Source organism: Vigna unguiculata, chromosome 7 (assembly GCF_004118075.2).
Source record: "Vigna unguiculata cultivar IT97K-499-35 chromosome 7, ASM411807v1, whole genome shotgun sequence".
In the NCBI taxonomy this organism is placed as follows: Eukaryota; Viridiplantae; Streptophyta; class Magnoliopsida; order Fabales; family Fabaceae; genus Vigna; species Vigna unguiculata.
This window is the reverse complement of record NC_040285.1, coordinates 33,960,696-34,104,874: the sequence shown is the minus strand read 5'-3', so window position 1 is coordinate 34,104,874 and position 144,179 is coordinate 33,960,696. Positions and strand designations below refer to the sequence as shown.

Here is a 144,179-nt window from a genome sequence, read left to right as displayed (position 1 = left end):
CTGGATCTCAAACCTAAACATTTTCTTTTAATGTTTTCCACGTATCATCATTGCCCTTCCTTTTCTCTCATACATATTATTATTATGCTTTTCTTATTTTATTTTTTAATCCATTTCATTGCAAATAATAATAATAAAATAATAATACACTGTGACGGTGAATTATAAATTCTTTCACTCTTATAAATAAAACTTCTCTAACAACACGTTCCTCTTCTGTCTACGGTTGCTTTTATATACTGCTAAATCCTTAGTCAATCCCTTGGTAATATATAATAATTTCGATTTCATTGACAATATATTTTTTTTCTTCTTTATTTTAAAAATATACTGTACCAGTATCTGTCTGTTTTATATTTTAGGTTATGCATATGGGTGGTGATGTAATGATATTTAGGTATAAGGTACCTATCTATGTAGCTATGAATGGATCTTACCATTTTGGGATACGTTGAAACAGAACTTAGAAACTTACCAACCGTTTGGAACATGTGACAAATGGTAACTTCCATCGAAAATTACTAAAATAAGAGCATCAAATTTCTAGCTTATACTATCTCCACTTTTTCTTCCTTCACCTTTCTTTAACTTCCCATTTTTCATAATTTATTTAAATCCCGTTAACCAAAAAACCTCGTGGCCAATGGTTAACTAAATATTCATGTTTAGCAAATAAAAAATCACTTTTTAAGTTATTCATTCATAACTAAATTTAGATAGAAATGACACAAGTCTTTTCCATTTTACCTTCGATGAAAATTTGAGATTCGATATTTCGTATAATAAATATTATTTAAAATTTTATTACGTAGGTAAAAGTCTTATGTTATTGCACACGAAACCTTTATTCATTATTAACCAACCTTGTACGTAACTTGGGTTACACCAACCATTCAGTATTAATGTTTTCATTAACTCAATTAACGTCAGAGTATCCCCACTCGGTCACTCCAAAGCTTCAGGACCCATTAAGGAGAAGAACCCACCTTTGTTGGGACCTTGCACAAGATTTAGGTTGTACACTTTTTTTTCAACACAAAGTTAGTTATAAATCACAGTAATTAAGTTGGATAAAAGAAGACAATTTATGGAACAGTGGAAAGGTAAAAATAATTGAGAAGAAAAGTAATTAAAATTAGCAATTAAAGAGGTGGAGACATGAGATTGGTTGGCATTTATATTTTAAAGTAAGAAATAAAAGAAGGAAAGTAAAAGGAAAATTGTTTTGTCGAAAAAGGAACTGTGCATTGGCATGCAACATGTGCAAGCCGTGGTGTTGTGCACACTCTAAAGTGTGTAGAGAAGCAGCCTAGATGAATTGATTAGAGAGAGAAAAAGACGGACACTCCTTCAAAATCATTGAGGCTGCTACGGACCATGTAGTACCACGCTTTTTAAGTCTTCCAATGCCAACAAAACCATCCATTTACTTTTCAAACACCCACAATTTAATGGAGATTAATTCATGTTTCACTATTTCAAAATCATTTTACATTCCCACTCCGATCCAATAATAATAAATTATTTATATTTACTGCGTTAAAAAGGACAAATATCATTTTCATAATTTAAGGCTTTTTTCTGTTTGCGAACGTCAATATGGGGGAATGTGGTTTTCTACTTTAACTGATATGTTTTAGGAGATAAATTATTAGCGTTTTATTAGAAAGGAATTATGGGTAGAAGAAGGAGAAGAGATGAAATTTACGAAAAAGATTAGTTGGTGTGGAATGGGGTAAAGAGAGATTCTATATAAAGGGTGCATTTGGTTGAGAAAGAGCAGAACAAAACCCCACGTTGTAGTGAGGTTGAGGGGAAAAACAATGGGGTCTCTAATGGCCTCCGCCACACTCACTCTGCTATTGGCAATACTGTCTCTAACCTTGCCGTCTCAAATCTCAGCTGATAACTACTTGTACTCATCACCTCCTCCACCCAAGAAGTACCCACCCGTCTCTCCTCCTTACCACTATTCTTCACCACCTCCACCACCAAAGAAACCCTATTATTATCACTCTCCTCCTCCTCCTTCACCACCCCCTCCCAAGAAGCCATACTACTATCACTCACCACCACCACCACCCAAAAAACCATACTACTACCATTCTCCACCACCACCTTCTCCTCCTCCACCCAAGCCATACTACTACCACTCTCCCCCACCACCTTCACCACCTCCTCCTCCTAAATACTACTACCACTCACCACCACCTCCACCCAAAAAGAAGCCATACTACTACCACTCCCCACCACCACCTTCTCCTCCTCCACCCAAGCCCTACTACTACCATTCTCCCCCACCACCTTCTCCACCTCCACCTAAGCCATACTACTATCACTCACCACCACCACCTTCACCTCCTCCACCTAAGCCATACTACTATCACTCCCCACCACCCCCACCCAAGAAGAAGCCATACTACTATCACTCTCCACCACCACCTTCACCTCCTCCACCCAAGCCCTACTACTACCACTCTCCCCCGCCACCCTCACCACCTCCACCTAAGCCATACTACTACCATTCTCCACCGCCACCTTCACCACCCCCACCCAAACCATATTACTACCACTCACCACCCCCACCACCAAAGAAGAAGCCATACTACTACCACTCTCCACCGCCACCTCCTCCAAAGAAGCCTTACTACTACCACTCCCCACCTCCTCCTCCCAAGAAGCCCTACAAATACCCATCTCCCCCACCACCGGTGCACCCTTACCCCCATCCTCACCCACATCCCCACCCACACCCCCACCCTCACCCTCCCTACGTATACCACTCTCCTCCCCCACCCCCTAAGAAGCCATACAAGTACTCATCTCCACCACCTCCAGTCCACCCTTACCCTCACCCTCATCCACACCCACACCCTCAACCCCACCCTCATCCACACCCTCACCCTCACCCTCCCTACGTCTACCACTCTCCCCCTCCACCACCTAAGAAGCCTTACAAGTACTCGTCGCCTCCACCTCCTGTCCACCCATACCCCCACCCACACCCTCTACCACACCCGCACCCCCACCCTCTTCCTCACCCGCATCCTCTTCCCCACCCACACCCACTTCCTCACCCCCACCCTCTGCCCCACCCGCACCCTCTTCCTCACCCTCATCCTCCTTACATTCCCCACCCAGTCTATCACTCTCCACCACCACCACCTTACAAGAAGCCCTACATCTACGCATCACCTCCCCCTCCTTACCACTCTTAGACGGTGGTCAACTAGGATAACCCTATGGTAACCTTCTTCCTACCTACGTACATTATATATTATTATATTTTTTTCATCAATACTTCCATTTTCTTACATGTATACTTGTTCCCAAAAAAATGAACACCAACCCCTCGTGACCCATGTCAAGGCTTTAATTTGATACGGAAAATGATTTTTGTGGTTGGGTCTTACAGGGACCACGAACCCACTAATGACATTGACAGACACAGTGTATATAATATGTGCATGTGTTGTTATGTTTTGTAGGATGTGAAGAATATGTGCGACAAATAAAGAAAGCGATGGAAAGAAGGGCGTCTGGCTTGGCGATGCGATGCACGAAAGAGAAAAATGGAAGCAAAGTTTCCGCGTTTTGTCTTTCACAAAAAGATGTTTAAATTATTTTCTATGATAGGGTTTGTTTCTGCTATTTTACCTTTATTTATGAATTTGGTGTATTTTAACAGTTGTAAAGCACTGCGCTCTGCTGCATCATCGGTCATAATAGTACAACCTACCATGCTCTGTAGTTTTCAACCAGCTGCGTTTGCAGGGGTCGTAAAACTATTCATATATAATTAAATAAATTATAATCTCTTCTCCGCAATCTCTTACCCGATTTAACTAAAGTTCCTCATTAAATAAATATAGTGTGGTTCGTTGTCGTTGATGTTGTCTACGTGCATTACCGCAAGTAACTTTTCATTCATATGTCGGGTGCGACAAAAATTTCCGACAGGGAAAGTCACAAACACACTCCCTCCTCCGTAGACTCACTCCATAATCATAATATTTTTTACGAATTCTAACAAAATTAATTTTAAATATTATAATAATTTTTATTTATGTGATCAAAAATTGTTATTTATTATGAAAGTGAGTGATTTGACACGTGGCTACAGCGCTTTACCTAATGTTCGTGAGATGTGAAGCTTGATAGAAACAAACGTAGACTCAGTCTTTGTAGGTTTTTAAAAGAGTGCGTTTGTAAAATGCAAGCATGGCGAATAATAAGAAATGTAAAGGAAGCGTGCGGTTATGTTACCAGAAGAAGTGTGTTTTGATTGTCCTCTTACATACTTTGAACAAACATTTCCTTTGTTACTTGTGTTGGTGCATTGAAAGTGCAATAAAATTGCGTTGATGATAAATCTGAATTAAAGAAAGTTGGAATAATTAATGAATTGTGATTTGCTCTTACTAATGCTAATTTAGTATTAGGAGGAGGCCCTACCAACGAAGGTATGAATTTTTAGCATGCTGAGAGCAGTGTTTGTTCTTTTATGAATCTGATTGCGCATTAAGTTTCCTCTCTATGACCCGCGGGAAAAGTAGATGTGACATACAGCTCAAGATTTTGGAAGTCGTGAATAAATGCTTCTAATTAATACTATTTAATATAGAAAACCACAGGAGACACAAAAAATACTTTCACAAATTTAAATTTATCTAAATTAACTTCACATTCTTAGAATTTAGTGTTAGATTTGAAGTTCTCACTCTATCATCAGCTAATTAATAATGATTTCATTATTGTTGTTGTACTTACTGAATGTCATTAATTAACAGCGCTTTTTTCAGCGACCAATTGAAATTGTAACTACAAAGGTGATGGAATTAAGCCAATTTGAATGAAATAAAAAAATTAAGAATCAAATTGCATAAATTAGAAAATTGAATAAAGTTTATCTATATGAAATTGAAATTGTATAAAATATTCTTAAAATCATCAGATAACATTACTGTTGTGAAAATGTTTTGGTGAAGGGGCGGCTAGCTTTCATGTGTCTTCTTAAACATCGCAATACTGTAGTCGGATTTCCGACTTACAAGTTGTCTACTTGGATTGAAGGAATCTTTATCCCAAATTTGAATATTAGAAGTTGAAACAACTTTATAAACATCAAAATAAAATATTAGATTTGCCACCAACCCTGCAGATTTTTTGTTAATTTTTGCATAACTAATTTTAGACACAAAAACAAAAATAAATTAACCACATACCTTTAGATTTGTTTTAGTATTAGGTAGAATTCTCGTTCTGATTTTATCAAAACAATAGTGAATCCAACGAAGTTACTTTTAAATAAAAATTATGTCTAATATATTCCGGTGGAAATTTTCATATAAAATTAACTTAAATCTAAATCCCAATTTTGTTTACTCTTATTCCAAAAGTAGGTAAACATATAGATATTGAGATGGTGCAGAGATTGAATGGAGTAACTTTCCATCATTCAATGATCTAGAAATTCTATGCTTTATAAAAGGTGCATGAATAATGTAGAATAATGTAGTAGTTATTGCCACGTTTTTCTTTAATGTTTTGCTGTTACTTTCTTCACATCATTATTAGTAATTAATTAGTGATCGATAAATGGAAATAGATTAATAATTATTTCTATTTGTTTGAATGTTTGTTGATTTAAGTGATGGTTAGTTTAATATTGTCCAATATAAGTTTTATATATGAACAAAGTGTTAATTTTTTTTTCTCTAAAATTTAGTTTCGACACATGCCCAATTCAAATTTAAATTGAGTGAGGGTTTGGTGATATGTGTCGGTACATAAATTCAGTCACAGTGAATTTAATTGAGTGAAAGAAACACCACGAAGTCTTTATAACAGAATCTTCACTCATCTCTTTGGAGTGAAGAGAAAAAAATATTTTAAATATTATTATTTATCTAGAAAAGGGGGGAAACACTAGTTCATCACTAAATGTACATAAAATAAGATTTTTTCTTATCATTATTATTTTAATTATATATACAAAACAAGGAAATAATACGATAAACCATTATTAGAAGAGAAATAAAAAAGAAAAGGATAGGAAAAAGATAAGCAAAAAGATGATCTGATAAAGTAGGGTCCAGCGATTCCATCATAATGTCGAAATATGAACCTGCTACAATTTATAAATGGGACCCATCATTAAACTAAAATCTGACCTATGTTTATTTTATGTATGTGTAGTAGACACATTTTAAAGTTGTTTATTTATCTTATTCTGCTGCATCCTTCCATTCCAAGCTTCAATGCTCCAACTCTGTGGCCGACATCATCACGTGTATAATAGCAAGATGAAATTTTTCATTTAGTACATGTTTGGTTTACTACTTACAATTATTTTCAAACTATTTTAAAACAAAACTATTTATTATTTGACTTTGAAGTTAGAAATAGTTAAGAAACAAAAATGCAATCGAAAGATAACGTGCATCTATATCAGTTCTTTAGTATAATGGAGAAAGAAAACAGAGAAGAGGTAAACCATATAATGCTCAATTTCAGCTATTTATAGAAGAGGATAAAGAACCTTTAGAGGTCTCCTTAAATGAAATTTCTTTAAATGTTAAGATTTTCTGTATCTTGTATTCGGCTCTTTTTCATTTTAGGGTTTAATTATAATCTATTATCAGGATAAAAACAAATCGTTTAACCATAATCTAAAATATTAAATCAACAATGAGTAAAACCAACAAAATTGAAGTAAATCACAAAGCACGTACCTGGGAATCAAAACTTTAAATTTCAAAATTTTCCACCGATTTTTTTTTAATCTTCTTGTAATGTCTAGAAAACGTCTATTATTACATTAAATTTCTATTCTACGTATTTGTCATTAGAGTTTTTAATATTTTTTTTCCGGGAATTGTTCAAGTGTGAGTTAAAAGTCTCACATTGGATAGAATATATAAGTTAAACACTATATAAGAATAAAGACTCATAACATCATTGTCTTAAAGTTTTGGAGTAAAAATGGTGGCAAATGTCTTATATGTGTAAGATTCATGTTATATAATCATATAGAACCACAATCTCTCAATGTCTATAACCATATATGACGTAAAATATAAACATAACAGTGGTATCAGAGCCGATGGTTCGGAGTGATTGACCGCATAACCACAACAAAAAAGAGTCACTCATACACTTGAAGGAAAATATATTAGAATAGACAAAATTAAACACTATATAAGAATAAAAACCCATAACATCATTGCCTCAAAGTTTTGAGATAAAAATGGTGTCAAATGCGTTATATATGTAATACTAATGTCATATATATTTAAAATCACAATCTCTCAAATAACCATAACCCATATATGAAAGAATATATAACCCAGCAGTTCCATACACATAAAACAATTTATTTTAGTTCCATGCACATAAAACAATTTATTTTAGTATTACAGAGTGACGATTTTAAAACAGACAAAGAATAATATTCATATTTAAGTTTGAAAAGTTATAATATATATATATATATATATATATATATATTTGTATGTATATATAAAGTAATATAATTTTTTTTATGTCTCTGAAAAAGTACAATATTATTAAAACTCATTTTCTTTAAAAACTCCCCACCTTTTCTTTAAAAGTTTTTAACTATCTTCATTTTTTTTTCTCTCCAAGTCATTGAGGAAAAGACAAATAATATTTCAAATTTTCCTAATCAGAACATTAATCTGAGTCCTAATCAGAACATTAATCTGAGTAAGTTTTTCTTCTTCTTCTTTTTATTTAGTTTCATAGGTTTTACTCTTTGTGTGTTCATGTGACGTTTTGTTAGTTGCATTTATAATTGAAGCTGAAAAAAATAATATTAGTCTAAATTTATAATAATGTGCTTGATTTTTGAATCCAAGTATTGTGAAAAGTATGTTAAAAATTTATACCTCCTCTTTTATTCTTTAGGTGTTTGTCTAGAAGGACAAAATAGCTGATTTAATTCGTTAAGTTTATTTCAATTAAAGGATATGATGAAGATAAAAATGTTGAAAACTTATGTTGGATTTTATATTAGATATGTGTTTATGACACAGTACAGTGTTGATTGATTTTTATGAAGAAAAAAAATTGTTAAAAATTGTAATGGTAGGAATTATATAATAATAAATTTGATTTACACATGTGGATATTTTGATGGATGTGTATACATGGATTATGTAAATATTTGGGTTTTATGGTTGTACTAATTAGATTTTTGAAATTGTTTCTAATCTTCTAATTTGGACTTTTATTTGAATGTTATATTATCAACCACTTAATTGTGGTATCATAGTTTTATGCTGATGTATAGATAAACTTTATTTAAATGTTTGTCAGAAAAACCATATACTTATTTTAATTCTTATTTATTTTTTTAAAAAACATTTAAATATAAACTACAAAAAATTTGCTAATTTTAGTCCACACCTTCAAATACATAATTTTTTATTTATAAACCAAGTTAGAACAATGTTGTTCTAGGCCTGTTTGATGATTCTACTTGACATATTATTATTTAGGAAAATGATATTTTGATTACTAAATTTTGACAACTTTATCTTATAATCTTAGCTGTCATCTTTTAAATGGTTTTTCATTTTTTTCATTTTTTCATTCTCAATACTCAAAAACCACTTAGAAGATGACACATCATGTTATAAGAGAAAGTTGTCAAAATTTAATAGTCAAAATATCATTTTCCTATTATTTAACACCAAAATTTATAAAAAAAATGAATAAAAATGACAATAAATGATAGTTGATAGATCAATTCGGTTTTGACTTAAGGTAGCATAAGACAATTTGATGAAATGTAATGGAAAAAAAGAGAATTAGGAATGGTAATGAACAAAGTTGATAGACTAGAACTAGTTAAAAATGATTGAGGGCTAAAACAAATTATAAGGAATGATAAAAATATTATTGCCACACCTCAATAATTTACGGAAGGATAATAAATAAAAGAAAGATGAAATAATTGATAGCTTTATTAATTGTGTAGACAAAAAAAATGTAGATGAGTTTTTCCACACTCAATAATTAAATTGGGTAACATATAATAATTAAGAATACTAGGTACATTATTATGGGATTTAGAATTCACTGGAGTCCATTGTTGTTGCATGTGATGTTGTGTGGAATTTGTCCTATCCAATGTCTCATAAGTTGTGAGAAAACACATGCAGTAACTTACCAATGTGCATGAAAAGAATAATAGTGATAGGAAAAAAGGACACAAACTATAGTGGGAGATGGGGTCTGTTTAATCCAAAATTCATGTGGCACAAATAACATCAAAACAAAATACAAAACTTTTAATTACAGACAACTTCAACTAACTGTGTTTCAATTGCAAAACCATATATATTTTGAAAGATGTTGGCATATTCTTTATGATCTGGTGTTTTTAATTAAGGTCCACTAATCTTTTATTTTTCTTATGTAAGTCATAAGGTGAATAATAAATATCTAAATTAGTTTGGTGTAATCAGTGTATTGTTCTACAATTCTGTTGAATATTATATATATATATATATATATATATATATATATATATATATATATATGGATATATGTGTATTTTTTTTAATTAGCTTATTTTATTTTTCTGTGTTTATTTCTTGTATGATTTTCTTTTTTGGTGTGAGTATATGTGAAAATATTCTAGAAAAATATATTTAAAAAATAAGTAACTAAAAAATAAACTTTTAGTTCGTATATTTGTAAATATAACTTAAAATTTTCATATTTGTTATATTAAAATTGATAAATAGATTTTTCTAACATGCTTATAAAAACTCATTATTTTTTTAAGGATGATTATTTTAAGAAAAAATATTGTATTTGTGGTTATAATTATTGTTTTTCTTTATCAGGTAAATAAAGATAGATATATTAGGATGTATTTGATTTAGCATTGGAGAATTGATTTCAGTAGAATCAATTTTTTAATGCAGAAGAACGAATTAGTTGTTTTCGTGAATTTTTTACCCTTCAATTGATTTTAGAAACTAAATACGTAATAATTCTGCGTTAGAAAATCAATTCTAATTAATTCTACATTACTTTGACGCATAACCAAACACACACCTAATAGAAAAAAAAAAGTTCAAAAAGTACCTTACACACCTACATTGTAATCCAAGAAAAGGAATTCACAGTAAAACATTCAAATACAAAACCATAAAACTAACAACAACACGATTAAGTCATTTGCCATACAAATTCCAAAAATGAAAAAACATGAAAAATAACAAAGCTACAATCATTGGTAGTTATCATTGTTGTAAATTGCTTCATTTTTCATTTGATAAAATTCATACTAGATATTTTACACTACATCATGCATCACATGGCAAAAGTACAACTTGTTATTTTAACATGGTGGATGGTTATAAGTCACATATTAATTATATTTTATGATACATATTTATATGTCAAATCAAATAGTTCATCCAAATGACAAATTTCTTCCTTCTCTAATATATAGCGGAGAATAAAAAAAAATGGGAGTATCAAATTGTAAGCTATTTAATAATAATAGTAATAAGAAAAGGAAAGTATGTGTAAGAAATTACTTTTATACGTAATGAGTGCAAACAAGTGTTTACCACATACTATGTGGAAACATCGTGTATCTAATTGGAGATCATCATCAATTATATATATATATATATATATATATATATATATATATATATATATATATATATATATATATATATATATATATATATATATATATATATATATATATATATATATATTTATTTTGTATGCATCTCATATTCTTTCTCTAATAAAGTTAATTGTAACATAACATGGGTCTGTCTAGGCCACGCATGTGCTCCCACAATATTCCACGTGCCATACGAAATTTTTAAAAATATTTAGCCTCACAAAAGGAAATGTATTATTTGAGATCGTGACTTAAAAATGTCAACATTACATTATATTAGATATATTTTTTAAAGAAATATGTAATTATTGTAAATATGTAAATCAACTATTGCAAGTCGTTCTGACTTAACTACTTTATTTTTTTTCAATTTCTAACCTTGATATAATGTCCATTAAATATTTGGTAATTTTTAATTGTTCGTAATAATCTTATAATTTACAAAAATATATAAGTTTTATTGAATTATTTAGTTTTATGATGTGTTTTAGTCGTTGATAACGCTTTAATAGTTATTAAAAAATATATATTTTATGAGTATTAAAAAAGAAAATATCAAATATGAACTAAAAAAAAAGTCAAAGTTTCAATTCCTTTCTCATTAAAAAGGAGATTACACAGTATTTGAAGTTTAAACACTTTTAATTTTTTACATTTATTTTAAATTCAAAGATTCAATCTCATATTATTCCGGAAATTTTAACTTAAATGCAGCTTTTAAACTTCAAAAATTGCAAAACTCGTTAGAGAGGCTTTAATTAATTTTAAACCAGGTTTTCTTATTTATTTTAGGGTTAAATATGTTTTTGTTCCTAAAGTTTCAGTGAAATTTGGAATTAGTCCCTCATCCAAACTTTTGACCAATTTAGTTCTTCATCTTTAGAAATGTGTGTATTTAGTCATTTTAATCTCAAATTTTGTTAAGTTTATTTGAAGTTTTAAACGTGTTTGATAATATTTGAGTTAGCATTTAAATGAAAATGGGTCAAACAATGTAAATAATTCAAATACTATTATGAAATGCGCTTGAAATGTTAGATAAACTTCACAGAATCTGGTTAAAAGGACTAAATTGATCAAAAGTTTCGAAGATGGACCAATTCCAAATTTCACTACAACTTAAAAGATAAAAAAACATATTTAAGCCTTTATTTAAACTTTTTAGTTTGAAATAACTTTTTATGTTTTAAAAGTAAAACAGTACCTCCAAATATCTTGAAGTTAAAAACATGGTTCGTTCAAAAATTACACTTTAGGAATGTGTTAGACACATAATTTACACAGTTCAGAGTAAATTCTTGCTGATTTTTTTCTTTAAATAACACAAACATCTCAAAGTTTCTAAATCATATATAATTTTTTTATATATTTAAAAGATTTAATTAAGATTTAAATCTTCATAAATTTAACTATTTGTAATTGAGTTTCTATTACATTACTTTTCGATATATTAGATATTTAATTTTTTCAATAAATTATTGTAGTTTAATTCTTTCGTTAATCGAATAAGATGACTCTTATTTTGCTTTGTTATTATGTTTACTTACTTTATGTGTTAATATATTTATATAGTTAATATAAAATTTTTGAACTCTCAATATACCAAAAAAATATAATGTGACTTTGTCTTGTTCTGTTATTTATTTATTTTGTCTCAATGTATTAAAAGATATGATTTTTCATAATTAATATAAATTTTTTGAATACCCAATACACTACAAATTTATTTAATAAAAATTCAATTAAAAATATTAAAAGTTTAAAACTTAATTAAATTTATTTAAAACATTATACTGACACTTTTAGGTTTCAAAAACATTATAGATTTTTTGAATTTATTGTAAGAATAAAAAGTAGAAATGATGGCGTAGTTTAAGAAAATATAATTCATTTTGTGCGACTTATGATTATGAATGTCAACGGAGCGGGTAGAGTATGGGTAGTAGCTCCCCGTATTCTACCCGTTGGATAAATATTCGTCCCGTACTCGTATTCATATTTGTCGGATACTTGTTATGCGGTATTTTTGTAAATTAAAGTTTAGCGGATACGTGTATCCACGGGTACGGATACTATGATACCCATACCCGCCCCATTAACATGTAGGTATCTATACCCGCGGATAACGAGTATCAATTTTTAATATCCGTTTTCTACTTATTGTGGGTTTTATCCGTCACGGGTACGAATATTTTTGACATCCCTACTTATGACATAATAATGAAACTTGTTTAGAATAGAATAACGATATTTTAACTTTTTTTATCTACTTATAATTTACTACTCCAATTATTATTAAATCCTTATATTACATTATTAAAAAATTAAAATAAATCATCAAATAATAATTAAAATAATAAATTAAAAATAGTAAAAAAGTGAATTAAAATATGATTTTTCTTTATCAAATTTGAGTGAAACTATCTATCCGTAAAAGCAATCAGATTCATTTGGAAACTACAAATAAGAAGAAAAAGAAGACACGCAATTGAAAGAGATTGGAAAAAGAAAAAAAAATGGGTGAAGTGATAGAAATGAAAGTGGACAAAATGGATATGTATCTGGCCAGGATGAGAGCAAGTGTTCATCTCCTACAATTTTCTCTCTTTTTTTCTTTTAATTATATTTGGGCTCGCTATATAAATTAATTTAAACAAGATTTTCGTACATGCTTTCAAGTTTCTCCAACAAATCTATCATAATTTTCTAACTTTTTCTTTCTTTTTACAGATATAATTAAATTATAATCACAGAATAAGATAATTGAGACATAACTCCTTAAATTAAGGAGCATATTCATATGTTAGTTATTCAAATGTTTTGTTGGACTAAATTAAATATAAATTTATTTATTAGGATCATATTTAAATTACTGAAAGTATATTTATTTTGCGTGAAAAAATATATTAAAAATTGTATATTGAACTCACAATTTCTTTTATCCTCTCTTCTAAATTTCACTATTAGCTTAAGGAGTCAAACCTACTATCTTTCTCTCATTTTCTTTTCTTTCCGCCACTAAATCATCTTATCATTTTTGGATGGTGATAGTAGATATTAAGTTCCTCTGCAACTCAACAAACAAAGATTTACTCTAGTTCTCGTTCTATATGTTGATAGATTTTCGTTACCATCTTAGAATTCTATGGAAAAAAAAAAAGTTAAAAATGTTGCACTACGCAAACAAACAAGGAAAAGAAAAAAAGAGAGATCATTTTCCTATTATGAGAATCTAAATATACTTTATTCAGTTTTTTTTCTTTTAGCATAAAACTCAAGAAAGTGCAAGAATGAATGAAGCAACCAATAAAAGTAGATGCATGAGATAGGAAACATGGTATGTGACAAATGAAACATTTTACTGTAGGAACAAACGGGTAAGCAAAAATTTGAACTTTATTCAGACCTCATCCAATTATTGAACTCTCTTAAGCTTCTGTCATATCGTTTTCCATTTAGTATTTATATAATCAGCTCTATCCCCTCGTCAAAAAAATTATAACTTTACCACATCACTTTCTTGTTTATATAGTATTTCGGAACCATATTTTAAAACTTATTTAGTGATATTTATATGTATCGATGGTCCATGAAGCCATGGCCAATTCTTCTACGGATTGAGCTAAATTCGTTAATGTTTGAGCTAAGACCGATAAAAATAATACGTTTTGAAAAGTTTAACATCATTTAGGATTATTTAGGGATGAATGTTAGTAATTTTATAATGAGCTATAAGTCCATAATGTTTCTTTTTTCAGTCAAACACACTTTAAGTTTGTATTTAACTTTTTTTATACTTTTTAGAGTGTTGTGAGATTTGAGTTTAATTCTTACTTTAGATAATGTGAGTGTATTTGGAGTCAAAGGATATTGGAAGGTAGTCTATGTGTTGTACAAATTTTCACATAGTATTATTATGTGGTGATCATAATTTTTCTCTGATCTTGAAATTTTCAAGTTATATTCTTGTGTTCCTTGTTTTTATTTCATTTATCTGTTAATAGGTGTGATTCTTGTGGGTAAAGACAGTAATATTCTTAATTGATTTCGGAGGTTTCCCAACACTCAATAACTTAACAAAATATTTAAAAAAAATTAGTTATTCAAATTTCATTTTATAAATATTATACCATCTTTACAATATATTTTCATTGCATTCCATGTATGTTATTGAATGAAGTTTTGAATCTTGAGAAAATGTTTTTATTTTTCTCTTGTTTCATTGATATTCTTTTTTGTTTTTAAACGTTTATGAGAATATAAGTGTATATTAAACTTTGTTTAATCAAATTCGGTGTAAGTAAATGGATCATGAAATATAAAAATGAATAGATGGAAATTGATCATCTAAGCTTGTTTAACATGTTGAAAGTGTATTAGATTTGAATTTTTTTTAAGAAATCAACTAGTTTATGTTGAATAAGTTTTCTGCATACGATTTTTTTTTATCAAATGATATAATCTTACTCAAGTGAAAAATATTTCACTCAAACAAAACTGATATAACAATGAGTGCAGATTTTTTATTGTATTTTTCATATCGATTTCTATTGAGCATTAAAAATAGACTATATTAATATTTTAAAATCTATAATCATCAATATATTTTAAAAAGAAAAATAGATAAATAATTCTAAGAACCCAACAAAAAGTGCACATTCTATAACAAACTATATTTTTTTATCAAGCTAACTTTTGCTCATAATAAAAGGTTTGGCTCAAGTTAGAATATAAAAACTTAAAAGAGATTTTAAAAACATATTTCTTTACTTAATTCCATATGTTTTTTATATTTTGAATTTGTAGATAAAATTGAATTATATGTTTTTAATTGAATTGTTTAATTTTTATTCTATAAATTAAATTGTATAAAAAATGTAGTTGTAAAAAGTAAATCGATGTGATGTGATTTTATATTGATGGTGCGATGTGGACAATATTCATCAAAGAGGTAAAATATGTTATGTAGTGATGAAATGTATAGAATTTGTGATGGTTATAAAAAAGATTATCCTTTTAAGTTATTTGATATTCATAGGTGATTATGATTAACGGGATAAATAAGGGTCTAACACTCAGAAAAAGCATCAACTGGACAATCATCTAACTTTTATCTAAAATGTTCCAAAAAAATATTAATGTGTTCAAATAGTTGTGAGAAATGTTTATTTTCAATAAAAAAAAAATACGTTGAGTATACATATATCAGAACGGTATGAAAAGTAGTTTATTTTCACAAAGCTTAATTAATGACACCTTGTAATAAAATTTTAACAAAGCACGCAAAAGAAGTTATAACATTAAAAACCAAAGGATAACATAACAGAGAAACATGAGAGAAAAGAACAAATAAGTGCTTAGTTGAATGAAGGAGAATAAAAGTTAGAGAAGAATGAGTTAGTTGTGGAACCAGTATATCCATTTACTTGAAGGATAAATATAAAGCATGAAAATATGGAATAAAAGAACGCAAATTATATGAGAAAATGACATTTATTAAAATTACTAATCTCACCTATCTCAAAAATAAATGCATGGAAAGGCAATTCTGCAAATCCGAAAACACATTAATGTATCTTGAAACCATTCTTAATATTAACTCTCAAAAACCCTCTTATCTACATCAAATCACACAATTCAGAACTTTTAAAGGATAAATTTAAAGTTTTCAAATTTATGGAAGTGCACATGAAATTATGGGGATTGCAAGAAGAATTTATCTTTCATGAAATATCTGTTTAAGAGAGACCCATCAAGAGATGCCTTTTTCTTCCTGCACTCCCATATTTTTTTACTTCACTCTCTTAATTTTTAAAATAACCATTTTAGCTTTCTTAAAGGTGACTTTTGGATTACTGGTTTCAGCTGAAACAAGTTTTTTAAAATTTTTAAAACAATTTCCAGAATAGGATTTCATAAGCAAGTTTTTTAAATATGTGAGATACTTTTTAAAATGAGCTTTTCAGAACAAGTTTTCTAAAACAAACTTTCTGGAATATACGAGATGTATTCTGAAACAAGATTTGTAAAATAAATTTTTATAATAAATATGATACATTACAGAACAATTTTTCTGGACACAAACTTCCCACAGTTTTACTCACTATCTTTTGTTCTTTCCCTCAAATAGTGCAATTGACAATGGAGAAATGAGGTGTAGTTGACGATGCAGCGGTGACAGCTACAATGACATGGTGCTATAAGAAAGATTATTTAAGTCTTTTTACTTTTAGTATAGGCTGCAAGTAACAGTCATGGGAGTGCATGAAGAAAAAGCCTGAAGACTTTAATAATGTTGAAATCTCAAATTCAAAAAAAAGAAGCTTATAATTAAAAAAGAAGGATATTTTCTACATTAAGCTTGGGTCTACGTTATGGTAAAAACAACTAAGATAAATTTTGCTTTTCATTTTTTGAACTTATATACTACGTTAATTTTAGTTACCTTTTAAAGTGTTCAATATTATTTTTCCAGTTTTGAAGTGTTTTTTTTTTTTACTTTATATTATTTTTAACTTTAACAAAGTAATCTTGACATGTTTTTATAGTTTAATATTGTTAATAATAAAAAATATAACGTGGTTATAATAAAGGACTAGATATGGAACTTAACCAAAAATAAAGAATTTTAAAATATTTGAAATTTGGATTTAAAGAAGTATAAAAGATGAATAAAAAGGTAACATCAAGAGTTAAAATTTGTAAGCGTAACCTTCTCAATTTTCTTTGAACTTGTTTTAAATAAAATAAGAGAACATACATATCTTTTCGTACCATTTATCTATTTTGCTTCAGCCCAATAAAATATTGAGTTCAGTTTGCTGCTGTCTTCTTTTTGAGTATTAAAACTACAGTAGTATATCAGTAATATACAAATTTTTATAATATATTTTAAAATCTGTGTATTTTGAAAGGGCAGCCAAAAATCAACACAAACCAAATTCTAAAATATTCCTCCATAATGAACTTTAACTGTTTCATTTGTTTATTACATATCAATCCCAAATTGAATATGCTTTAACTAGCTAAATCGAGGTTGTTACTATTTTCAATTCTAAACTTTTAAAAACAAGTTCTCCTTCGGTTATCATTTCAAAACAGAACACATCATACCATAACCTTGACCACAAATTTCATACATTTCTCAGGGAAAAGTTAGAACACAATTGTTCATAATTAAAATTATCCCGTTTGTTAATATTGAGTTAGGCCGTAATTAGTTTATGGAGCTTCACAATATAAATTCTACTTGAGCATTCCAATCAGTATAACCCTTAGACTACCTTCTCATCTGTGTGAAGAGCTCAGGTGGCTTACTGCCTCCAACTGCACCAAATCCACTATTATTCCCTTGGCTGCTAAATGCTCCAAAACCACCACCTGAACCAGCTCCACCAAATCCTCCAGCAAATCCTCCATTTGAAGAAACAGCACCAAAACCAACACCAGGGGCAGCAGCAGCAGCACCGGCAAATCCACCACCAGAAAATCCACTACCAGTGGATGGAACTCCAGCAAACCCTCTACCTGTTGATGCCATGCCAGCAAACCCTCCACCAATGGCAGTGTTTGAGAAGGCACTAGTAGAACTATTTCCAGCAAATCCACCACCAAAACCACTGGGAGGGGAAAAACCACTTCCAGGTAAACCACTACCAAGCTGTCTTGATTGTCCAAAACCACCGAGTACTGATCCAAGAACCTGTTGCCCTGATCCAATTTGTGCTGGCTTACCAAACCCACTAGGAGGAGCTTGACCAGGAACAGCTGCAACAGCATTGAAGCCACCAGAGAATGCACCAGGATTTGTTGTCTGGGTTTGGGCAGATGACTGAGGGTTTGAGAAAGTAAAAGATGCTGGTTTAAACAACTCTCCACTAGGAACAGAGAATGGAACGGTAGAGCTTGATAAGCTAGTCGCTACAGTATTAAATGAACCCCCAAAAGGATTTGACTTAGGCATTGATGGGTTTGGGCTTGAGCTAATCCCAAACCCGCCAAAGCTTCCCAAATTAAGTTCAGCAGTGTTGTTACTTGTCTCAGGAGCTTCTTCCTCCATCTCATCCTCATGTGAAATTCCAACTTCCAAACCCTCATTTTTTCCACTTGAAGCACTAGCAGAAGAAAGGAAAGAAGTTGAAAACTGCAAGGGAGCATCAGAAGGTCGTGCAGCTTGAGAAACTGGGATAGCATTGAGATCAAAACTTGTTATATTGTTGGAGGAAGATTGATCGATGGAAGGACTGAATTTCGTTGTAGGTTCAAGCTTCAATTCAGATGCATTATTTACGGGTTCATTCGGTCTAGTGACTACTTCTGCAGCAGCGTCTGGATCAGTCTTTGAATTAGACACAGCAACTGGTTGAATATCTGATTTAGGTACGGAAGCTGGTTGAGTCTCTGACTTAAGTGACCCTAAGGAAGACTTGAAGCCAGGGGGGTTAGATAGCGATGTCACTGTGTCTTTAGGTTTCTGATTAGAAAAGTGAAGAAAAGGTGACGAAGATGATGACATGGCATGATTTGAATCCGTATTGGTGTTCAAACTAGTCAAGATGTTCGATGTCGCTGACACTGCTACTGGAGGCACTGCTGCAGATGATACAGATGATGATGGTGGGGAGGATGATGTCTTAGCAGTCGAAGATGACCCAAATTTAAATGAACCACCAAATGTGGGGACTGCAGGAACATTTACCTTGGGCAAGCTTTTATCAACGTGGAAGTCAGTAACTTTTCCCAGGAAGGGTGATGATGCAGAAATAGTAGATGACTGTGTCTCAGATGACGGGAAGACTTTTCTCAAAGTCTCGGGAGTAAACGCACTAGAAGGTTTGTCTACGGTTGTGGAACTCGTAGGAATAGTCATTTTACTATTTGTAATGGGCCTTTCACTGGATATAGTCTGCATTGAAGGTGTTTCTGTGTTTGAATAGGTAGGCATTGATGATTTTTGAGCGATTTTCCAATGCAGGGTAGGCTTACTTTCATTATTTGAAGCAAAATCAAACTTTTGAACAGCTGACTTTTCAGCAGCCAAATCTTTAGTCTCTGTGGAATAACCATGCACCATTGTTGGTGACAAATGGAATGCAGACTGTGGGGGTATGAATAAAGCATTACTTTTTGGCAAAAGACTAGATGTAGACTCTGAAACTTGATTGGGTGCTCGGAGGCTGTCAGCAGGTATAAATGCCTTTGATTTTTCCGACAGCTCTTCAAGTTCAAGATGAGAATTTAGAATGTTTGCTGCAAGTATATTCATAAAAAATATAAGTCAGAAACTTAAACCATAAGTTATCAACCAGAGAAAAAATTGATTGCAGCTCACCTTTCATTTTAGAAGAAGGGAATACAATTGAAGGAATGCTAGCATCTGTCTGACGAGGAGCAGATCCCTCTAACGTGGTAACTTTTTTTTCTTTATTCATTGAATATAATGATTCTTTTCTATTAAGTTTCTGAAGTTCTTGCAGTAGCATCCTCTTAACGGTGGTCTTAGGAGGTTCAAAACAGGTCCAACTCTGCACCAAAATTGGTAGAAGTCACAAGTCACAATCATTAATCGAAGCAATATACCAGAACAACTACATAAGGACCCTAAAGATCCTAATCATACCTAAGATAATTTCTAGGGTCCTTACACATGTTACATTTCCCACCACTATTTTCTCCAAGCAGTATTTTTATTTCACCCCTCAAACACTCCAGTTCATGCAAATGAATAGTGCTCTCCTTCAAATTACTAGACAGATGGACTGTTTCAGATAAAAATGTACGCACGAAAATACAAATTTACTAGCAGAAATATTTAGAACATGCTTATTATAATCAACCTCAAGATTCCATTGGCTTATGATAATCAACAGAAGCAGACAAAAAATAGAAATATATTATCACAATCTTTTTCAAACAACCGACTGAACAGCACAAACAAATCAGTTTGCTTAATTGTAGCATATTGGTATGACTAAAACTGAAGTAATCCATAAGCAACTAACACATCAATACCCGGTCAAGTGAGTCTCTTCTCCTCCTGGCTGTTTCTGGTTCAGAACTCTTCACTGCACTGGTTTGATTTCTCCTAGATTGATCTTTATTAACTGTCAAATCAGAAAACAGAGTCTTCTTACTAGGAGGAGTCTTCATAAAACATTTCGTGTCTGGTGAGCCAAAAGCTGCCTCATATGGAATTCCTATTGTTTCAAGTAGCTCCTTCAAATTCTTTCTTTCCTCAGTTTGAGACCTTAAACTCAACGCTGACATTTGTTTTGAAAGGCAATCAGAGAGATTTTCTGCAGCTACAAGCTGTGAATTGATTGCACTATGTAAACTATGCAATGACTGTACATATCTGCAAAGGGGAGGAAACTAAAGTCCAGTTAGACACAGAGGAGACTTCATCGACAAAAGAGAAACCAACCAGAAATGAAAATCTATTATTAATGCAATGCAACAGCCTTCAATCTCTCCAAATCCACAAAAAGAAGACTGCTAGACAAGCCATATATAAAATTCCCAGAGGAGCTAAATTCAAATCTAACTCTCAGATAAACAAGAGCTAAGGAATGGTCTTTCAACAAGGATTACGTGTGCCATATGGTTTGGGGGTGGATTTTGGATCTTCCTGGTGATGGTGCTCAACTTGTGCTGAGTAGTAAAGTATCAGAAAAATAAGCAAATGTAACAAAGAGGACAAATAGGGAGACATCAAGTAACATTAGTGTGCTGGACAAGGAAAATACAAAAGCGAGGTAAATTAACAGTGCAGGTGTTTCAGATTGAAAAAGGCACAAACTAATGTTGACTTTTATATTGTGGCATCACAGAGAAGCAAATCATTCAATGTTTTATAGTCATACGTCCCCTTGGAAGTGTGTTTACCTAATTGTCCATGTGGACGAGAGTAATTTTTTGAAATGATGCTGATAAAATCGCTTAACTAAAAAAATCGCTTTTCCTTTCTTGTATATACTTGCAAATTATGTCTATTAACAAGCCTATCAGTTCTGCTATCAAGAGTAGTATCTCTTCCAATTAGTAAGTGATCAGTCAGTAGTACAGATTACTTAATGGCAACAAGACAAATGATCTGACCACATCTACACATTCAAATTGCATGAACATCTTAAGAGTTACATTGTAAAATTTATTACAAGTTATTATACCTCGAAGGTCCATATCTATTTTGGGAAGGTCCATGACCCATGCACCGGCCACCATTTTGACTGAATTTATTCAGTTCAAGGGCATTGAAATGCCTCTCCAATTCAATTAACTGATTAGTCAAATCCTGGAATAAGGATTGAGATAAACTTGTTAAAACATATATCACAATATATGCTGTCGTATTAGCTCAATTGGCAAATTATAACCCATAATACCTGATTCAGACTCAATATATGCTGTCGTTTTAGCTCAAGTTCTGAATTCAACTTTTGCCTATTCCATAGATCCCAATATCGGGTATCAGAAGCTTGCTTATATATGCCCTCCAAATATATTTTTCTTGCCATAACTGTAATCCAAACAGATAACCACTAAGGCAGAACGGAGAAAATGTCTTATGTCATTTTGACCACAAAAAGAAATAATACATGTAACAATAAAATTGGGATATCACTGACTCGTGACAGAATATAATTTTTCTAACAAAGAATATTGTTTTACTTTGTTCAAAAGATAAAGCAAGAGACTGAGCCCCTGCAAAATAAAGAATTTAAAATATGTTGACCAAATTTTATTGTATTAATTTACATTTGAGTACAGATCAGACTGAACCCTCAACTATTTTGACAAGGCACAAATCTTTAGATAATTCAGCCTCCTTTGAAGACTGGATGGAAAACTTTTAAAGGTCCAATGGTGAAAGTAATGATTTCCAGAAGCCTGTTAAAAACGACTGTATTTTACATGGACCAAAAGTATAATTTAGCATAGATGGAATCTTTTGGAAAAAGGATATTGTATTTGTTATTTTACCAGATACACCAGTAAAAAAAATTCTAGACAAATCACTCACCATTTTGCAATAAAATATTTTTATTTTTTATTATATATACATAGATACACTAAGATTACTGGACTGATATCACCAAACAGTTAAATTTGTTAACAATTCCATGAAAAAAATTTCATGGATAGACTGATAAAGATTACCTCGTATTGTCTTGTTAAGAAGATAATGAACTTCCTCGTTATGTTCATCCACTTGGGACTGAAAAGTTAAGGGGCCAAATTTTGACTATTAGAATAATTAGGATAACTGATACACAAACAGACACGCATGTGTAGTAATGACATTAAAATAAAATCTGAATTATAATACATACATAAAAGGCATAAACAATAATCAGTTAACAATTATAATCCAATAATAACCTGTGAAAAGTTCAGTACACTCTAGATAAAAAAATACACTATGGAAGTAAAAAAAAAATGAATGGTAAGAGAGATGATGAAACACCTATTTAGGCCTAAAGCTAATGAAACGTAGGACAAAAAGAGAGATAAAAATAGTAAGCAGGAAAATAAAATAAAATTCTGGGAACATTTGAGGTGCTTAAGTATATCTAGAACAAATTGAGACATCACAGCTGCATAGCATAGGCAAATATAAATTCAGCCTGTTTTATAGCTGTAAAAGTCGGTCTTTGCAAATATAACAAACCAACATCTCCAGAAAAGAAAAAAGAAATATGGAAAAAAGTCAAGGAATAACTAAATCAAAGTTTCAAAAAAACAAAAAGAACAAAAAGGACAAGTTTGTAGGTCACCAAATAGGTTACAAAAGATAGATAACCATTAGTAGTTTCCAAAGACTATTTGAAAAAACTATTATCATACATTGACTAGAGATATAGCTTGAAAAACTATTATCATGCATTGACCTCACAAACCAGTTTTGTGTAGACGAGTTTCCTCCACCAGAAACTAATGTAAAAGAAATTAGAAAACATTCAAACGATAGAACTGGACATTAGTGGTCCATTCCCTCTACAAACCAAAACGGGAAACTCCTGAAAAATACCCTGAGCTGAGCAGCACACAAGAATGTTATTCAATTCCTCCACATTTATGAAGACATCAGAGTATTGTCTCCACAATGTATTTTGGCACTATATGATAACTAGAATACATGGTTAAAATTAATTAAGTTGATCACACACATAACACAAATATTGGGGTAAATGTCAATTTTAGGTTTTGATACTGCAGAAAACCATTTATATGATCCTATTTGGTAATGCAGTCCATACAAGAATTCACTTTAGGAGTTTTGGATATCCTAATAAATTTATCAAAGGAAACTTTTGCTTTATTGGGAGAATGAGTTAAGAAATGAAAAAGGATACTATAATAAACTATTAGGAAGGTCAAGAATCCAAATTCTCCTATACAGAATAGAATAAAGAACGTTGTTGGAAAACTGCCTGAATTGTGGTAACCCTTGATCTATTGTTGACTTCACTTGCATTGGCCACGCTCCAGGTTGGTAGTCCGAGACATAAGGGGGAGTGTTGCTAAGTCACCTTAATTTTGGACACTAGCCTGTCTTTAGTCACTCACCAACTAGAGATGTCACTTAAATAGTTCATAAAACTTCGACAATTTTTTATTTTACAAGCTACTTAGTGGGATTGAAAAAGACCCTAAAGGCCAATTTCTAAGAATTGTCATTTTCTAGGAGAAAACAAATTGCCTGACTTTGTTACTTCAATTATTGAGATTCCAATAGAAAAAGTTCTAAGAGATAAACACAAACAAAAGTTGCATCCCACAAGGTAAAATTAGCCACAGGAACTGCAAGACATCATGGAACTCTGTTGAAGACGCCTAAAATTTTAATAGAAACTAAACATGATTAAAATATCATTGGAAACATCACCATTAATAATTTGCATTTTTTAGACAAAGCATCCATGCCTAGCTCCACTTCTTCAATTGAACTTTGTAGTGACCTTGTGCAAGCATCTTTGAACCCACCAGCCACTTCTATTGATCTCAAAAGTAGATCCAATTCTTTAGTCATCTCATTAATCTGGCAGAAAGAAAGGAACAAAGGGGCAGGATAATTAGAACTCCGTGCAGAATTTAGTAGCAGAGAAGAAAAATACATTACAGGACAATCAGGACTTCCTCCTTACAGCATAAATAACTAGATAAAATAAGAAAGTAATATATCCTCATCATTAATGCCTTCTTAGAGGCACAAGATCTACCATTTATATGTTGAAATTATGAAAGATTTCCAGAAATAGTACATTGCCAAACTGTTTGGATAAATCAGAACTGGATATCCCAAGCTTAGATGAAGCTCCATGCTGCTCATTTGAAGGAAGGAACTTTGTAGCAGAAGACTTCATAGCTGCAGTATTACTGTCAGATGACAAACGTGAACTGCTATTCAACGCTGGTTGCATGTTTCCAGGTACTAAAGGAGATAGTTGTCCCCTGTTCTGAACTAACCTACTGGTGGAATTGATGGCTGGAGATTTATTCATATCCTGTACAACAAAGGGCTTTCCACCTATAATCCCAGACACATTTGTGGCACCCACGGTATACTTTTTATCTTGAAAACCCACACCATCAGCGTGGCTAGAAGCTGAAACTGAAGACACATCTGACTCTTTTGGGAATGAAAATTTTTGACCAGGCAATAGATTTGAAGCTTTCTGCGAGTCCTGTGAGCTATTTGCAGTCCACAGCTCCCTGGTCTTCTCAGTAGTTTCTTGTAAACCAGGAGAAGCAGAATGACTGTTCATTGTTAAAGAACCAATGCTAGTTCCAAGGGATGCAGTCTTTTGACCTAAGATCTTTTGTGGTTCACCTGAACGAAATGGATTTTGATTACCAACGCTAGTTTCTTGTAAACCAGGAGAAGCAGAATGACTGTTCATTGTTAAAGAACCAAGGCTAGTTCCAAGGGTTGCAGTCTTTTGACCTAAGATCATTTGTGGTTCACCTGAACGAAATGGATTTTGATTACCAATGCTAGTTTCTTGTAAACCAGGAGAAGCAGAATGACTGGTCACTGTTAAAGAACCAATGCTAGTTCCAAGAGCTGCAGTCTTTTGACCTAAGATCTTTTGTGGTTGACCAGAACGAAATGGATTTTGATTACCTGTATCTTGGTTTGCATCTACATCAGAAATAACTTGTTGTTCATTAGACAATAGACTCTGCGAATTTGCCACTAATTTCACTTCTGAGTCCTTAGTATCAGAACATGTTATTTGTTGAAGATTGACAGAGGGCTTGGCCATCAGGTTCCCATTAACCTCAAAAGTCTGCACAAAAACTCTATCAATAAGTATTCAATAGAATAACTCTTCCATTTTAAATTCTAAAATTAAGAACCAAAAACACCTTATCTTCCTGTTTCTGCAATCCCTCGGAAAAAGTGCAACCTTTATCTCCAGGATGGTTTTCTAGAGAAGTATTTTCATAATTGTGAAGAACAGAATCAATCTCCGGTGAATCTTTATTTCCTGCAAGACTAAAGATAAAATGTATTCAACTTTTGAAGATAGAAAATTTTGAAGCACATGAAGAAAGTTAGTCACAGGATCAAACAGTCAAAAACCACAAAACAGAAATATACTGAACACCAGCTAGAGGAGTAAAACTATACCCCAATACTTGTGAATGGAAATAAAAGAGAATTTCACAAAATTTACCTGGCAACATGGAACATGACAAGTTTTCCTTCTACTGTAAGACATATAAGAACACAAAATGGTAAAAGCTCTGTCCTTTCTTCCACACCCAGTTGAACTCCAACTTTTTGATAGATTGAAACATTATCAACGCATAGCCCCACTAGCAAATTATCATCACCATTTTCTGGTAAAAAAGTGAATATACAAACTTACGTAAGTGCAAAGGAATATACACCATTTTCAAAGAGTGATTAGTCCATTCCAGATATAAGCATTTGTACAAAATCAAATGGTAAACATTTACCCATCTCAATCCTGATAATGAACACTACTCTATGAGTAAATCAAACCCATTATATGCGACGAACTGATGAAATTTAATTAGCATCGAGTAAAATAAAAAATATCAAGATACAATCGCCATAATGCAAATCAATAAAATGAATACATACATACAAACATATATATATATATATACATACATATATATACATATATATATATATATATATATTTGTTAAGCAAAGACATATTTCCTCAGAATATTTTGAAGTACAACATATTTTTAAAAAAAAATTGCAAGAACTCATTTAATATATGGAAAATCAGGAATGTTCGCTCCTTATTTATATTGGATAATAGGTGAAAAGATATAGAAGATTCGAAGTTTTCCCATCCAAACTACTGTGGGAACCAAAGATTAGCTTCAGATGAGCCACAAAACCTGAGATCCAAAATATTAAGGTTGTTTCTTCATGTACCACCATACTTTCTTGTAGCACCCCCATCATTTTAAAATGACCGTGGTTAGACATGTCAAAGTGAGCCAACCCGGCTCACACGGGTTGGCTCACCACGAGCCGGGTTGAAAATGAGTGAACCCAACCCGGCTCACTTTATGGTGAGCCAGAAATTTTGTAACCCGGCTCAACCTACCACGGGTTGGTGGGTTAAGTGGGTTGGCTCACCAACCCACCTAAAAAACTTATTTATTTATTTATTTATTTATTAGTATTCAAATATTTAAATAAATTTATAATTAACCCATGAGATGACAATCATAGTAAAATCAAGAACCAATGTTTTGATCATGCTCACCACCAATATATGAAGAATTATTTCCAAGAAAGTATCCATATAGTCTAAGAAAGCATATCTAATATTACAAATTTTCTGTCATGCTATTCAACAAAATATAAATAAAAAAACTATACATTTTTTTCATGCTAATTTAGAAAAAATATTTTATAAGACGGTTACTTGAGTAATTTACTATAAAGATTATAGTTAAAGATTAAAGTATCAACATATATAACTTGACAATCAAATTAATTAAACATTCAAACTATTCAAATATAATTAAGCAACATTGTAGCATTTAAAAATATGAAATTGTGAACAAATATAATAGGAGTAGTAAATAATTATTAAAAAATTTAAAAAAAAAAAGTTTAAAAAAATTAAAAAAAATTAAAAAAATTGTAAAAAAATGTTGGTGGGTTAAGTGGGCCAACCCACCTTCAACCCGGCTCGAACCCGTTTAACCCGTAGGTTAAGTGAGCCGAACTGAGTTCAACCCACTTTTGAAAAAGTTGAATTTTTCTCAACCCAACCCGGCTCAAACCCGTGGTGAGCCGGGTTGGCTCACGGGTTGAAACCCATTTTGACATCTCTAACGTGATGCCCCTTTTTTGTGTTATTTTCTAAGTTAGGTTTTTGATCCAAAATCCAAAATTGTATTCTGGATCATACAATCATAGTAAATATGGTTGATAACTCTGGATTAAATTATCCAGAAAAAGTGAACCCCTTCCATAAATTTCAAAACAATTCATCTGGAAAACATTTCTGTTTTCAAACTAGGTAAGCTGGAACAGTCTCTTCTTATATACCATCAGAACAGAAGCTTTCGTAAAAAACTTGCTCTTGAGGTAAATACATAACAAGCTCCCCGTCGGTTGGGGAAACCTAAAACCATTGGCAAGAGAGAGTTGGTGCAATCTGGTGGGACTATCAGGCCTAGATCAATGGTTGGCAAAAGCCCCTTCTTCTAGAGGGAACATACCGTGTAGCCAAGAGATGTGTGCTGTTGAATTCCACCTTGCTCGTCCAGCACACCTTCTGGGTTCAAAAATCTTTTCCCAAATTTCAACCCCGTGATGTTGCTGAATGCCACAGCCCCCAAGTACTTATTCACCATTATTCCCTTCACCGAAATTCTCTGCCCAAATACACATTAAAGAAAATCTGGAAGTTGCAACTTAATCTCTAACATAAAACATTTTAAGAGTTCAAAGCAATACCACTGACAAATGCATTTATCTGCCTGACGAACCACCAGTGCACCTTGTGTCTCTAAAACTTCTACCGTAAAAATCTAAACCCCTTTCTTACAACAAGTTGCTTCAGAACTCAAAGTAATATTCAATGAAAAACTCTTTGGCTATACACCTGACTTTTAAAGTTGATCCCACCATAAGACTTGCTGAGGGATTTGAAAGTTGTGATAGGAACTTGGGTGTGGTGAAGTGCTTAAGTTTCACATCATGTTGTATGACACGCTTAGTGAAGTGCTTGATTGTTTGGTTCTACCCCCTTGGAGTATTTATGCATTTGGTTCTCCCCCTAAAACATCTAGCTTTTAAGGGTGTGTTCCCCAAGTGATGTTTGATCCAATGATGTTTTCTCCTTTCCTAACAATTTTTATCAAGAAATCCACAGATAAAAGGTTTTTATTGGAAGTAACCATGGAGTGCATTGTTATCATTTTAATGTTGTACTTTCCCAGTGATTGGCATTCTCAATTCTGTTTTGGTGTTTCCTTTAATGCAGTAACCATTTCCTCCAAACTCCTTCCTTCTTTGTTATATTACAAATGACATCATAATGTTATATTACAACTATTGTTTGCAATCGTGAAGTACCTTGAAGTTCAATTCTTGGAACCCATTTATCTCGTTCAATATCAACAATTGCAACTTCACTCTTGTCATCATCTGCTGACCAACCAAGTAATACAATGTGCTGATCTGTATTCTTCAAGTTGGAATTGATTGCAAGTTGGCTGTTATTAAAAAAAAAAAAAAGCTATAAGTTAGCTCGCATTCCCAGGTTGCTCAGTAGGGAAATTTAACAAAATTCAAGGAATGTAAAGAGTGATATTAATTATCAGTAACAAGTTTTAGAGATGCAACAAACAAAAAGACAACCAAAATATTCTTACCATGAGGCATGCTTAGAGTCTTAAAGAATGACTAGGTTACAATCTAAGAAGACCCAAAGTTTTATAGCTTGCAATGGAATATGAAGAAAATACAGACAAATAACTAATAAGTCATACAGCAAATAACGAATGATTGGTATTGGGTTCAAAAACCGATTTAGATTTGGCTTTGAACTTTAAGCCTAAAGCATGCTGCAGAGACTATCTATCTCAGGATACATGTACCAAACCAAACAAATAGAAACCATATAAGAAACAGAAACAAGAAAAGGCAGAAAACAAACTAAAAATGGATCAGGAAACATCAGTAAAGAAATGCAGAAGATTTACCATTGGTTTATGTACACCAATGAAAGGTAAGGCCCGCTTCCCACTGGTACAATATCATCAATTAACCCTTGGCATATATCATAGAAGGATTGAATAACTAATTCAGAACATTTCTGCACGAGAAAATACAAATTTAGAATCTAATGCTACATGAAAACAAACAGCTGCAACTTTCTTAGGGTACCCCAGAATTCGCTTATGAAGTCCAGATACTCAAAAAATGGAAAAGTATTGGCATCATACCTGTCTTAGATACCAATGCTTCTAAAGATACATATCCAAAAATTGCCCAACTTCTTTATTTAATTTAACCTTTTTGAGATACTTCTCCAACATCTTGGATATTTTTGAAATGCATTCATATAGGTAGTGAAAAAGCTTGCCTTAATGCTTTTTGAGCAGCCATATTATTCCTCATGCTATGAGAGGAATTGGAGTGAATACTCCTTCATTCATTATTCTTTGAAGAGAAACAAAATAGATCCAAAAAATAGCTAGATATTTGTTTTACGTGTATTCTAACCTTCAACATTTATCTAGAAAGAAAATATGAAAGGTATGATTGAGAAAACCGAGAAAAGGTTGTGGGACATTAGGATAGTCTAGCAAACCTTGCTAGGATAGGCTCAAATACCATCTTAGAAAATGGTTTTCAGGTAACTCAATCCTACAAAACCAGCATGTAAGATGAGAATTGTCTCCACTTATATATTGTAGTTATTAGTCCGTCAAATCTCTAGTCAATGTAAGATCTCTATTCCAGTAATTAGTCAAGATCGCATCCATGATAAAAACAAAAAATTTATTGCAAGGATTTTGCACTTACATCATTAATTTCACCATGTCGGCTTCTAATAACTTGGACAAGATAATTTTCCTCCTTGCCATCTTCAGTAACTTGAATGCATCCAATTACAATAGAATCAGGTCGAATGCACTTCACATAATCAACTGGTACAATTGTTCCAGAAAGACTAGATTATACAGTGCACATCATAAAAACAACACTATAAAACAACAAATAAATTCAAGCAACAAGACAATTAAATTTCATAGTGAAAATGATAATGTTAAAATTGAATTAAATTTCAATATCTAACATATTTTTATATTCCAATACCTATTTAAATAATATTCTCTTCAATTTTTTACTCATGATCTTTCTAATTTCCTCCTTATACATTCCTTGTCTCTCAGTCTCTGGTTGTGTTATTCAATGTTTCAAACAATAAATACCCGTTTTAGTACCATGACCACAAAAAGAAATTCCCCTTGTAAGTTCAAATAAATTCTTGATATTAGGTACTTTTAGGAATAGGTATGTTCTAAATCATTGATATGAGAATCCAAATAAAGTTTTACTTCCCTCCTACCTATATAAGGATTAAAAAAAAAAATTTAAATAAGGACAAACACCCAAAACAACAAATTTTAAGGGACCAAAAGTATGGGTCTTTCTTTTCATAGATTTTATAATACATCATTTTGACAAACTACTTGAATAAAAAATGAATTTAACAAGCATAAAAAGAAATTTTAGACAGAAATAAAAATGTAATTAATACACAATATATACATATACACATACATGCATACATATATACACGCACATCAATGAACCAAAGAATCCAAACCTTTTATACTTTTATTTGCTGCAGAATCACCAATCCATGATCCAAAGGAGAGTGAAATTGAAACTCTTTCTTCAAACTCAGCTGATAAAATGCTTAGAACACTCTTACTTGCAACAGCAACAAATGAACCTTTCATACCCCAATCAACTTCACAAAGAAACAAATTACAACAAGTAACTCACAATGCCAAGATAAACTAAAAAATGTTGTGGACCAGACATATGATTGGAATATTACAATGCCCACCAAACACCCTGCTCTATTCAGATATTGCATAAGAAAAGGGCAAGAAGAGAGACTTCTATACATAGACATATCCAAATGCAGATTTTAATTCATTACCTCCCAACCATGAAATATACAAAAACAAAAGAAAAACAAAATGGTAAAACAAAAAATAATAACTAAAACTATGAAATACAGATAAACAAACACATTCACACACTGATATATAACATAGTGAACCTATTGATGATCCAAATTCTACATTGATATATAAAACATTAACACATGGACAATGGGACATAAAAACATTCTTGTGGTAAGTGAAAAACTGAGAAGCATACCAGCATCAACATTGTCCATCACTTGTTTAAGTGGAAAACCAATCTCTCCGTGATATAGTTTCCCAGTATTTGAAAGAACAACGTAAGAATTTTTTTGTGTTGTTATCCAACGCATGTCCTTGACCAAGGCTGAATCATCGAGTGAACAGGAAAAGGATTGCTTTACTTCCTAAACAATTAGAATAAATAATAAAGTTCATTAGGTATAAAATAATTCAAGCATACAATTTGTATTTTAAATAAAGATATAAAGCATACAATTTATATATTTTTATGCTCCTTGTATCTATACCTTTTTTTTTAAGGACAAGAGAAAAGGTGGGAGTGACAAAAATAAGAGTTCTAAGATGCACACAAGAAATGATAAGAAATTGTTGAAGATCTCACATCAACTAGAGATATGAACAAATTATAGTATACAAGTAGATACAACCTTCATCTTACAAAACAGTTCTATAGGTCTTAAGTTACAATCATGCCAATTTTAAGACGGCACTAGAATCTATATCAATGGTTATTGTTCAATTTGTCTTCTGACCGACTATTGGATAACTATTAGATCACATGTATATGGCTAGTTCTATGCTTGAGATATTCAATCATTGGCATCGAAAGATGTGCTGGAATGTCACATTGTTCAATATCATGATCAAATTAAGTATACAAGATGCAAACCTTACCTTACAAGTCATTTTTATAAAGTTGATTTAAACCCAATTTCAAGCTAAGGAAAATGATTGTGTCTGAGGAGAGATGGTGTGGCACCAAGTGAGGAAAAGATGGTAAAAAATAATCTATAAGGTAGTTTGCACACATACAAAAAAGGTCCCAAGACAAGAGGACTCAATGACACTAGTAGACAATACAAATTTTAGGCCTACAGAGAGGAGACCGAGAGCAAAAAAGGCATTAGAAGAAGCTTTCAAGAAGAATGTCCTGGTTATAAAATTTTGAAATTTTGGTCATTGAGTTAAATGGCATCTCTTGATCCATGTAACTGATCTCACATAGTGGGACAAGTATTTGTTGTTAAAAAATAATACAGTAGGTAATAGAAGAACAACCATTAGAAGGAAATGATTGAAAAAAAATGTCTCCTTAAACATTACTGGAGGGAATATTTATGTTTCAGAAAGACTAGTTACTATCAGTATTGTCTATTTTTGGCTGATATTCACCAATTATTTATAACACAATTAGGAAGTTTGATGAATGCACGTGTGATATAGAAGTTTGGAAATATTTGATGTAGATATCAACCAAAAGGTTGTACAAGGTACTGATTTTTATCATCTCTAAATTCAAGTATAAGATTCAAACAAAACACTAAAAGGATCAAGAGACCAGAGCCGTTACACCAGACTATGGGGGCAAAGGATAGAATCGAGGATACCCTCAAGCACTTTTGACCATTAGAATAGAGAGAAAGTGGAAATCTCATCTAAGGTAAAGATTTTAACATTGTAAAAATTGGGAATAAAAGATTTCTGTAACAGAGATAGCCAATTAAGCAGTGAGAAATAGGGAATATAACAGAGAAATACATTCCAACAGGCTTATTTGATGAGTTTGGCAGATGTATTAACCTCTCCATTCTAATCTAAGCCCCAAGTTCTTCACCATAGGAAATGACCATGGTGAATCAATATGAATGCGAACAGTAAACAAGGAAAAATCATTCTGTAGTCACCCATCAGGAAATAAAACTTCAGAAAGAAAAAAATACTATCTAAAAGTTTAAAATGAAAGATTAGGAAAATAGCAGCAACTCAAACCATTACCATGTACGAGATTTGCAAGTTTGCAAAGGTAGTTAATGACATTTCTAAGGGTCTACTGACCAAACATGTGATGGAAAGGTTTAGTTGTTCAAAAGGAACACTGATGGTCTATGTGTCTTGGTTAAGATTGCCTGAGTTATTTCACACATTGTCATTTAGCTTTTTTATTGCATGCATTTTTTACAAGCTAAGAGTTTAATTAGCTTCTGCTCCAATAGTAGTATTAGAAATTATTTTAAACTGGTTTAGCACATTTAGCATTTTAAAATATCGGACAAACTCAGATACTTATTATTATACTTAGTAGCTGTTGATTAGTCCATGAGCAAAGTACTTTATTAAAGAAAATTAAAACCATTGATTATACCATACCAACTATGAAATAATCTCCAAACAAAGTCACAAAATAATGTACCTTATTCAAAAAGCTTTCAACAGAGTAAAACTGAATATCTCCGGATGAAGAAGTCACAGCAGCCAGTGTCAAATTATCTGTGGAAAGAGTCAATGAACGTATCCTCCCAATAGAAACATCCACGAGACTCAGTTGCTCCACGGGAGAGCCATTACCCTTCTCCTTAAACTCGTTAGCCGAATCAATAAGGTCCTTTGTCCTCACAACAAAAAAACCTAAACCCCAAAAATCAAAAGTAAATGGCATTCAATCTGAGCACACACAGAAAAAAGTTCGTGTTTAAGTGAACAGGCAGTTTCAGAATTTCAAATTACCCGAAGAATGAGCCACAAAAGAGAGACGAAAGCGCTCAGAGATGGCAATAGCCTGCGAGGGAAGGGTTTCTGCGTCAAAACTGAAGTCGGAGCTTTTCAACGGAACAGCCTCACCGACTTTCACGAAGAAGTAATCTGTGGTACCGATTATTTCTCCTTCAACCTCTTCGGGTTCAATCTTGGTAGGACTCATGTTCTGCCGCCGATAGATACTTGCAAGAGGAGTAGCAATGTGAAGCAATGAAGGAGACTGATAAAATAAATGCGAGAGAACGAGGGCGTTGATAATCCAATGTTAATCACCCTGGTGGGTATCGCCAAACAGGGTCTGTCTTAATTTTCCTTCATTGTATGATTCATTTTTTGATGAAAAAACTAGGGCTTGTTCAATTCAAGAATTCAAAATTAAAAGCTTATTTTATGAGGAAAAAAGTATTTAAATACAATATTTTGTCCCCTATTTTAATTTTTTTTTTAATTTAAACCTGTTTCACTTCAGAATGTCATAATATTTTTTATAACATTTTAGTTAAATTTCAAATAGGAATAAAAGTGAACTAAAACATCAAAAATGTTTTCACGGCAAGAAATAGATTTATATATTTACATGGGAAGTGGAAACATGATGACATTATACTTCTAATTTAATAAAATATATACAATTTGTATATTAATTAAATTATTAGCCTACATAAATTATAGAATTATGAAATAATAAATAGTATATTAATTATATAATTATGTAAATATGAACCATATATAAGGTACATACATGATTATATACATTTATAATTTATATAAAATTATAAATTTACAATTAAACAACAAAATACGGTTTTGAAAAGTATATTTAAAAGTTTTCAATTTTGAAATATTTACAAATTTAAACTAAGTTTATTGTATAACTTTAAATTATAATAATTTTTATTTAATTGCATTAATTTATAAAAAAATATAACAAAAATTTATATATTAAAATTTATAATTTTATAAAAAAAATTGTGAAATACTATTGTAAGGCTATGTAAAACACAGCAGATGGTAAATAGTCTTTTTAAAATATATACTTATTATTTTATTAATTAAAAAGTTTCAGCATAAATATAAGTAAAATTGAGTTGTATTCTACAAAATTTATTCTTTCTCTAAAAGTGAAACATTTATCTTCCTCTAACATCTCTACAAATTTGATTTATTTACACGCTTGAAGGCCATATTAGCCTATAGGACTTTTGGGAACGATTACCCAATTAGTTTATTAAATGGAGTAAATTTACATTTTGTTCTCTTTAAATACCTTTAGAAATTATGGTTGTATGTGTTTACTAAAAATTCTAAATGAATCTATGTTTGATCAAGATTGTCAGGGTCTTATCAGATAATTAATCTAAGCTTTCATTGCAAATATTACTTCTTTTGATAATAAAAGTACTTGAAGGTAGAAGAGATTATGTGAATTTGTCCATAGCCAAGTAATAAAAACTATATATTCATATATGTTGTTATTCTTGAATAAAATGAATGATAAATGTTTGATTGAGTGGTTGAGTTGAATGATTCAATTGTGTGTATATGCTTTAGTTTTGGTAACGATTGATGGTTGTGAATGGTGAAATTGGTAATTTGGTAAGTGACGTAAATGATATTGTTTGAGATTGAGGAAAAGTTTGAGTAAGCCTTTTAAATGAAATAGACATAAGTCTTATTATGCGGTCAGGTAAAGTTAGAGTATTAAAAGGAAAATCTATTGGGATCCATATGACATGTGCATAATCTCTAAGGTGTGTTACTTTAAAAAGATGGATTTTGGAGAGAATGTGGGGATGGATTTTTATAGATTTTGATGAATTTGAGCGTTTGTGTTTATTTGAAGGGATTTAGGGATTAAAGTGAGTAGTTTTGTAGGTAAAGTTTATGAATTATTTGATTGATATGACGGATTAAAATATAAGATTACTATTTTACCCTTCTTATTATTAATATATATATATATATATATATATATATAAAATATAAGGAACTGATTATGTTATAGAAATCTACCATTCCTTACAATACACAATTATGCACCCATTGCTCGACACTCACACACACGTGAAGGGACATAATGGTAAAAACATATTTTATCTCCCAAATTATTTCATTTCCTGAACTATATGGGAATATTGAAGCATCCTTCATTTTTTCTCCGCACGATCGCTCTCAAATCGTGCTAAGAGATTTATCTCTCAGTGCACAAATTGTGTAAGTCCAATTCAATGTACAAATATTTCCGAAGTAAAAATTTATAGTTGATCTAACCAGATGTCTGAAATGAATGAGTTGTTTGAGATTTGTTGTCTATATTAATATTTAATTTGTTCATCAATTTTGTTCCTTTTTAGATATACTAACTTACCCTAATTCATAGTTGTGTTTCTACCTGACATGATCGTGTAATTACACGAAAATAGAAGATAATGCAAATGAGAACTCTACAAAGTGAGATAACTCAAAAATAGTATAGATAACATAAGCTATATATATATATATATATTTTTTTTTCGTACAAAATTCTTCTTTCAATTTATTAATTCTTAAGTTTTGGAAAAGACTATATAAATTGAATACTATAGTACATGAATTACATTTATGTAATTATTATGCTTAATATCAGAAATACTTTAAGGTGCAAATATCAATCATAGTATTTATAGCTTAAGGAAAATGTTAACCAGTGAATTAAAGCATTGTTTAAGATATAACTAATGAATATTAAATTCTGAAAAAAAATCATACATAACTGTATCATTAAATGAATTATAAACTTGACAATTATTAGTGTATTTTTACTTTATCCAGGAAACAAAATTGTCCACAAATATTATATAACTGTAATTGAAGTTTTTTTTATTACACAACTAAAAAATAAATAAATAATAATATTTTAATATTGTTAAAAATTAAAATATAATTAAACATAAAAAATGAACAGAAAATAAAATATTATTTATTTTTTAATAAAAAGATAAAAAATAATTAACATAATATTATCTATTATTAAAAAATTATTTTTTATTAATTATATTTTATTTTTTTAATAACATTAAAATATAATTATTTTATTACTTTTTTAACTTTTTGTTACATCAAATAAATTATTAATTATAAATACATAACACTAATCAACATTATTTTTGTGTGCTCTAAATAAAATAAAAATTTAATAATAATTATTAATATCATAATTCATTTAATATTACACTTATCTATTTTTTTTTTACAGAATTTAATATTTATTAATTACCAAAACACTCGTTAACAGGACTCGGCTTAATAATCCAGTGTGATTTCCAACAAAACATTTATTATTATTAACTAGACATTTTAAATCTCCTTAAATTGACCTCCTCAAAACAATAAAAATAATAGCTTGATTATAAATATAAGACTTAAATATGTATTTGATCCCTATTTTTATTGATTTTATTTAATCTGGTCCCTATTTTTATTTTATGTTCAATTAGGTCCTCATTTTCGTCAAATTATCGTCAATTTGGTCATTTTCACTAACTGTGTTTAAATAATTAACGTTTTTGAACAGTACATGCCACGTGTCAGCTCCTGTTTTTTTTTTAAATTTTTTTAATTTCAAAAAGGTGTACACGTGTCAAGTCACAACTGTGCCACGTGCCAATACTAGTACCACGTGTCAATTTGTGGTAGTATTATTTTTTTTGTTCAATTTAGTCCATATATTCGTTATTTTTGTTCAATTCAATCCCTATATTCGTTATTTTTGTTTAATTTAGTTTCAAATTTTGTTAAAATAGAACCATTTAATTTTTAAAATTGACATTATTATTACTTATTTTTTAAATTTAAATTTAATTATAAATTATAATATTTAATTATTAATTGAATATAATTCTTAGATTCAATTGTTAAATAAAATATAATTATTTAAATATTATTAAAATAATTATTAAAATTTTAAAAATATAAAATAACATTTGTAAAATTTACATTTAAATTAAAAATATTTAATATTTTTATTGCGTTTTAGATATTAAAATCTAAAATATTTTATATGTAAATGTTAATTTTACAAATATTAGTTTATTTTTTAAAAATATTTTGAATATTTTGAATATTTTTATATATCAATTTTAAAAATATTTTAAATATAAATATTAGAAAAAAAATTAATAATTATATTCTTATAATATTTTAAATAATTATATTCTATTTAGCAATTAAATATAAGAATTTATTCGATTTAAAATTAAATTTAATAATTTATAATTAAATTTAAAAAATAAATTTAAAGGTCAATTTTAGAAAAGATATTAATATAATTTGTATAAAAGATATTAAATTTAGTGTCAATTTGAAAAAATAAAATTGATTTATTTTAATAAAAATTAGGACTAAATTGAACAAAAATAACAAATATAGAGACTAAATTGAACAAAAAAAATAATACTACCACAAACTAACACGTGGCACTAGCATTGACACGTGGCACAATTGTGACTTAACACGTGGACCATTATTTTGAAATTTAAAATTTTTTAAAATAATTAAAAAAATTTTAAAAAGTTAAAAAAAATTTAAAAAAATATTAAAAAAAATAAAATCAAAAAATCAAGAGCTGATACGTGACATGTACTGTTCAAAAATATTAACTATTTAAACACCGTTAGTGAAAAGGAGCATATTGGCCACAATTTGACGAAAATGAAGACCTAATTGAACTTAAAATAAAAATAAGGACCAAATTGAATAAAATCAACAAAAAATAAGAACCAAATGTATATTTAAGCCTAAATATAACAAGTAAGGGAAAGGAAGGTAACACTTTACATAAAACTAGTTTAGATTCGAGGACCCATCGGTTCTTACCAGTAACTAATTTACAGCCCGAAACTTGAATGCACAATCCTTGACGAAAAAAGGAAAAAAGAAACAACCAACTAACGCTCAACAGCATTACCCTCACTATACACTTCATTGATTTTCCGTCAACTATTGTTCTTTGTAGCCACGTGGAACGCATTCCTCTAATTAATTTAGTTTCAGAGAAGTTTGACGTGATTTTGCCTGGAATATATATGTATAGTCAGCTATAACATTAGTATGCCTCTTTACATTTTCTCACTTCGTATAGGTCACAATTTCTGTGATCGTCTTTTTCCCTCGGAGCAACAGGGGAACGTGAAAAACTTCACAGCTATTTGAATAGCCAGTGGAAGCAAAAAAGGTCAGATCCATCCAACCGTCTGAAAGATCTGGAATATTAGTTTGTGTAGAAAATGTCAAGCACCATTCGCTTCTGAATCTTTCTGCAATTTGCACGTATAAACAACAATCATGCCAGCTAAATTAAATGTTCACCAAAAGAATAAAAATAATTATCAGGGCAAATTATAACTTCAGTGAAATTGCACCAAATAGGGAGGGATATTGGGTGCAATGTCACGTCTGTGAAGGGAGTATAAATGTAATTTGCCCTAATTTTTAAGAAAAAACAGTTAATATAATTTACCTCCATTTCTTGCAAAAGATTTTCAAGTTCAACCGTTATCTCATTAAAGGATGGACGGTCTATTGGAATGGCTTCCCAACATCTTTGCATCAACTCTAATAGTTTAGGGTGCCCATGGTTTGGAAGCTCTGGCCGCAGACCCTGAAGGATGTACAGGATTACAGCTGGGTCAGACACAAAATGGATTATCCTAGTTGAAAACTTTTACTGCAAATATGTTCTCATAAACATGCATTCACTCAGGTACAATACTTATTTCTGTTGACTAAATCTTTCGCCAAGCTTTTATTTGTTGTTGGCACTAATGAAGCCACGAACTATAGTTCACTTAGAAAGACAGCAATAGTTATTGGTTCACATTTTGTTTCAGTCGATAGGAAAAAAGGAAAACAAATTTGATTCAGAAAACTCAGTTTAATTTACAAACAAATTTGTAAAGAGGAATACATACAATGTTGTCTAGAAACATTTTGCTAGAACATTCAAGTCTAATTGATAAGTAAAGAACAAACCTGTCTCACACCCAAAGCAGCTTGAAGTGGAGTCATGTTGTCATATGGTACCTGAAATCAGATGAAAAAAAAATTACAAGGAATTTCTTGACACACACATAAACATACAGTTTCAAGTAACGGGAAAGGAATATGAATAGAATACAATATTATGCATCCAATTTAGGCTCATACCTTTGCGGTCACTAATTCCCACAGTACAATGGAAAAACTGAATACATCTGCTTTCTGATCATAGGGCTGATGATTTATAACCTTATGAGAAAATTCATTAACAGTAAGATACTTACAAGTAAAACCAGAACAAAACAAAAGTAAAACAAGTTCATAATGAGAATACATAGAAAGAGATTTTTAGTGTTCATTTCTTTTGCCCGTTCCCCTTTTTTCCAGTTTAGATTTAGGCAGAACAGAGATGTGTGGGCATTTATTATCAGATAGAAATGCATTTAATATGTTCTGACTTTGCGTTGACCACATGGCAAGGTTTCTAGCATCCAGTTCACAGAATTTGATCACCGTATTTTCAGAAAAAATATCGAGCACTTATGATATTTTTAAAACAAAATTCTTCATTCTTTGGACATCTCTTTCACACTAATAAAATAATTCTTATACACAAGAACTTGATACAAGACAGAATATAATTAATAGAATAGAATCATAAATCTAGTATTTTTCTGAGATTTGTACCATATAGACACATCACGGCATAAAGCACATGTTCTCATCAGAGGTACAAATTTGAGGGAAATATGAAGAAAATTTGCTGTAATTCCTAAGAGAATCTGTCATGGTTTATATTGAACAAGAAAATGTAAATTAGCTTTGAAGAGTGAATATAAGAATTCCATAGAACTAATAAAACTTCCAAGTAGTCAATAAAGGAAACATTTAGTTTTAATTATTAACCCTGAACCCTTAGCTTTACAGTGTATGTAACTTTGATACAAAATCACATTAAAAAGCTTTTTTTTTTTTCATTTTTCTGTTCAAATAACGAACCTCGGGTGCCATCCATCTATATGTTCCAGTTTCTGCTGTCATCACTCCCCCCTGATTTAGGAACCGAGCCACTCCAAAATCTGCAACTTTAACAACCTAATTCGAAAAGAAAAAAATAAAAAACTTAATGAACATATCTAACAAATTTACACACACACACACACACACACACACATATATGCAACTCCAAAATAAATTACACGTTATTGTCAGCCACATTAAAAATACTTAAAAGATCCAGCAGCAGCAGTCCTCAAAATGACAAACAAATCACATTCCCTAAATAAATTGATACTTAATAGGGTGCACATTTCCAAAAGTTTAAATATGTGCACAAATTTCATATCAAATTTTCAACGAATGCTATTTGTAATGTCAATTAAACCATTGTACTACAATTATTACAAAAAGTTTTATTGTTTATCATACTTCAACAATTTATTCAGAGAACGTGTGGATTATTTTTCATAAAATCACACAAAAATACTGAAATAAATTTCTTGGATTAAAAATATACAGAAAGATAATAGCAATTATCTGCCTCATTAATGTCACTTGCATACAAGATAGCACTCATTTCAGTAAGGGTAATGCTGTATAGAGTAGAGAATTAGTAGTTTCAAACCTCCAAAAATTCTTACATTGTGTGTATCCATCAGCAAATTAGCCGTCTTCAGATCTCTGTGAATTATGTTGTTTGCGTGCAAATACTCCATACCCTTGCAGACATCAATTGCAAATTTTAGTAATTGAGACAGTTCCAAGACATTATGATTTTTGTGCATGTAATCATACAGACTTCCTCCGGGCATATATTCTGCACAAAAACAAAAAGAAACGATAAAGTAAATTTTGATATATTAAATTGAAAAGAAAGACATCGAACAATAAATAGGAGAAGAGAGCGGCTTTTAATTAATCAATATAAGTATTCCACAGCTTAAATGAATTTAATTAATCAAAGCCAAAATTAGGTCCATGCCTTAAAACATTATTCTAAATACTTGAACACACAAGGGCAATAGAAGAAACATCACAGGTTTAAAAAATGAATACATATAACACCATCAGTACAATGGTGGAGTATAATACTGATAAATTCTGTTAAGCAATCTCTCAAAAGGAAGGAAACAGAAATTGATGTTGAAAACCCAAGTTAATTTAACTAATATTGTTTTGCATCTAACATCACTAGGAGGAACTTAAATCCCAAATCATTTAGCATGTTGAGTTCACTAGAGTAGACGAACGAATATCCATGAAGTGAACTAGTTCAGAATCAACAAACACCGTACACTTGCAGTGACACGGGTACAGAAGAAATAATCCTAAGCTTGACACCCAAACTTTAAGGAACATATTATCCACAACAAATTAATATCCAATGACATGAATCTGTGAAGATCCTTTTTTTACTTGATTTTCAGATCATTTTTCTTGATATCATAAAACATACAGAGGAGGATTGCCTTAGACATGGGATCCACAATCCCATAATTACAACAATGGAGATCAATTTGCATGACATTTAGAAACCTTCTAAGTCCCGTAACATTGATTTGCATCATGAACAAGTCACATTGTAAATGTTGCGATGACCAGTGTTTTGAGCTAATAAATCCCCTGAAAAGTACTAAATGATGAGCATATTAGCACAAGGTCAAGTGATCAGAAGAAAAACCATACTACTCAGAACCAAAAGGCACTTGACATTTAAGACAGAAAACACTTAAACTTGTAAAGATACTATTTGTAAATCCTGAAAGATAGATTATCAACACACACTAGTATAGGACTACTCATATATCATGATCAAACAATTCATGTGTATAAGGAAAGAAGTCTAACATTGACAGTCTTGCGCATATAACTACACTTCAAACTACATAAGCCCTAGACCACAAGCGATAGATGCATAAGCAAGTATATATGAAGTGAAATATAAATGTTTAAACTGCCAAAAAAACTTCATTTCTTTAATAAATAATGAATTGATAATATGACTACATTCTACAAAGCACAACTTCTTTAATTAATAAGAAAAAAAATGTTTAAAACTAAGTAAAAGCTTCGACTAAACTGTGTTCTACCCGTTATTAAAAACTGTACAAAAATAGAAATGATTTCTAATCAAGAATTATAATAGAAAGCAATATGAAAAAAATAAGCATCTATAACTCTTGTACGGTAGCACATCTTTATCAGAGCTGTACACGATATCTTGCAGTTTGTTGTTATGTTTAAAAAACTAATGCATTAAACTCTTAATGTGCATATTCAAAGAATATTGGTTCACAAATTAACGTGTAACAACAGTGCTCACTTTCACTGACCATTTGGCAAATCTTTTGATCTCAAGCTCACGAAAAGGTGACAGAAAGAAAGGATTTTAATTTTATAACAATAAATTACACTTCATTCAATACTTTTTTATGTGTATGGATAAAGGATTTCTACAATTCCAAAAAATTAAAATGCATAATATTTGAATTGCTTGCTACTGAATCCTCTTCATTTTCTAAATATTTTGTTCAAATAGAGAAATTAAATCGTCTTACATTTCAATTTTCTTGTTTGGTTAAAATAATCCAAATTTGCTTTTAAGATACAACTCCATTTTAGAAATGTTGATTTTAAAATATAAAATTTTAAAATTAAACTTTACAAAATAAAATATTTGTCAGATTCAAAAATTTAAATAACAATTAACAACTTAATTTTTTCGATATATATGTGTAAAGAGGAAGTGATTGGTTGTGGAATTTCAATTTCCTCTTCTTTTTTAATGAATTTCAAATTCCATTATATTAATTATTTGAAATATCTTCTCAAAAATTGTAAATTTCAATTTTCTTTTAATTTTTTTATCCAAACAACTCATTTTACTCCAAGGAATTCCTCTCTTAAAAACCTCATCAAACCACACTATAAGCTTTACCAAAAGGATATCAAAGTTCAAAATTAATATAAAAAATAAAACTATACTTCATGCCATTATTTAATGAGTAGTTACACTATTTTCAGGAAAGAAAATCACTTAAAATTTGAGTGACCACACTATTTAAAAAAAAAAGTCACTTAATATTTGAGTAACTACACTATTACTTCAACTTGTAATTTACATATTTAAATCTAAATATTATTAATTTATAGTAACAATTAAAATTAAAAAAAAAAGGTACAAAATACTAATCTACATCTAATCATCAAGCAAACAAGGAAAATAAAAAATGAATATTTCTCTAATTTTCTCTTTGCTTAGTTTTTTGTCCTATACTGTGTAATAGATCAACTACAAAGAATTTTCTAACCAACTGCAGAGGACTTTTACCGACTGATTCAAGTATCTTATGTTTTATTGTTAATGTCAACACAAATACGTATAGAAACCAATATTTTATAAAGAACGCTTAAAATAACTAGACAGATTTTTTTTTTCAAAAAATAATTATTATAAATATAAAATTATCAAAGTCATTACAAGTTACATAGATGTCAATTTACCTACAAAATTTCATACTAATTAATTTCCGATTGTAACCATATTAGATTTTACTATATGGGTTATATCCGATTATATACAGCAGTGTTAATTGAAAGATTTGACAAATATAACATTTTTAATAAATGAAATTTTTTAAAGAAATTCTATAAGTTAAATTTTATTCTGTAAAACTCATCCATAACAGTTCAAATGACTATTATTTTTGAAAAACCTATAATTACAACACATTTTTATTCAACCAATTAAAAATGAATAGCAATGAACAAAAACATTAAATTGGAAATGAGAGCACAACTCCGTATTTTTTTATTACTTGATTTGTGAAAATATCTAACATTATGCACTTATAACTCATCAAAAACAAATTTGATTTTTAAAATAAATTTAATTTTTATGATACTAAATTATATTATGTATGTGAAAGTCATTACATGCATACACACCAACAAATATATATACATATATCAACATCCTCTACATTTCCAATTTATATTAAACCTAGCATCTTTCTGGTAAAAGTGATTTAGCAATACTGAAAAAGGAGAGAGATGATATAAACGAATAATAACTATTCAGAGAATACAGGTTAGAGAAAATTTGAAGTAACAAAAAAGAAAATGTTAATTAAATTTAAAAAATAAAATGGTATCATTATTCACTTCTTAAAATTCGGCCAACTAAACGAATTTTTCATTTGGAGGATCTACACATGAATGGAGAGATTAGCACTTAGCAATTCACATCTATATGTCGTGTCCACTGTTTCATAGAACTTCATACCCTGTGATTTCTTGAATTTCTTAAGACTTATGAATTCTTGTGTCAGTTTACTCAGTCATCTCAAATTCACTAAAACATTCTGCTAAACGATTGTGACAATAAGTCGTAAATAAGGAACCATCCCATAAGTTCTTCCTCACTAATCATTGTTCTATTAGAAAGGGTCAAAGGGGGCATGGATGCGAGAGATTTATTTTTTGAATCTCAAACTTCAGGGGTGAGATTCTAATAGTCTTTACTTCCATACAATATCAACGAATAAGGACAGCAATCATCTCCACGCTAAATATAGAAGAATATATGTGCAGAACCAAATGGATTGGTCAATACCTGTTACTATGCAGAAATTCGGACACTTAGTACATGCACCAATGAAACGAACAACATTTTTATGTTGGACCTGCCTGCATTCAGAAATACACAAGTCAAATTGTCAAAAGATTTTCACCGAAGAGAAAGAACAGAAACTAAATGAGAAAGTGATTGGCAATTGGTCTTTAAATTTATTTCCTAAAGACCACAAGATAAACTAAATATGGAGAAATCCCAACACAGAACATCAAACAAAAAAAAAGCAGTGTAAGGATGCTATACAACTGACATCAATTGTCAGAAGGTTCTAGTAAACAGTTGTAAGGATGCAACAACTAAGCAGTTACCTAAACTGATAGTTTTGTCATTGAAAACGACTTCTTAAAACTTGGTGATTGGTACTTGAGTTGACATTTCAATTTATCCTTTACCAATTCAAATTTATATTCCTCGACAAAAAGATAACATAATTGTTCCAAATAAACTCTATCGCACAACACAGAATAACAAATATTTGATAAACTTTTAGAAAGAGAATTGATACAATTAATTAGAAAAACAAGTTATGACATGCATGAAGTATGGTCTTAAACTCTAAGCAGCAAAATACTGACCTCAGAATTGCGACTTCTTGAGCAAACTCGTCCTCTAAGGGATCATTCAATTGCTCAGATCTCAGAACCTTAACAGCAACATCTTCCCCGAGATAAACTCCTCGATACCTGGGTATGAATCATAAAGCAAATTAGAAACAAGATAAATATTATGATATGGAGAAGAAAAAGAAATAGAAGTTAAAAAAACAACACAACTCACAAATCTCCAGAGGATCCAGACGCTATTTTTTCTCCTAACTTCAGCAACCTCCTGTCTATGTCCCAATCTCCAGATCTTCCCTCTGTTGCTAAGGCTTTCTCAACAGCTGAATGAGAATTGGAAGAACGGGACCATGACCCCTAGAAAAAGGAAGAATATTGATTAAGATCTTATATGCCGTGATTGTATACTATGCAAAAGGAGCTACCAACTTCAATTATTACTATATCACAAAAAACAAAAATGGAATAAAATGCAAATACCTCCTTAACTTCCGCTAATACGTCATTTAACCCCAAAATGCATTCAGAAAACATCCAGCACAAAATGTTTGTAAAACTCCAGTCAACCCAATAAATATGCACTTTATCACTTAAAAATTCAAAGGAACTTCATGTGATCACTTGAGACCACAAAAACTCTAAAGCAGCAGTTCTTCTAGTAAGTGTAACAACAGTCATCTAATAGCTCAGTCAGTGACAGTAATCAATCCAACTCAGGACCTACACCTATATATAGGTTGTAACAGGGCTCAGTAATGTGGCTTGTATTCATTTTTTCTTATATCATTGAAATCAGCCTACAGGAGCAACAGTTTTCTCTCTATAAGGGTACCAAAGCAGACTGTTGTCGCCAGGTCAAACACTAAGGCTGAATACCGCAATCTTGCAGCTGTTATTGCATATATTCTTTGGAATCAAACTCTAATGCATGAAATTTCTGTTCCTTGCCTCGCAATAATTGTGTTCTGTGACAATCAGACTTTAGAACGCATAGCCCATAATCTTATTCTTCATGCTCACACAAAGCATATGGAATTGGACCTCTTCTTTAGTGAAAGACTTATCAGCAAACAAATTCAGGTCCAGCACACCCGTGTACAGACCAGCTTGCTGAACTGTTAACCAAGCCAATTTCTACTTTGCATTTCTTTCATTTAAGGTTCAAACTCAATGTCTTTGAGCTCCATTTGGACTCTAACCTACCTTTAGCTAGTTGGAGGTGAGAACATGTTTTCTGCGTAATTCAGTCTAAAGTTTTTTATTGTATTATGTTAGTTCTGTTAGTAAGCGTAAAAGCTGTCATTTAGGTCGCGACATCTGCAACTGTCATATCAATCCGACTCGGAACCTTCACCTATATATAGATATTAACAGGCTGTGTCTTATATTCGTTCTTTCACAGTCAATGAAATCAGTTTACAACAGAAAAAGTTTTCTCCCAAGTAGTGTTATCAAATTTTGGCTATTACAGCACCATGGCGGAAACTGGTAGTGGTTTTCCAACATGCAGCCGTATTTTGTATGATTGGTGAGTTTGTCCAGCTTTTGATAATTTTTAAAATATCCACCTTATGGGTTTGGAGGCAGGAAGAATTGAAAGATCTTCTGGAAATGGTGATGCAGGCTGATGTTGTATGGGGTCATAGAAATAAGCTGGGTTTTAATCAGATAATAGCCCTTTGACATTATTTCAAGGAGCAGTTTGGAGACTAGGATTCCTCTCCTAGAAGTGCAGATGGTCAGTCACTTTCAACAATTTTTTACCTGAATAAAAGGTTACTGGCCAAGTTAAATTCAAAATTACTAAGTGTTTATGTTAAGCTTGTTAAGTGGTCTTCCCCTATAGGCTATAACCCATATTCATTAACCATTTTCAAGGAAATTGTACAGTAATTACACTTCCTCATTCCAGGAAATACAAGTCAATGAAAAAGAATCATTCATTCATTCTTTAGAGATAAAATTCTAGCCTCTCACACAAAACCAACATATGAATGTATAGATACAAAGTCAAGGAGACACAACGCACCTCACTTCTTGCAACAGCTTTTTCCATAGCATCATACAATTCATCTGTTTCCTGAGCACAAGATTGCAAAGTCAGCGATATTTGGACTCAGCATACATCCCTGTCATAAGAGAAATATAATAACAGTCCCCCTTAAATCCTACAAACTTGACTCCCAATATAAGACCATTTTTTTGTCTTAACTGAAACTGGTAAGATTTTTCTTTTATAAATAATTATGACACAGATGCAACATGTGTGGGTATAAATAATTGTCATCTTACCTAATTTGCTACCAAATCAGAGCTCATATTATTGTATTATGGCTCAACCACCAAGCATAAATTTTGTCGTCAATTAGAATATACAGTGTTTGCAACAACACAAATACAACAGTTCAATTAACATTCATGAAAAATGGCAGGCTTCATAGATACAACTCTGCAGAGATCTTCAGGGGAAACCAAATACAAATTCATCAGAAGTAGTTGTGTACCTCTACTGGCCACCCATCCACCACAAACACATCAAGGGAATAGCCATCAGTTGTGGAGAAAACATGTGCTTCACGAATGTTAAGTCCAATATCAGACAGCAAAGCTGACAGCTAAAAGAAAATAATATCCGTTATAAACAATCATGCTATCCCTCAATTATGTGGTCAAATTTAACAAACTATAACCTCACATTTGATTACATCAACAAAGTGAAGCTACATTTACACTTAATACAAGGGAAAGCCCAAATTTCCACTCTCAAGCTCTTGTGAGTAAAATCCACACCAGTTTTTCTATTTACACTTTGAAGCACTTTTTTATCCAATGTTTACGTGTTATTTAAGAATACATGAATATACAATAATACAAATCACTGTCAGTATGAATCAACAACACACCAAAACTACACATTAAAACATTTATATCCAGCATTCCATATAAGCATTCATATATCTTATGGCTTCATTTTTTGTATGCTTGAAATGACAAGTTAACACACAGACCAAAACTTCTTAATAAATCTCCAATTATGAAATACCTTTTAATTTTGAGGAAATTTCTGTTTCATTAAGTTGATAGAACTATGGAAATAAACCTTTATATTTTGTTCTAAGTGGATTGAAAATTTTCAGCTGACTATAGTTTGGAGTTTCAAACTTCCAATTGATTTAGAAAATATATAAGTTAACATAAACAACACATAAGATAGACTCTACAGACATACCTGGCTTAACAGCTTTGGCTTGTCAACAGTAGAAAATATTATTTCATGAACTCGGATACTTGAATGTTCATGCCTGTATTTTAAATTGCAATATTCAGGTACTACCTTAATTTCAAATATGTTGAGTTACATATATTGATAGACTTGAGATATAAAGGTCCAGTTCCTCCATCAACGTGAAACAAGGTTAAAAGTCTATCAATCATAGTGAATATAGTCCTGAAACTAGTAAATAACATAAATACACAAACAGATACAATGAAATATCCTCCAAAATGAAAAAGTTAACAACATTTTTAAAATAAACATGCTCTAAAGTACTAAACAAATTCTTCTCACATGATGCTTATATTTAAGCCTCATCTACTTTACTTTATATGAATCTCTATATGAATTTTTAGAAGAGAAATAACACCTTTCTTCTCTGATTTGATCTCCTCCCCAAACCCCAAACCCAAACAAATCCTTCCTTAAGAGTTACACATGCATTGAAATGAGGAAATGTTCTAGCCACATAATCTAAAAAATAAGCTTTTTGCCACAAATGCGGTCAACAATATCCAACAGTCCTTTCTACTTCAACTGGTATTTTTTGATTCCAATATATTCTATTGAAGTAAATATTAATAAAAATAAATGTTTTACACAAATTTTGGCAGCAAGTACAAGTCCAAGCAGGAAAAAAATTGAAGCCTTGTATACCAATTTTAACAAAAGTTTCCATACTGCTATTTCAAAAACTAAAAATGGTAAGGACCAGTGTTGTACCTCTGAAAAAAATTGTCAGCGAGAAATATTTCCTCTGTCTCCTTGGACTTCTTTCTAACATCCAAATTTAAGTCCTCGAGCTTTGAGCAGGGCTCAAACTCATTTGCAATATCCCTCACCATACTGATGATAATAATATAAGCAGTACATTATAAAGATACAGAATTGATATTTTAAGTCATACATTACGAAGACAGAATTGATAATATAAATCATATGCAATATCCCTCATCTTCCTGAAAAATGATTGTGCAAATATAATGAATATTTCACCGTTCACTGGATACAATACCTTTTCCCAGATGGTATAGCTACCCCATTTGTTGCATGAGATGACCCTGTCCTATAATGAGTACTTGAAATTTGTTGATCTTCACCCTCTGTTCTAGTTGAAATATTCTGTCCAGCAAATTGAGAGAGAAGTAAATTTGTTAGACATAAAAAACTGAAAGAAACATGAAAGAATCATTGCATGAATAAAAAAAAAATCAGGGAAGACAAAGGCCAATTGTTTTCAGAATTGGAAAATATTTGTTTAAGGATAAAGAAGAAGAACGGAAGTATTGAAGGAAAACCAATAGAGGTCTCGTGACGAAGAATTTGTTAGATGTAGATAGCCTACTAAACAGATATAGAGGAAGATCAAGAAAGGGAGCAACATCAGATGGATCATATAAACAACTAACTACCCATATACGAACATAAGCACTTGAATGCTCAACTAAATATAAGATGTACAAGTTAAGAGAGAGTAAGAAGTAAAACTCTTTCAGGAATTCTTGTAGCAAAGAAGGACACAAAGTAATTTAATATAGTTTATCTTTTGGATAGGTATCTGGCATTCTCTAAAATCTAAAATTTCGAAATCAACAACATATGTGTTGCTTCTTCAGTGCAACTATAAGCAACAAACAGGAAAACTATAAGTATACACATAAACCACCCAAAAGATTACGTTTATTGACTGTATATGCAAATTAAGATGCTGCAAGCATCTTTACTTTTAGGATTCAGGGAAAAACTAAGGAGTTATTCAGTGGTATTGGTGTATTCTCCATTAAAATTGACTTTCAGCTTGGTAAACGCACCTGCCTTTAGTGCTCGGTTAGGTAAAATTGTAATTCTGACCACACTAGAGCACCTGAAGAACAACATCTCAATGTTGTCCCTTCAGATTATGTTATTTATATATTTCTGTACTTTAACTATCCTGTTAGTTCATGCTAAGGTCACGGTGTACATATATCCAGGATATACGCTCCTATTTTTCTGGATTTCATTCGTGGTTACGTTTTCAGAGTATATATTCACTGATGTAAAACAAACACCAACATAGATTTAGGCTTTTACTAGTAAAACCAAGTCATGGCCCCCGCCCGGTGCATATCTATGGCACATAATATTCCCTAATCCTCTTTTTATTTTTTGTCTTTATTAACAGAAGTAGTATGGCTTTCTAGTTAAATCCATACTTGGAAAAGATGAAGAATGGACTGAAATACACGTGCTGACACAGTTACCAATAAAAGAATCAGATAAATATTATCCTTAAAAAATAATTGAAATACACCCGACAAGATAAATGATGTTTACAGTCATCCAACCGCAGATCATCATATATGGTAAGTCTATTGTTTTTATAATAACTACCTTAAAAGTCATTTTGGAAATGAAATTGCAAAAAGCACTAAAGAAGTTGAAATGAATTAAATTTCTCTCACAAGTTAAAACTAACTAGCCCGTATAATAACTTACTGAAACTATTTCATTTAACTTTTTGAAAAGTTTATTTTAAGTTATACCTAAGCTAATTTAATTTACCAGTGTAAAAATCTTTACACCAACCGTGCACGAAAATTAAACTCTAAGTTAAAATCTAAATACTAAATATAAATCATGGAAACTGGTTGAACAATTAAATCGATCAGCGATGATCCAAAGCCGGCTCAAATTCAAAGTTCCAAATATAGAAAGATAAACAGAGTTAGCCACCGGAAAGTAAGTAATTCTTCAAGATTAAGCATAACAGTACCTCGAGGAAGCGTATATGGAAAACAGGACGCTTGTCAGGGTCCCTTGCGAGAGCAAGAAGCTTTTGATGCAACAGAACATCTTCAGCTTTATCGATATTCACATCAAGTCCATAACTGAAACAACACCAACGGATTAATCAACACTTGACTTAGTCAGAAATGGAAAATGACGCAAAATACGCTAATCGAAAACTAGCGAATAGAGAGTGAAATCGAGGAACCTCGGAGGCAAACGATTGAAGTGAGCCTCCAACTGTTCGCGGAACTCGGGATTGGAAACGGCTTGGTCGTGTCCTGTTTCGAGGAGGCGATTGAAGACGTCATTGCGGACGTCGTAGTTTCCGAAACCGCTGAAGGCGCGCGGCGGCGAGGAGCTCTCTCCAACGCCTTCTACCAAATCCATTCGCCGCGGAAGATGGTTCTTCAAGGGCGCATGGCGTGAAGAGAGTGAGAGAGAGGACGGTGGAGTTGACTGTGGTGTGAGGAGAATCTGAGTGGAAAAGGTAGGGAAGGGTTTGGTGTGATTTGAAGAGGAAATGGAGGGCAATTTGGTCAACCGCGAGGGTGTTTGCCGCCGGGAGCAAAAAAAAAATAGGCGAGATTTTAGGAAAAGAAAGAAAGTGAAAAAGGGAAGTAATTGGGTTGGGATTATCGTTCCTCTCACTCCTCGGATTCTTTCAGACGGAAACAAAACCAATCAACCGGGAATTTATTACTATTTTTGTTTTTTGCAAGGAAAACTTGGATAGACTTCAGTTCAAGTTCTCTTGTAAAACTAAAATATTATACTGATTAAATTATATTGTGCCATTTTTCTAACATAATATTATCATGTTGATAAAATAAGATTGTTTTTAATATGATTGTGGTTCTTTCAGTATACTTGTTTTATTGTTTTGGTTCTAAGTAAAAAACAGCTTTTTTGCTTTATATAATAATATAGGATTTTATTATTTTCATTTGCTTTAATAGTGTCTTGCTGTCAAAGATAACGTGACAAACAAGATTATATGTCATCCAAATATGTAAGGTTAGAGATCTTAGTTATACAATTTCTCTCTTGCATATCATCGTTTAATTGGAAACTAGCAATGATAAGAATTACATCTGTAAAAATGTATACTACAAAAATCTAAAAGTTTAATAAATTTGAATATTACCGTCGGCATGTTAAAGAAAATAATACTGTTGAACATTATTTTAGTATTTTAAGGATACTTCTTAAAAATAATTAATAATGCAATTTTATCTTTTATAAAAGGCAAATCATAATTAACAAAAATATAATTTCAATAATTATTATTTTAGTGTACTTTATTTAACAAGGATAATTAATTTAATATAGACCAACATTTATCATCTATTTATTATTCATCGCGTGAATATGCGTGTCAGAACAAACAAGAAAATTAATGTGAAGAAATGGCGAAAAACAAAATGAAGAAAGGGGAAACTTTTTATTCAAAAGTGCAATTTTTTCATCTCAAAATAATTTAGAAAATGTTATAGATTTAATATATATATATATATATATATATATATATATATATATATATAACAAATTAAAGATCAATTTCAAACATTTCAAGTATTTACCTTTAAAACATTCATAGGGAAGTGAAAGAAATGATTTGAATGTAATATAGTTGTTCATTTTTGCAGGATTTGAGAAGGAGGAAAAAGAAGAAAGAGATGGATTCTCTATTTTTAATCATCTCTCCTATGTTGTGATCGGAGGAGATATCAAAAATATTACATTTATGCTATCAGTTTATTTTTCAGTTTAATTACGTTAATATGTAAAAATATGACTTTTAAAATCATGTTTACAAAAATAATTAATATAAACAAATTTCAAAATTGTTATTAAAAAAATTATTATTTATTTTAACTTTTTAATTGAAATATTTTTTATAATATTTTTTAATAAAATGTGTTATTTTATTTATTCATTTTAATATTCATTTTAAAATAAACTTAACTCATTTTATTATAATTTTAAATTACTTTTAAAATCAATGGCAACTTGATAATCTTGTTTTCTTTTCATTGAACTTAATTTTTAATTTATCACATTCATTCAATGATTCACAAACTTTCTAAATTGTTGCTTTTAAATCTACTCATTTTCACATATAAATCCCTTAAAGTAAATAACACAAACTTCATCCTCTATTCCACTCAAATTCATCTTCTCTTTCTCACTCTCCCTCAAATCAATTCACACAAATGAATATACAATAAGAAACTGTCTTCAAGTTTCAAAGAGATGTTTTGTCTGTTTCTTTGTAGAGATCTAGAACAAATATTTTTTATAAATGAACACACCCTAAGAGATAGTCTTCAAGCGTTTTTAAGAGATATTTTGCTTGTTTTTTGGTAGAGAGACCTTAGAAATTCAAAAGTTTTTTTATTTAAAAAAAATTGTAGGAATGAAAGACAAAAATAATATTTTTGTTTTTCTAAAATTTGTTAAATCAATTTATATTTTTTTAAATTAGTGTAGTTAATTATTCTAGGTTTCAACATAAATAAATATAGTGAAACCAAACATCATTAATTATACCCTATACAATGTCCTATTTTAATTATTGAAGTTAATTATTTTAGATTTCAAAATAAATATAATGAAATCAAAATCATTAATTACACTTTAAACATTATTTTTAGGATACTGATTATCATTTTTCTAACTAAAACAATACTAATATAGTTGTAGAGTGTATTTATTAGATTTTTTATATAATATTCAACGAGAAAGATAAATTATAATTATATAAAAATAATAATAAACTTATTGGCAGTTACGATCGCTATTAAATTTTTAAAATTCTTAAACTTACAGACAATTACAAACGCAACTAAAATTTTGAAATTCCTAAATTTAGTCGATATATTTTTTTAAAATTAATTTATAAATATTTTTAACAATTTTAGTAACGGTTATTCCAATAATTATAATAAATCAACGTTATTATAATTTTATAGTACTAATGTGTAAACTAATTAACTGACGAAAGAAAAAATAATAATAGTTATAATTGTCACTAAATAATACATTAAACTTACACTAAAATTTAAAATTTTAGTAATGAAAGCAAACATCACACACTTATAGATTAAAGATATAATATATCAATTAATTGAATTCAAAATTTACTAGTTGTATTTAACTCATGTGAATCAACCTTAAATGTGTCTTTCCTATAGCTAATGGGAAAATGTTTTATAGAAAATTGTCATGCAAACTTTAGTCGTTGTAAAGATTGAGTTTGGCCTGAGACATTATCAAAGTTATTTAGTTAAAAAATTTCGTTTTATAATTTATAATTAATTCTAATACTCTAAGTCACGAGAGACAATATGCTGAAGAGAATAAATATATAAAATTATAAAAAATAAAATAAATTTTTGTTCATATATTTAATAATAAATTTAACAAAAATTATGAATGTGTTTGTCGATGTTCGTTTACGTGTAAAACCGTCATATCCATTGGTGCAAATTGTTGATTTCATTTATTGACTACAGAATGCATACTATAATAATCCCATTATTCGTGAAATCAAAGTAAATATGCTGACATGTAATATTTAACTATAAATACACATTTATAAGCAAATTAAATCATTATTGAAAATACTAACATTGAATTCACGAACCACTAAAAAAGACAAGCCGTGGCAACTAAATTTTTAAAGAGTTATGTAATTTTCGTTGTAGTCATATAATTTTATTTTCTTGATGCTATACAACTTTAACTATTTTATCAACTTCTCTTTTTTTTTTTATACACATTATTTTCGTTGAAAGATATTTACATTTTAAACTTGATAATAAATATGAAACATGTTTATTCCGTTAGTTTCTTAAACACAGGTTGATCCTAGTTTTCCTAAGTCATTATTTCATATGTTCTTTCCGTTTAACAAGGTAACCTTAATTTTAATAACAATAGATTAATAAAAATGAAATTCTTGGAGTTAGTTTTCCTAAACTTTATACAGAACCATAAAATATCTACTTGAAACACATCAACAAAATCAAATATATAATTCATCATCATTAATAAAGTTAAGGTTGGCAGCATCTTGTGTGTGCATAGATGTTCTGTAGTTTATTTTAGGTACTACAAAAATTCAAATACACTGGTAACACTTTATCATGATGTTTCTATACATGGTTATGAATTTAAGTAATTATTTATAACATATTTACCGAAAAAACTCTAATTTTGTCTCTCTCTTTTTCACAGAGACACGTAAAATGAGAAAAAAAATTATTACCTGTGATATTATACTAATTATTTATTGTTGAGAATAATAGTTAATAGGAGAGAAGTTGGACATGTATGAAAGGTATTTTTTTTTCCAAGAATACTTTATTCTATATTTAAAGTGACATCTAAAAAATACTTATTTTAAATATGCATGAAAATCTCTCATTCCCCTGATATACGTTTTTCTTTTTCAAAGTTTAGAAAAAAAAAATCAAAGTCACGAAAGTAAAAAAAGAAAAATCTTAAAATTAGAAAATACTATTCACATATCATTTATCAATATAATTATCATAAAAAAATTTGAAATTAAATCATATCTAAATTGTTGCTTTTGAGTAGGATTGTCAAGCATGTTTGACTTGTCAATTTGCCAAAAAAGTTATGGATTAGGTTGAAGTTTTTAACCTGTCAATCCATTTTAATTTAATTTGTCTAACCTGTCAAATTGGTGGACCAATTTGTTCCTAACTCGTTGACTTATTTTTCTTTATTTTTATTTGTATTTTTTAAAATAAAAAAATACTTATTTTACATTATATTCTTGTATAAATATAAATATGCAATATTATTATAATTTAAATTATTGACACTTACTAATTAAATTATAATTATTAATTATAATAGAATAATTTAACATGTAAATATAATATTTTTTAGTTATCTAATTACAAATATTAATGGATCGCTTAAAAATATTTATCGATTAAATATACTCTAAATATGTATTTATAAATATATGTATAAACAAATTTTATAATTACAAATTAAAAAAATTAATAAATTTAAAAGAAATTAAAAAAAAAAACGGTAGTGGCCTATTAGCTTATCGATCTTATGACGAAACAAATTATAATTTATTACTATTTTTTATGATGGATTAATTTGAGGGGCTTTTCCCTGCACCCCAAATCTTCACCAGTATTCCCAATAATTACCATTTTATCCCTAATAAATATTTACCTGACAGGTGGGTGAAAGTAGTAAATGGTATCTATTGCAAGGCAACAATGCTTTCATTTTGTCTGTTTTTATCTGTGCACACAACTTTGCACCCCAAATATTTTGACGGGTCTGGGCACTGGTTAAGGATAATTAATATACATTGGATCCTACAAAAATACATAGATAAATGTAATATTAAATAAAATCTGACCTAATAATCATTAATGCAACTTTATTTTCTTTAAAAGACAAAAATGTCCATAAATATTGTACATGTGTATTTAATATTTTATTTAATGTTCACAAATAAAATTTAAAAACTAATTAAATAATAAAATAACTATATTTTAATGTTGTTAAAATTTAAATTAACAAAAAACCAACAAAAAAATAGTGGTAAACATCTAAAACTTAAAAAAAACATAAGAAAGTATAAATTAACAGAAAAATCAACAAAAAAATATTGTTAAACATCCAAAAATTGTTACAAAAAAAATAATAATTAAAGTGTCAATTTAAGACATAATTGATTTTTTCTTTTTAATAGAGACCTTAAACATTCCAAAAACTTGTTTTGTAACAGTAAATTATTGTCTACACATTTAAAAGGGTATTTTTGTCTTTATAAAATTTATTATGTGCATTTATACTGTTTTAATTACTGTATTTAATTATTTCAGCTTTCAATGTAAAAATGATGATATCAAAGCACATTTATTATTCCTTAACCAGTGCCCTAAGGGCATTGGTTAGCATTCTCCATATTTTGACATCCATTTCTTGTTTCCGTTTTCTCCACACTTTCTTTCACAATATCAGTGCTTCTTGTGCTTCAAGGTGGCAGTAGTCCTTGTCTCTACCTCTGCTTCAAGCTCGTCCTCTTGTCCTATTGTCACATGTTCAAGCTGCCAGTGGCCCAAGCTCCATGCACCTCAGTGTTTCATTTTTTTTTTTTAAATTGTGTTATTGTCTTCTTTGATTTGAATGTTGGAATGTTGTTCGTTAAGATCCGTTTTATATTTTTTTTTTCTAAAATGTATGTCGAGATCCGTTTTAGAAAAATAAAAACAAATCTCAACATTTATTTAGTATTTTTTTGTTTTATTTTTATATTACGGATGTCGATATCCGTTTCAGAAAAATATGAAATAGATATCAACATCCATTTTATTATTTTTTTTGTTTGTTAATGAAACGGATATCCGTTTCACATTTTACAATGGACAAAAAAGTAAAAATAAGAAAAGTGTTGGAAATACAGAAGTAAGAGTTGAGGGTACAGTGAAAAAAATAAAATAACGTACCCGAGAGGCCGGTTTTGCCACCCTACTTTTGAGTTGAGTCTTATTGAGATTTGTGATTTAGATAAAAATCAATATACTACACCAACCACCATGTGCATTTTTATGGAGTTTAAAAATTGGCAACGAAGGAATTGAACCGAAATTCTCTGAATCTCTTTCTTTATACCAAAGACTTTGGAATTCGATTCTATCACAAACATTACAAAATATATTTATATGTTCTTATGATGACTATTAATTAGCACGAAGACCTATATGTCCAACACCACGCGTGGGTAAAAAGGTCTAAAATGCTTCCCAACAAAATTTAATTAAAAATCACATGATTCACGCATCTTTGTTAATTTATTATTCATTACTTAACATTGCATTATAAATCAGCTCTTTCTTCAACCCCCTCACCTAAGTTTTTGTTTTACCTCTTTTTGTAACTATTTTTCTGATTATCCTGATCAAAGCTTCTCATATAATTTTCAGGACCCTAAAAGTTTGGCACGTGTTAAAACTACTATGGCTTGCTCATCTTTCCTCTTTATATTTGTGCATTAGTCACGTTTATTTGTTTTCGTGTATGATGGTCCGTTAGCAACTGAATCAACATTATTTATTTACATATTTCTTTTTTTTTATAATTTTGAGTATTAAATATGTATGTAACTTCTAAATTTCTACATGAAATTGAAATTTTTTTTTTTTTTGAAATGTTGTACTTATAGATTTTTTAAGTCACAAGTAAATAAATATATTAAACGGTTAAAGTTAATCAAGTATTATACCATAATATATTGTATGTTGTTTTCATATCAAGAGAAATAATATTCATGAAGACATGATTGAAAGTGTCATGTATGCTTCGATCACATGATATATGCAAGGAAAGGAAAGCGTTAAGTTGAAGGAAAAAGACTTAATTTCAATCTCCACAAAGATTAAGGGTTTGTTCGTTTTGGCGAATTTTCTATTTCAGCTGAATTGAGAGGATGGATCATCAGGGAAAGTAGACGTTCGTTTGGGATGATATAAGGGCGAGTAGTTGGAGTGATTTGAAGGATGAGTGATTTTGTTCATCTCGTGTGTATTTGGCGGATTTGAAGGCTTGCTCTACCAAATTACCCTTTTATCCATTGTCACCTTCTTTTTCATGTGCTGTAGTAACAAAAATTACCTTTTTTTTTTCACGTGTTGGATCGATCCCAAAATTGTAGATCCAATCCCTCATGTTTTTGGAACGGATCTCCTCTTCGTTGGATTCGATCTGGGCAAGTGGAGAGTGGATTGGAGGATTGGATCCCTTCCTTTGTGGTGGCTCCATTCATACAACTTCCTTCCTACAACTAAATTAATTTATTCTATTAATTGTTGTTATGCATTTCTTTAAAGTGTAGTATTAAATAAAAATTTAAAAAATTATTATAACTCATACAAATACTAATTTATACTACTTTTTACTTAAAGGGCAAAATGGTAAACTATTTTTTCTATATATTATAATTTTTTGTTTTATCTATCACATCAATCAAATCACTCATAAACTCTCACAAACTTCACTTTCAAAATCACTTACAATCACCTCTAAATCCCTTAAAAAGAACTCATATTTCATTCTCAAATTCACTCAAACCCATCTTCTTCTCCTCCCACAAATCCATCTAGCCAAGTGAACAAAGCCTAAGGTTGTGTTCTTTTGAGAAGAAGGAGTAGAGGGAGAGAAAGAGGTAGAGATTGAAAGGATTAGAGGGTGAAATTGATGTTGTTCTTTTTAAGGAATTAGGAGGTGATTTTAGAGTAGATTAGAGAGTGAAATTGGTGAAAATTTGAGATTGAATTGAGTGATGTGATATATTAAAAAAAACTTTTAATAGATAAAAAAATGAGATTACCAAAATATCCCTAATGTTAAAATTAATATAAAATACTATATAAATAATTTAAAACAATTTAAAATAATTTATTTAATTTGTATTGATTGTTTGAAATAATAATAAATTTATTTTTAAAAAATGAATAATAAATTTTATTTTATTTAGGAATCTGCTATGGGGTTTGTATGTTTTGCTCTTGCTTGGATTGAATAGCCATCTTGGTCAGGAAGTTATTAATTTTCATGTGCAATGTGTAGAAAATATAAAATAATCAAAGGGTAATTATGTAAATATACATGTGATCCCTTCCAATCTCTTTATGTGCAGTGTGATTGTATTTTTAACGTATCCTACTGATCATCGCCTATCATCATCTCTTATCACCTTTAAACGAATGTAAAAATAACCTTTTTATCATCGCTCACACTTTCTTCTAAACAGTAATTCCATTCGTAAAAATAGGATTTTTAGAGAAATAAGTAAAAGGAGCCCTAACTTGGAAATGATGCTTCTTCGTGCACCTCCCTGTTTTTCTTCGTACACTCCTGTAGAAGTTGAACCCCTCAAATTGTTCCTGGTTACAAATATAATAAAAGTTCGTACATTTCTTTATTTTAATATTTTTCAAATTGTATGTTCCCGAAGATATTTTCAAATTTGGAAAATATTTTTCAGAGTATATAGTAAAAAAAAAAATCATAATAAGTGTTTCGGCATGTATTTCCAAATTCAGAATATCTTTTAAATCACTTATTCCAGGGTTGTTTTTTTTTTTAACACCCATTCCGAAATATAATTTTTTTTTTTCCAAAATACAAAAGAAATTCAGGAATTTCTCTCTATCAACACCATCTACCTATAAAGACAAAAAAATGAAGAGGAGTGCAGCGGTTGCAGCGCCGACCTGATGCAGAGACAGAACGGGAACGAAGAGGAAGTGTGGGACGACACATGTAAAGATAATTGGGGTTATCTTTTTACTTTTTACTTTTTATTAGGGGTTAGGGGTGGGAAAAAAATATAATTTTCTTGATCCAATTCACTTTTGTCAAATCCACTCCATTTATAATCCATTATATTAAAAATCTAATCCATTTAAAGTCCATTTAATGGATATGGATTTCAATCTAATTTACATTTTGGTTAAATTATACTTTTAGTCCCCATTTTCGTAGCAAAATTTGAATTTGGTCCCTCAATTCATTTTTATCTCAATCTGGTCCCTATTTTGGGAAATTTGACCCAATCAAGTCCTATCCGTTAATGGTGGAGTAACGGTGTTAAATGGGGTGCCACGTGTCAGCTTCAAGATTTTTTGAATTTTTTTTATTTTTTTTTGAATTTTTTTTTGAATTTTATTTTTATTTTTTATTAATTTTTTTAAAATTTTTTAAAAAATTAAAATTTTGCCACGTGTCAAGCGGACATTGTGTCACGTGGCAGTGACAGTGCCACGTGTCACTATTTGGGAGGTGTCATTTTCTCATTCTCAATTTGGTCCCTGTATTTTATTTTTTGTCTCAATTTAGTCCCAATTTTTGTAAAAATTGTGCAATTTTGTCCCTCTCCAAATTGAAACCAAATTTAATTTCTATATAAATATGCACAAATATTTCTATCAAAATTGATATTTCAAGTAAATATTTTTACCAAGATTAAGTTTATTTTAATTTATATTTTACGTTAAACTTTATTTAAAATTGTTTTAAAGTTGTTAATAGAAAATAATGTTAATAAAAAAATTCATAAATTATATTGATATTTTATTACATTATACTTTAATATTGTTTTTTATTTGAATTTATATTTTAAATAATTGCATATTTTTAAAATGTGTAAAATTCAATAATTTCTATACAAATATTTTAGTTAGTATAAAAATAACAATTATATAATTTAAGAAAAATTAACTAGTTTATGTAACAATAAAAAACAAATAAATTTAAAATTTGAAAACAATTTTAAGTAAAATTTAATGTGAAACAAATTTAAAGAAACTTGGTTTTATTGAAAATATATAATAAAAATATCAATTTGAATAAAAAAATCAAATTTAATAAAAATATTTGTATAACATTTTATAATTTTTGTTTCAATTTGGAGGGGGACGAAATTGCATAAATTTTACAAAAATTGGGACTAAATTGAGACAAAAGATAAACTACAGGGACCAAATTGAGAATGAGAAAATGACACCTCCCAAATAGTGACACGTGGCACTGTCACTGTCACGTGGCACGATGTCTGCTTGACACGTGGCAAAATTTTAATTTTTTAAAAAATTTTAAAAAAATTAATAAAAAATCAAAAAAAATCAAAAAAAAATTCAAAAAAAATTCAAAAAATTCAAAAAATCCAGAAGCTGACACGTGGCACCCCATTTAACACTGTTACTCCACCACTAACGGAAAGGACTTGATTGGGTCAAATTTCCCAAAATAGGGACCATATTGAGATAAAAATTAATTGAGGGACCAAATTCAAATTTTGCTACGAAAATGGGGACTAAAAGTATAATTTAACCTTACATTTTATATATCTTATGGATTGGATATCCATTTTATAAATCAAAATTTTTAAATATGGATAATCCAAAAAATCCAATCCAAATTTTGAATTTAATTTTTTACTTGGGTTAGACTAAAGGTTGAGATGAACTATGCTAAATTCAGACTTGGACGGGCCTTACTCGACGACCTATACGGATTGGACAGGCCTGACAACCATAAGAGGTTGGGCGGGCCTAAAGATATGAACGAGATAGGCGAGCCCGAAAAATCGAACGAGTCGATCAGGCCGAATGACCTAATGAGCCAGGTGGGCCCAAACACCCGAACGGGCTAGCCAGTTCGAAGATCCGAACAGGCCAAGCGGGCTCGAAGACCCGAACAGACCAAGCGGGCTCGATGACCCGAATGGGTCAAACGGGCTCGAAGAATTGAACGGGTCAGGCAGGCCCGAAGACCCGAACGATTCAGGCGAGCCCGATGACCCGAACGAGTCAAGCGGGTTCGAAGAATCAAACGGGGTAAGGCGGGCCCAAAGACCTGAACGGGTCAGGCATACCCGAAGACCCAAAAGGGTCACACGGACCCGAAAACTCGAACGAACCAGGCAGAACCAATGACGAAAACAGGTCAGGCAGCCCAAAGACCCAAATGGGTCAGGCAGACCCAAAAACCCAAATAGGCCTGACAATCCGAACGGGCCCGAAGACACGGATGAGCCGAACGACCTGGATGGGCCAGACGACCTGGCGACCCAGACAGGCTCGACGACCTGGACAAGCTTGACGACCCGGATGGGCATGACGACACGAACGGGCCAGACGACCCGGATGGACCTGACGACTTGGACGACCCTGATGGGCTTGGCGACCCGGACGAGCCTGACGACCTACATGGGCCTTACGACCCGGATGGCATGATGACACGAACGAGCCCTACGTCCCGGGCGGGCCCTACGACTTAGACGGGCTCGATGTCCCGGACGGGCCCTACGACCCGGATGGGCCCGACGACTCAGACGGGCCTGATGACCTTGACGTACCTGACGACCCAGATAGGCCTCACGATTCGAACGTGCCTGACTACCCTATTGGGCCCGACTATTTGGACCGGTTCGTCCGGGTCGTCTGGCCCGTCTGGGTCATTGGGCCCATTCGGGTCGTCCGGCCTGTTCGCATCGTCTAGCATGTTCGTGTTTTCGGGCTCGTTCGAGTTGTCCGGCCCATTCGCGTTGTCAAGCTTGTTCGGGTCATCGGGCCCATCTGGGTCGTTCGGGTCGTCGGGCCCGTCTGGGTCGTCGGTCCGTCCGGGTCGTCGATCCCATCCGAGTCATTCGGGCCTTCATGACACAAGTTTTAAGAAATTCAATTTAAATTTCTTTTATTAAAAATGGATTCTGGATTTTAAACTTGATCCAAATATTTGGATTGGATTTAAATCTTGATCCAAATATTTGGATTTGGATTTAAAAAAAATCCAAACTACTTTTGCTAAAGAAATGGATTTGGGTCAAAAATCTAATCCAATTATTTGGATCTAAAATGGATGTGGATTAGATCATTAAATATCCAATCCATGCCCACCCCTACTTTTTACTCTAGAGTAGAATGGGTATTAAAATAAATTGTGGACGTGCAGAAGAAATAATTGGCCCAAACGTCAGTCCATTAACACAAATACAGAACCAGACAAAACCCGCTATTCACTTATGATGTATTTGATAGAGCAGAAATAAAAGATAATTTTCAGAAATTATGGATTTATCATAGTATTTTTTATTTATTTCTCTATCTCAATCATTGTTTTCTATTAAATCAATTAAATTACATACTTAATAATTTTTTGCTATATTGAAAGACTTAAAAAATATAACCCAAATCATACCAAATTTCAATTATGAACTAATTAAGAATTAAATTAGTTGAGAGATTGAGGTAACAATTAAGGAATTTCCACCAAGTTCTGTGATGGGGGTAAGAAAATGTTGGAGAGGAGAAAGATCACGATCATTACAATCTTGAGCAGAAATATAATTAATATTTTTTAATTTTCTAAGTAACTAGCTATATCCTTTCATATTTAAATGTTCCACAAGTTAGGTTAACTTAATCGGTTTTTAGTTTCATCCATTGTTTATACCTTTGTTTGGATTAAGTTTAAATTAAGTGAAGGAACCGAAAACACAGAAAACAGATTGAAATTGTTCGAATTAAGATAATAATAGTGAAAAAAAGAAGAAGTAACTTGTACTTATCGCGTTAGTACTTCTTATCCTATAAGTATATGTTGATTACAAGTTGTGTTTTTTTAAAGATTTTCTTAGCAAACTAAAATTTTAATATATTTTAAGAAAGTTCAAGTTACAACTTATTAAAATATTTCTTTTTAAAATCCTTGTTTTACATATTTGAAAGGAAACCAATTCTAAATCAAAGAATTTTGGTTTAGAGAAAAAAGACAAAAAAATATTGTTTTCTAAAAGGAGTTAGACAAGAAATACTTAATTGTATTTAAGAAAAATTGAGTTAGTTGTTACTTATAAATAGGGCAAGCTAATTGCGTACGTATTTCTTATCCTTTTAAGTATATGCAAATTACAACTTGTGTGTTTTTTTTTTTTTAAAGAATCTCTTAGCAAACTAATCTTTGAATATAATTTAAAAAAGTTAAAGTTATAACTTATTAAAATACTTGTTTTACATATTTGAAAAGAAAACAATTCTAACTCAATTTTGATTGAGAACATTTCTTCCAAAGAAAAAAGGTTATGTAAGTATAGGCTATAATTACAACTTGTGCTTTTTTTAAAAAAATAAAAAACTAAACTTTGAAAAAATAAAACGAAGAAAGCTCAAGTTATAAGTTACTAAAATATTTCTTTTTAAGGTATTTGCTTTAAGAGTTTGTCACACTTCACTTCTTAAAACCTCTTTTCTTTCCTTTTCATAGTTTCTTTAAGACTAAATTAAAAAAAATAATAAAAAATTTAAATAAACCAAACTAACAAATTAGAAAACTAAATCATTAATTAAACTTTTATATCATTCAAATTACGAAAAGAGATAGACTATTATATAAAATGAGTTCAACTTACAAATTAATAGTATTTCCAATTTAAAATTTTAAGTGAATAAATTTATAAGTGTTATTTTATACCTAACTAATATTTTTACTTTTAGAGAATGCGATATCTCAACTCACACATAAATTTTTAACACGTTTTTCTCACTAATTATTTGTCTTCCTGAAACTTAGTTGTCCCATAATTATGTTGTTGTCTAAAAGTATTGTTGGGATGATCCTACAGGCACCAAAAAGATCACTTCCAAGAAACCCATTATTGGAAGTATAACTATTTCTGGCCATAAGTTTCTGGGTGTAGTGTAATAACACGTGAACAATACATAAACATATTAAGTGATGTTGAATATATTGCTTCAAGCGATGTCCCAATCACAGATAGTGGTTCTGGGCATGCATCAATTTTTCTTTGGTATGTCATCAAAAGAAAAGCTTTTGTGGGACTTCAAAGTGATGTGCATAAATGCATAGACAATGCATGCCGGCCATTTACAACATCGATTACGAAATGCTGGAATTGGTGCAATGTTAAGCAACATCGTTGTCTTTGAAACATTACCAGACAAAGGCTAATAAAAAAAGAAGTAGTGATGCAACATGTTACCATCCAAATGTGGGATTCTTTTTGTTGATGAATTTCTTCAGAAACGATCCATTTGGTTTGAAGATGAACTTCTGAATAATAACCGACAAAAAAAAGCCCCTTTTTAAATTGTTCATATCATAACTCGATTAAAATGTTATTTTTATCAAATGATGTAATTTAATTCAAATAATTATAATTAATGAATGAGTATGGAATTTAACTTGGAGAACAACTAGATTAGAGTGAAAAAAAAAATACAAAAACATACCTTAATGCATATCATAAATGACCATAAGATCAAAAGAAACTATTGAAGATTCCTGGATATGGTTGAAGGAAGAAGAATAATCGTATACAAATATACAATAAGGTTGTATACAGTAAGGTCGTATGCAGTAAGGTCTACAAGACATTATAGGTGGGGAAGACAATAGTGATTTTAAATCTCTTTGGTCCTTAAATGTGCTTCCAAAGGCACAAATACTAAGATGGAGGGTAATATGGATACGGTGGCAATTAAGACCATTTTAGTAAGCAAAGACATACATTTAGGAAATACCTTATGTGAGTTGTATGCAGGAAGTGATGAAAGTGTCATACATATCTTCTTTGATTGTAAAATAACTAAAAAAATGTGGGAGATGTGTGATCGATGCATCATAACAAACCAAGTGCCAATTTCTAACACTTTTATCTTATGCAACTTAATGGAAAACAAAACAGAAGTTAAAAAGGAATGTGGTTGGCCATTATCTAGGAAATCTGGAAGCATAGAAGCAGGATTATTTTTAAGCAAAGGAAAATAGACCCAAAAGAAATCTTTTGTATGATACAAGTGAGTGCATGAACTTGGATGAAACATAAATCACCAAATATAACATTTCACATAGTGATTAATACCAATGGTCAATTCAATGCTTAAAATAATTGTGATTCTATAAAGAAATTACTACTCAATGACAAACACACTGGGTTTGAAAGTAAGGAAGTGAGAACTTATTTTGTAAGAAAGGAGTGTATGAGAAGAGTTGGGAAAGATATGTTCTATTTTTGCAGGGGATGAGATTGCAGTGGAGCACAAATGTTCTTTCTATATGGAATAAACAATAGGACAATACAATTCTTTTACTGAATGAAACTGGGTGACAAAAAGCACACGCAAGCATGGGGGACAATGTTATAGCAGGTTAAACAAGGGTAGACAGTCACTAGAAAAATGACATTATGCCCATTACGTCGTAGAGCATAATTTCATGTGACTCTTAATATGAAGTGGTACTAGATATGTCTATCATTCTAGCACATCTGTGCATTTATAGATTGTTGTAATATTAGACTAACATATTAGTCTCTCCTCAACACTTTGTTAGCATAGGTACCTAAAAAATGTGTAAACCTTATGTGAAGGTATCCTGTAACTCTTTTTGTAGAAGAGTTAGAATATCTCAATTACTCTATTTTATTTAATATATTCATTTTTTTGCTGATAAAAAAATTAAAATTAAAAACAGATGGTTTCACAATTTTTGTTAGGATAATGATATTTTGACCAATTTTTTTTGATCAATTTTTAACCCAGCATTCCAATCACCCTTAGATCATCCTATCATATCACTACAAAAAAGATAATTGAAAGATGATTTAAGTGGTGGGTTAAAAATGGATTAAAAAATCAAGTCAAAATATTATTATTATATTTTTTATTCAAATTTTTAAAACTAATTCATCATTTTCTTGCCATGTATTCAGCTAATCTACCCTCACGATGTGAGTTACGTTTCGGCATGATAACTCTAACGGAAATGTGAGAGAGAACACAAATTAAGAGACAAGCCTACTCTGTGAAACCAAAATTTGTTTGCTGTTTTAATCTCCTAAAGTTATAAAAAGAAATTCAAGATCTCACAAAACTATAAATTTTTAGAAACAAATTTTTAGATGTTACACGTTTTATGCATGTTTATTGTGTAGTATGCATATATTTTTTCTGGCATATAAAGTTTGTTGGAAATTTCACATCAACTAAAAATAAGACAACTTCATAGTATATGAGTGAAGTATGAATCTTATCTTATAAATTAGTTTTGTGAGGTTGAGTTAGACTTAAATTAATCTAATTTAAATTTTAGTGTTATCCAAATATTTATTATTATATTATTTACATTACCATAATTTAAAATATATCATTACAAGAAAAATGTTTTGAAAACAAATTATTAGTCTTTAAAGTTGTAAAATTAACCACTAATTTAATTAAAAATATAATTTTAATAAGTAGCTAAGACGGATATATCTAATAAAAGGTAAATTTAAGTTTTGATTTAGATATCAGTTTAGTTACTCTCAGAAACCAACTCCATATGTTATTATATCAAAACGACTGTGTTATTTAAGAATACAGAGAAGTGAAAACGTATGATTCATTCTGTTTTTTCTCAGCTTCGCTTGGCCTGCACTTCTCTTCTCCTTTTCTTTTCTGCATAATCAACGGCTTCTGTTATTTCAGTTTATCCGTTAGTTTCTCTTTCTACCCTCTTTATGTAAATAATACAGAAACACTTTTTCCTTTTCTTCCTTTCAGTTCAGTTGCTTTATTCTTTCCACTATTATTTGTTCTGCTGTTTTCACCTTTATGTCACATTGACTCTGACTTTTTGGGGAAAGCACGTTGTGCTTTTCTTGGCTTATCACAGCACTTGTAATATACAGCTTTCTAAAGAGTTAATTGTATTTAACTTACGTCTAAGAAAAGGTAAGCCAAGTAGCTTTTAAAATAAATAAAAAATACTCATTTTTCCATAAATATTTAGGAACAAGTTGCTCAAAGATAGATTTTCGACTATAAATGCACGTTACCATTTGTGTCTTTTGCATATGCACTCTCTGGTTGATTCTCAGACACAGTATATGGAGAATTCAATGGAGAAGAACGTGGCAATGTTTTTTATTCCAACAACTCGTGCTACAGAGTTGTTGTCAACTGAGGTTAGTAGAGACAATGTCTCTGGAGGAAAAGAGAAGTTGCAGATAGATATTGAAGACAAGCTTGCCATCACCGAGTTCAATGGCGAGACACAACCCAATTTGGATTCAGTTATTTCTCACTATATTCAAAGTCTAAATCAGACCAACTTACGATTCTTGGGTACCTTTCATGTCATAACTTGTTTTACATTATTCTTAAAATATAAAATGACACTTCAACAAATATTGATCTATAATACGTGCCAACATGAGAACATAATTGTTGATATTTTTATACTTTTCTTGTTTATCTCAATGCACTTTCAGGCTACCCCACTAATCAAAACTTCAACTATGACACATTAGCACCATTGCTTCATTTTCATTTGAACAACGTTGGTGATCCATTTCGAGGGAGCAGCTTCTCCATGAATTCAACATCATTTGAAGTTTGCGTGCTTGATTGGTTTGCAAATCTATGGGAGATAGAGAAGAGCAAGTACTGGGGATATGTCACAACAGGTGGAACCGAAGGGAATCTTCATGGGATTTTAGTAGGGTTAGTTTCGTTAAACCTGGTGGTACAGTTTCTAGACACTTTTGATGCTTCAAAAATATATGTTCTAAGCACAATCATCGACTTATATATGTTTTACGTAGGAGAGAAAAATTTCCAAATGGGATTTTATACGCCTCACAAGATTCCCATTATTCAATCTTCAAAATTGCAAGAATGTATCGAATGCAATGCATGAAGGTTAGCACTTTGGTCTCTGGAGAGATTGATTGTGATGAACTAAAGACATTACTTCTTGCTCACAAGGACAAGCCAGCCATCATCAATCTTAACATCGGTCTCCTCTTACCTTTGACATCTATACATATAACAAATTAATAACATGCACGCACTTGTATAAAATTTGAAAGGTTTCTTGTTGCAGGGACAACTATGAAAGGAGGGGTTGATGACCTTGATCTTGTAATAGAAATACTTAAGGAATGTGGTTTCACTCAAGACCGATTCTATATTCATTGTGATGGAGCTTTATTCGGAATCATGCTGCCTTTTATCAAACAAGTAAGTGCTACACATACATCACTACCTAAGAACATCTCTTGGCTATAGGTTGGATATATGGATATATGGTGATTATTAAGAATTGAGTTTAAATCTAAGGATAATTTTATTTATATATTATAAATTAATATAATGTTTAGTGGATATATAATCTCAACACATCCATCATTAGTTGATTGCTATTATATAATGATTTTCTTTTCTCCACATAGCACTAGTGTAGTAAGGGCTTTCTGCCCCGGTTGTTTTTCACATTTTGCCTCGGGTCTGGAACCGAGGCATATTGGAACGAGGCCAAAATGTACCCCTTTTGGCCTCGGTTATCACCCGAAGCCATATACCCAGTTTTATGCTTCGGTTGTTTCAAAACCGGTGCCATATACCCAGTTTCACGATCGCAAAAAACCACCTTCCAGATGCCCTGCAAGGGTCTCTCCGGCGTGGGCGAGCCTCTCCTTCTCCCTGCAACCTCCATTCACACCTAATCGGAACCCCCCATTCCATTCTAGCATCAAACACTCAAGCCTCTTCCCCAAACACACACATCTAATCATAAGCGGAGAAACCACAGGAGGAAAAGAAAATATCGCCGGCGAGTCAGATCTGGTGTGGGTCTCGCGAGCAGCAGCGACTTCAATCACCGTTGGGAGCGCGACAGCAGGGCTCATGGCATGGCTTCCAGACCTGGTGTGGGTCTCGCGAGAAGAAAGGTCGGAGCAGCGAGGGAGGCAAGGCCACGGTGGGCGCGGCCACATTGCGAGCACCGAGCGCGACCATGGAGAGGGGCCTGAATTGGAAGGCGAGCTTGGAGGGTGTGGTGGCAGTGGGTGCAGTAGAGAGATTGAGAGAGAGAGAGAGAGCGAGGGGAAGGAGTTGCGGAGGCGCGGGCGCGGGGAAGAAGAAGGGTTCGCGAAATTTGAACCCTAAATAAACCCTATGGCTTCGGTTGTTAGGGGAACCGAAGCCATAAATCCCCTTTTGGCACCGGGTCTCCTTAGACCGAGGCCAAACAGCCACTTTTTGGCTTCGGGTCTTACTAGACCGAGGCCTATACCACTATTTGGCACCGGTTTTGGGGGAACCGGGGCCTATACCCCTCTTTGGCTTTGGGTATTTGGAGAACCGAGGCCTAAAACTTGGCTCTAATTGCAAAAATGCCACCGCGTCATTATATGCTTCGATTCCTGGCCAACCGAAGCATATAAGACGAGGTAAAATGGGAATTCTGCACTAGTGTAGATTTTGCCTTTTGTTTAATTAAAATTGTACGTGTGAACCTACGTAATTATGTACAATATTATCATTCATCTTCAGATCATATGAAATGAAAAATTAAAATAAAATAGAGTAGAAAAAATTAAGTAGAGAATTCTTTCAGATAAACCATGTTATTTCTACCATTTTTATTCATTTCTGTTCACACGAACAAAGAGTGTTGAATTTCCAATTTAACCACAGTATCTGATATTTTATAAAATGTCATTCAAGTTACAAAAAGAGATATAGACCACTAAATAAATAAGTCTAATTCACCGATATTATTTTTAATTTAAAATTTTAACTCAATGAATTTACAGAGTCTTATTTTTTTTTATGTAACTAATCATTCTTAATTTCAGACAATGTGATATCTAAACTCACACATAAATTCTTTAACACACTAATATTCTCACTGATTATTTGTGGTTGTCGTATTTGAAATTGTTAATTATGTGGTTGTCTACAGGCACCAAAGATCACTTTCAAGAAGCCCATTGGAAGTATAACTATTTCTGGCCATAAGTTTTTGGGATGTCCAATCCCATGTGGTACTCTAATAACTCGTCAACAATACATAAACGTGTTAACTGATGTTGAATACATTGCTTCAAGAGATGTTACAATCACAGGTAGTCGTTCTGGTCATGCATCAATTTTTCTTTGGTATGCCATCAAAAGAAAAGGTTTTATGGGACTTCAAAGCGAAGTGCATAAATGCATTGCGAATGCATGCCATCTACAACATCGATTACGAAGTGCTGGAATTGGTGCAATGTTAAACAAGTTTAGCAACATCGTTGTCTTCGAAAGACCACCAGACGAAGACTTTGCTCGTAAGTGGAGTTTGGCATGCGAGGGAAACATTGCACATGTTGTAGTGATGCAACATGTTACCACTGAAATGTTGGATTCCTTTGTTGACGAGTTTCTTCAAAAACGGTCCATTTGGTTTGAAGATGGACGATTTCTACCTCTATGCATTGCAAGTGACGTCGGTTCTAGACACTGTGCTTGTTCAATACACAATTCAATGCGGTGATTAAGAATCTATCATTTAAAATAATACATCTCATGCTATATATATAAACACACGTTTCAGATTGCTAAAAGTGGTCAGATTTGTTATCAGTTGACTTTTAGTGATTATTTCTTAAAAACTAGTATGTGAAGTCTAATTTGTTAGTGGACTTTTTGTGTGATTTGAGAATGGATCGGAGATTTGGAATTGAAAATGAATAACTGTTTTATTTTTTATGAGTTTTAATTGATTTATTAGTTTGTTATTTTACTTTTTTCAATGAATGTGCTGTAAAGAAGAAGTAAAATTCTAAAATTTTAACTAATTAAATACTAGTATACCACCAATGATTGATTAGTGGACTGAACAACTAACAAAACCGATTATAGAATAAATGTCAGATTAATATTTATTCAATGATAATCACGAATCAATCAACTATATATTGATTAAGGTGTGAATGTTCATGTAAGGTGAGGTTTACATTCCACTTATATACTTTGAAATTGTCTTATCTTTAATCGATACGAGACTTCTAATATCAGGTACCATTCAAACGATTTTGAACAAACAAAAAACCTTGAAGACCGTACGGACAAAAAAAATGAGCGTCATAAGACAAACTATATTGAAGTTGTGGATATTCAATCGTCCCATACTAAAATAATATCTTTTTCCAATTCATTTTCCAAATAAAGCAATTTATTATTCTTTCCAATTATATCCAAATGTTAAAAATAGAATATATTTTACATAATTTATATAACTGACACAAAAAAAAATTAAATTGTTTGAAAAGAAATACCCGTGTAGAATTACTTAACATCATAACTCGATTAAAATAAGCTATTTTTCATCTTACATATATCAAAGATGCAATTTAATTCAAATAATTAAAATTAAAAAAGATGGTTTCACATTATTTTCTCTTCATTTTTTTTAAAACTAACAAGTATACAATTATACAAAAAAGGAAATTAAGATTTTTTTTCCTACTTTAAGTAAACCTCACATAAATGTTTCAATACACCAATTACTCACGAAATCTCAAAGTAAACAACTATAATATTAATGTCTCTGCCGGTATGAGTACCATCACAACAACATTCACTGTATATTACAAGTATCAAAATGAGTTGGAATCTGCGAGTAAACTCGGCTCACCACGGGTTCGAGCCGGGTTAAATTGAATTTTCTTTACAAATTTCAATATGGGTTAATCTTTTATTCGACTCATCCGGGTTGAATCCGTGGTGAGCCATGTTGGCTCACCAACCCGCAAATAAAAGGTCACACAAGTGTTTTTTGTTAAGTTGGGCTTTGTATTTTGGTCATATTAAGTTGTTTTTTTAGTCAACACATAAATAATTTATATTTTTGTGATTTTGGTTTGTATTTGGTTTGTATTAAAGTTTATTTAGATTTTAATTACAATTATAATTTAGTTTTGACTACAAAAAAAAAATGTATTTTTTTAATTAAGTGAGCCTGTAAACCAACCTGTTTAACCCACCAACCCGTGGTGGGCCGAGCTGGGTTCAAATTTTTTTGGTTCGCTAATAAGTGAGCTAAGTGAGCCGAGTTGGGTTGGCTCACTAAGTGATCAACCTGTTGTGGGTCGAGTCAGATCAGATCGGGTTACCCATTTTGACAGCTTTACTATATATATTAGAGAAAACACAGACGTTGTCTCTCTTGTGTGTTCACATTTTTTAATTTTCATATAAATTTGACTTAATATGAATATGAAATATATAATTAATTTTTAAAATAGTTGTTAGATGTAAAATTAAAAAAATAAAATATGCACAAAAGAAGCTTTAAAGACAAAAAATATATTATTTATAAAATAATTAATATTTAAAATAATAATTTAAAGTAAAACTAAAATAATTAAATGTGAACACAAATATATATATATATATATATATATATATATATATATTCTTTATAAATTTTTTATATATTGTTATAGATTCATCATTTTCTTATCATGTATCCGGCTAATCTACTTCCTCGTGACGTGAGTTATGTTCTTGTATGATAACTCTAACGGAAATGTAAAGAGAAGATAAATTAGGAGAAAAAACCTATGTGAAACCAAAATTTGTTTGTAAGATTTTGTTTGCTATTTTAATCTCCTAAGATTACAAATAAGAAATTCAAGAAGATCTCCCTCAAAACTATAAATTTTAAGAAAAAAAATCTTTTAGATGGTACACGTTTTAAGCATATTTACTTTTGTAGAAGGCGTATATTTTTTCTGCCATATAAAACCGTCATCCTTATGTGAAGTAAATATACTGTCAAGATTATATACGTAATTGTTATAAATGTTTCGTCAAGCATGCGATACTATTATATATACTACCAATTTAATTTAAGTTTTAATGTTAAATTTCTAACCAAATATTTATTATTATATTATTTACATCACTACGATTTAAAATATATCATTACAAGAAAAATGCTTTAAAAACAAAATATTAGTCTTTAAAGTTGTAAAATAGACCAGTGATTTAATTAAAAATATAATTTTAATAAGTAGCTAAGACTGATATAACTAATAAAAGATAAATTTAAATTTTGTTTTAGATATCAGTTTAGTTACTCTAATAGAAACCAACCCCGTATGTTATTAATTAAAAACGACTAATCATGTTATTTAAGAATACAGCTTTCTAAAGGGTTAATTGTATTTAAGAAAATTAGAGTTAGTTGTTACGTATAAGAAAATGTAAGCTAAGTAGCTTAGCACACTAAACTTTGAATATAATTTTAGAAATAACTAAGTACAATATTCCTTTAAAATTTTAAAATACACGTTTTACATATTTGAAAGGAAAACAATTCTCAATCAAAGAATTTTGACACATATATAAATGCACCCACGAGTTAAAGTACACGTTTTACATATTTGAAGGAAAACAATAATTCAATTCTAAATCAAAGAATTTTGAACCACATTCATATATGCATTTAGTATTTTCTTGATTGAGAAAAATAATATATTTTGGAAAGTTATACATGTAAAAAAAGTTTTTAATATCATTGATTAATGATATTTTAGAAGTCAATCTTCGATACTCAAATGATCTGTAATAGGGATTGACTTAACTGACTTTTGATCAAGATTGATTTGTATCAACTTTCAACTTAGTCATGAGTTCCTGAGTTCCTTGATTCGATTTAAACACCTTAATTTTAGATTTTCAAAACCTAAAAAATTAATCATCTAAATTTAATTATTAAGTGAATTGAAATTTAGATTTTTAGAACCCAAAAAAAATTGTAATCCAAATTCAATTAAGTGGGTTGAATTTAAAATCCAAAAATATGAATTTAGATTTGAAATAAATCCATTTATATGGATGTAAAACAATACAAATTTGAATTATTATAAATTGAATCTTGAAATTTGGATATTTTGTCCATCTTTCTTTAAAAATAACTTTTCTAAAATTAAAGTTTCACATCTTAATACATTAAGCACCCCGATTAAATATCTAAAACAAAATATCCAAGTAGAAATTATGTATAAGATATATTAAATTGAAAAATCACTTTTCTCAATTATCTTTATTAATATCAATTACTAAAACACTATTAAACTAATAGATAAAATATTTCTATGAAGTATATAGAAACTCCATTATTTTAAAGTATTACTTATCTCTTTAATTTCCAGATGGTTTGATTAATTTGTGAAAAGGATGAATATTAAAGAGAAATTTGAGTGATAAAAAGGAAGGGAGATGATTGGGAAAAGGGAGCGTAAAGAAGAAACGATAAACACGTGGTGTCCCTCTCCTTTTTCTTTTCATTACGGGTGTCCCTTTCCTTCTACTTTTCATTACTTTACATATTATATTATTTTATTATTATTGCATCTATTATTGCCTGTACACTTATCATTGGAATGGAAAAGCAACTTGCCACACATTTGCAAAAGCAAAAATTATTTTATTATTTTTCCCTTCGAAGACTTCGCAGAGAAAGACAAGTATAGAAATGAGTGTGGACGGGGTTTACACATATCATACACAATTTCACGTACAAACATCATATAAAATATCAACATTAACATATAAATAATATTCATAAGCAATTCTAATAATTTAAGACCAAACAGACTACTAAGAGAAATCAATACCCTAAAATACCTTTTTGTTATCCATTTTCGTCAAATTTTTTCAAGTAAATCCTAATTTTAGTTTTGTGTTCAAACAGGTTTCAATTTTTGTCAATTTTGTTCAATTGGATCCTTTTTTTGCTAACACCATTTAAATCATTAACGGCCATGAACAGTGACTGCCACGTGTCACTTCGTGGTTTTTTTGAATTTTTTTTATTTTCATTTTTATTTTTTGAATTTTTTTTGAATTTTTTTTAAAAGATTTTTAATTTTTTCTAATTTTTTTAAATGTACATGTGTCAACCCAATAGCGTGTCACGTGTCACTTTGTGATTTTTATGATTTTTTTTATTTTTTTTTTAATTTTAAAAAAAAAATTTAAATGTCCACGTGTCAACCGAGTAGTGTCACGTGTCAAAGTCAATGTTCTATATTTGGTCCCTATATTCAATTTGGTCCCTATATTTGTTATTTTTGTTCAATTAGGTCCCAATGTTTGTTAACATTAACCAATTTGGTCCTTATCGAAGATGTGACCAAATTTAATTTTTATATCAAAGTTATAATGATGTGAATTTTATATATTATATAAAAATATTTAATAAAAAATGTGAATTTTAATATAAAAATTAAATTTGGTTTTAATTTGGAGAGGGACCAAATTGGTTAATGTTAACAAAAATTGGAACAAATTAAACAAAATTAACAAATATATGGACCAAATTGAATATAGAACATTGACTTTGACACGTGGCACGCTATTGGGTTGACACATGGACATTTAAAAAAAATTCAAAAAAATTCAAAAAAACCACGAAGTGACATGTGGCATGCTACTGGGTTAACACGTGTACATTTAAAAAAAATTAAAATTAAAATAAAAAAAATAAAAAAATACGAAGTAACACGTGGCAGTCACTGTTCGTGGCCGTTAATGATTTAAATGGTGTTAGCAACAAAGGACCTAATTGAACAAAATTGACGAAAATTAGGACCTATTTGAACACAAAACCAAAATTATGACTTATTTGAAAAAATTTGACGAAAATTGAAACAAAAAGATATTTTAACCTAAATTTAACTATAGATAATCCAGCTATTCTTGGTTTTCAATTTCTTCATCAAAATTTTGATATAATCATTGAATTTAGTAAATATTGTGAACGAAATTTCATTCAATTTTATGAATTATGCAGAATTTGTAATTGTATGTAATTATACTAAAATCAGTTCTGCTTCTAAACAAATCATTTTCCCATTTTATCAAATTAAAAAAAAAAGAAATAAAAAATCCTCTTTGACACAAATAACAACCTATATTTCTCAAATTTAACTCAAATCCAAATTCAATTACGTTTTTATGGCACATAATTCATTTTCCATATATATATATATATATATATATATATATATATTAATTATTCAATTCCATATAAAAAATTCAAAACTTTAAATCTAACATATCAATAAAAAATGAAAATTCATTTTCAATAGTACCACCTACTCCAAAAACATAACACACGCACACGAACACACACGCACGTCGGTGCCTCCACGCACACCCGCACACTCCACGCACACCCCACACACGCCCCCACAAGCCCACCCATGCCCACCCACGTCCACTCACGCCCACCATGCCCACCCATGTCCACTCATGCCCACCTCTATATATATATATATATATATATATATATATATATATATATATATATATATAAGCTTCTGATGAACATCCTCCAACAATAAATAATAAATCCTATTTATGCATGATTAATTCACCAAGAAAATAAGAGGTTGTACACTTGATAGTTACTATTATCCAAATTTTCTCCCTAATTAAATTAAGGAAAATTATCTTTTGACAAAATCTTTTTAATAAATTTGATAAAGTTTTCATAAATAAAATAAAAACAGATTATTTTTTTATTTTTCAACTAAAATAAAATAATAAAATAATATTTTTTATCTAAATTATTAGTTTCATTGTAAAAAAAACTTTGTTAACGTATCATTCTTCTATTTGCAAATCTGTCTGGTAGTACAATAAATGAGCAGAACCAAAGAAAAGAAACATTAAATGTTGTTATGGGTTTGTGTTATATGGGTCAAACAACAAATTAGGCAGTGAAAACAGTTCCTAACAAATAAGATATCATAAGTAGTTTTGGTTGTCATAGGTGTTGATAGAAAAGTTCGGGTTGTGAAAGAACTAATTGGCCAATAAAAGGAGAAACAAGATGAATACCTAACTTTATGCCTTAATATTTTAAACTGTTTCATTTTTTCTTGCCGATGTTAGAATTTTGGTAGATAAGACATCGAATCATGAATGAATATATATGTAGGGAATGATCTAATACAAGTTAAGAATGAAGTTGCCAATTTTTGTGTTAAGTGTAGAACCATAATAAGTTGAAAGGAAAATACATACCTCAAACATGCAAATATTATTAATAATGTTAGTTATTTGAATTTCAAGCAAGTCCACATTCTTTTGCAACTCTATCAATAACACTTTTTCCTCTCCTTTGATTTAGCAGTAGATTCCCTGTCGGCAACAATCCTACAAAACACAGCAAAATCGAACGTGTATATATATATATATATATATATATATCAGTGTTGAGAATAAATCCCACAACCCCCACACTTATTTTTCATGCGCAAATGGTCAACTCAATATTATTTCATCTAAAGTAATCTCAAAACAGATTGAGACAAAGTAATATTCCGTTATTTATCAGAAAATAATATTATTAAATTTATCATAACTTGTTTCAATAGAAGCAAACTGAGATACAAAAGCCTTTCCCTCTCGGTAACAATCTCAGCAGCAGGTTTCATATACAATATATAACATGATAACATACATAAAGAAAATTGTTTAAGGTTTAGCATTTAATTTCAATTATATGTAAGAATGTCAAAATAATTTAAGGCTATAAAATATGTAAGATGATGACATTAATTAACTAAAGATACACAATAAAAAAAAATCATATTTTCTATCAATTTTGTTTTCACATTTATCTATATTGTTATTATTTTGTTCCTAAAAAAGTATCCACCTTTATTTTTTAATTCATTTAAAATCAATTCTTCTCTTTTTTCAGATTTTTGAATAGTCTGATTCAAATTTTTTAGTTGACATATCTATATATTTTTATGTAAAATAAAAAATAATATTATATAAAATATAATTAAATATAAGTATATAAAACGAATGAGTTAAAACAAAAAAATTTCTCTAATTGTTAGAAAAATAAACTCGATAATAGACTTATAGTGTCTTGAAATCTGAATTCTTTTTTTCCTTTTCAGGTTTCAACTTTTTTCACAAACCTGCATAATTTATTTTAAGAATAATCATTAGTAAAAAATAATTAAAAAAATTATTGTCCTTCTCAATTTATAGTAAATATTTTTTCCATAAACTTTAATTACTTTTCTACAAAAAATTGAACTTTGAATTATGCTCTAATTAATCTATTATAAAAAAAAGATTAAACCTTAATTTAATTAATAGTTTTGTTGAAAAATTTCAGTTCCTTATCAAAATATATACAAAAAAACTCTTAAAACCCGTAATTATAAAAATACTAAAAAATATAGTGGGCAAAAGAAATGCATTTCTAATTATAATGCAAATCTAAAAACAAAAAAAACGAAGAAACAACACAAATAGATAGACAAAACATTATAATCTTTGGGGATGCAATAATTGGTACACACGGATAACATGAGAGTCAAGAAATGTAATCTGTCAAAATCTTAAAAAAAGGACTCTAGATAAGAAAAAAACAATGAGAGGCCAGAGAAGTCACAAAGAGATAAAAGAATAAACGTAATCAAGATTGATTATAAGAAAATTAAGATAACTAATCATGTTTATTTTATTTTTCGTAAACAAAAATTATAATTTACTAAAAAAATATTTTAACTCATTAAATCTCATTTTTAATATCAATAAAAATCAACAAACAGTAATAATAATTTAGTTAAACTTTATTCTCAAACATAAACTTATAATTAATTTAATAAAACTACATGTTAGTGATAAAATATTCCCTTTTAGGCCTTATTTCATAAACATAAGTTTAAAATTAATTTAATAAAGATATATTAGTACTAAAAAAATTGAGACCTATTTTCTTAAATATAACATTATAGTTAATTTAATAGAAAAATATTAGTAATAAAACAAAATTTTGAGGATTTCTTTTTTTAGGTCTAAAAAGAGTGTATTACTTGTTTTACCCAGTCCTGTTCAATGTATATATATATATATATATATATATATATATATATATATATATATATATATATATATATATATATATATATATATATATATATATATATATATATATATATATGAAAATGATCTTTTAACAACTTTCTCTCACCATAAAGATAATGGAAAATGATACTTTAACCAATTTTTTTTTATTTTAAAGTATCATTGTCCAAAGATAATATAACTTGAGAATCAAATTAATTAAGTATTCAAATAATTCAAAAATTATTGAACAACATTCTAATATTTTCTAATATTTAAAAATATGAACTCGTGAACCTATATAATTAAGAATAGTAAATAATTATATTAAAAATAAAAATAAAAATGTAAAGAAAATGTTAATGGATTAACCTTCAACATGAGAAATAAGTGAGTCGGGTTCAATTCAACCCATTTTTAAAAAATTTGAATGTTTTTCAACCAAACTTCACTTGAATCCTAATGAGCCAAATTCACTGACAGGTTGGAATCCATTTTAATATCTTTAATACGAGATTATATCTTTTAAATAATTTTCTATTTTTTCTATTTTCTTATTTCTTTATTTCTAAAACCATATTAAAAATATGACACCAAATTATAAAAAAAATTATTAAAATTATATAAACCGATAGTTACTGTTATCCAATTTTTCATTTTAATTAAGTTAATAATATATATTAGTTTCTGATAGTTACTATTACCCAATTTTTCATTCTAATATCCTCCAACATTAAATAATAAATCATACTTACACGTAACGTGATTGATTTGACAAGAGTAGTACACATGTGCGTGTATATATTCAAATAAAAAAAATAGTTAAATTATAAAAAAACATTTAAAAACTAAAATTGGTGAAATTATTTTCAATATATATATATATATATATATATATATATATATAATATGTGTTAATAGCGACTAAAATATAATTAGTGATATTTGATTTTATATTTTTACATTAAAAATTAGAATAATTAATTTTATTAATTAATTATGTTATAAATTTATATGATAAATTTGATAAAGATAAAATATTTTTAAAAATTTTTATTAATATTTCTCTTATATAAAAAATTATTTTGCGATTTTAAAATTTCTCTTAAAATATAAGAAAAAATATTAAAAATTTGAAATGTGAAGATTTAAAATATTTGAAATGCGTGATCTTTATTTATTTATCTTTTAAATATCTTTAAAATTTCTAATAATATGAAAATACATATATATTTTATTGTTTAATTCATATTTTAATTGTTTTTTTTCAAATTTTCAGATGCTACTTTTTTTTTTCTTATAAATCAAGTAACAATGCAAAACATATGAATACACATTCTTATTTCGCTCTGCTAAACTTATCTATGCACATTATTCATACAGTTTTATAATCCGTCTCGCGCATCCCAATGGCTCTCATTCCAGCACTTCATGCCACAGAGCTGTTGCCAAGAGTTGTGAGCACCGGCAAGTCCTCCATAAAAAAACAGAAGTTTCAAACAGATATTCAAGAGAAGCTTCAAACAGATATTGAAGGGAAGCTTGCCATCACTGAATACAGTGCCGAGTCACAACCCAATTTGGCTTCCATTATTTCTCACTACCTCCAGACTCTAAAACACTACAACTTACGCAACTTGGGTAGGCTTTTCGTGTTTTCATTTTCTTTCGTTTATGTGCGCGATTCATTTTCATTCCGATACACAGTTTCATTCATTTCCATAACTATTTTCTGTTCATGGATGCATATGAGACTTTACTAATGGCATCCATCAATTGCAATTGTAGGGTATCCTACTAATCAGGATTTCAACTATGACCCATTACACCCGTTACTTGATTTTCACCTTAACAATGCTGGTGATCCATTTCTGGGCAGCAGTTTCTCCCTAAATTCAACAAGTTTTGAAGTTTGGGTGCTTAATTGGTTTGCAAGTATTTGGGAGATAGAGAAAAGTGAGTACTGGGGATATGTGACAAGTGGAGGAACCGAAGGAAATCTTCACGGGATTTTAGTAGGGTCAGTAATGTCCAACACTAATAATTTCTTCTGATATTTCAAAATCAAACACAAACATTTATCTATGTGTTTTTATGTAGGAGAGAACAACTTCCTGATGGGATATTATACACCTCACAAGATTCACATTATTCAATCTTCAAAATAGCAATAATGTATCGAATGAAGTGTGTGAAGGTTAGAACATTAATCTCTGGTGAGATTGATTGTGCTGATCTGAAGGCTCAAGTTCTTGCACACAAGGAGAAGCCAGCCATCATCAATTTAAACATAGGTCTCTTCTTCTCTCTGACTAAGTTTTTAAGCAGACGCATGCAGAACTTAAAAATGGATTCTATATTGTATTGCAGGGACGACTATGAAAGGAGGTATTGATGACCTTGATCTTGTAATACAAACTCTGGAGGACTGTGGCTTCACTCCTGATCGATATTATATTCACTGTGATGGAGCTCTGTCTGGAATTATGTTGCCTTTTCTCAAACAAGTGAGTTAAAGCTAGATTTAAATTTACGTTTGTTTACTATGAAAATTTAATACCACTTTTAGGCATTCAAATATTTTAAATTAAATAATTTTATCAAAATCAATTATGATCTAATATTATCAAAAATACTAACCTATTTTTTATGATATAGTAATACAGAACTTCGTAACTAAATACTAATAGTAATATTTTACTTAAATAATTAATTACTAATAATATAATTAAATATTAAAAATAAATAAAATTAATATCAACTTAATGGATGTTCACTAAAACAAATGTTAAAAATAAATAAAGTATTCGTTGGGAAGATCTGAAAAAAAAAATAGATGAACAAGGAGAAAAAAAATCAATTAAATCTTCCCTAAATAAATAATATGTAAAATAATAAAATTTATAAATTAAAGAAACCAACCAACAAGGTGTATAAAATAAGAATAAAACATTTTCTCCAAAATAACTTTTTTACAGGTTTGCACAAGATAAACTGATTGTTCTTTTTTTCTTCTTCACTTTTTGTGGTGACTTCTTTCTTTTTCGAGGCATTAATAACTTTGTCTCTCTGTCTCTCACAATTTTTTTTTCATGACAAACCTAATGCAAGGATTGCATATTTAAATTCCATAATAAATTAAGAATACATAAAAATAAATACTTCCATTTTTTAAAGTAAATTAGTGTGGACCCAATAAATTAATGACTCACCTAATAATATTATTATTAACTAAAATAAATAATAAAAATGAATAAGTTGATGTTTGATTTAGTGAATGACAACTAAAATAAATATAAGAAAACAAATTAGTTAAAGATACTTATCAAGTAAATATTAAAAATAATAAGGTTAACTATGATTTAATAATATTAACCTTATTTATTTTTAATATTTATATTTATTTATTTTAATATTGATTAAGTCAACACTAAGGTAAATATTATGTTTTGTGACAACAATATAAATTGTATATTATTTTTATTCTAGAGGTACACTTGTAATTTTCTTTTTTCACTTTCTATATAAATTTCATTACATTAATCTTCTTCGTTCATATTCATAAATCTCATCAATTTATCTATGCTTTATCTTCTTCACCCACACATATCTAATTCATCTATATTAATCTCTTTCATCAACACATATATGCTTCACTTATATTTTTTTCTTATCTTCTTCACCACATTCTTCTTAGATTCGTTATATTCATTTTCTCTACTCACATTTATCTCCTTCATCTACACTCACTCCCTTCATCCATTATAATTTTTCTCCTTCTATTTTTTAGTTTATATTAATTGTTGAACATGGAGGTATTGTATGAGAATTGTAGTTTGCATTAGGCAAGCTAACATCAATTAAACTAACATTAAAGATAAATTTTATATAGCGTTGACTAATGAAAATGCTTTATCGTCAATTTGATCGATGTTAAACTACTTTAACTAAAAAAATTAACTTAAAAATTAACAATGAATTAATGTTGTCTAAGTTGAGGCTATTTACAGCTAACTTCAAAACCTAATACTAATGAAATAATGTCCATGACTTTGGAATCATGTGATGTGCAACGCAAATTTAGTACCAATAACTATTTGTTTTCTTGTAATGATCTAAAATAATGCGTGGGTGAATTTTCAGGCACCAAGGATTACCTTTAAGAAACCAATTGGAAGTGTGACTATTTCTGGTCACAAGTTTTTGGGATGTCCATTTCCTTGTGGTATACTACTAACTCGTTTAGAATACATGAACGCAGTATCCAAAGATGTTGAAATTATTGCTTCAAGGGATGCCACGATCACAGGTAGCCGTAGCGGGCATGCTCCAATTTTTCTTTGGTACGCTTTAAAAAGAAGAGGTTTAGTAGGACTCCAGAATGAAGTGCAGAAATGCATAATGAATGCACAATACTTACAAAATCGATTACTTCATGCCGGAATCGGTGCAATGTTGAACAAATTTAGCAATGTCGTTGTCTTTGAAAGACCTTTAGATTATAACTTTTCCCGTAGGTGGAACTTGGCATGCAATGGTAATATTGCACATGTGGTAGTGATGCAACACATCACCGTTCAAATGTTAGACTCTTTTGTTCATGAATTTCTTCAAGAGCGATCCATTTGGTCTGAAGAAGGACGATTTCAACCTATATGCGTTGCAAATGATATTGGTGCTGCAAATTGTGCTTGTATATTGCACCATTCAATATCATGATCCAAAATCTATCCATTATTTAATGCATATATGTGACTATTGTAAGATGTATTATCCAATATAATTTAAGATATATTATTCTCCACTCTTTAGGAGTGTTCTTTCGTGATATAGAAATAAATTTAATGTATTGAATTTTTTTCTAAAGGAACACGGTTTTCAATAAATTTTGTTTATGTGACATATTATTCACAATATCTATTTATAGATAGTGCTCGTAGTTGTTTATCATTAAATTGTTCATTATTATTAAAATTATTTGATGATAAAAGTTAAAAATTTAAGTAATAATTTAAATTAATCATTTGAGTTAATTATGACTCATTATTTCACTTTTCATTTTTGTTATTAAGTTTGAGTTTCTGTTCGAAGTTTAACATTTCACTTTTCGCAACATTTACAAAATTGATGCACCTTTCAACGGAATTTTATGATATGGATCGGTAGGGGAGATGTGGAAATAATTAGGAATATTATCCATTTTTAAATAATGAAGTTAGTTGTTGATTTACAATAAATGTGATATATCTTTTTATATTAATAATAAAATCAATTACATAAATTCAATTGGAAAATAATAAAAATTTTGAATAGTCAATATATTAAAAGAATTTAATAGAAATTCAATTTAAGATGTCTAAATTTATCATGAATTTAAAATTTAACTAAATCAATTTTAGGTTATCAAATTTAATACACATATATTTATAATATTTTATATATAATAACAACTATTTAATAATTTGTGTTAAAAACTAATATGAAAGTGAAAGTTATGAGAGAGAATAACGGTATGAAGAAGGATTTGGAAGTTTGATGAAAGGTTGAATTTTATCATTGGGTCATCGAAAAAATAGGTAAAAAATTGGTAATTGAATATAATCTCTCATGTTTGATATGTATGTGAGCTCGAGAGAGTACTGCTCTCTTGCCGGTAAGTTATTTTAAAAAGTATGAGTATAATTTACCATCTTAATTAAAATTGATGAATGGGTATCAGCTTTATATCTTTATTTATAGAAATTAGAGACCTCTTCAAAAATTACTAAACAATATCACAGACGTTCACTAAACAATTCAATCTATCATAGACCCTTCATCAGAAATCTAATAATTACATATTATTTATAAAATTAATAATCACGTACAATATAATTAATACTATCAAATAATATAATTTATTAATGAATGTTAATCAATAATAATAATAAAAATGAAGAATAATAATTTTATATAATAAAATTATATAAAATACAACATTTTGGTGTGTAAGTTCATATCAGTTAAAGAATGAATGTATATGTCATCAGCCTACAGCTGGGATGGTTGATGTAAGAAATTATAACCAATCTAATAAGGTGTACTATTCTTTGAAGGAAGCTGAAAACTCCTTAAATTTAATCAATACACTATTTAATATAGATTTAAGGTGTTATACTGAATTGTAACCAAACATCTGTCAGGTGGTAGAATGCTATATATCTATGAAGTAATATGCTACTAGGGATTTTGAATTTAGTTTCCTGAACTGTTATATACAGCGTAGTAATACATATTCATGTTGTGTATTTGTAATGTTGTATAAGGGTCAGAGAATACTCTAATATTTATTTAATTTGTTGTTGTTTATAAAAAAAAAAAGATATAAGATTATATAAGCATATATAGTAAGATTTCGCTCACACAAGGTGACACATCCACGAACATACGGCTCAGAAAAAAGATGTTTTTCCCTTCCGTTTCTTTAGCATAATCGAAAGTTTGATCATGTATCTTCGGAAGCTACCAAAGCAATATATGAATTCACAACACAACCATTCATCAAGTTCAATTTTTCCACCACAGAATGTTGAAAATAAAATTGGAGTCTGGTTTTTTAACCTAAAAATGCAGTAGTCTGACACGGTAAAAACATAACAACAATAAAGACAAAATTTAGGAGAATGATATCCTTCCCAACTCTGGAGCATTGCAACCATAGACAAGATGATATTATCTCTTATAGCGATTGTGCTAATGAACTAGTTTTTGTGATTGAAGTTGGAGAAGTTAGGCCCATAATTCCCTGGGAAATTACTCGGGCCAGACGGTGGAAGAGGATTACGCATGGAGAGTTGTGGTTGGTGAGATGGAGGATTATGAAACTTATGCAGAGGTAACTTGGAAGGGAGTGGAGAGAAAAGGTTCCCTGGAGAACGATAACTCATCAAAAGATTTAGGTTTTCATTTTCATCCTTCAGGCCCTGAATTTCTCCATTCAACACAACACTCAGAACTGCAAGAACAGGAGTCTGTCATGATCAAACTATAGTAAGAAATTACAGACTAATTGCGGCTTACAACTTCTCCTCATATCTTAAAAGGTTATTCAATTTCATGCATTAAAATTCTAAAGAAAAAGTGACATTCACTACTAGAAAAAACAGATTTTCTTACAAATATTTTGTAAAACTTTTAAAATTCATATGAAAATTTATACAATTTTTATTTATGAAGTTTTATGGTGATATGATGATATTGTTCATGGTAACAACTATGAAACTATGCATACCATCTTTAATTCGGTCTTGTTCTCGCATGACGTCTAATTTTCTTCTGAGTTCCTTTACATGAACAGCCCTTCCTGTAGTCCCTATCTGCATCATAGCAGATATTAATCTCCTTTTTTTTATCTTTTTTCTGTCATATGTGTACGTAATTAAACTGAATATAATTAAACTTACAAAATCAATATAATTATTTCCGCTCCTTTTTCATAAATCACACGCAAAAATACCATGAGTTTTGATTCTATTAGAGGAAAGTTATTAAGCTCCTCATCAATTGACCCAATATGTAAATGTAATGATGGTAAAATCAAAGTATATATAACATGAACGAAAAAACTACATATCGGGACAGAATCAATGTAACAGTCAGATAAAAACAAAATTTTAATGCAACTCTTTAAAAGAAAACCAATAGAGTTTTACTACTTCAATAATTACAAAATAAAAATCTGTCATTAATTTAGCCGTAAACACATAAGTGACTCTTCTCAATCATCATAAGGTCATGGACATAAACCTAAATTACAAAGGTATTATGATTAACCATTAGGAAATCATGTCCACCACAAATCATGGTGGTAAATTTGATTATATTTTTTGAAACTGTGTTGATCCTAACTTTATTACCCTAAAATTATACAAGGGAAGAATTATCACCAAATGAAGTTATTAACACAACCAACTTAATGTTATAGTGAAATCATTATGATCATATATATTAAAGTATATGATGTTTAAAAACAAAGGATACAACATGAAAACTTGATCACACATGATCATGCTATTAAGTGTACTATTTGAAGACAAGTCCTTTGATATTTTAGGTTCCAAACATTCACATGTGATATCTAGGAATTGGGGAATTCCATACCAGATATATTATATCAGATACAGTGAAATGCGGTGTAGACCAAACTTATCAAATCAGAGTTGTATATTTTTTTACAAATAAAACCCAAGCATGATACTTTATAGATAGTACTTTTTACAAATAAAACATAAAAATATTTGGAGCAATAAAAAAAATAGGCAATAAATTGTTACACGAGAATGATTAAAGAAAAATTCAGAATACAAAAAGTCTTGGGTAAGGAAAAAGTTGTAATATCAAATGAAGTTGAGCACCTATATAATCACATTCTAGAACATTTATTCATAGTTGTTAACAATGAACATTAAGGTTGGTATAAAATGGTCGGACTAGTCTCTCTAATAATATGTAGTCAAAAGAAAGATTAAGTATTAAGAACAATAAAATTCGTTATGGGTTTGTGTTATATGGGTCAAACAACAAATTAGGTAGTGAAAACAGTTCCTAACAAATGAGACATCATAAGTAGTTTTGGTTGTCATAGGTGTTGATAGAAAAGTTCGGGTTGTGAAAGAACTAATGGGCCAATGAAAGGAGGAACAAGATGAACACCTAACTTTATGGCTTAATATTTTAAACTGTTTCATTTTTTCTTGCAGCTGTTAGAGTTTTGGTAGATAAGACATTGAATCATCAATGAATATATATGTAGGGAATGATCTAGAATGAAGTTGCCAATTTTTGTGTTAGGTGTAGAACCATAATAAGTTGAAAGGAAAATACATACCTCAAACATGCAAATATTATTAATCATGTTACTTATTTGAATTTCAAGCAAGTCCACATTCTTTTGCAACTCTATCAAATAACGTTTTTTCTTCTCCTTTGATTTAGCAGCAGATTCCCTATTGGCAACAATCCTACAAAACACAACAAAGTTCAACTTATATATCAGTGAGAATAAATCCCACAACCCCCACACTTATTTCGCATGTGCAAATGGTCAACTCAATATTATTTCATCTAAAGTAATCTCAAAACAGATTGAGACAAGGTAATATTCGGTTATTTATCAGAAAATAATATTATTATTTATCATAATTTGTTTCAATAGAAGCAAACTGAGATACAAGATACCTTTCCCTCTCAGTAACAATCTCAGCAGTAGGTTTCATATACAATATATATATATATATATATATATATATATATATATATATATATATATATATATATATATATATATATATATATATACACACTAAAAAAATGAGATTACACATAAAAGCACAACTTCCATTAAAAAGAGGAAAATTGTATTTACAAGTACATCTTCGGTTAAAAAAATTTAAAAAAAGGTTCATGTAAATATAACTTCTTATTGTTGTTAAAAAAATAAATGAATTCAGGAAAATAAGTACAACTTCTTCATTAAATTGTAAAAAATATTAATTTAAAAACAAAGTCGTATATTTGAAATAAGATTTATTTATTTTTGCCACTGTGCTTCTAAAGGCAACTTACTCATCTGGATAATTTTCAAAAGCTTACCTATTTTATTCCAATAATTTAATATTTAGATCATATCAAAACTGCAAAAGGTTAATTTGATAACTTTAACTACAAAAGGTTTAAAGTTTCATGAAGATTTTTTATTAATGACAAGATCTTAAAAAATGAGTATCTACAAAAAATGTTTAAAAAGGTAATTTTAAGATTAAATATGTTTTCTAAAAAAGAAAAAAAAATAACATAACTGATTAATAACGCAAGAAATAATATTCTAAAACTTCAAATTTAGTTTTGTATTAAATATAATGTTTTTAAAATATACTGTTTAGCAAATGACATGAAAATTATATTACAATCCAAAAATTCCATTTATGAAAAAACAGTTAATCTATATATCATTTATTGAAAATGATATTTTATATTATTTTCACGAAGGGAAAAAATAATATATAATTTAGTTTAAATAAACAATGTTAAAAATAATTTAATTATGTAAAACATATTTAAATCTATAGCCAATTTAGGAACGACAAGGTCAGTTCAGGCCAGATATGAGTAATTATCTGTCTAGTTTGAATAAATCAGTCATGTTACATAATCTAGTATTCACTGCAAATCCGTAATTTTTTACTTATGATCTCTATGAATACTTACAAATATTTTTATATATTAATTTCTTTTAAAAAATTAAATAAATTTAAATATAATTCAAATCAAATCATTCAAAAAATATTAATACAAATAAATTTTATTTAAAAAAAATTAAATGAGTCAAAAGTTATAAATTTTAAGAGTGAATTTTCAGAAAATAACTTTAATTTCATATTTTTAAAATAAAAAAAATTGAAATATACAAAGTTAAATTTTAAATAATTTATTTTACTTATTTGAATTTTAAAAAAATAATAAAATAAAATTCACTGACAATAAATATTAATATGTAAAAATAAATGCAGATGTGATATTATACTTGTCCCATTATGATCAAGTAATTTAAAGAAAAATAATTTTTTGACTTTGATAACTTTTTTTTTAAATCTTTTCATTCTATTATGATCAAGTAATTTAAAGAAAAATGCAGATGTGATATTATACTTTTCATTCATAATATTCCAAAACCATTTAAAAGATGACATTATGTGTGTATACATTTTTTAAATATGTGTGATATTATATTAATAGGTGATTATAATATAATGTTATTAAGTTAATATATAAAATATAAAATAAAATTATATTTATTAAAAATAAAGTGAAATATATAAGAAAAGATAAGAGAATAATTGTTGATAAATAGAGAAAAAAATTGTAAAAATAACTGTCAAGTTTTAAAAATTTAATAAATAATTATATTTTAAAGGGTAAAATCGGTATTTTGGATTGTAGACACAAAAGAGTGATCATCTTTATATATTGTTATAAATTACAAATTTTTGTATCCTTCCTCACTCAATCATAACTCTACATATATAAATTATATATATATATATATATATATATATATATATATATATATATATATATATTGGCGTATACACAGGTGTTATCGCGTCTATGTACGCATATTTTGAATATGCATGATATTATATTAGTAGTTGACAATATTGTAATGTTATTAAGGTATTAAAAAAATAAAATTATATTTATTAAAAAAAATTAAATATATTGAGAAAATATGAGAAAATAACTATTGGTGAATAATAGAAAAAAGAAGAAGGACATAAATAAATAGTTATATAAAAATATGCAAAAGTAACCATTAATTTTTAAAAATTTAAAATAAATAATTACATTGTAAAAAGTAAAGTTAGAATTATAAAATGTGAAGCAAGAAGAAAGAATCTTTGTATATAGTTATATATAACTCAAAATGAAATAAATTTTCCAAGTTTTAATTAAAGAATAAATTAAATGGAAAAAAAAATTGAAGACCTCTTAGCCTTCTTGGGATCAACCCTAGCAAGTTCAGCAAGCTCCTCCGGCCCCATGGGCCTCCTTGCCAGAGAAATCGCTGGCCCGGCCTGAATCAAAGCTGTCAGTGACGCGTCCAGGGAAACGTTCTCCCGACGTCGCTTCGGGTTGTTCTCTCCGGAATCCTTAGCACCGCCGTCAGCTCCGCCGCTTGCCATGCAGATATCAGCCAACACCACGGACTTTCCACGGTCGAGTCCGTCTGTGGACCCTACCGGTGCAGGCTTCGAGGTCTGCTCGTTGGGTTTCTCCGAGGTTTCGGAGTGAACGGACTCTAGAGGAGCGGTTGGCGGCGGTGGAGGAGGCAGTGGAGAGTTTAACATTTCGAAGGTATCGACGTTGAGAAGGTCGTCGAAGGTGTTGATGAGAGGGTAGCAGGGGTCGGAGTGTATGGAGTTGTGTGGTTGCTCCGTCGCCACAATCTGGTCAAAGAGCAAGGCATCTGACGGAGCTCCGGTGTCGTTGTTTTCCATCATAAAAAATGTGAAAAACGTTTTCTATCTTTGGAATTTGTGATTTGGAGTTTTGTTGAAATGTTGAGTGGTGACAGGAAACTGAAGTTAAACAGATAAACGGATTGGGGAAGGAGGTGTTTGGTGTGACTCTGACCCACGACCCTCGTGTGTCTGTATATATAACTCCGCTCTCTGTTAGATCCACTGTAACACTTGGTGTTCACCATAAAAAGAAAAAAAAATTAAAAACACAAAACCATTAAATCATACATATTTAATTCACTTCCATTTATTTCTTTTATTTAAAACCATTTAATTTTCAATACTCTTAATTTTATTTCATTTTTTAAAAACAACTTCTTTTATTAAATTGATAGTAACGTATGATAAATTTTATTACAGTATAGCATCATTGATTTTATCGGAGATATTAATTTGATAGGAAGTATTATATTAATTAAACTTAAAAAGGTGATATTAAATTAAGAATATTTAAAATCGTCTTATGAAATTGAAAACAAAAACTCGTAAAATAAAAAAAGAAAAGTATTCAACACTCATTTTCATTGTATTGGAAAATTAAATTACAATTAAATGTAGAAGATGAATAGGGTATAAAATTTAAATTTAAAATATTTTTTAATATATTTAACACAGTTGAGTTTAATAAAAAGTTAAAAATATTCAAAAGGATAAATTAAAAGACAATATATTAATATAGCTCTAAAATCTATTTAAGTAAAGGATAATTTCATCAGTCAAGAAATTATGGAATAATTCTTACAAATACTTTAAGTTTTATGTAAGAAAATGTTAACTAATGTCTTAATTGATTCCATCACTTTTACATTGACAATCGGAATAATTTAGTACATTAATTAAAATAATATAAATGCATATAATAAGTTTTATAAAGATAAAAATACGTTTATAAATTTTTAGACAATAACTTTCTAATAACGAAGACTTTGACTTTCTAAGATCTCTACTTAAATTGATACTTTAGTTATTTTTTTCATTTTGTAAATATTTTTGAAGTTTAATACTATTTTTTTTGTTGATTTTTCTGTTAATTTAAAAATTTTTATGTTTAATTATATCTAATTTTTAGCAACATTAAAATATATTTATTTTATTATCTAACTATTTTTTAACTTTTATTGGTAAACATTAAATAAAATATATGCAAAATACTTAAGGACATTTTTGTCTTTAAAATAAAATAAAATTGCATTAATGCTTATTATGTTAGATTTTATTTAATATCACATTTAACTGTGTGCTTTTATAAGATTCAATACATATTAATTATTCTTAACCAGTGTCGTACACTTGGATATTTATGATATCTATTTAATATTTTTATTCTCTTTCTTCAATAAATGATCATTACTCCATTAAAAATTAAACTTTAACCATTCTCATGGTAGGTAATATATTTTTTGTATTTTATTTTAATAAATTATACTAAAATATAAATTTAAGTAACGATATTTTGAAGGTTTCACTAAGTTTTAAGAGTAAATTGATATTTTTTATTCAATCTTTACTAAATGTTTGTAGTAATTGAGCACTTGCATTTTTTATATTTTTTAATTGGGTATGTATTGTTTATTTTTTGTGATGTAATTGTTAAATTATTTCCTCATTCTGTTTACTTGTTTTTGTGTATTAATTACAAATGTAATAATATTTTTTTAATATAAAATTATAATAAGATATAGTAAAATGACAAAAAATATGTTATATTAATTAAAAAAATTCAGATATTGATATTCATATTGTATATATTTATAAATAATAAGTCATCTCATGTAGGTGACAATTGCATGTAATACAAACAATAATAAAAGTTGTCTATCATTCTAATAATATCATTTTATATTAATTATCTAAATATATACTTTTTAATATATAAAATGATTATATATATTTTTGTTCTCTTAACCATGAAAATATAATTTCTTTTTAAAATTAATTTAATCTTTTAATTTTAGAAATACATGAATTCATTACTTTTAACTATATATTTATTAAGTTTATTTTATATTTCAAATATGTTTTAAGGTAACATGAAACTCATACATTTCTATCATGAAATGTTATCATAAAACATATTTCATAAATTTAATAAATTATAATTTAAATTACTAAATTCTTACGTTTCTAAAATTGAATGATTAAATTCATCCAAAATTTAAAAAAAGACTAATTTTAATTTTTGCTAAAAATTAAGAGACTAAAAATATATATAGCTCATATATAAAAATAAATAAACAAGAAGATAAATTAAAATAACAATCACATGAAATTAAATCAAATTAATGAAAACATTAAATAAAAGAAACTCAATTAAAAAAAACGTACAAATTGTGAATACTTAATAGCTAACAAACAAATGTAATAATAACTTAATTAAAAATAATCAAATTATAAAACTTTAGAATTTACTTTTTTTTTAAATAAAGTAATGAACTAATTCTATTGTATTTCTTTTAGGCTTTACTTTTTTATTTGGACAATGATATTTTAATTTAATTTTTTTATCCATTTTTAACTCACTCTTTTCATTATCATTAAATCATCATATCACTAAAAATTATTAAATCATTACATCATTAAAAAAAATCAAAATAAATTATCTAATAATAAGTAAAATAATAAATTAAAAATGGATAAAAAAAATAAATTAAAATATTATTTTCCTACTTGTTATGCACGACGGAAAGGCAACGATATATAAGGAAAGTGTCAAAACCAAAAATGAATTTGCACAAAAATCGAGAGAAACTTTGTACGAACTTTCTTCGTTCCATTGAGGATATTTGCATGGATGTCAGTTTAATCAAATAAAATATATTTATGTTATATACTGTCATTTTGAAATATACTCTTTTTATACGTTAAAATTTTATATTAATTTTTAATCTACTAAATATTTTATATAAATTTACATCTCAAATATATTTATTATCTTTATTATTGGACGAAAAAAAAATACTAAATGAAAAAGATGTGAAAGAAAAATAAGAAATTTTAAATTATTTGGTAAACATGTTACAAGAAATTTTTTTTTCTCTTATTTAATTGGATAGAAAATGAAAAGAAAATACAAATGACATGAAAAACATTAAGTAAAAGTAAATATAATTTAAATGTAAATATTTTTTATATTTTTTATTTTGATTAAGTATACAGTGTTTGAATATCTATAACAATATATAAAGAGATTTCCTCTTTTGTGTCTACATTTCATAATATCAATTCTACTCTTTACAATATAATTATTTATTATTATTTTTTAAATTAACAATTATTTTTACCCATTTTCTATAAAATTGTTTATCATTTTTTTTCTTATTCATCAACAATTAATTTTTCTATTCATTTCATTTTATTTTTAACATTTCATTTCATTTTTAATAAATATAAATTTATTTTATATATTAACTTAATAATATTATACTATTATCGCCTACTAAAATACTATCATTCATAATTAAAAAATGTGTATGCACAGGCGCAATAGCGCATGTGTGCACGCTAGTCCATAATAAAAGAAATACCTTTTCACGTTTTTTAAAATTATAATAATCTATAACAATATATAAAGAAGATTTTCTCATTGTGTTCACATCTCATAATATCAATTCTATCATTTACAATATGATTATTTATTACATTTTTTAAAATTAATAATTATTTTTATCTATTTTCTATAAAACTGTTTATCATTTTTTCTTTTTTCTTATTCATCAACAATTAATTTTTCTATTCATTTCATTTTATTTTTAACATTTCACTTCATTTTTAATAAATATAAATTTATTTTATATATTAACTTAATAACATTACACTATTATTGTCTATTAAAATACTATCATTCATATTTAAAAAATACGTATATACAATTGTGATAGTGCCTATGTGTACGCTAGTATATCTAATTAGGATTCTAAGATGTGTTGAAATAAGTTAATGTGTTATATCACTAATACAAAATTAAAAGTTTTGAATCTTTTGAAGAACATGATAAAAGAAAGTAATATTCCTACTAAGACGAAGGTAGTTTAACTTTCAAATAGTTATCAGAGTATTATAATCCTTATTCTTTTATTAAGAAACAAAACTTCAGTCTTTTTATTAGTTGTAACGTTGTCATAGAGAACGTTTAAAATTTTAATTTATTAATTAAATTATCCAGAATAACACTTCAAAATAAAAATAAACGTTTATATGAAAATAAAAAGTATGTAAAGTATTCAAGAAAATTAAAAAAAAAGGAAAAGAAAATGGTGTGTATTGCAATGGTGAAATCCGAAAAGTTTTTTTTTTTAATGTATTTCGGTACGCATATTTTGAATGATATTTTCGAATTTAAAAATAACTTCTAAAATATGTATTTCGAGATATATTTAAGAATATCTTTCAAGTTAAGTGTTTTAAATATATTTTTAGATCCACTGAATTTTAAGATTGGGAAGATATTTATTGAAAACATGATCTGCAGTGAGAAAAAAGGAGGCGCAGGAAGAAAAAACTCTCCAAAACATATTTGTTGGACCTTTTTGACTTGCCAGCCCACCGAAACTAAACTAACCTGCCTCTCGGGCTCATTAAGCTGAGAAGCTTTTAAATTTACGTGATATGGCCCAAATAAATGACAGGAACAACAAACGATGTCGTTTGTAGTATAAAGTAGGAATAGTGCCAAAAGGGCTAATCAAGTGTATGTTTAATTTTAACTCGTTCATAAAGTGATGATATGACATGTTTTTAATACAATTACTTATCTCTATGTCAATTTAGAGACGGTAGTCATCATTTTAATTTGACAAATTATTGTGACATGAGGTTTTGCGTTAAGGAAACCCATCACAAATATATGAAGTCAAATCAAAATCAAACAGTACAATACCAACACGCACCTAAAATAACTTTTAGGTTGTTGTTTTCTAAAGAAGGAAGAAATAGAGTAAGAAAAAAATGGATAGGTACGTACAGTATAAAATTTAAATAATAGATAATATTTAGATTAAAAGAAATAAACAGAAATAGAATAAAAATACAGGAAAAAAGTTGTTTGATTTTAAATAAATGATATTTTTTAAACAAAGTTCACTCTGTATTAAGATAACTTCATCAGTTTTTAAGCGCCACTCGCGTCTTCTTTTAGTTTCTCCTGTTCTTTGAATTTAACTAAACATATATTGCTCACTATTTCTTCACTTTTCTCACTCTTTTTTTCTCTTCTCTTTTATTGCAAAGTGTTTTTCGGAACTAAAAAAAATAAAAAAAGTTTAAAAGTTTAGGGAATAAAAATTCAATATGAATCCATAATAGTTAACTAACATTGATGACTGATATTAATATTGATCTCATTTTACAGAAATTAGAGGTTAAAAGAAATAAATTAGACCGTTGGGCTTAGTTCATTTATCAACCGGTAAATATGACTTTTAGTTAAGGTAAAACTTATATATTTTAATTTATAATTTAAACTATTAATTTTTACATAATATTATATAAATATTTTGAACAACTAATCACTATATTTGTTTAGACAAATTTAAGTGCATTTTGAGATTTTAATAATTTCTAGCAGTGTGTACATGTGTAAGTGAGATAAGTTGGGTCTAGTTAACGGTAGAGTTGGACAAAATATACCAAACTGCACTGCACTACCAAAAATTGCACTGAACTACAAAAATAATTCGCATGAACTGCACTGAACTAAAAAACAGTTCAGACGAACTGAACTGAACTGTTTTTCTATCTAATAAACTGAACTGCACTGCATTGAACTGCACTATAATATTCACTTTATCTATTTTAAACCTCTCTTTTATTTCTTGATTATTTTAAACCTCTCTTCTATTTATTTATTTCTGCATTTTATTTTCTTAAAAGTTTATATTATCCACTTTATCTTTTACATTTATTTTAAAATTGAATTTTAACATTTATGAAAGATACTATTTACCAGGTAATAAGCAAATTTATCACAAATAAAATTATTAAACATAAATTAAAAATATTTATTGTTATTATAAATATTTTTGCATAAAAAAATATTTCAAAAATTAAATACTGGTAAATTTTTATATTCCTTAATAGGTATTTTGATATTTGTATATGTGAAAAATATCTATTAAGAAATTGTCCTCTAAAATTGATTTTAATATTTTATAACAAAATAATTTCTAATTCTCAGTAAAAATATCTCAAGTATTAAACAAAAGTTGCCGTAAATTTTATATTTGAGTTAAAAAACCGAAACCTTGAATTATTTGAATAGAAAAAATATGTAGCGTAAGTTGTCGTAAATTAATATTACTCTACTTACTTTTGTTCATTGTGATGGGACGCTTATAATATAACATTTTATACTATTATAATAACTTACACAGTATACAAAAATTGGACAACTCCAAACTTAAATTTAATACAGTACAAGAGGTTCAAACAGTTAACTGTACTGCAAATACAATGGTTTAATTTTTTTTAACTGAACTTTCAAATAGTACAATGCAGTTTTTGTTAGAAATAGTTTAGTTTTTTTAGTACAATATAATATAGATAATCCATAGTTTAGTGCAATTAAGTTTATTTTACCCAGATCGACGGATACTCTTATTTGAGCCAAAGTTTTGACAAAAATATTTGTGTGAAAATCTGAATTTCAGTATTTGAGTGCACTTAGAAGAAATCGGAACAACCAATATACTGACATCATATATTAATTTTAATAGTACATACCGAAATTATAGAATTAAATAAATATTGAACTACAATAAGATATATTTTAAAATATAAATTTAATATAAATGATATTAGTATAAAAAAATTATATTCGAAAAACAATTACGAAAAAGTGAGTTGTATATATTATTGATACATAGTTATTAAATATTTTATTTTCTTAAAATAATATAAATATTAGGTAATATTTGGAACGATAACGTGATTAATACGAACTCATTCTTAAATTATGTTGGAGGATGATTGGTATAAACTATTGTAGACTACGGTATTTTCAGTTCATTAGTTTAGGATACGGTGTTTCTTCGACACTCAATTGTTTTTTTATATCCATTTAACTTATTTTTTATTATTTTTCACTTTCTCTTCATATGTTTAATTTTTGTTTTGTTTATTACTATTTTGACAACCGTTTTCATGCAGGAATAAAATAGTCATAAAAAAAATACATTTTTGTATTTGTAGAAAAAAAGAAAGTGAAAAATAATAAAAGATAACGTTAAATGAATGTAAAAAGAGTTTGATTGTCAAAATTCCATTCTTCTAAATTTATTAATTTGTTAAAAGAAATACCTATTATTTCATTTAAAGCCTTATAGATGAAATAACTTAAACAAATAAACGAATCAGATTACAATTTGTATAAAAGTCAAATGAAACCTTAAAATGGTACAGGAGGAGTGAAATAATATCATAAAACATGTTTAAGAAAGACTCATTTTGACTTAGTTGAACTCTAAAAAAAATTTGTACCTGATTAGCCCTGTGTTAGTAGGGAACCAAACGATCTAAAGAATCCTATATCGATTCTCTCCACTTTTTTCCGGACTTTTCCTAGGTCTACTCGTTGCATGAACTCTGAAGGTGGGATACCTGCAAATAATCCGACACTCAAGTCAAATAGTGATTCGATATAAAACGAGTGTATGAAAGTGAAAAAAACATATCTATTTATAGTTACCGGATCTTAATTTATATTATTCACTTAAGAGACCTACAAAATCATAATTAACAACCAAGATTTAATATAAATATTTTTCTATACGAGGCCCTCTCACAACAAAGTGACTTTTGGATTGAATCCACTAGTAGTCTTCGTCCTCTCTGGCCAAACTTTGAAGATGGATAAGCTAATTTGGTTCAACGTGGAATGCACATTAGACTAGGATTCAATCCACCAGACAAGATATAAATGATAACATGTCTAAGGTGTTACCAACATATATTTGTCGGTTTTGGTAGGGTTCTGCAACCTGCATCAACAAAATGTTTTGCAATATTGCAGTTGTGCTATTCTACATGGTCAACTCTTGTTAATGTACTTTTTTTTTTCTTTTCTTTAGCAAAAGCGAGTAATCAATTCTACCGTAGCCATTTTTCTTCAGAAAGGGGAAGCGAACAAAAGCCTATAATTAAATGGCATATTACAGATTAATCATGAATATCATATTTAATTAATTGATTTAGTCTGTTCTTATAATTAATCACGGAAATCGTTTTTAAAAACAGCACTGTGCCATATATGGAATTAAAGAAAACTTTGTTTTCTTTCAAAGAGCTAGGGGAGTTTCATCTCTCGCTATCATATTTTCTTTTTCTTTTATGATTTTGGTTTTGAGCTTTCTTATCTAGCTTTTGATTCTTTTAAAAGAGTTGGACAATTACGGTTCCATTCTTGAGGACGTTAATGAATTCTTCGAACACTAAAAAATCACAAGACGTGGTTTGGCCGTATGGGATATTTAAGGAAACGATATATGGCTGTGATCTCAGAAAACTTAAATCACTTTCATTGTGATATAACACGTAATGTTTGATGCAATCTAATTTCATATTTTTAGATTTCTTTTCGGCTACTAATAGAGGAAAGGAATCTCAAGCTTTAGATGCACGATGATCATTTTGAAGGGTGCAAGAACCTTTTTTGAAATAAATGTTCAAAGGGATAACCAATTGGAATTTAACAAATTATTCATGGAATTTTGAAATTTAACTAATCATCATCTTTCACCATCACACTCTCTTCGTTTTTTGCTTGATCCACACACTCTCCGTCTTTATTTTAGCTTTTTTTATTTTATCTAACTTTAATTTAACCTTTAAAATAGTTGGAATTATGAGTCCTGTTAACGTCGTTTCTTTGACCTAAACAAGACATAGCAGTATTCTAAAGGTGGGTAACAAAAACTGACAAACTATAACCAGACGTGTGATGAGAAAATTGGAGTATTATTTATATAAGCTATCATTTCACTCCATTATTGTAAGCCAAAAACTGATGCGAGTTGTTTTATTAAAGAAAAAGTTGGCGGTGAGACTTTAGTGTTTAATTTGATAATGGTGAACAAACATTTTATGTTGGTATAGCTTTATGTATTAAGTTAAACAAATAGAATATTTTGACCAAGTGTTTGTTATGTTAGTTAATAGAGATATAATTTATGAATAATAGAGCATGAAGAAGAATGATTAGATGATTGTTGAAAAGGAAGGATGATAAGTAAGGAGATGTGGGAGAGGAATTGAAGAGAAGCACGGCATTTGATAATGGATGTCACTGTTGAAGTAGTAACCAGAGGCAGCTTTATCTGTTGAGACCAACTTTAGCGTATTGGGTTTGACGAGACAAAGAGTGGTGGAGCTTGTTGGTTTTTTTTGCCCTCATCTGTGAACCAAGTTGGTGATGGAATAGTGCAATGAAGTACATGGTTGGTTTCGAGTTACATAAATCACTTATCACTAGGTTAAAAGTTATAATCATTAGTTGGTATATAATTTTTTTTATAAATTATAATCATTAGTTGGTATATAATTTTCTTTATTTAAGAGTGTAACCGTCCTAACATCACAGTTCGATTATGATCCGACCTAATTGACATTTGTCATAAAATAATTGAGATCACCTGCAACAATTTTTCTCTGAACAATTATCTTACTAAGAATCTAGGTCTTATACGCGACTTTGGACTGTGGTTGGAGAAGAAATGAAGAGTTGATGAGGTGGTTTGTGTGAATAATCGGAAAGAATAATGCAGAATGTGGTGGTCTTCGACTAGGATGTACACTCTGTTCCATTATATATAAATTATCCAATTCCCTTCACTTCCTTTATATCCCAGCATGTAGTGCTTTCCTCTTCACCAATCCATTCTTCCTTTTCTTTCTCTCCTACCTTCTCACCATAATTACCTTATCATTACAGATTATAATCAATCGTTAAACCTCCTAATCAACTTATGATGATATTTTTTTCAGACTCGGATACTTTTTTTATTAATTAATATCGTTTAGTTGTACTAATTGCATTTAACAATAAACCTTTTGTTTTTCACTGTCAAAGATTACAACCTCATATGCTGTAACAAAAAATTATTATAAAAAAATTAAGTTAATTCAAGGATAATTTGAAAACGGTAGAGTTAATACCAGCTAACATTGGTTTATATTTGATTCGTAGTTCACAATTTGTTTTATGAATTGAATATAAAAAGAGTATAAGTTTATATGTCTTCATTTATGTACAAAAGGAGAAATTTTGTTTTAATCTTTCATAAAGAAATCGCTATATACTTTAACCAGTCAAAAAGTTTAATTTTTTTCTTAAAATGGTTTCATTACCATTTCTGTTATCTTAAATTTAAATCTCTTAACAAAAATTTAAAACAAACAAAGTAAAAAAAAAATTAATTTTATAAATAAATATGTATTGAAAATATATTAAATTTAAAATTAATATATATATTAATATACAAAATAATAAAAACTATTACTAACAATTAAATTTTAGTTCAATGGAAGAAAATAGTATGATAAAAATCGTGACTACACATAGATGCGGTGTTTTCGTTAGTTACAATAATTATTTTAAAACTAATATTGATGATAATTTTTATTGATCGATAATATAAGAATTTACATTGGATATATATTCATCAAAACTCATATTTGATTAGTAATATATATACAGGACCGAATAAGATATATCTTAGTGTTCTTTTTCATCTTCCCATTTTCAGTATATTTAAAAAGTGTACAACATTTTTTCTTGCTATTCCACTATACTTTATTTATTTAACTAAATTTATCAAATACCAAATAGAAGTTATATATTATGTTTCATTTCATTCTATCACTTCATTTTACAGTTAGTTAAATATAATTAGATAGATGTTTTGAAGGAAGATTCATTAGAAGAAAAAAAACAACACACCTATGAGACATTAATTTAACTCACCCATAAAGAATTAATAATACTTTAAATTCAAAATATTAAAGACAATTAATTTATGGTTTTTATTTCTGTCTGATACTCAATGAATCGCTAATATATATAATATAACGTGGATAATATTTGGTTTCGTTGCTATGAATACATTCAATTTGATTATTTGAAATAATCATTTGGGTTGAGATAGTTAGGAATTCAAGTGTGAGTTTAAGACCCATAAACTCATTGGCTTAAGATTTTGGGTTTAGAGTGGTGTTTATGTGGTTAGGCTCAAGTCTTATTGGTGTTTGTTCTCTCCACTTAAACCCCTTGTAAACCTAACAAGAATTGTCTTAAGGTTTTGGGTCGAAAGTGGTGTCAATGTCTTATGTGGTTGGACTCAAGTCTCATTGGTGTTTGTTCTCCCCACTGAAACCCCTCCTTAAACCTAACAAGTGGTATCAGAGCCGATGGTTAAAACCAGCTCAGACGAGTGCAGTATGGTCCTTGTATCGAAAGTCTTCTTAGCAAGGATTCCAAGTAAACGTGTCCCGTTAAGAAGAATGACGGTACAGAAAAGGCGAAAAATGAGTACTCGTGATTGAAAATGCTTCTGCTGGAGGGAAAGTGTACCAATGCGATTAAAGGGACTTACTTTGAGGGGGAGATTGCTAGGAATCCAAGTGTGAGTCTAAGACCCATAAACTCATTGCCTTAAAGTTTTGAGTTGAGAGTGTCAATATCTTATATGGTTGAACTCATGTCTCATTGGTGTTTGTTTCCCACTGAAACCTCCTCTTAAACCTAACATCAATTTTCATAAATCAGTTGTGTTAGTTGGTGCTGAGATCGCATAGAAATGAGACAAAATGCTATTGTATGGACCAATAACAAAATTAAAATGCAGAAGTGGTAAACTCTCACAATCCCAATACAAGTGCAATTGCAACTGCAATTTTTAATTTAATTTAAAACCTTGTTAAAGATTATATTGGTTGTATAATATAGGACCATGGCTCTCGAAATTGTTGTTGATAATTGTAGACCTAATAATTAAAGCAACTCATCATGGGATATAATATTGCTAAGGGTTGGTATTATGGTATGAACTATTATGTGGTATCTACCTAAATTGGAGGAGAATAAACCTTATCTTTTAGCTGTTTTGTTATAAAAAATTGTTTGGAAAACTTTCATTTCAAGTATGAGATAATGATTAGTATCTTTACACTATTAATCCCTTTTAGTAAGTTTAGGTTACATAGATTAAATCCATTACATTTTAACGAAAGGATAGTATATTTTAACTCACTTTTCATCCATTATTTCAATCATCCTCATCATACCATTAAAAATAATAATAGATAATTAAAGAGTGATGAAATGATGAGTTAAAAGTATATCAAATTATCATTATTCTTTAATAAAATATATAATTCTTAAATAATATTGTTATCTTAAATATAAGTCCTACTCTAATATTTAATATTTAAAAAAATATAATTCTTAAATAATATTAATTAAATTGAAGTATATATTGCAAACTATATCTTAATTATATGTCTATGATATTACCTTTTAATTATATTGTATTAATTTGATATATTATTTTAATAAATAAAGTTGATATTGAAACTAAATAAAATAATTTAACGAGAAACAAAATCTGTTGATAATCACAAAAATATATCAGTAAGGGATAATAAGGGATAGCTTACTTGTGGTAAAACATTTGTTAATAAAATGTTTGTTGATAAATTTTACCAACGAAAAATATTAGTAATTATTGCAATTTGATATTCTTCCTCCTTCTTCCTTAATTTTTCTTCCTCCTCCTATTATTTTTTCTCTTCTTCTCCTTTTCCTCTACACCATGGTCATTGTCGCCACGTTCATTGTTGTCACCATCGCTGTATCATCCGCCTTCGACTCTTCCTTCTTCTCATTTTTCTCATCTCCTTCTCCTCCTTTTCCTCCTTTTCTTTCTTCTCCTTCACCGCTCCTTTTTTTTTTTCACTTTTTTTCCCTATCTATCTTTATTTAAGTTATAACATATTTTATCAAATTTGGAAAGATAAGTGAACCCATTTTATTGAAGGATTTTTTTTATAGATTTTTTGGCAAATTTTGAAAAATACAATTACCAATGGATTTACCAATGATATTTTAAATAACAATGAATGATGAATTTATTGACAAGTTTTCAAAAAATCCAATGACCGAGATATTTTAAAACCAAAAATATTCATCACCCAGCAATTTATAGACAAATTTTATCATGACAATGTCAAAGCCCAAAGCAAAAATTTTGGCATCTATCAACGAAAATATCTTTCAACAAGAAAAATTATAAATTATCGATGAATATCAACGACAAATTTCACCAACAAATCCATGTGAATATTTTCATTAATAATTAAAATCTTAAAAATATGTCAATAAAATTTATCAATTACATTTATTTTACCGATAGATTTTTTTATCAATTAAAATTGTCAATAACATGCGTTATGAAACAATTAATGTCACATATAGTGACAAGACCAAATGGTATAAAAACTATCCCAAATCTAAATCTACACTTAATGTGTGTATTAATAAATTAAGAAAAATATTTGTTTTCAAAGTAACCATTTGGATATTTTAATCAAAGATGACAAATAAACTCGCACACATGTATATTGTCTGAACTCGTTCTCGTTTTGACTAAAAATTCCCACTTTGACTAGGTATGTTTATGGGTATGCAAACCCAAAACATATTTAACCCTATAAACTTTGTTTGTGTACAAAAAAAAAATATTTCATTAGAATTTAAAAATTTAAAATAAACATACATTTAAAATATTTTTTTAATTTAAGTATTTGTTTTCCTTTTGTATTTTCTTGAAAATATTTTTAAATTTTATCAATTAGATAACATTAACATTTGCAAATTTAATAAATGTTTTGACTCTGATAAAATTTTATTTGGTATTTTAGTTTTAAATGTATACAATTGTAATTACTTTCAAAATATTTGATATTGAAGAAACAATAATACTCTCTTTTAATATTAAATATTTGATAATATTATTATTTCTTTACTATAATTTTTTTTATTTTATAAAAAATAATTAATTGATATTGAAACAGTGAAAAAGTGACAACGGAGTACGAATATATAGTTATTGATTACGTTTAAATATGTAAATGAAGATGAATTTATTTTTTGAGATGAGGATTAGATAACAAAACCTATCCTGTCTGCCCCAAGGTCATCCTAATTCCAATAATTATAATACTCTTACGCACCCAAAAATATGTTATTCTGCTAATTCTAATGGTTATGATTTAAAAGTGACTCACATCCTACATATCCTGCCTAAAACTAAGAAAATGACCATCACATTGCCATGACAACTACAAAGAGAGTACGTAAAGAACATATACAATTTAATGTGATGCACACATAAAGTTTTCATCCGTTCTCCAATGCAATACGAAACTCTGTGTGGTACGTAGCAGAGTGTTATAACCGAAGAAACAAAGGGGCCTCAATAATGTGCTTTTCCCTCTCCTTTTCGCGTGTGAAAAAAAAAAAAGCAATTTCATTTTGGTTATCTTTTGGTTTTGTCCTTTTATCTGAGTCATGCCATACATGAGCTTCTGGTCACTATAAATTTTGATTACTTTTGTGGATAGATAGATCGTCTACAATTATGGTTTCTCTGAATCGTTCCTTCACGTCGTGACACTGTCAATGCTTTTACTTTCTTTGTTTGGATCCTTATATGTACCATTAATTCTACCTCTCTTCTATGATTCAATGATTTAAATTCTCAAATTTAATTGTTGTTGGAGAATATCTTTTTATCCAATCAACAGATATGATCTCATGAACACTCACAAAGACTTGCTCTTCTTTTTGCTGAACAAAAGCTAGCAGTGATATTACGTTAATTTCATGAATATATTTTTCTGTCAAATGTACTTTGGTTAATTAAGATGTCCGTATTAACAAAATACACATCTGGTTTCTTTTTTCCAACTTTCTTTTATGCATATATCTGAAAACCAGTTGACTGCTGTGTAATGTTTTTAAATATTTGTTAATGTTGTGAATTCAAATATACTAAAGTAACATCTTTAGATATTGTAGTTTTGTTGTGAAAAGAAATCTCTATAAAGTAAGAATTTTTCTTGTGAAATTTGAGTGTACAGTAGCAGTTAATTATTCGCTCTAACAAAAATTATACACCCCAGATTACATTGTGTAGAGTGTACAAACTTTTACAAATATAATAAATTCTTGTATTACTGAGTATTGATCGAGTCATTGTAGAACTATTTATAAGACCATAAAGCCTCAATAATTTGAAAAAGAAAAACACAAAGCTTGACTGCACATTAGAAAGTGCATTTCGTATTTGACCACCCCAGATAAAGTCACACTAACATACTTTAACAAAATGTCACCATTTGCAGCACACACTTGCTCAATCATTCCCCTCTTTTTTTCACACATTCTTTAATAAATGGGGAAAATTAATCTTTATAATGATATTCATTGTTGAGAATGTTTATTTTATATTTTTTTTTACCTAAACTAGATTTTGAAAACCTCATAAATATTTTTTTCATTAAAAATTTATTATTATTTAAACTTAAAAAATTAAGATTAAGATATTATAAATATTTAATATTATGTTACATTTTGTAAAACATATCCACGATATACAAGAAAAACTTATATTATTGACTATCAGCATTCATTGATAATGCTTAAGTCGATAAATAAAAAATATCAATAGTCTATCAGTATTAATAAAATTTTCGTTATTAATTATTCATGATAAAAAAATTTTGTCATCATAACTGTGACGAAATTTTTCATCGATATAATTTGTCGGTAAATATTGTAATTTAGTTACTCTTCATCCTCCTTTTTTTTACTTCATTTTATTTTTCTTTTTCTTCATTTTCTTTCTCCTCTCCTACTCCTTTTTCTCCGGCAATGTTGCCACCACCATTAGCTCTTTCGACTTTATCGCTTCTCCTGCTCCTCCTCCTCTCCTTCTTCCTTCTTCTTTTCCTTCTTCTTTTTTACTCTTGTTGTCCTCTATCGTCACCATTACCTTTATCTTCATTGTTGTCGTTATTTTGTTGTATCTCCTTCTTTCTTCTTCTTTTCTACTCTTCCTTGTTGTCCTCTATCGTCACATTACCTTTATCTTCATTGTTGTCGTTTGTGGCTATACCACCTATGTCTCCTCTCTTTCTCCTTCTTCTCCTCCACCACCACCTTCTTCTCCACTTGCTTCTTATTTCTCTTCTTTTTCTCACATTTCTCTAATTTGGTGTCTAATTTTCTAACAAACTACTTATTTAGGTCAAAAAATACTACTTTATTATTTAATTTTGATTAAAAAATAAAAAAAGTAACCTATTTTAATTTTATTTACAAAAACATTGTCAAGTTTGTAAAAAAAAAAATTGTAAAAAATAATTTTCCAAACATACACATATCCGTATGCGTTTGGTGAATATATAAAATTTGTCTTTTGATTAGTGGGGTTGCCCCACCGTTGCCACCAAGATAGAGAATTTCCATCCATAAATACCGTTCTTTGTTAGCGTGTGTCCTCCACATCCTCCATCACTTATCTCTTCCTCAACTCAAACTTCATCCTTTTTCATGGCATCTGATCACTCATCCCTTAACCAAACCAAATTCGCGCTTCCAAACAATGACCTTGAGCAGCAAGAAACTATGGAGGTTGAAACCAAGGACTTTGATTACTCAAAGCGATCTCAATGGCTACGTGCTGCTGTTCTAGGAGCCAATGACGGGTTGGTCTCAACAGCATCTCTAATGATGGGTGTGGGAGCAGTGAAGCAAGACATCAAGGTGATGATCCTAACAGGGTTCGCAGGGCTAGTGGCTGGGGCATGCAGCATGGCCATAGGGGAGTTTGTGTCTGTGTACTCGCAGTTGGACATAGAAGTTGCTCAGATGAAAAGGGACAATGGCAGACACAGAGATGAAGAGGAAGATGAGAAGGAGAAAGAGAGTTTACCAAACCCTATACATGCTGCAGCAGCCTCAGCTTTAGCATTTTCTGTTGGTGCAATGGTGCCTCTTCTTGCAGCCTCTTTCATAAGGGAGTATAAGGTGAGGCTTGGTGTGGTTTTGGGAGCAGTGAGCTTTGCTCTTGTGGTGTTTGGTTGGTTAGGGGCAGTGTTGGGTAAGGCTCCAACATTGAGGTCTTGTGTGAGAGTGTTGGTTGGGGGTTGGCTAGCCATGGCCATAACTTTTGGACTAACCAAGTTGATTGGGTCAAGTGGTCTTTAGTTATCTATGTATGTGTGTTCTTATGAAATGAGTTTTGCTAACTGGGTATAATATAATATCACTCTCCTTCAGAGTCCCCTCGTTTTTGCTTTTCATGATGATAAAGCATGAGGTGAGACGACGTGAATGGAAGAAAGTTGGCATGGCAATAAGCTAGTATGAAGAAAAGGTCTATCAGAACCTTGTATACATGTATTGTTGTTTATGTATAAAAAACCAAAAGACCTTTCACTGGAATGCAGCATTGCATATTATTCAAAATCCTTATCCAAGGAATGTTTTTATCTAAATTTCAAGATTAAACTCGAAATTTTATATCTAAGTGAATTAAGAGTTTTGTTTACATTTTCTAAGGACTTCAATTTTTTTTTTAGGAAAATTGAAGGAAATTGATATTAAAGAGATTTAAATATTTTACTGTATATTATCTTTTGCCATTCAATATTTAAAAATTGGATTTTCTCGTCGATGGGGGTTGAAAAGTTGTAGATCCTCCGGGTTAATATTTCATCCAATCTAACCCTTTTAAACCTCAACTTTTTCACCATCTGCATTTAAATCTGGAAGGTTGTGTAGCCTTCGAGTTGGTATTATTATATCGGAGTTAATTTTATCCTATTACAACCTGTTTCAAATGAATTTGAGGCATGTTGAATATAATAACAATCCCAATTAGAAAATACAATATACTCAAGTTGCCTCAAGCCCTATTGAAGAAAAAATCTTAAAACTTACAAAAAGAGAATTTTTTTATTTTGGTAACTATTTTATCCTTGTTTTCCATTTGCGTGTTGGATATGACTAATTTATATATTAAAAAAAATGTTATCGAACTTTTTATTTTAAAAATTGTATTTAAGTAACTTCTCATAAATTTTATTTTAAAATCTCTTAATTTTACAGTCTAAAGGGGCAAACAAATTGTGTAGATGGTTTCAGTTCGGCCAATCTCATTAAAGCGTATGGTAATATCTCAATGGCAGACTCTTTTTTTTTCGTATATTTACAAATTTTTTTTCGTGTATTTACAACTTCAATCGCTACAGTATCGAACACGGGTAAATCAAAAAGCAAAATTTATACATTGATAAACCTTGGTGGTTACTTGCACATCATAATTTAATTTTAATATATAATTGTAAAATAGTATCTTCAGCAAACTCTCACAACCTAAAATGTTATTATACTAATTAACTCATTAAATATTCAAATGATGTCGAATGTATAGGATTGATTGTAAAGGAAGTAACTTTTAAATTTCCGTAATTTTACCTTTTCTGATATTTAATTATGTTTTGATTTATGAAAGTTCTGTATATCAAGCTAATAACAGCACATTCCCCCCTCTTTTTTCATATTTCAACAACTTAATAACACGAGAATAAGATAGCACTCGATAAGATTATTGGCAAAATCTCTTTACCTAGTACGTTTATAACTTGATCCGGGGCTTTAACAGAAACTAGTGGTAAATGTGGTTTTTCAATCTTGGCGGTACTGATTAATTTTTCTTGTTTGTATTCTGTGTACAAGAATCAAAGACTAAGGAAACAAGGATTTGTCTTTGAAACAAGAGTGAGCAAATAATGAGAATGTTTTTCTCCTCTCCATCACTGTTCCCTATTACCATGATACGAAATGGCAATTACATTGCCAGCTGAAGTGACGACAACGACGCACCATTCTACCATTAATGAACGAAATGGTAATAAATTGTGAAAAGCAGGAGAAAGAGAACAAAAACAAAGACAAATTCTATACCATTGATTTGAAAATAAGTAAATCTGACGGTTCTAATATAGTTTCACCGGGTGGGAGATATGGCTGGCTATCTCATGCTCTATCCAAACACATAAATTTCAGGCTCCACGTGGCTTAGTTAACCTTTGCTCTTAATACCAATTTCGACAACCAAAAGGATATATAACTCAAGACAAATAAATTGCCTATGGCTACAAATGTAAAAAATTTGTACACAAGTACACTCGTAAACCAAAAGTTATCAATTTTAGCAAATCAATGATTACTCCCGAAAAATTTTCCTTTTCCTCACTGAACAGCATTTAGAACCCTTATTTGTTTCCATGTATACCACAGATATGTATATAAATACGATAGTAATTCACAAAATTTGGACCTTGCCAGTTACCCTTTCCGCACCCTTTTTATCTGAGCTTCCCACCTGACAAAGTATTGGAGTCTCGTCTGTTACACTTAGCCTCTCTCCATGACAGCGCCATCTACCTGAATCTTCGTATCATCTACTGGTCTCCATGGGGAATCCCACCGCATCCTCAACAATCCCTTTAATGCGTTGCATAAAGCCAAACATTCGCCAAAACCTTGCTTTTCTGAAATGAAATACTTGAGCGCCCACACATTAAGTCTACTCACTGTATCTTGAAAAGATTCTTCAATTTCACAACCAACCTCCATTCCTCCATAGATAGATCATCCTATATCAATCAACAGATGTAACTTAAAGACATTTTCAACTAAATCAATAAACAGTAAAATATATTTGCTCATGATGCTTGTTATTGCAGACTTACCCGATAATTAGCTTTGAGAATATCAATAGATCTCCGTGAAATATGGCTTACAAGTTCATCGTCGATCTCAAAATGTCTCCCAAACATTTTTTGTTGCTCTTCAGGATTGCTGCCAACAATCTGTAAAAAAAAGTGGAGACTCACAGTAAGGTTGCCTTGCCACAAAGAATATCATCCACCTCTTAACTTATCTCTCACCATTTCCTCAATAACCATCGTATCTAATTATTGATCATGACTAAACCATGTAAATGGGATATGAAATTTGTCAACGTAATAAAACTATTACACTTCAAATAAATTTAAAACAGACATTAATGATTAATGATCTTCTACATTTGTGACATGGTAGAACTTACAGGTAAAAGCTTCTTGGTTCTTGTTAAATATAGGCTTTCTTATCAATATTTCGAATTCCATTTTCATTGGTAATAAATTTGGGAGTTTGCTAAGGTTCATTATAAAGCATTTAATTTCAGTCCAAGAACATACCTTAATGGCTACTTTCTGGCCCTTCTTGGCATAATCAACAGGTTTGTGGTTATTTTCAATGGAGGCAATGCGACCAATATCAATGAACTCTCTGGAAGGAATGCAAATTGGAGTCCCAATCTGTCAAATGGACAAATATTAGATGCAAATTATGGAATGAAAACAATTATCTTTGTGCACAGCACACAACAGGCTTCATAAAATTAAAATAAATGTTGCTTGTAAAGGAGATAAGTCACATTAAGCACATTTTCATGCTTCAAAGTGGCCAAATTTGTGGGGTGGAGAATAAATAAGTTCATTCCATTTTCACTTTTCCAATACTTTTGTTGTACCAACTACCGAATGTGTGCAACATATTTCATGCATAAGTTTCCACTTCACCACATTATAATCACTCAAACCACAGCTTAGATTATACAAGGGACAAAGAAATATAATTAGTTCCTCTGTAAAAAAATTGATTTAAAACGGGAACTAAAACTGCTGGATGCACCCCAGCCAAAAAGGACCTCGTCCTTGTGTGAAGAAAACAGTTATTCGCCAGATAATAGCAACCATATAAAATAAATACCTCAATAAAAAGTAAGAATACCTTTGCAATGCCTTCAAGAATATCAACTCCCAAAACAATTGGGTCCTTCTTGTTGAAAATGCAATTTGGTAAGATTTTAAAAACGCATGGGAAGACTGCCTCATCAGCAGCTTCTTTCTTTTTCTCTTCTTTAATGTTGTCAATATAAGCTTTAAATTGATCAAACAGATGATAAATGATATCAGCAATAAATATCTTCACACCCAATTCATCTGCCAGTTCCCTAGCCTCAGGTGTAACTTTGACATCAAATGCCAATATAGTTGCATACTCTCGCTTCTTTTCAAGCATTACACTGGCCTTCATTACATCTTTTTTGTGCACAGGACCAATGCTTATACCACTAACAGGGATACTAACTTCTGGAGTTTTCAAAAACTCCAGTAATGCTTCTAAGGAACCAAGGGTAGATGCCTGTACACAAACACCTTCACCAGTCCTGTCAATCCTGCTCATGACTGATCGCATATCTTCCATTGCTGCTTCTTTGATATCTTCCAAATCATCATCAGGCTTCACCACATATAAACCAGTGCCAGCAATGGCATGCTCAAGGCCCTGAATGAAACACAGTAAAACCAAAGCTTAAGCATTCATAAGCACAAGACAATAGAATAAAAATAGAAAAAGAACAATAAATATCACTAGGAAATACCTGGGCAGTGATTTTTATACCCATTGCAGCTTTGATTTCTTTGTGATGAAGATATGTTCCCTGAAATTATACCATCATTACTACGTTGTAAAGTGTAAGAGATAGATACTAAACAATACACTCTCTGCCTAGATAGAATTTGCCAATATAAAACACATTACTCAACAAATTGCCGATGCTGACATGAAACATGAAAGGACGAGATATTGACTTGTTCAAATAGTTTTCTTGTCTAAATTAATTATCTAAGACCCACCCCTCTGGTTTTGGCTCGCTCCACCGTGTTAAGCATAATGATCAGGATCTCTTCCAACACTTTTAAGATCATTGGAACACATTAAAATTTTACCGCAACATTTTTCCCTCCAAAACCATACTTGCTATGAATTTTAATAATTCAAGACCAAATTATCTCATGTTTACAGTCGTAGTAGATGGCAATTAAATAGTGACAATACCTTGACACGAAGTTCCTTCATTGGATGAGGTGTCAATAAAGCTCGAATTGTGGTAACAATTGGACCCTATAATAAAATCCCATTAGTCTTCACCAGTGATCGGGTGCTAAAAGATGTAGTGAGAATTTAAGACACTTACCTGCATTCCGCAGACAACTATTTGTTCTCCTTCATGAAGAACACCATTAACTAAAACAACATCAATAGTAGTTCCATGGCCTTCAACAACCTTAACCTCTAAAACAGTACACTGGTGACAACAATAAACAAACAATTAGGTCCCTACAGTTAAACCATCAAAATGCATTCGACTAACTTTAATATTAGGTGACACGAAAGCTAACCTGTACTTCTTCACTGTATGTAAGTTTCTCAACCATTGTTTTTTGGGTCCATTGAACCAATAGTAATAATAAATCGGGAATTCCTTCACCACTGAAATATCAAAAAGCAAAAATAGTGTCAATAAGACACCCACATGAATAGCAATAAGCAGATTGTGTAACAATTTTAGGCAACACTAATTAAAAAGACTGTTTGTCCCAAGGCAAAGTCCAGGCATACTTTACATGTGTTAGTGTGCAAAGATAAATGGAACTCTGCCCCCACTTTTCATATACCACCCCCTCACTTCTCCCACCAAATCACCACTTTTTAGATAATTTCAGTCAGACCTCAGACAGTTTGAAACCAATATGAAACATTACAAAGAAGTTAAGATGTTCTGGAACACACTGAAATACTAGAATTTAGAAGCAATAGATGATACTTCCTAATAGTGGAAAAAATGTTAAAAAAGCAAATGGACTGAAATTGCTTAAAACCAACAATATGTTTGATTTAGGACTTCTGTTCTTCCAAAACGATAACACATGTAGTAACATTGCAACATATTGACATTAGTGTTAGTAAATCTAGTGTATATAATGCAATACCGTATCAGATATAAACTCTCACACCCACAATCCCATAAATTAAACGTTTCCAAAAAACATAATTCAGACATCTGTTTCTTTTAGTATTATCCCATTAGGAAAGTTTAAGTGTGTGCAGGAACACATGCAGTACATCGGTCTCAGAATCATAACCCATCCATTTTTCCTTGTTCTTAAAGACAAAGGAGACACCTACATTCATCAGACCAGAGAACTTGATTCAATGGAAATATTCACTGCATAAAATAGATGGTGCAAGCCCAACTATGTCTACCAAACAATCCATTGTTTCAATTACAACACCAAACTGATTTTATTTCAGACGAGGGTGAGGAGGCAGAATGTTAATTACAAGGCTACTGCAATTACCTTATTGCACTTGTAGGCACAATGCTGAATGTTTCTCCCATTTCTTTGTTTTTATAGTACAACTCAGTATTCATCCCTTGTTCTTTGAATTGAGTAACAATCTACAAATAGAACAGAAGAAAATTAGGGTTACAAACAATAACAATAACTAACAGAAATAAAATTTTGCGCTACCTGAGTGAGCCTCATATTGAACTCATTTTGAACATCCTTAGTCTGCTGCTTCAGTGCTTTGACAATTGGGGAATTGCGACATGTTTTCCAGCCATAAAGCCTGTCAACCTGCAAAGTGTCAAAGAAAAATGCAACAAGCATAAGCATCACCTATTAAAAATATTTAAGTGTTAAGGCAGAAATACTCACCTTATTTAAGGCAACAATAAATTCTGTATTCCTCATTTTTAATAGATTTAGTGACTCTATTGTCTGCGGCTCTAACCCATGCATAATGTCAACAACCAAAATTGCAATATCACATAGGCCTGAACCCCGAGACCTCAAATTAGTAAATGACTCGTGCCCAGGGGTGTCAATAACCAGTAGACCAGGAACTTTCAGCTTGGCATCAGCTTTCAGTTCCTTCGTTCTTTCGCGTATGTTCTCAGCAGGAAAGTATGTTGCACCAATCTGTTGTGTGATACCTCCAGCCTCACCCTCCTGAACATTAGTACCTCGAATACAATCCAGCAGCTTGGTCTTGCCAGTATCCACGTGCCCCATGATACAGCAAATTGGGGAGCGGAGGTTTTCATCATTAGGCTGAGGAGGGGCAGCAGATTTTTTTGACCTATTCAAGTCAGAATCGTGTTTCTTATTTCTGTCTGTAACCACAGCATTAGCTTGCTTTGCATTTTCAGTTTCATCAGTCACAGACCCAGAAACAGTTGAACTAGCAGCCCCTGTTGAATAGGAGAAAAACAGATTATTTTTATATTAGAAGGAAGTAGTAATAAGTAAAGAATAAAAAGGTTATACTTTATTATGGAAACAAAAGTGTAAATAAATATCCATTCACACAACCCCCTTGCTATACCGGGAGACATAACAGTAACAACTAACAACCAAACACAGAGAACACAGAAATCTACTAGTGCCAATCAAACTCCATTTGTTCTAGTATAAAGCAGGGTTGGATATAAAACTACTAATTGCTATCATATACCAGAAAAACATGCATCGTAATGCCGGTTTCCAGTTTAACGCACTACTTCATGAAAGCAGTGATGTTAATTTAACAAAGAAGTCACTTGAATTGGGAAGAAAAAATTCAAACCTAAATTTTTGGTCAAAAAATTTATAGAACCATAGTTTTTAATTCTTTATACCAAAAGAAGTTCACAAATGCGTTTACACTATGGACACTATATAAGGGTACAACAATAGAGAACCGGATGCTATGTCTCCAAGCTTGTAGTTTTCAATCATCAAAGAGGTTTTTAGTAGCATAAGAACAAGCAAAAATGCCAATAAAAAAATTAAAATCTCACCGGCGTTCTGAGTAGGCACGGCATTTTTAATCTCCTTTTTGATGACAGGTTTAGGTTCGGAGTCAGCCTCTTCATCTGCAAATGCACCTTTGGCATTTAGATTAACATCATCCCAGCTTTTTGCATCCCATTCATCATCTTCATCATCTTCCACCACATCATTTTCAGCAGTGACAGGAAGTTCAATTTTATCATCCACCTGAATCGACTCCACTTCTTCAATATTTACAGGTTCCTCAGAAACTACATCAGTAGTAGTCTCCTTCGCTTCAACAATGTCAGCTGCCTGAGCAGCAGCACCATTCTGATTTCTATTATTTGGTTTTGCCTTCTTTGTCTGGTATATGGGTTTTTTAGCTGGAGCACCAGAGTCCCCAGAAGGGAGAGTCAGACCCCCAGTGCTATTGAGAATCTGCCTCCTCATTGCCTCCAAACGACGGGCTTCTTCCTTCTGCTTACCAGTTAACAGTTTACCTTCTTGCTTTTTTTTCAGAAGTTTTTCCTTTTCTCTTTCCTTCTTTCTACGTTTAGCTTCTTCTGCCTGTCTCTCAAGTTCCTCTTGCCTGCGTCGCTCCTCTTCTTCCTTCTTTAACTTTTCTTCCTCTTCTCTTTTCTTCTTTTCTTCTGCCTCTTTTCTTCGAGCTAGTGCCTCTTGCATCTCTCTAACATGCTTTGGCACTTTCTTATCAGCTGCCTTAGCCTTTGAGTCATTCTTCTTTGGTTCAATTACCTCAGCCTTAACTTCTACTGATTCTTTTTCTGGTGCACTTCCTGCTGCTGCTGCGGCAGCGGCAGCTGCCTTCTTCTCCTTTTCCTTTTCTTTTTTCTTCTTCTTCTTCTTTGCAGCAGCTGACTCTACCACCTCCTCTTCACCCTCCTTTTCCCCAGAAGCATCAGCAGCAGCAGGACCTACTTCAGGAGTAGGCTGAACTTTATCATCCTGTGGTGCAGAAGCAGTTGGTTTTGGTATAGGAGCCTCACCGAGCTCTGCAAGAAGCTTATCCAAATCTTCCTCCTCTTGAGCAGTTCTTCCACTCTTTTTCTTATTCTTCTTCTTATTTTTGGAAGTTTCAGCAACTCCTTCACTCTTATTTACATTGCTGTTGCTAGCATCAGCACTCTTCGTGGGTGCCTCAGGCTCAACTACATCCACATTTTCCTCACTCCCTTTGGCAGCAGTGCTACTGCCCTTCTTTTTAGAGGACTTCTTTTTACCTGAAAACGAAACTAAAGAAACATCATCCTCATCCATGTCATCACCATCCTTACCAGACTCGGGTACAGAAACATCATCCTCAACAGAAACAGCTTTGCCACCGGAACTTGCAGCTTTCTTGGAAGACTTCTTCTTCTTGCCAGAGAAAGTAATTGGTCCAATGTCATCGTCATCATCACCACCACCATCTTCCTTCTCCTCTCCGTCATCGATTTCAGTGAGAACAGAGGCTGAAAACACAGCACCACCCTTCTTACTGCCTTTCGAAGACTTCTTCTTCCCCGTGAAAGTAATAACAGGTTCATCGTCATCAAAATCGTTATTCTTATCATCTGCCACCTCACCATCCCCACCATCATCAATAGCATCAAAAGCTGAGGCAGAGAACAAACTACCACCGCTTTTCTTCGAACCCTTCGAGGACTTTTTCTTTCCAGTAAAGCTAACCACCGGCTCATCCTCCTGCTCCTCACCACCAGCATCATCGTCGATAGCATCAAAAGCTGATGCATTGAACAAACTACCACCTCCTTTGTTCGATGCCTTCTTACCCGAAAAACTAACCGCAGGTCCATCCTCTTCAGACTTATCTTCTTCATCACCTTCCTCATCACCAAGCAAACTAAAGCCAGATGCAGTAAACCCACTGCTCCCACCGCCCTTCTTGTTTTTCCCCTTCTTCTTCCCAGCAAACACAACTTCAGGCACATCCTCGTCATCATCAACACCATCATCATTACTCTTATTTTTAGCATTGCCTTTCTTACCTTTCTTCTTTCCCGCCGCAGCAGGTTTCTCTTCCAAAGCCGGCTCCTCAGAGAGCTCTGTTCCAATGGAATACTCATCGTCGTCGATGACCACGGCCTTCTTCTTGGATTTCCCGCCACCGCCTTGCTGTGACGCGTTCTCCTCGTCCTTCGCAGTCGGCTTCTTCCGCCCCATGTCCGATTAGGGTTTTCTCCTCTCCCGCGAGTAGGAGTGAAAACGGCGCCGCGCTGGAATAACGGAACTGCGAAATGGAAAGGAAAATCGCCTCGATGGAATAAGAATAAGATCTATTCGCCAAACTCTACGCCAGAGAATAAAATAAAGGAAACGAACGAGATTGGTGTAGGGCGCACCCCAGGTGAATCTGACGGCGGCGCAGAGAATCTGCGACGCAAGGGAAAGGAAAACGCCGATTGCGATTGGGTTAAGAGTGGCGAGAAAAAGTGATTGTTCCGGAACGATAGAGCGGCGGTGAAGGAATGAGAACAAAGATTTCAGCCCTTGAAGGAATGTGAATGAGAAAACAAATATTAATTATTATGTATACGTCCTTATGTATTATACGTAATGACAAATGAAGCGGGCAAGAGTGAAAGAAGAAAAGAAACACAGGGTTGCTGTTCTAGGGTTATTTGTTTGTGTGAGTGTTGTAAATTGATGGTATTATTTATTAACCCAACTCAGTTACAAACTTTCACCTTGGTTTGGGAGATAAATACAGAAAAAAGATATACAAAATAATAGCATGAAAAGAAATAGATAAAAATAAAATCGAGTGCTGAATTATCTAAAAGTAAGAAAGTGAATGAGAAATAGTGGTTGATTTGTGTCACATAAATATCAATTTATTTAAGTTTATATTTTTATCTGATTTAAGGTTTTGGTTTCTAGGATATTAGACATTATTTTTAGATATTAGTAGATATTAATAAGTGATAATGAATTATTTTTAAAAATATTTATTTGAATAGATATAATAATTTGTTAGTATTTATTTTATTTAAAATATTGTATTTTTTTAAATTCTCAAAATAGATATTAGAAATATATTTATCATGAAAAATATTATTATAGAAATATTTGATAACTAAAGGAATATTACGTAAAAGATAAAGTAAATATTGATATATTAATTAAATATTTATTACGTCAATAAATTTTAAAAGATTATAGAATGAATGAGAATTATATTTTAAGATAATTTTTATTTATTTTATTTCCAAAAACTATCTTTAACGTCTAATGTTTTATTTGAGATGTGTAATAAGATTTTTCCTAATAAGATAAAAAATATATACTTGATATTTTATGGTTATCAGATTATATAAAATATTTAAAAAATATATAGGATTTTAAGGGTGAAGAAAGTTTATATATATATATATATATATATATATATATATATATATATATATAATAAGGATGTTATTATGATTTAGTAAGAAAAAATGTGAATAATTTGAAGGAAAAGTAAGAGTAACAATTATAGCGAAAAATGATTACTTGCTCAACCTAATTAAGAGAAGTTAATATTTCATGGAATCACAGATAAATATCTATATGTATTGTTATGTTTTGTGTTGATAAATTGGAATGTTATGAACATATATCTATGAATGCTCCAAGATATGTGTGATTATAAGTGTTCTTAAATGTCTAAGTATAATTAGACGAATGTGAGCATGTCTCCATGAATGTTCTTAGACGTCTAAGTATGATTAAACGAGTATGAGCATGTTCTCATAAGTACTTTGAGACATTTGAGATGATGTTTTGAGAAAAATAAAATCAAGCATAGATGATGACCATCTACTGAATTATGTGTTGTGTATGTGATATTAATAATTCTTTAATTGCAATTATAGTAGTTCATTATTTTATTTAGGCTACATGTGATTATTATGTATGTTGCATAAAAATGCACAAAATTAATGTTAAATTAAGTGTGTGCTAGAAGAGGTTACATATTCATGTTTTTATTGGCTTCTCCATTAGGATTTTTTTTTTTCATTTGTTTAACAAGAAGGATGTAAGCGTTCTAAACATTTTTTATTTTAAATTTAAATGTTAATTAATTTTCACAAAGATATTTATCTTTCAATCATTTAGTTAAAATGTCTTACTTTTCTATAGATGAATTAGTATAATATCATTGAAAATTGTATTTCAACTATTAAACGAGACTAGTTTTGAAAAAAATTTCAAACAATTTTTCTTTAGTCCTGATTAACAATTTTTCTTAAAGAATATGGTTTTAAATTCTAGAAAAAAAAAAAGGAACATTACACCTCCACCTCCCACCACTATTTATTTAATTGTAATATAAAATAATTATTTTTTTTATTCTCTTTGATCTTTAATCTTTATTTGTTTGAAAAGAAATTCTCCACAAAATAGTTTTTATTATATGAAAAGCGTATTTATATATATATATATATATATATATCAAAGGTACTTTATATATATATATGATAATGATACAATGTCTCAGTTATTTGATCCCAATCTTACTCGTCTACGTGACATCCATTATTTTAATATTTTTAAATGAAACAGTAATTGGAGGCAGCGTCCCAGGTAATGGATGCGTCATGTGCACGCGCGGTGAATTGGAGAAACATTTTTAAAAAACATAGTGTGTTGGTTCGTTTTACCTCGTTCTTCTCCTTCCCCGCAAGTATCTTCTTCAAGTAGGTCACACAAGCACAGAGGCATTTGTATCGCAAGAGTTTTTTCTTCCCCAAAAGGCTATCCTTCCATAAAGGTTGGTGTTGTGGGTCGCAGTGGAAGCGGATAGCGGAGTTCTCGAGAGTGGTTTGGGTTGTTGGAGGCGGCGGGTTTGGCAGAAAGTGGTGGGTACCGTTCGGTGCATTGCTTGGGCGCACTCTTGTTGGCATAGTTGTTGGTTTATTAAAGGCCATTCAAAGGTATTTTTACATGAAATCTGGTTTGGACACAATCCAAAGGCCATACAAATAATTTCATCACCATGAATCATGACCAAACATCTCAAACAAGTGTTTGAGATTGAAGATTGAAATAAAAACCAACTTCTCTGGTACGAAAATGAAATGTCCTTTCCTAATTCTATAAGTGTCTTTTTACACTCAACTTTTTGTACATGCACTACCGGAACTGCTTTTCAAGTGTATTTCTACATCAAATATGGTTTGGATACAATCAAAAGGCCATCCAAATAATTCCATCACCATGAATCATCACCAAACAACTTAAAGAACTAATTGGAATTGAAGATTGAAAGAAAACCCAACTTTTCTGGTACGAGAATCAAGTGTCTTTTTCTAATTGCATAAGTGTCTTTTTACACTCAACTTTTTGTACATGCACTACTGGAACTACTTTTCAAGTGTATTTTTACATCAAATCTGGTTTGGACACAATCCAAAGGCCATACAAATATTTCTATCATCATGAATCATCACCAGACAACTTAAAGAACTAATTGGAATTGAAGATTGAAAGAAAACCCAACTATTCTGGTATGAGAATCAAGTGTCCTTTTGTAATTACATAAGTGTCTTTTTACACTAAACTTTTTATACAGGCGGTACTGCAACTGCTTTTCAAGTGTATTTTTACATCAAATCTGGTTTGGATACAATCAAAAGGCCATCCAAATAATTCCATCACCATGAATCATCACCAAACAACTTAAAGAACTAATTGGAATTGAAGATTGAAAGAAAACCCAACTTTTCTGGTACGAGAATCAAATGCCCTTTTCTAATTGCATAAGTGTCTTTTTACACTCAACTTTTTGTACATGCACTACTGGAACTACTTTTCAACGGTATTTTTACATGAAATCTGGTTTGGACACAATCCAAAGGCCATACAAATAATTCCATCACCATGAATCATGACCAAACATCTCAAACAAGTGATTGGAATTGAAGATTGAAAGAAAACCCAACTTTTCTGGTACGAAAACACAACGAAAAAAATTGTTCACAACTACATGTTTCATACGTTTGAATTACAATTTTACGTTCTTATAATTAAACAAATGAAAATGATATTTCATTTCCATCAAACAAAACAAAATAGATACATATTGCTGCAACTCTAACAACTATTTTGGTATCTTTTTCTTCTTTTGACTATAAACTGCGAACGGAGTTTGGATTACACGACTTTTGAACCGTAACCGTGGATCATTCCTCATACGCACGTACATATATCGCTGTTGGTTACATCTTTGTCTTCTGCAACTTCACTTGGAACATGCACTCCATTCAAATTAATAGGAGAAACAAATTGATCTTTATTGAGGAAAAACATCACAAAAATAAGGAATTGCAATCGGGGTAGTAAAACATACCAAATTGCCATTTGATTTGGAGAAGAAGAACACCAAAATTAGGGCTTCCAATTGTCGGCGAAGCTATGACAGCGATCCACCTCTGTTATTCTTTCCCAAAACCGCACTCTCGCTTTTCCCTAATCCGCACTCTCGCCTTTAGTTTAAACCGCAACATTCAGTTCTTTTTTTCTTACTTTTCCCCTGCAGCGCGTGTATCCCAAACTCAACATTCACTCGAGCTTCTCTCACGCGTCACTGCTCTTCTCATATTAAAATATATTAAAATAATGAATGTCACATAGACGGGTAAGATTATGGTCAAATAACTGAGGCATTGTATCATTGTCCTTATATCTATTCATACAATTTTTTACTTTGTATTATTTAGTTCAATGAAAGTTGAGAAAGTTAAGGGTGATATAGGGAAAGAAACATTGAAAAAATAATTTTGCAGTCTATAAGAGAAGCCACCCGCGATACTTTCCTTTAGCGAGGAGGAAACAAAAAGCTTTTCTGCTTTACCTATTGAAAAAAGGAGGAATATTAAGAAAAATTATTAATTATTACTTATTGTTTTTAAAATTTAATATCAAATTGTTTATAAAATATGTATTTTATTATTTTTATTTTTTAATATTTTTATTATTTTATATTTTATCACGTAGAATAATAGGTGATTATTTTATATAATTATTTTTTTAATTCACCTTCACATATGTAATTTTACTCGTAAAAGTGTAAATATGTTTCATTTACTATAATAAAATAATTTAATTTAATATCATTATTATGAATCTTGTTAACGAGCATCCAAGTTAGATCGATAATCAAGATAATCAAGAGAATAAATTCTAAGTTGTGTAAAAATTAATATTAGTTTAATATTTTGTTTTGTCCAATTTTGTTAAAATAATGTATTATAATATTTTGTTTTGTACAATTTTGTTCAAATAATGTATTATAACCTATGTTTGTGTATAAAAAAAAAGGATTTCATTATAGTTTAAACAAAAAAGTTAAAAACCATTTAAAATATTTATAAACTTAAATATTTTTCTTTTACATTCTTTTAAAAAATATTTTTTAACTTTATCGATTTGTTTTATTAACCTTTACAAAATTAATAGATATTTTGATTATTATGAAATTTTATTTATGTTCAATTACTTAATATTTTATACAATTCCTTTAATTTTATCCAACTGTGATATGGTATTATGATTATAAATTTATTTAATTTTATTTCCTTTCTAAATATCTGACATTTGAAAAAACAAAAAATATATCATTTTTGTATTACATATTTGATAACATTGTGTTTTCTTTATCATTATTTTTTTTAATTAAATCAATTAATTTATATTGAAACAATAAAAAATTGGTATAGATACATGAATATCAATACAAATTTTATACTAGGAATGCAATTCAAGATAAATTATGATTTGAAAATGGGATGAGGAATGACAAAATAGTTTCTGTGGTATCTGTGAATAAAATCCACAAAAAATAGTTTATACCCATAAGTATTTATTATCCGTAGATACCAAATGTTTTAATATCCATTTATAAATGACTTGAGTACGAATATCATACTATTCCTACCACGAATATCTATTATCTACAAAAAATTAAAATTAAAATTTAATTTATATTTTATTAAGTTAAATTTAATAAAAAATAAAATTTAATTTATATTTTATTAGATTAAATTAAATTAATATTTTTTTATTTATTTTTAATTATAAAATATATATTTTTAAAATATTCACAAACATTCACATGTATCCATGAATTTTAAAATATCTAAAAATATATTTTAAACAAATATTCGACAAATAAAAGAATGGCCAACACCGTAAATCTTTTTATCGTGAATAGACAATACCAATACCGATCCAACTTGTTGCCATCTTGTGAGACGATCAGGGTGTCTGTATCTGGTACTAGTCATCGCTATTTAGAACAAACTATTAAAAGTTACAAATTCATCAATAAGATATACTGAAGAAAGGAAGTAAAATCAGGATAAACATTTAATAATTCTCTATATCATATAATATCTGACATTTAATGAAAAATAATTTAATGGGTCTGTTTTTTTAACATATAGAAAACATTTTTTTTTAACTTTATATCTAAGCAAACAAGCTAAACGTATACTATTTATTTATATTTGAATATTTGAATTTGATGTGTCATTTGTTTTGTTGTAGTGGCTTCTTGTTGAAGATATGGTTCGCCTTTACCTTTTTCTTTTTAATATATTTTGCAACATGTTGTTGGAATAAGAAAGTACAGAAAGAAAATATGTGATTTATGAACTTTCTACAAAAACACATACTATCTTCTGAAATAGTTTTTTAAGGAAAGAAAAACCACAATAACATCATGTATTCATTAATCTTTAGCCATTATCTCTCTATTTTCGTTTTGTATTTTCCAACAAGAATTCTTTATATAGAATACTTTCTTAACAATGTGAAGATAAGATAAAAACCTTGTTGATACATAAATAGATAGAGTGCACTTACATAGTTACACCTCAAACTTCAAAGAAATATTGTCATGTTGAACCATAAATGAGAAGAGTTAAAAAAAGTCTTAAAATTTTGAGATGATTATGATTTTTATTTCACTTGTGTTTGATATATGATTTATTGATTAAGGTGAACCTTTGGTAATGATCGGGAAAGTCATGGTTCTTCCAAAGTTTTTTTTTTTAATTTATATATATATATATATATATATATATATATTTAAAATTATATTTATGTATTATTATATTATTTAAATTAAGTTTATATTATGAAAAATTATAATAAAAAATAAAATAAAACCTAACTTAATAAAGATTTTGTTAATGAAAAAAATTAAGGTTATGTTTTTAATTATAAGTTAAATCATCAAGAAAATGTAAGGGAAAAATAACATATAGATAAATTGAGAAATTGATATTAAAAAACAAAGATATTAAAAAATGCATTCTCAATTATCTCTTAGTGAGAGATTCAATAACACATTCTCACATTATCTTTTCCAAATTAAGTTTTTTTCAAATTAGTATGAATCTTGATTATGATTTTAGGAATTTTTTGTGAAATCGATATAAACCCTAATTATATTTTTCTTCAAAGTAGTATAATCCTAAATTTTGAAATTTAGTTTTTTTTTGTTTATTTTATGGTTATTTTATGTCATATAGTGAATGATAATCATATTTTTTTCTATTATCATGTGTGATTGTTTTGAAAAAAGAGAATAAATAATTTTTTTAATTAAAAAAAATAATTTAAATATAAAAAATCTAATTTGACACTCTTGATTTTTTTGTCCAAATTTCATCACTATTATATAATGATGTTATGAGAAGTCAAACTTCTTAATGCCATAACTCCAAATAAGTTTTGTTCTACCTATTACAATTAGTATCTCACATGAGATATAGTCTTTGGCATCATGCTTCAAGACCAATCAAATTTACAATGAGGTGTTTTTTCCATTGGTTCGTGCATTAGGATTATACGAAAAAAAGAATGAAACTTCTTATCTGTGGGGTCAATTAGAATGTACCACGTTATATTTAGCTTCGAATAGTTACTTGTGTGGTTCATCAATTGGACAAACATGTTGGAGATAACTCTTTTGCAGATACATTGAGATATTCATTACTATTAGTTACTATAACTTTTTTCAATTAAAAATGTTTTTCTAACCTATTCATTTTTTTCCCCTGCAGGAATGAGTTGAATTTATAAACAACTATACTATACTACTCACAAGAAAAAGATGACACTTTAGCACCATCCTTAATGGGATAATGACACATGTATATCTTTATTTGATATACATCTATCAATGTTTTTTTTCTTTCTCCTTCTAAGTATATATCGTGTGTTTATAAATATCTTTAAGCCTTTGTAAATCATTTTTCTTCTTAATTTTCAAATTAAAGTATTATCATGTTATTAATTTGAAATATTCACAATAAAAAATTGTTTTTTTTAAATCACATTTTTTTCCTACATAAAATTCAAAAACACGACTTCATTCAAAGCATTTAAAAATATTTCTAGTTATATCATGGACAATTTTTAATTTTATTGGCATGTTAAGAATCTTCTATTTTAATTCATTTTCGTCGGTTATTTATTTTTTATATAAATTCTCAAATTTCTAGATATTTAATTTATCATTTTCTCATCTTCAGAAGGCTATTTAAAATGATAATAATGATGCTTGCTAATAAACATAACATTCGATAACATTTTTATTTAACAAATTTTAGCAATTTAAAGTTATTTCATATATTTAATCTCTTAACTATCCGCATGAGCCTTGTGCATAGACACTGCTGAATCTCAGTTAAGTAAAGATCGGCATATTATAAGTTGCTCCTCTCTTCAAACACATTCCTAAGAGAACTTTACAAGCATTCATAAGAGAACTTTACAATTTTCTGCACAACAATGTTCAAAAGGGAGAAAAGGCAATTAACAGAAAGAATAATGAGAGGCACCTCCAAGTCATAGAAGAAAACAAAACCGTGTATGCAATAACAGGGTCAATTTGTAATGCGACCGTGACAACTTAGCAACTAATGCAAATTCACGAGTATCCTTTCCTTAGTATGATAGCTGATCATTGTCGAACAAAAAAAAAGGTAGTTCAAAGTTTAACATACTTGAAACATAAGCTATATTGCAGTTCACAGCTTTAAGAGAAGACAACCTTCCTTCTAAAATCATCTAATTTTTTTGGAACAGACGGATATACAAATTCTAGATCTAGATTGATGTTAATTCATTCAAGCTCAAGCCAAACAAGCACAAAACTATTCTGAGATTAGTAAACAAACTGACTTTCCCTTCACAAGGGGAAAAGCTATAAATGTAAATAATAACAATGTGAAGGCTGATGGCACAACTAATTCTAACTATAGGTACACAAAATCGAATTTGGAACTTTCTCAATCACACAGAACAATATCTTCATTGTCCCCTCAGTTTTTAAATAGATGCCAAGACTTTCACACTATTTTAGATTATACAAGTTGCACCTAGGTTACAAAAACTAATGCAAGACAACGGAGAGCCAAGAAATGAAGAAAACAAAAAAAATGATCCTAATGAAAGAAGCATTGACAAAATGGCAACTGCAGCTTACCATTCTTTTAATGAGATGAGAATCTAATACAGAAAGAATTAAGGTTAAGACTTGATCTATTCGGTGGATAAGTAGTGAAGTACAGGCCATTAATTTCGGAGAATGTGGTATGCAGTTATTTATTGGGAAAGAGGGTAGAATGTCTAAGAGCATGATTGGATAACCATGTAGGACTCGTACTTTAGGAAAATGTTAATGTTGGCCTTTAGTATCTTTTATTCTGAAGCTACTACTGGAAGGATGCAACTGTTATCCAAACATGCACCAAACTAGGCAAATCAAACGCACAATCTATACACCAAGGTTGAATTTCAAGAAACATCATCATCAAAGAGAACTCTATAAAACCGTTTTCTTTCTTCAGGGTCAAATAACCCTCCCACCTTACTATCTGCACCATTACTATCACCATAATCATCATCAACTTCGTGACTTCTCCTTCTACCCTTTGCACCATCTACACTAATCAATGGAACCCCTGACCTCCTTCTCTTTTCAACATTGAGGAGGCGACGCCTCTGATTGTATTCATGAAGCCCCTCCTGCATCAAGTCCCCAAACTTCTCCTTCACAACCACCAAAGGATCCTTATCCACAAGCTGAGACCCGACATAGGCCTCCCTAAGAAGCACAGTGTAAATCTTATACTTATTGGAAACATAGAAAATCCCAGGGTGCTTGAGCAAGAACACATTCAACCTATCGGGCAAAAGGAACTCCCTCTTAAAATGCCCCAACTTCACAATCGAAGCCTTCTTCCAAAGAGTCAAAGACAACAACTCATGTACCAAACCGACATTCCTCTTCTCCATCTCCTTGGACCCCTCCACCAAACCTCGAGGATCCGAATACGGCGAAATGTAAGGAATTTCGTCGAATTCGCGAAATCTCTCCCAGGATTTCACCCAACTAGACGGCAAGGAACATGAAAAACGTGGCGGCGTACCGTGCTTCGCAGCGGAGGATTCGACGGCGGAGACTGCGAGGTCAGGGTCCCAATGCAGCAACTCAATGGCCATGGAACTCCTCCTGCCGCTCTCGTTGACGATACGGAACAAATTAGGGTAGTTGGGCAGGATCCTGATTACGTAATCGTCGGGGAAGCCAAACGCGCGTTTGAATTCGTTGATTTTGAGGACGGTGAGTCTGTTGCGGAGGGTTAGCATGAGAAGTTTGGCCAAGCGGCGAGCGAAGAGGGGTTGGAGGGAGTCGATGAGGGAGTGTTCCTGTGCGACGAGGTTCATCATGCGTTTGGTGAGGCGGCAGCGGTTATCGTGGATTTCGAAGCAGCATGGGTACTTAGAGAGCCAGTTGAGGGCTTTGCCCTGGAGATCGAGGGTTTTGAACTTCTTCTGAAGGGTTTCGATGGGGATTTCGTTGTTGGGATATCGGAGGATGATGTTCTTTATCTGGTTGTTCACTATCCATCGTCGATTGCGTGAGAGTGCTGATTCTAACTCTGCTTCCTTCTTCATCGACCACAGAGACAATCTTCGGAGAAAAAACCATTGCTGTATCAAAGACACCCTGGCCTCCACATGATTAAAATTTCCTATTCTCATCATCATTGAATTCACGAACAAGAAATGGAACCAGACTCTACCCTGTTTTACTTATACATTATAGAAGAATAGAATTAAACTTGATTCCATCCCATCCAAGAATCAAATTATCATCATCTCTGAATATGGTTGCTTTTCCATTTGGTGAAGGTTGTTGTATAGTATGTGAATATATCACGTTTTTATTCTATTTTAAATTATTCTGGAATGCATGCGGAAGCTACTCATGTTTCCCACAGAAAAATGTCATCAATACAAAAAATTCGCGTAAAAACGACCATCCCATATAATAAATGCTGGTGCCATAACGTCCAGACACAGATACAATATCAACGTGATACAGCGATACAATCAGAGTTAAATATATTATATATGTAATTTACTAGTTACTGTAATCATATTAAAATAAAATAATATAAATGTCATTCTTATGTGAAATCATCTATAAAAAATAATTCATTTTTAGTTTATTACATCTCAGTGTCACATATCTAATTAATTCAAAATTGCAAATGAATATAGTATCCAAGGATATCAAAGTTGGACAAAGAATGAGTAATAAGATTCATTACATCACACGAATCTTATTTAACAAACCCGCATAATTATGAAGATGTTAATATTTCAGTCACTTCAAATCCTCAGAGCCGGGTGCAGAGAATTTGAATGACTGACACACAAGAAATAATAAAGACGCCGTTCATCTCAAGAGAAAGATGTTCCACAACAGAGGAGGCGATGGTATTATTATGACTGTTCATTTTCCCAAATTCCAGAAGCCAAGCATGATACTTTACTATTACAACAATTTCAGAAACAAGAACAGGTTTTCACGTTTATTACTAACCTCCCAAGAACTGTATATAACTCTTCCTAATTGGTGGCATTACATTTTGGATGCTACATGCAGGCTTGACAATAAATATCTCCACCCCCTCTTTTTTTTTTTTTTTTTTTTGTTTTAACTTACGAATGGCATGCTAAAATAGAAGAGAACGTTCAACATACATCAATCCACATTACATAACGGCTATGCACATATTGGAGAAAATTTGGAGATCTGAACCCCCTATTCATGTGCCTCGAGATACCACATCAAAATAAAACGTAAAGGCTTTGTCTACTCTTGATTGAAATGGTCGTGCTTTCCTGTAAAACACCTGTAAGCACCACATACGACTCCAAATAATGCCTCTCAAACTATACTAGGAGGATCCCCAAACCAGCTGCAGGTAGCACGGGCCCAGCGTGTTCTTATGCAGTCCACCAAAGGCGCATGCTGGGAAGGCTCCGGTTTAGATACTTCATTGTCCTTCCCAGCAGAGTCACTAGCACTAGGAGCAGATGAAACCTTCACATCTGCCATAAATTCCTCAGGCGTCCACCTTGGAGGCACTGAAACTCTCAATTTTGTCAGCCGGGGTCTTTGTAGTGGAGTTTCACCCGCAGAATTTACTTGGCTGCCATTCAGATCTGATTTAGCAATCCCATTAAAATGGTATAGATCAAAGACCTTCTTACCCATCAATCCTGATGAATCCTTCAAACCTCCCAAACTTTTGTCTAGATCCAAAATTACTTGCCAGAATTCACTCCACACAATGAACCCTGCAGAGCAAAGATGTTCCAGCTTCTCTGGTGGAAATTTGATATCTGTTTCTCTGAGGACTTGATGGAAACCTTCCACACTAATGAAACCACCACCTCCACTCTGATCTTGTGCATCAAAGGCTTTGCGTATCTGTGTTTCCCTTCCTTCCAGTTCATTCTCACTTTGAACGCTGGGGTCTAGAGCAAACAGCACAGTGTAATGGGATTCACTCCCCACAACCCATATAGGCCACTTTGGAGATTTCAGATGCTGACCAACCTTGCAAAAATTCAGGGATTCCAAAAGTGTGAGAAATCCAACTTCCACATCTCGAGATATACCTTTTAGAAACATCCCTCCCCCTAAATCCATCCTTCCATCAAACACATTAGGGACGGCCTCCCCACAGAGCAGTAGGTTCACAATTTCCTGCAGCACAAGATTCAAAGAAAAAGACAAACTCATATTCTAGTTGTACAGCATTATTTATCAGCATTACTTAAGGATGGGAGCTCTTTCCAATTATATGTATCACGTATAGTACCTGAGAGGCATGCCCAAAAGGTGCTGTAACCAGTGGTAGGCTGGGATCATCCCTGTCGCTTTGAACCAAGTCCTAAAGGAGAGCAAAATATTAAATGCATTGACTAATAATTTTTCAAGTCAAGTCATAATAACAACTGATGCAAATTCACTTATCCAGATGAATTTATCACAACTAACTTACTACCATTTTATTCATCACATTCAAGGATGAGAGAACATAATAGACTCAATTTTCTAAAAACCATATAAATAGAACTAGTTTTCTTTAAAGGATGTAGCAACAATTGTCCCACTGCTTTACACAGCTTTGAACCCATATCAGCTCAAAATTTACAGGAGATTAAGATGAAATTTGGATCTTACAATCCTGGATCTAACTCGATGTTGATCCCTGAGTACGCAAGTTGATTCAAGCATATGAAGATATTGTCATCCACATTACTTCAATCCAGATTCCACAATATCTCGGTATAAACTATACTAATCAGTGGCTGCGATTGGACACCACACTTCAGATTTTGTGTTGAATCAATATTTTATGATTACTATTGTATTAGGAGTCTTGTTATGTTAGAAGCGTTATTGGGCTAAACATTATATTGGTTGTATCACGCTTGTAATTGAACTAGGTTATATTTTATTATATTATTATAAACAAGATTGTAATGTTAGCGCTTTCTTAGCACACTATAAAAATTATTTAGAGGCATAATTAGTAAATACAGTAAATTCTCTCATTTTAATTTTCCACCCAATTACTACAATTTCAACTTGGTATCAATGTTACCAATCATGTCCGTGCCATGTCCATGGTGACAACAAAGATTCCAAAGTAGTCTTGTGTATTTCTTTTCTGCATCTTACTTCAAAATTTCAATCTCCATATTAGTTCTGAAGAATAAATAGAACCACTACTAAACCAGTGCTATCATCTCAAAATCACAATCATTCATTTTCCTATAATAGTAATGTTTACTTTCACTTCTCTTTTCCATTCAATTATGCTTTCAGCAGAATCCTTACAAGCTTGTTGGCTTTGTGACTTTTCAGAAACAATTTCTTGACTACGTCTACACATTCAATAAACCATTTCCCAGAAAAGCACTAAATCAAAATTTTCCCTCAAGATTGGTGAACCAGGAAGAATAGTCACAAATATTAACCACATTCCGAAAATAGCCCATTTATGGTAAAAACAAACAGCATCTTCAAGTAAATTTTTTGAATTTAGAGTTTAACAAACAAATCAGAGAACCAAACATGAAAATCTTTTAGATTATGTTTTAAGAGAAGCTTAAAATTAAAAAAAAAAAAAAACCTCGGGTAAAATCATTAATCACCGACCACTATAAGACCACTTTGGCTCCAGGAGCTCAGGATCCTATCAAGTTTCTGAACAACTAAAGAAGCATGAATTGAATTCAAGGGGGATGGGGAATGGCATCAAGAGACCCTGATATTTTTTTTAAGCCAATTCAAGCCGCAGCAACACATTAATTATCTAGGTTGTCATTGGCCTCCTGCCAATTTCCAAGCATTTTAAAGACTTACATTCATACCTCAAATACAATGCATTACCGGGACAACCAAAACACAATAAATAATTCTATCACCTTGTCATTGGTTTAAATTGTTTGGGTTGTCCGTCCTTAAAACAGAAATAGGCTACTATTTTCCATTACATGAATTATAGGAGCAAGCAATTAGAAGTACAAACTCAATCAAGCTAAGAATACAGTTAACAAGTCACCCAGCGGAATTCTTCTAATTATGCAAAAAGAGTTTGTATATTAAGTCACAAGTAGTTCATTCTTAGTAGGAAGAAAAGAAAATGGAAGGAAAAATAGTCCAATATCTCTTGCTTTAAAAGACAGTGAATTCAGGGTCTGTAAAATGCAATGTGCTGTAGAAGAGCTTGAAGCAGGCAAACATACCAGTCCTCGAGAAAGTAAAGCAGAGATTAGGAAAAGCAATGCTCCCATTCGACTTTGGAAGAAGGGAAGATTTGCTTCAAGCCGTTGCAATGCAGTTGTTTGTGATGTGCACGTTTCGACTCTAAGAACTTTCTGCAGATCCACGGCAGATTCAATAGAAAGACCTTGAAGTGATTTTGCAATAACCTGTTAATTAGACAAGACTTCATTCATCAGATAAGGTTATCATGGGAGTGTTAATGTAGAAGACAATAATAATAAGATAGGGAATACAATTCAAAATATTGCCAACAAGATGCCATGCAAAAAAACAATATCAGTGTACAATAACCAAGGTACCTCGTCCTCTGAAATCCCTTCAAAACGTGGAATGTGATTCTCTGGAAAGCTCAAAGTTGCAATCACAGCCCTTCTATTACTTCCACATGAAAATAAAATTTCAGCCATACTTCTTACGAGGGCCCTGCCACAAAATCACACAACAGAAATATATCATTAAGCACTGCATATGTAAAAACCATGAAAGAACACACTGACCACTTTTAAAGACCAGTGGAACTCAGAAGGACATCAGATAGGAACAAAGATTTATAAACATACGAATATGATTCAACAAGACTAGATTTGGTTAATAAGGATGTCATAGTAGAATCACAATAGAAGACACTTATAAAAAAAATGGAAATTTTAATTCAATCTTATTTCCAACAAGATGCATAAATAACCAATATTAGTACAATAACCAAGGTACCTCATCCTCTGAAATCCCTTCAAAAGGCTGAACATAGGAGAATCTGAAATAAGCACATTTAAATATATGGACATATACTAATAAGCAAATGAAGTCCACAACCAGAAAACCTGAAATCTTCACCATTCAATAAGAAAAATGAGAAATAAAGATTAAACTATTATGAACCCACAGAAAACCCAAGAACTTGCACTTGTACTAAATACCACATTCAAATAAATAAATAAAATAAGTGAATACTACATAGATAATTTGAGAGCTAGGACCAAGAATTCCCCCAATGCTTGGTCATCATAGTCAGTTGATGAAACAGGGGGAAAGAAAAGTTATTTAGACACACCAAATCTTGAATATGCTTAATAAGCCAGTATAAGACTAAGACCAAGGTAAAGGTATAACGAGCTAAAAACTAACACTTGGTGTAATCCTAAAATTAAAGGAAAATTACTTGTGGCATTATATTGCCTTCTCACCCTAGCCATGACCCTTCATACATATATCCTAGATTGAATGAATAAGAAATACAAACTCCTTTCTTCAGTAGATCACTCCATAATACCTCTCCTGACCATGTGCCTTTTCTAAATTAGTGAAGAATCACATACAAGCCCTTTTATTCTTTTGACAATGCTCCACCAAAAAGCATAAGTATATTGTTTTCCGGAGAACCTACTCGGCATTAACCAATACTTTGAATTGGGTAGTCAAACTTCCCCTAGATATGAAATAAGTCCAAGCAAAGTTTTCCATATAATTTCCTTAAACATATACCACCTTCCTTTTCTAGGTTCGTAGGATGTTCTTCCCGTTTCATAAAACAAGTTTCAGCCATTTTAAAGTCATAAACTAATGAAAAATCTAGGATATAATGGTAGATTTACCCTCTCCGCTTGCTTTTCCTCGGCCATAATTTACATGTGCATCCAAGTACCTCTGGATGTTCTCCCCACATAAACATTTATTTCCCTTCTGAAGAAATCTTTTCTCCTAATAGTATTATCTGGATTATAGTTTCTAAGAGTTGCCAAAATTTTATTTTTATACAAGCTTCAAAATCTACCTGAAATACTAATAATCGAAATTAAGTATTCCCCTTCCCACCACAGATATTACCGCTATGAACCTATCTGCTAGGCTGTTACATTTATAACATCATTCTTTCAAAAGTTAGCTACAATTATACCCATCTTATTTCTTGATTTAAAAATCACATCTTAAAAACCCAAAGTGTTAAATTCCTTTACCTTTTCTCCTACCCAGTTAGTTTAATTTTTTTTCTCTCCTTTAACATGTATATAAAATTGATAAACCTAATCATGGTGTATACTATTTCCACTGATTAACCTGTAGCTACATGTATGCCTGCCATTCTGTTCCTAAACAAATAATTTTCCAGCAAATAAACTTTTTTGCCCACAACAATTTGTGGAAATGTGGGTATACTTGCATTTTTGTCCATATCAAGGCAGACAGTAACTATGAGAACCCTTCCCTAAAAGCTAGTTGCCAAACAGAGAGAACCCAAAACTACTACATCGAGCATCTCATAAACTCAATATGGGACTTAAACATCTCATGTTATCCAAGTCCTTATAAAAGACTGCTCCAAAGAGTCAAGGTCTCAGTAGTTGATTGACACTCTACAATGCTTCAATTAAACCCTGCACTGGTAGCCTTTTCCAGTACAATCACAACCTGCTCAAATACCAATTGATACAAACAAAGCCGAGCATTTGAGAAACCTCCCTTGCAAAGTTGGGGTGGGGGGCGAGGGTGAACCAAACACTTATTCCACCAAACATCCTATAATCCTCAATGTTGGATTCAGATGCCTCATGGTATCCAAGTTTCTATAAAAGACTTTATATTAAGTTGTGACACAATTTTGTTGATTGAACAAATACTACTTCTGTCTACTGCTCATGAAATAGAACAAGTTAACACCGAACTCGATCAAAATTGAAATTATTAAAAGCAAACATATAAAACAATATTAAAAAGAATAGTTAATTGAATAAAAAACAGTATTCATGTTGACAATACACCAGGAAACAGGGCGCTATAGACCAAAGAAAATGGCTGAATAAAGACATGAAGTACAGAATACAAAAAATGGATATAATTTTATTATAATGAATTTTACCAAGCTAAGCAGAAACGATTGGTCAGGAGAAAGTTAATCACCTTACTTTTACACCTTCAGGGAGTGAAGAAAAAGTATAAGATGGAACAGACAGACTTTTAAATGATGCACCCAGACCCTTTTGTGGCAGGCATGGTACATCTTTCAACTCATCACTGAAGAAAATGATGTGTTTAAGCACAAATGCCTGAAAAGTTAAAGAAAAACATGAGCAAAACCAACACAGGACAAAAACATGCTTTTAGGAATTTACATTATGTCAAATTCTTTAAAGTTGGTGGAGATATCACATTGATATATTACCAAATTATAACATATAAGTCGATGCAAATCTTCCATTACAAGTCAATTTTATGATATTGAATTAAGCTTAAGGTCCATCTTTTATGATTCTATTAGAGTTTGTCCTAACAAGATCCATTGGGTCTATCATGTCTCCATTATCAAGACCATCCACAAATAATTAGTCTAACACTCAAGATGTCTAGTCCTCGGTAAGAGGTGTGTTGAATATGTCATATCAACTAAAGTTATGTGGTCAAATTATAGTATATAAGTGAGTGTAAACCCTACCATACAAGTCAGTTTTATGAGATTGAGTTAGACTCAAAATCTTCTTTCTAAAAAGAATAAATAAATGAAATAAAAATAATAAATCAATATTTAATTATACACTCACAAGCGAGCTCAGTTGTTACAACAGTATATTTATTCATTGAATCAACAAAAGTCAACACTACTAAAGTGGAAAAGTTAAAATGATCCACCGGGTGTGGGTGTGGGTGGAGAACATATAATCTGCCCCGTGGATACCTCTTTACTTCTTAAACTTATTATTACATCTTTTTTTATGAAATAAAATTTATTTTTTCTTAATTATAATGAATTTTTAAAGAATAAACATATGCACACAATAATTATGTATACAGATTACTATAAAGTATATAAATGAACTTGATATGTTTTTTGCAATACTATTTAATTTAAAAAAAAATAAAATTAATAAATAGTTATAATATGATTTTTTCTTCAAGATGTTTAAATTCTTAATATTTGTCGATATCCATGAATACCCGGGGTCTGTATGAATACCACAAATATGAATGTAGGAATATACCTGCAGTCATCATCCCCATACCCATCCTTACATGAGAGTAAGAAGACATCATTAAATTTCTTTTACTTGAAACATATACATGGGAAATCATATAAAGAAAACACCGAATAGATTTATCATACAGCCATTTGCTAATATTTTCTGACTACAAAATACTTGTTTACTGCCTATAGTTAATACGTGTACCACACAGTCAGTGTACATTCTAGAGGTTAAAGCACTCATTTAGTGCTTATTGTTTCACCCAAAACCATTGTAAAACAGTCTCAATAGTTTAAGGACAGTTATGCATATTAGGTGGGTTTGTTATACTGAAGGTCCCTATTTGGAGTGAAATCATCACAACCAGATCAGTAGCACTTTCATTGTTTGAAAAAGGGACTTCTTAAACAGATCCGAAAAATGGACAGCATTGAAAAAATGTAGCAATTACTTGTATAGCTGCCAAAACGCCACAGGGACCGCCTTCATGCTGCACTAGGCCCATTGATGTTACAGGATCAGAGCTAAACCTATGGTGCAGTTTTTCAAAGTATTAGCAATAAAAAGCAAGTACACAATCTTATCTGAATTTAAAAGTATTGAAATCAAACTTAAGAGAAAAGAAACTTTGAATTGATTATACTGAGTTTTATAGAAGTGATGAGCTTCTGTTTACAGCAGTTACACATAGACTACAGATGCGTTCTAACTGACCGGATCAGTTGTAACAACCTGATTATGACAGCTGTAACAATCTACTCAATACAACAGATAACAGGGTGGTAACTAACTGGAAAATTGATAAAAGGTATTATACACAAACAAAAGGTATACAAAAAATAATTCAAAAGTCAAAACATCAATATGTTAAAAAATATAACATGCAGATGAAGAGTTGCAAACACACATTCATGATTTCCATTATAATGATGTTTTTTCGGTTAAATTCATCCATTCATAAATTATGTTTCACAAATACAAAATGAGCAGCATAGCAATAGTTTCACAGCAGGAAGGTTCAACTGGACATGATAAGCAAGTTTCAAAATAAGAAATATTGGTCCTTGATTAAAGGACAAGATACAAACATCTCGTGCCAATATTTAGTTGTTATATTAAAAATACCTCCACAGAAGCTCAAAAATGAAAATAGTCTCCAAGTAACTAACAAATAATATCAAGGAATGACAACACATGTTCATGATTTCCTTTATAATGATGTTTTTTCAGTGAAATTAATCCATTCATAAATTATGCTTCACAAATAGAAAATGAGCAGCATAGCAATAGTTTCACAGCAGAAAGGTTCGATTGCACTTGATGTTCAGAAGCAAGTTTCGAAATAAGAAATATTGGTCATTGATTAAAGGACATGATACAAACATCTTGTGCAAATATTGAGTTATTACATTAAACATACCTCAACAGAAGATAATAAAATGAAAATATTCTCCAAGTAACAAACAGATGATATCAAGGAACCACAAAAACCAGGCATGGCTTAGCTATCTAATTAAGAAGGAATGTAGCATCAAGTGAACAAAATCACTTTGTATGACAAATAATTTTGCCACTCTACAACATACAAAAAGGATTATGTTCAATAGCAATGTTGCATTCTTCTGTGGTTTTCTTTTTGTTAGTTTTCTCAAGTAGTTTCAACAGGAACTTTTTCATTCTTTACCAAGCAAGGAGAACCAACCAATTATTTCATAAACTGCATCCATCAAGCAATCAATGAAGAATCGTACACAAGAAATTTGTCTAACACCAGTACTACGTAAGAACTTCAACCCTAGCAGCCCTCATTTAGTTAGTCAGGCTTTCACATAGGAAGTTCTACACTTTCTCCAGAGGAAAAGAGAAAAAAGGCATATTGACAATACGTTAACTAATACAGTTTTATTTTTACTGCATTCCTATACCTTTTCTAAATCTTATTCCTTACTTTTTGAATGATCATTCACCAAGACTTTAGCGATTAAGGTATATTTACAAAACCCTCGATATGTTTTACTGCTGGGAAAATGCATTATTTTGAAGATAAAGTTCCAATTTCCCCCTTTTTCTTGTAATATATTGTATTTTCCAATGCCAGAATATACAGGTTCGATTTTATATTGATTAATAATGAGAGCATGGCAGTGAAGTCATGGGATTTTCAAGACTGTATGAGTAACTGAGCTCACTTCAGAATCAGAAATATGATACAAATAGATACATATCCTGATTCAGAACAAACATATATCCAACTCCGACTCCAATCACATAGAAACAAGAAACACATACCGCTGGATAACATAACAACATTATGGGGGGAAGCAGGAATATGCATCGAACATTAAATAAGAAAAACAAAGCACCAAAATAGGTATACCAATTACATCCTCATCTAGAAAATGAAAGTATGCAACAGGGGTTTCAACACAAGAACATGTTAAAGATTTGTGTCTATTAATCCTACACTTGGCAACATATCCATACACTTCAGATAAATTAATAAGTAATTTGAAATTATAAAATACCGTATTCCCTGGTTGCTCCACTGTGCAAGAATCCCCTTAGAGACTTCATTTCCAAACACCATAGAAAACAATTGATTTGCTTCTTCCGCTGAAAGTTCCTTACTCGAATTCACACTCTTCAAACGCAACTCCTCTCTCCTCCCCAATTCACCACTTTTCTTCCCCGGTGGCAATGATGATGGCAAAACCCTCACCGCTGCCGCTATCCGCTTCTCTGCCGCCGCCGCCATGAGCTCCCTCCGCCGGGTCTTAGACTCTGGCGAATCTTCCGACGATTCCGAAACCGCCCCGGCGGCGGCATCCTGCGGCTTGCTGCGCTTCGTCTCCGGCGTCGCGCGTTGCATGCTCATTCGAATCGCCATTTGCAAATCCTCGTCCTCTCCTCGTTCCCCCATTCCCGAACGGATCAAAAATTTCAAAACCAAAACCACGCAAAGACAGAGAAACCCTAGAAGAATTATTTTTAGGGCTCCGTTTCTCGGCGATCGAGAATCGAAGCTTCTGGAATGGAGTGTTTCGCAAAATCGAACTTCGATTGGAGCGAATTGAAATTCGAAACGCAAGGGAGGGGCAAAAGTGGAAATGAATTTGTGAGAGGGTGGCGACGACAATAGCGGGTTTTGGCGGGGGTGAGTCCCCGACGGAAGCGTGGAGTGGGTGAAAACGGTGTCGTGTGAGGATGAATCTTTGTAGTGGTATTATATGCGTAATGACTGCGAGGCCCCTCTGTTAAAGATTCGCGTAGTGGTAGAGTGAGTAATTTCAGTGAAAGTTGAGGGTAGTATAAGGAAAGAAACATTAAAAAAATAATTTTGCAGTTTATAAGAGAAGCCACCGGCGATACTTTCCTTTAGCGAGGAGGAAACAAAAAGCTCCTCTGCTTTACCTATTGAAAAAAAAGGAGGAATATTAAAAAAAATTATTAATTATTGTTTATTGTTTTTAAAATTTATCTATTATTTATTAGGGATGTAAAAACAATTACGTGGATACTTGTGAATAAAATTTATAACGGGTAGAGTGAATATTGTAAATGGATATTCGCAGATAATGGATACGAATAAATTTTACACCCGCTTGTTAACATGTTTCTTATCAATTGGTTTTAAAATAGATTATCTCTTTCTTTGTAAATTGTCAATCAACACTATTTAAATAGATTACTTGAACTTGGTTTGAAATTTATGAATGTTATGTACTGTATTTCATTTGAATTTATGATTAAAATATATTATTAAAAAAATTTATTTTTATTTTACAAATACCCGCAGATATATGTGGATATTAAGAAAACATGCGAGTAACCGCATAACGGATACCCACACGGATATGAGAACGAATACGGGATGAACAACGGTAGGGTAAGGGGGAGTTACTACCCATAACTAGGGATGACAAAAATACTCCTGTTCGTAGGTATCCGCGGATAAAATCTGCGACGAATAGTTTTTGCACTTGGTGACTGGCTTGAAGAAATAAATAGGTCAAATCAGATAGGTAAATATGTTAGGCACA

At 30.5% G+C, this 144,179-nt stretch overlaps 10 protein-coding genes across 12 annotated transcripts; 4 read left to right on the top strand and 6 right to left on the bottom strand.

Annotated features, from left to right (window-relative positions):
- The first annotated feature begins 1,762 nt into the window (after positions 1-1,762).
- On the top strand, positions 1,763-3,828 carry LOC114190958 (extensin-like). Its single transcript, XM_028080054.1, has 2 exons — positions 1,763-3,245; positions 3,489-3,828. Exon 1 carries the CDS (start codon positions 1,824-1,826, stop codon positions 3,216-3,218), a length of 1,395 nt encoding a protein of 464 aa, XP_027935855.1. The 5' UTR covers positions 1,763-1,823; the 3' UTR covers positions 3,219-3,245; positions 3,489-3,828.
- A 13,968-nt stretch (positions 3,829-17,796) lies between these two features.
- Positions 17,797-34,949, bottom strand: LOC114189673 (nuclear pore complex protein NUP214). 2 transcript variants are annotated; one of them, XM_028078304.1, is made up of 18 exons: positions 34,610-34,949; positions 34,296-34,510; positions 32,100-32,268; positions 31,534-31,680; positions 30,726-30,850; positions 29,900-30,012; positions 29,271-29,410; positions 26,365-26,530; positions 26,054-26,183; positions 25,809-25,974; positions 24,946-25,649; positions 24,570-24,722; positions 22,841-22,898; positions 22,066-22,199; positions 21,850-21,974; positions 20,693-21,035; positions 20,013-20,205; positions 17,797-19,930 (listed from the first exon to the last, which is right to left on the bottom strand). In XM_028078304.1, the coding sequence occupies exons 1-18, from the start codon at positions 34,800-34,802 to the stop codon at positions 17,961-17,963; spliced, it is 5,244 nt and encodes a 1,747-aa protein (XP_027934105.1). In that variant the 5' UTR covers positions 34,803-34,949; the 3' UTR covers positions 17,797-17,960. The 2 variants fall into 2 exon arrangements, with proteins under 2 accessions (XP_027934105.1, XP_027934104.1); XM_028078303.1 differs by having other exon boundaries at positions 24,946-25,974.
- A 4,441-nt stretch (positions 34,950-39,390) lies between these two features.
- LOC114191554 (serine/threonine-protein kinase STY46-like) lies at positions 39,391-53,587 on the bottom strand. The gene is made up of 16 exons (XM_028080791.1): positions 53,101-53,587; positions 52,879-52,993; positions 51,139-51,245; positions 50,847-50,969; positions 50,079-50,151; positions 49,354-49,464; positions 48,879-48,929; positions 47,067-47,206; positions 46,865-46,972; positions 46,269-46,342; positions 42,295-42,470; positions 41,654-41,749; positions 40,823-40,903; positions 40,649-40,699; positions 40,137-40,277; positions 39,391-39,933 (listed from the first exon to the last, which is right to left on the bottom strand). The coding sequence occupies exons 1-16, from the start codon at positions 53,280-53,282 to the stop codon at positions 39,907-39,909; spliced, it is 1,656 nt and encodes a 551-aa protein (XP_027936592.1). The 5' UTR covers positions 53,283-53,587; the 3' UTR covers positions 39,391-39,906.
- Positions 53,588-70,311: 16,724 nt separating this feature from the next.
- LOC114192578 (serine decarboxylase-like) lies at positions 70,312-73,953 on the top strand. Its single transcript, XM_028082338.1, has 5 exons — positions 70,312-70,585; positions 70,732-70,963; positions 71,065-71,258; positions 71,346-71,482; positions 73,209-73,953. The coding sequence occupies exons 1-5, from the start codon at positions 70,315-70,317 to the stop codon at positions 73,779-73,781; spliced, it is 1,407 nt and encodes a 468-aa protein (XP_027938139.1). The 5' UTR covers positions 70,312-70,314; the 3' UTR covers positions 73,782-73,953.
- A 9,633-nt stretch (positions 73,954-83,586) lies between these two features.
- LOC114191408 (serine decarboxylase 1-like) lies at positions 83,587-86,918 on the top strand. Its single transcript, XM_028080580.1, has 5 exons — positions 83,587-83,818; positions 83,966-84,197; positions 84,278-84,471; positions 84,548-84,684; positions 86,321-86,918. Exons 1-5 carry the CDS (start codon positions 83,587-83,589, stop codon positions 86,894-86,896), a joined length of 1,371 nt encoding a protein of 456 aa, XP_027936381.1. The 3' UTR covers positions 86,897-86,918.
- Positions 86,919-88,917: 1,999 nt separating this feature from the next.
- LOC114191407 (transcription factor RF2b-like) lies at positions 88,918-94,322 on the bottom strand. The gene is made up of 4 exons (XM_028080579.1): positions 93,701-94,322; positions 91,044-91,176; positions 89,448-89,532; positions 88,918-89,171 (listed from the first exon to the last, which is right to left on the bottom strand). Exons 1-4 carry the CDS (start codon positions 94,213-94,215, stop codon positions 88,918-88,920), a joined length of 987 nt encoding a protein of 328 aa, XP_027936380.1. The 5' UTR covers positions 94,216-94,322.
- Positions 94,323-110,751: 16,429 nt separating this feature from the next.
- On the top strand, positions 110,752-111,733 carry LOC114190644 (vacuolar iron transporter homolog 4-like). Its single transcript, XM_028079604.1, has one exon. The coding sequence runs from the start codon at positions 110,840-110,842 to the stop codon at positions 111,494-111,496; it is 657 nt and encodes a 218-aa protein (XP_027935405.1). The 5' UTR covers positions 110,752-110,839; the 3' UTR covers positions 111,497-111,733.
- A 1,665-nt stretch (positions 111,734-113,398) lies between these two features.
- Positions 113,399-121,562, bottom strand: LOC114191702 (eukaryotic translation initiation factor 5B). Of its 2 annotated transcripts, XM_028081053.1 has the most exons (13): positions 121,377-121,562; positions 119,040-121,264; positions 117,916-118,451; positions 117,727-117,834; positions 117,553-117,653; positions 116,593-116,683; positions 116,388-116,498; positions 116,249-116,314; positions 115,791-115,850; positions 115,136-115,693; positions 114,541-114,660; positions 114,049-114,168; positions 113,399-113,952 (listed from the first exon to the last, which is right to left on the bottom strand). In XM_028081053.1, exons 2-13 carry the CDS (start codon positions 121,195-121,197, stop codon positions 113,887-113,889), a joined length of 4,095 nt encoding a protein of 1,364 aa, XP_027936854.1. In that variant the 5' UTR covers positions 121,198-121,264; positions 121,377-121,562; the 3' UTR covers positions 113,399-113,886. The 2 variants fall into 2 exon arrangements, with proteins under 2 accessions (XP_027936854.1, XP_027936853.1); XM_028081052.1 differs by having other exon boundaries at positions 119,040-121,562.
- Positions 121,563-130,487: 8,925 nt separating this feature from the next.
- Positions 130,488-132,328, bottom strand: LOC114190075 (protein WHAT'S THIS FACTOR 1 homolog, chloroplastic). The gene has a single exon (XM_028078840.1). It carries the CDS (start codon positions 132,079-132,081, stop codon positions 130,825-130,827), a length of 1,257 nt encoding a protein of 418 aa, XP_027934641.1. The 5' UTR covers positions 132,082-132,328; the 3' UTR covers positions 130,488-130,824.
- A 452-nt stretch (positions 132,329-132,780) lies between these two features.
- LOC114192233 (ubiquitin carboxyl-terminal hydrolase MINDY-3) lies at positions 132,781-143,374 on the bottom strand. Its single transcript, XM_028081887.1, has 7 exons — positions 142,665-143,374; positions 140,591-140,669; positions 139,082-139,227; positions 136,486-136,609; positions 136,147-136,332; positions 134,211-134,282; positions 132,781-134,095 (listed from the first exon to the last, which is right to left on the bottom strand). Exons 1-7 carry the CDS (start codon positions 143,057-143,059, stop codon positions 133,271-133,273), a joined length of 1,827 nt encoding a protein of 608 aa, XP_027937688.1. The 5' UTR covers positions 143,060-143,374; the 3' UTR covers positions 132,781-133,270.
- Between the last annotated feature and the right edge of the window lie 805 nt (positions 143,375-144,179).

Bases quoted from the DNA above. Each gene is read 5' to 3' on its own strand.
- LOC114190958 (XM_028080054.1), top strand. From the start codon at position 1,824: ATGGGGTCTCTAATGGCCTCCGCCACACTCACTCTGCTATTGGCAATA.
- LOC114189673 (XM_028078303.1), bottom strand. From the start codon at position 34,802: ATGAGTCCTACCAAGATTGAACCCGAAGAGGTTGAAGGAGAAATAATC. The intron at 25,975-26,053 runs GTGTTTTTGGTT...GTTTTTGTGCAG, and splicing joins TGCAGAAACAGGAAGATAAG to ACTTTTGAGGTTAATGGGAA. The intron at 20,206-20,692 runs GTATTGATGTGT...ATTTTGGTGCAG, and splicing joins GAAGAGACTCACTTGACCGG to AGTTGGACCTGTTTTGAACC.
- LOC114191554 (XM_028080791.1), bottom strand. From the start codon at position 53,282: ATGGATTTGGTAGAAGGCGTTGGAGAGAGCTCCTCGCCGCCGCGCGCC. The intron at 40,278-40,648 runs GTTTGTTCTTTA...TACATCCTTCAG, and splicing joins CTGCTTTGGGTGTGAGACAG to GGTCTGCGGCCAGAGCTTCC. The intron at 39,934-40,136 runs GTAAATTATATT...TGCAAATTGCAG, and splicing joins ATCTTTTGCAAGAAATGGAG to AAAGATTCAGAAGCGAATGG.
- LOC114192578 (XM_028082338.1), top strand. From the start codon at position 70,315: ATGCACTCTCTGGTTGATTCTCAGACACAGTATATGGAGAATTCAATG. The intron at 71,259-71,345 runs GTCTCCTCTTAC...TTCTTGTTGCAG, and splicing joins CATCATCAATCTTAACATCG to GGACAACTATGAAAGGAGGG. The intron at 71,483-73,208 runs GTAAGTGCTACA...GGTTGTCTACAG, and splicing joins TGCTGCCTTTTATCAAACAA to GCACCAAAGATCACTTTCAA.
- LOC114191408 (XM_028080580.1), top strand. From the start codon at position 83,587: ATGGCTCTCATTCCAGCACTTCATGCCACAGAGCTGTTGCCAAGAGTT. The intron at 84,198-84,277 runs GTCAGTAATGTC...GTTTTTATGTAG, and splicing joins CTTCACGGGATTTTAGTAGG to GAGAGAACAACTTCCTGATG. The intron at 84,685-86,320 runs GTGAGTTAAAGC...GTGAATTTTCAG, and splicing joins TGTTGCCTTTTCTCAAACAA to GCACCAAGGATTACCTTTAA.
- LOC114191407 (XM_028080579.1), bottom strand. From the start codon at position 94,215: ATGATGGAAAACAACGACACCGGAGCTCCGTCAGATGCCTTGCTCTTT. The intron at 91,177-93,700 runs GTCTTCAATTTT...TGTGTTTTGTAG, and splicing joins GATCCCAAGAAGGCTAAGAG to GATTGTTGCCAATAGGGAAT. The intron at 89,172-89,447 runs GTATGCATAGTT...CTGTTCTTGCAG, and splicing joins ACAAGACCGAATTAAAGATG to TTCTGAGTGTTGTGTTGAAT.
- LOC114190644 (XM_028079604.1), top strand. From the start codon at position 110,840: ATGGCATCTGATCACTCATCCCTTAACCAAACCAAATTCGCGCTTCCA.
- LOC114191702 (XM_028081052.1), bottom strand. From the start codon at position 121,197: ATGGGGCGGAAGAAGCCGACTGCGAAGGACGAGGAGAACGCGTCACAG. The intron at 117,835-117,915 runs GTGAGTATTTCT...GACACTTTGCAG, and splicing joins TTATTGTTGCCTTAAATAAG to GTTGACAGGCTTTATGGCTG. The intron at 114,169-114,540 runs GTATGTTCTTGG...TTTTTTTTACAG, and splicing joins GCCAGAAAGTAGCCATTAAG to ATTGTTGGCAGCAATCCTGA.
- LOC114190075 (XM_028078840.1), bottom strand. From the start codon at position 132,081: ATGATGATGAGAATAGGAAATTTTAATCATGTGGAGGCCAGGGTGTCT.
- LOC114192233 (XM_028081887.1), bottom strand. From the start codon at position 143,059: ATGGGGGAACGAGGAGAGGACGAGGATTTGCAAATGGCGATTCGAATG. The intron at 140,670-142,664 runs GTATTTTATAAT...ACTGCACCATAG, and splicing joins TGGAGCAACCAGGGAATACG to GTTTAGCTCTGATCCTGTAA. The intron at 136,333-136,485 runs GTACCTTGGTTA...TCTAATTAACAG, and splicing joins AAGGGATTTCAGAGGACGAG to GTTATTGCAAAATCACTTCA.